The sequence below is a fragment of the Taudactylus pleione genome, unplaced genomic scaffold (assembly GCF_031769625.1).
Source record: "Taudactylus pleione unplaced genomic scaffold, aTauple2 ptg000126l, whole genome shotgun sequence".
NCBI lineage: Eukaryota > Metazoa > Chordata > Amphibia > Anura > Myobatrachidae > Taudactylus > Taudactylus pleione.
In genome coordinates, this window is record NW_028284528.1 from 1,526,170 (window position 1) to 1,670,348 (window position 144,179).

Consider the following 144,179-nt stretch of genomic DNA (forward strand, 5'->3'; position numbering starts at 1 on the left):
TACGGTCTTAGCCAAAGTTTCTGAACTTGACAGTAACTTTTTATGAACGCGCTGCAGGTGCCGTATAAGGGAGGATGTTCCTCGGTGGTTGACGTCCCTACCCCTACTTATTTCACCTTTACATATGGTACATATGGCAAGACAGTTATTGTCCGGATTTATATAGAAATATTGCCAGACCAAAGAGGTGGAATGTTTGGTCTTCTGCCCAGGCATGACCGTGATGGGCTTTTTCATCCCACGGACAACAACTGTCTCCCCCGGAGCCTGATTTAAACAAACCACATCACCATCAGAATCCTCCTCGCCAACTTCCTCCTCAGCGCCAGCTACACCAGTATCCTCATCCTATTGTACTTCAACAGTGACATCTTCAATTTGCATATCAGCAAGTGGACTGTGGGTGCTCCTTTCAGCACTTGCAGGGGGCGTGCAAATGGTGGAAAGAGCCAACTGTTCCCGTCCAGTGCTGGGAAGGTCAGGCATCTCAACCACCACCACACTTGGGGCCTGATTCAGACCCACTTGCGAGCGGCTGTCCGCTCGCAAGTGGGTCGATGTTCTGCACTGAGCATGCGCACGACGGAGGGAGCTCCGTCCTGCGCATGCGCCAGATGCGACGAGCGAAGGACTTTCCTTCGCTCGTTGTGTCTGATCAAAGGGGGCGTGCTGTCGATGTTGATTGACAGCACGCCCCCTTTGGTGGGCGTGCCGGGGGCGTGCCTCCCTGACGGGGGCGTTCCTAGTGATGTCAGTGGGAGTGATTTTGGCTCTGATAGAGCCAAAATCACTCCGGGCCTTGCGGTTGAAAACCTCAACCGCAGGCTCCGGCTCGCAGTTTCGATGGTCGCGATGGTCAAGACCATCGCGGCCATCAAACTGCACGCTCGTATAGGCTGTGGGTGGTGACCCACAGCTATACGAGCGTCCAGGAGGACGCTCCATAGTTATGGAGGACGGTCCTCATTCAGAGCGTGCGCTCTGCCCAGAGCGTACGGCTCTGAATGAGGGCCTTGGACTCTCCTTGGGGATTTGTGATATCTTCTTAGAAAGCACAGTTCTTCGCTGTGCTTTTGCTAGCTTAACTCTTTTGATTTTTTTAGTGGGAGGAGGGCTTCCATCGTCATGTGAAGCTGAACCACTAGTCATGAACATACTAGGGATCGACCTTAGCCGTTCCTTGCCACTCCGTGTCGTAAATGGCATATTGGCAAGTTTACTTTTCTCTTCAGCTGATTTAAATGTTTTTTTCAAGGTCATTTTCCTGAACTTTGTCATTTGGGATTGTATGTGCCCTCTACTATGACATTGGGCATCGGCCTTGGCAGACGACGTTGATGGCATGTTATCGTCTATGTCATGACTAGTGGCAGCAGCATCAGCACTAGGAGGAAGTGGTTCTTGATCTTTCTCTATTTTATTTTTATCGGAGAAAGTTTGGTCCTCCATTTATGTTATATCGATTTGATATATAGGTGCGGCTAAACACAGAAAATATTTTTTTATTTTTGCTGGAGAGTAGTGCACTTTGTGGGTTACACCACCCTTTAAGAAATGAGCCAGCCGGCTCTTTACTTATGGGACACAGGCGCACGCTTGGCACTGCTCCTTTGTTGATGCACGTGCGGCTACTGCGCACACAATTCACAAACACAGAAAATATTTTGTTATTTGGTTTGGAGTGTACTTTGGGGGTTACAGCACCCTTTAACGGTCAAGCCAGCCGGCCCTTTACTTATGACACAGGCGCATGCTTGGCACTACTTTGTTGATGCACGTGCGGCTACTGCGCACACAATTCACAAACACAGAAAATATTTTTTTTGGGGGTTTGGAGTGTACTTTGGGGGTTACAGCACCCTTTAACGGTCAAGCCAGCCGGCCCTTTACTTATGACACAGGCGCACGCTTGGCACTACTTTGTTGATGCACATGCGGATACTGCGCACACAATTCACAAACACAGAAAATATTTTTTTTTTTGGTTTGGACTGGAGTGTACTTTGGGGGTTACAGCACCCTTTAACGGTCAAGCCAGCCGGCCCTTTACTTATGACTAGGGGTGAGCGGGTTCGGATTTCTGAAATCCGAACCCCCCCGAGCCCCCCCGATCCGAGTCTGATCCGAGTCAGGCTCGACTTTTCCCGCCTGACTCGGATCTGAAATCGAGGCAAAACGTCATCATCCCGCCTTCCGAGTCTCGCGGGTTTTGGATCCTATATAAGGTACCCGCGTCGACGCCATTTTCTCACTCGGCTGTGGACAGTGAAGAGGGAGGGTGGGAGTTAGGGCTGTGTAGTGTAGTGTAGTGTAGTGCTGCTGTTGTCCACTACTTCAAAGTCCATAGGGGCTGGCTGTGTTGTGCTGTGCTGCTGTTGTTAATAGGGGCTGTGTCCACTACTTCAAAGTCCATAGGGGCTGGCTGGACTGTGTTGTGCAGTCAGTTCTCCATAGGGGCTGTGTCCACTCCAAAGTCCTGTGCAGTGTCCCAGTCCTAAAGGAGTGCTGTAGTGTTGTCCAGGGGGTGCTCTGTCCATCAGGGGTGCTCCCCCCAAGTGCTAAAAAAATAATATATTTTCTGTGTTTGTGAATTGTGTGCGCAGTAGCCGCACGTGCATCAACAAAGTAGTGCCAAGCGTGCGCCTGTGTCATAAGTAAAGAGCCGGCTGGCTTGACCGTTAAAGGGTGCTGTAACCCCCGAAAGTACACTCCAGTCCAAACCAAAAAAAAATTATTTTCTGTGTTTGTGAATTGTGTGCGCAGTAGCCGCACGTGCATCAACAAAGTAGTGCCAAGCGTGCGCCTGTGTCATAAGTAAAGGGCTGGCTGGCTTGACCGTTAAGGGTGCTGTAACCCCTGAAAGTACACTCCAGTCCAAACCAAAAAAAAAATTATTTTCTGTGTTTGTGAATTGTGTGCGCAGTAGCCGCACGTGCATCAACAAAGTAGTGCCAAGCGTGCGCCTGTGTCATAAGTAAAGGGCCGGCTGGCTTGACCGTTAAAGGTGCTGTAACCCCGGAAAGTACACTCCAGTCCAAACCAAAAAAAAAATTATTTTCTGTGTTTGTGAATTGTGTGCGCAGTAGCCGCACGTGCATCAACAAAGTAGTGCCAAGCGTGCGCCTGTGTCATAAGTAAAGGGCCGGCTGGCTTGACCGTTAAAGAGTGCTGTAACCCCCAAAGTACACTCCAGTCCAAACCAAAAAAATATATATTTTCTGTGTTTGTGAATTGTGTGCGCAGTAGCCGCACGTGCATCAACAAAGTAGTGCCAAGCGTGCGCCTGTGTCATAAGTAAAGGGCCGGCTGGCTTGACCGTTAAAGGGTGCTGTAACCCCCGAAAGTACACTCCAGTCCAAACCAAAAAAAAATTATTTTCTGTGTTTGTGAATTGTGTGCGCAGTAGCCGCACGTGCATCAACAAAGTAGTGCCAAGCGTGCGCCTGTGTCATAAGTAAAGGGCCGGCTGGCTTGACCGTTAAGGGTGCTGTAACCCCCGAGAGTACACTCCAGTCCAAACCAAAAAAAAAATTATTTTCTGTGTTTGTGAATTGTGTGCGCAGTAGCCGCACGTGCATCAACAAAGTAGTGCCAAGCGTGCGCCTGTGTCATAAGTAAAGGGCCGGCTGGCTTGACCGTTAAGGGTGCTGTAACCCCCGAAAGTACACTCCAGTCCAAACCAAAAAAAAAATTATTTTCTGTGTTTGTGAATTGTGTGCGCAGTAGCCGCACATGCATCAACAAAGTAGTGCCAAGCGTGCGCCTGTGTCATAAGTAAAGGGCCGGCTGGCTTGACCGTTAAGGGTGCTGTAACCCCCGAAAGTACACTCCAGTCCAAACCAAAAAAAAAATTATTTTCTGTGTTTGTGAATTGTGTGCGCAGTAGCCGCACGTGCATCAACAAAGTAGTGCCAAGCGTGCGCCTGTATCATAAGTAAAGGGCCAGCTGGCTTGACCGTTAAGGGTGCTGTAACCCCCGAAAGTACACTCCAGTCCAAACCAAAAAAAAAAATATTTTCTGTGTTTGTGAATTGTGTGCGCAGTAGCCGCACGTGCATCAACAAAGTAATGCCAAGCGTGCGCCTGTGTCATAAATAAAGGGCCGGCTGGCTTGACCGTTAAGGGTGCTGTAACCCCCGAAAGTACACTCCAGTCCAAACCAAAAAAAAAATTATTTTCTGTGTTTGTGAATTGTGTGCGCAGTAGCCGCACGTGCATCAACAAAGTAGTGCCAAGCGTGCGCCTGTGTCATAAGTAAAGGGCCGGCTGGCTTGACCGTTAAAGGGTGCTGTAACCCCCGAAAGTACACTCCAGTCCAAACCAAAAAAAAAATTATTTTCTGTGTTTGTGAATTGTGTGCGCAGTAGCCGCACGTGCATCAACAAAGTAGTGCCAAGAGTGCGCCTGTGTCATAAGTAAAGGGCCGGCTGGCTTGACCGTTAAAGGGTGCTGTAACCCCCAAAGTACACTCCAGTCCAAACCAAAAAAAAAATTATTTTCTGTGTTTGTGAATTGTGTGCGCAGTAGCCGCACGTGCATCAACAAAGTAGTGCCAAGCGTGCGCCTGTGTCATAAGTAAAGGGCCGGCTGGCTTGACCGTTAAAGGGTGCTGTAACCCCTGAAAGTACACTCCAGTCCAAACCAAAAAAAAAATTATTTTCTGTGTTTAGCCGCACGTATATATCAAATCGATATAACATAAATGGAGGACCAAACTTTCTCCGATAAAAATAAAATAGAGAAAGATCAAGAACCACTTCCTCCTAGTGCTGAAGCTGCTGCCACTAGTCATGACATAGACGATAACATGCCATCAACGTCGTCTGCCAAGGCCGATGCCCAATGTCATAGTAGAGGGCACATACAATCCCAAATGGCAAAGTTCAGGAAAATGACCTTGAAAAAGACATTTAAATCAGCTGAAGAGAAACGTAAACTTGCCAATATGCCATTTACGACACGGAGTGGCAAGGAACGGCTAAGGTCGATCCCTAGTATGTTCATGACTAGTGGTTCAGCTTCACATGACGATGGAAGCCCTCCTCCCACTAAAAAAATCAAAAGAGTTAAGCTGGCAAAAGCACAGCGAAGAACTGTGCTTTCTAAGAAGATATCACAAATCCCCAAGGAGAGTCCAAGTGTGGTGGTGGTTGCGATGCCTGACCTTCCCAGCACTGGACGTGAAGAGGTGGCTCTTTCCACCATTTGCACGCCCCCTGCAAGTGCTGAAAGGAGCACCCACAGTCCACTTGCTGATATGCAAATTGAAGATGTCACTGTTGAAGTACAACAGGATGAGGATACTGGTGTAGCTGGCGCTGAGGAGGAAGTTGGCGAGGAGGATTCTGATGGTGATGTGGTTTGTTTAAATCAGGCTCCGGGGGAGACAGTTGTTGTCCGTGGGATGAAAAAGCCCATCACGGTCATGCCTGGGCAGAAGACCAAACATTCCACCTCTTTGGTCTGGCAATATTTCTATCCAAATCCGGACAACAACTGTCTTGCCATATGTACCATATGTAAAGGTGAAATAAGTAGGGGTAGGGACGTCAACCACCTAGGAACATCCTCCCTTATACGGCACCTGCAGCGCGTTCATAAAAAGTTACTGTCAAGTTCAGAAACTTTGGCTAAGACCGTAAGCAGTCCAGGGACACCTAAATCCCGTTGTCCTGTTGTATCCAAGCGCCTGCAAACCACACCGTCAACTCCCTCCTCGTCAATTTCCTCCTTAGTCAGGATCGGAAGTAGTCCTGCAGGCCATGTCACTGGCATGACTGACTCTCCTATCCGGGATTCCTCTGGAGGATCCTGCATTGCTACGCCTACTGCTGCCGCTGCTGCTGTTGCTGCTGCTGGGAGTCGTTCATCATCCCAGAGAGGAAGTAGGAACACCACTACTTTTACTAAACAATTGACCCTCCAACAGTCCTTAGTGAGGAGGATGAAGTACGACAGCAGTCATCCTGAAGCAAAACGTATAACTGAGGCCTTGACTGCTATGTTGGTGTTAGACGTGCGTCCGGTATCCGCCATTAGTGCAGTGGGATTTAGACAATTGATGGAGGTAGTGTGTCCCCGGTTCCAAATCCCGTCTAGATTCCACTTCACTAGGCAGGCAATACCGAGACTGTACAGAAACGTCAGAAAAAGTGTCCTCAGTGTCCTGAAAAATGCCGTTGTACACAATGTCCACTTAACCACGGACATGTGGACAAGTGGAACAGGGCAGACTAAGGACTATATGACTGTGACAGCCCACTGGGTAGATGTATCACCTTACGCAGCAACAGCAGCAGCGTCACCAGTAGCAGCATCTCAGAAACGCCAGCTCGTTACAAGGCAGGCTATGCTGTGTATCACCGGTTTCAGTAAGAGGCACACCGCCGACAACCTCTTAGAGAAACTGAGGGAAATCATCGCCCAGTGGCTTACCCCACTTAGACTCTCCTGGGGATTTGTGATATCTGACAACGCCACCAATATTGTGCGGGCATTATATCTGGGCAAATTCCAGCACGTCCCATGTTTTGCTCACACAATAAACTTGGTGGTGCAGAATTTTCTGAAAAGCGACAGGGGCGTGCAGGAGACGCTTTGGGTGGCCTGAAAAATTTCTGCCCACTTTCGCCATTCAGCGACTGCGTGCCGAAGACTGGAGCGCCAGCAAACACTCTTGAACCTGCCCCGCCATCACCTGAAGCAAGAGGTTGTGACGCGGTGGAACTCAACCCTCTATATGCTTCAGAGGATGGAGGAGCAGCAAAAGGCCATACAAGCCTATACATCCACCTATGACATAGGCAAAGGAGGGGGTATGCACCTGACTCAAGCGCAGTGGAGAATGATTTCCGTGTTGTGCAAGGTTCTCCAGCCCTTCGAACTTGCCACACGTGAAGTCAGTTCAGACACAGCCAGCTTGAGTCAGGTCATTCCCCTCATCAGGCTTTTGCAGAAGCAGCTGGAGAAAGTGAAGGAGGAGCTAAGATGGAGCGATTCCGCTTGGCATGTGGGACTTGTGGATGAAGCCCTTCATTCGCTTTGCCAGGATTCCAGGGTGGTCAATCTGTTGAAATCAGACCACTACATTTTGGCCACCGTGCTTGATCCTAGGTTTAAAGCCTATGTGGTGTCTCTCTTTCCGGCCGACACAAGCCTGCAGAGGTGCAAAGACCTGCTGGTGAACACACTGTCAGCTGAAGCGGAACATGACACGTCAACGGCTCCTTCTTCATTTTCTCCCGCAACTGGGGCTGCCAGGAAAAAACTTAGGTATCCTAAGCAACCCGCTGGCGGTGATGCAGGGCAGGCAGGACCAAGTTTGGACATCTGGTCCGGACTGAAGGACCTGGCAACAATTTCTGACATGTCTACTGTCACTGCATATGATACTGTCACCATTGACAGAATGGTGGAGGATTACATCGGTGACAGCATCCAAGTAGGCATGTCAGACAGTCCATACCTGTACTGGCAGGAAAAAGAGGCAATTTGGAGGCCCCTGTACAAGCTGGCTCTATTTTACCTGAGTTGCCCCCCCTCCAGTGTGTACTCCGAAAGAGTGTTTAGTGCAGCCGGGAACCTTGTCAGCGAAAGGCGTAGGAGGTTGCTTCCACAGAATGTGGAGAAGATGATGTTCATCAAAATGAATTATCAGCTCTTCCAGGGAGACCAGCCTCCAGAAGGTACAGAGGGACCTGTGGTGGTGGATTCAAGTGGGGACGAGTTAATACTTTGTGAGGATGAGGATGTACACACTGAAGAGGGTGAGGAATCGGTGGATGAGGAGGATGAGGATGACATCTTGCCTCCGTAGAGCCAGTTTGTGCAGGGACACATTAATTGCCAGCTTGTTTTGTGGGGGCCCAAACGAACCAATCATTTCAGCCACAGTTGTGTGGCAGACCCTGGCGCTGAAATGATTGATTTGTTAAAGTGTGCATGTCCTGTTTATACAACATAAGGGTGGGTGGGAGGGCCCAAGGACAATTCCATCTTGCACTTCTTTTTTTTCTTTGCATTATGTACAGTTTGGGGCCTAGTTTTTCTAACTGCCATCCTGTCTGCCACTGCAGTGTCACTCCTAGATGGGTCACGTGTTTGTGCCGCCCACTCGTGTCGCTTAGCATAGTCATCCAGCTACCTCGGTGCAACCTTTTGGACATGAAAACACTATTGTGAGGTGTGAGGTGTTCAGAATAGACTGGAAATGAGTGGAAATTAAGGTTATTGAGGTTAATAATAGCATAGGAGCAGAGAAACCAACAAATTCTGTGATTTTAGCTGTTTTTATGCTTTTTTTAAAAAAAATACAGATCCAAAACACAAAACCCAGAACCCAAAACACGGAAGGGTGGTTTTGGCAAAACCAATCCAGATCCAAAACACGAAGAAAGATCCAGATCCAAAACCAAAACACAAAACACGAAAAGTGGCCGGTGCACACCCCTAGTTTCAACGTTTCAGTGATGTCATTCTTCTGTTGAGGTTTGTTTTTTGTAGTAATATACTACTCTCTACATCAGAGGTTTCTAAACACGGTCCTCAAGTCACCCCAGCAGTTCAGGTTTTAGAGATATCCATGGTTGAGCACAGGTGGTTAAATCAAACTGTCTGAGGTACTAATTAAGTCACCTGTGCTCAACCATGGATATCTCTAATACCTGAACTTTTGGGGAGCCTTGAGGACCGCGTTTGGGAACCTCTACTCTACATGATAAATCGATTAAAAGTGGTTTTAAAAATTATTATGATTTCCAAAGTGGATCTTAAAAATTCTGTACACAATATTTTTATAGTGGGCACAGTATTTATTATGTACTTTTTCAATTAAAGTAATGTAAAAGTTCTAAAATGATTTTCTAAAAAAAAAAAATACTTACACATTTATCATCTGCAGTCTCACAGGAGGACAACAGCCAGGATGAACAGCAGGCAAAAAGGTTACAACCTAATGTGGAAGAAAAGACCTTTACGTTACACCTAACAGCTGTCAGTGAGCCTGCCACACCACCAATGCTGCGTGCAAGTATTCCCACCAAGAGCGCCATCCCCAAAAACGGGTGTAGTGGGTATTACCGCCGGCCGCATGGCCGGCGGTTCAAATCCCGATAGCGGTAGCCCAGCAAGGGTGAAGATCCCGATCGTCCCTAAAGTAAGTATCGCTAACCTAATTCTACCCCCTAACCCTAACCCTCCCTTAGGGGTGCCTAACCCTAATCCCCCCTCTAAGTGCCTAAACCTAACCCCCCCTCCCCCGCTGCCTAAACCTAAGTCCCCCGGGGGGGTGCCTAACCTTAACCCCCCTTCCCCTAGCCTAAACCTAACCCTCCCGGGGGGGGGTGCCTAACCCTAAGTCCCCCCGGGAGCCCTAACCCCCCACCCCTTGGCTGTCCATGCCCGGCGCCTGGCTTACCTTCGTTTGGTATGCCAGGCATCGGTCTTCCGGCATATGGTTAATGACAGGCGTCGATTTTTCGACGCCTGTCATTAATACCACGCCGGCATTTAGACCATCGGCTTCCAGACTACATCCCCCCAAAAACACAATATCAAATTGCTGAGGAAAGGTTTTGGGACACCTGGGACCAACAACAAAACAAACAGCTTGAAAATCTACAAAAACAGGTGATAAAGGTGATTTCAAACAGACCCCTGGACTCCCATAGCTCACATCAAGCGGTCAGTCATTCAGTCATCTGCTAGGCATGCACTGATATCGGCCGGAGGGGCACAGTACACAATAACAGGTTTGTGTGTTACCAAAACCACTCTGCCTTTATTCTGGGCAGACAAACTATTTTTATAGCACTCTAATTTGCATAAGGACAAAGAAAATCACACTGCACATGCGCTAACATTAGCCTATCTGATTACTTTTTTTGCATATGAATACGTATTTAGCAAATTTCAAGCATTGCAAACATCGTCAGTAGCTGGCAGTAATAACTTAATATTGAACAAAATCTCTAGTGAGTTTAATTTGACAAGAAGATATTATTTATCACTACAAGAATATTAATTTGGCCTTAGTCAAGATAAGTGTATCAATTTTCAGCTATTGAAACTAATTAGTTTACATGCTTCTACATACGTTTTATCTAATATGTATAAATCAGACTATACATGACTATAACAGCACTTTCCAAAGTGCCTTTTGTCTCTTTTTAGAAACTGAACAACACATAAAATGGAGTCATCTACATAACATGGCTTTCTTTATCACAAGTAAATGAAATAAGCACACAGACAAGACATACACATGTATGTCGAAAAATATAAGCAAATTGCTGATCATCATTTACTTCCATACGTTACCAGATTTTCATTCCAACCAATCAACTAGTTGGATGGTTGGAATGAAAATCTTTACGTGTGTATGCAGCATTACCTACACATGATGGAGGCTAATTTAACACATCAGCAAACAGTTATTAAAATGATGGAATCCCATAATAGTGCTACCAGGGACTTAAATGATAGCCTAAACAATTTAGGCAGACAAATCATTCATACAGCAGATTACCAGATGATGTGGCCAACACTTCAGAGGGTACCTCCCCACATACCACACCATTGGGTTTCCCTGTATGGTGCAATTTGAGCAATACTCAGCTAATACTCCACAAAGAGGACACTCCTCTGGTAGGAGTCGTGTGTATCGCAAAAAAATAGCTTTAAACAAAATGTTTGGTGTTCAAATCATATTGGTTCTTATTACACCAAACATTATTACTTTTTTTTGTTAGGTATGCACAACTATACATTGTTATAATCATGCATTTGCATATTTTTGCTGAGATGTTGTAAATGTTCAATTTACTTACATGTGTAAACTGTTTTGCAATATATTTTTGTATTTTTATATGTTTAAAAAAAACAAAACATGTTAACTCACCTGGAAAAATGCACTTGAAAATCAATGCAACAAACATCTATGGGGTGGCTGTGCTGTTATAAAATCTGAATAAATTGTAAAACATTATTTAACATTGTGTTTGTTGGCTATTTTAAGTTTAATTTTAAAATTATTGACCAATAATATAGGCGCACCTATATATTTGACTGAGTACAGTGGTGATATATTTGGAAATAAACCAGAAAAAATATTTTGAAAATAAAACAATTTTTTTTTTTTAAATACATCATTGGATTTATTGTTTGTATGTTGTGGATAAATCATGCAAATAATGTGGTTTTTAATCACTATGTTCTACACAAACAAACATTACTAATAATTTAATAGTTACAGATAAACAAACAGACAAGAAAATAATTTGTTTTACAAATATCTTCATTTTTTTATTTATTAAAAACTCCACCAGAGACAAAAATAAAAATGAATATGTTTATTGCTGCAAACACAGATTATATAAAAGACAAAATGCCACCCGAGCTGTCCAGACAGCAGAACCAAGATTTCAGTAACCCCAAAAATCTTTATATCACCAGTCTAGTGGCCTTATGTGCATTATTATACTTATACTCAGCAGAGAATACTGGAAGTCAGCAGCCAGGAGAAACAGCCATACACAGAATCCCCTAAACAAAGAGATAAATATATTAAAAAACATTTACATACAGACATGTGTGTTGTCCTTAAAGGCCCAATGATTTAATTACTCACCCAGTTGCCAACCCTCTGAAGGGCTGACTGACTGAGAAGAAATCAGTCATGACATGAGCCAGGGTAATCCACCACAACACTCATTGCTTTCAGGTTTGCATCACAAACCACCTACATATTAGTGGAGTCTGCATTGTGCCTATTAAGATAAACATGTGCACTAGATGGTCTCAGCCCAATGTGTATGCAGTCAATTGCAACCAGAACATTTGGCATGCTGGCTGTATGATAAAAAGCTACCCTGACTGCATGCCACTGTGACTCCTGGCTAGGGAGGTGAGCATAGATGAATAGATGAAGTATGTCTCTTATCCAAAAAAACTTCTATCTTTTGAGAAAGGGGCAAATGTATTATGCCCCTTCCTCATTAAAATTACAACTAGTTTTTGATTTTATGTATTCAGGCTATGTAACAATAGCCTAATTCATGAGATATCACAGATATCCCCTGCACAAGGCTAATTATTCTTTAATACCGCAGTCCTCATTATTCTCAATGGGGGCTGCAATCTGACCACTATGTACCAAGCTCAAAAAAAGCGCAGCTTTTCGGATACTGACAAAGAATGATGATGCCATCTTCAGATAGCGGTAGCCGCTTTATGCCTACGGAGACATTTTCAAAGGAGAGGGATCTTGCAATTCCACTCCCGCAGCCTCTGTCCTCCACTGGTGTTTTTGGAATTGTAGAGGAGTCTTTCTAAAATATGAAAGACTCCTCCAATGTGCTGGGATGTCATTCACAGGTGCATCTGGAAAGTACTGTAGGAATTTGCTCATCAAGATGAAGATTGTTAATAATTGTGGCCTTGCCATAGACCCCATAGATAATATATTATATAGTTTGCATATACAGTATTTTAATTTTAAAGTATTTTTTTATTAAAGGAAATTGCATTATAAAAGTACAATAGGTAATTACAATAGATACATCACATTATTATGGAGAAGGTGGTCTGGGAGCATATTAGTTGACACAAAACAGCTTTATCTAGAACAGAGTAAGGGGTCTATGTACTAAGCCTTGTAGACAGATAAAGTGGAGAGAGATGAAATAAGCTTGTAGCATTACTTTCACATGTAATATGATATAGGAACAGACTTTTAAGTGATGACATTAAAATGACACTGCTTCCTATCAGTACTTTGGTCTGTCATGGGTAAATTTACTAAGAATCGTGTTTGGACAAGATTAAACTCGAATAGGTTCCTACAAACATGCATGAGTTTTTCCAGACCAAACTCGAATATTTAAGTGAGTTTTTTCAAAATCGTGTTTTTTGTTGGTGAATGCAAACGTTTTTTGTTGTGTGAATCTGCTGGAATGTGAATAGGGGAGGGCTTATCTAGGGGGTATAAATCATAATCAGACATCGGATCGTATTACTTGCCAAAAGTGATACGATGTGTGTCACATTGTGGTAAGATAGGTTGCCCTCATACGGTTTTCTAGTACGAGAGGCAATCCAATTATACGACTGCGGGGACGTGCATCGCCATCATATGCACACCAAACAACATACGATGTGTACGATCACTCATTACTATTGATCAAAATCGTACACATTGTATAAGAAATCTTACCGTGTATGGCAGCCTGTCGGCTACTGGAACAGATTGCTGGTTGTACAGTATGTGCAAATTGTCTTGTGCTTATTTATTGTCTTGTCATACTGTATATCTATTTGTCTAATTTTTCTGTCGTTCTTGATTGTGTTTTTTTCTTTCGTCCTGTCACTTTGTTGTTTGTGTGTGGTATGTGTGTGGGTAGTAGGAGAGGAGGTTTTTTTTCTGTGTATTTTGCATTTGTATAGGGAGGGGGAAAGGAATATGTCCAGGGCAGAGGGGGATGCAGTCAGGAAGCCAACAGACGAAATGCCGACCACCGGCTTTCCCGGCTGGCAAATCCCTGCAAGGTACTAATGACGAACATCAAAATCCTGACGCCTGTCATTAGACCTACGCCGGGAGCCCGACACCCGGCATATCGAACGAAGGTAAGCTGGGCACCGGGTGCGGACAGCACTTTAGGTTTTAGGACTCCTGGGGGGACTTAGGGTTAGACAACCCCCAGGAGGGTGAGGTTTAGGCTAGGGGAAGGGGAGGTTAGGGTTAGGCAACCCTGGGGGATGGTTAAGGTTAGGCACCCCCCAAGGAGACTTAGGTTTAGGCTGCGGGGAAAGGGGGGTTAGGTTTAGTGACTTAGAGGGGGGTTAGGGTTAGGCACTAGTGAGGGAGGTTAGGGTTAGGCACCCCTAAAGGAGGGTTAGGGTTGGGGGTTGGAGTAGGGTTAGTAAATACTTACCTTTTAGCTGTTGGGATCTTCACTGTTGCCAGTCTTCCGGCGTCGGGATTTGAACCGCCGGACATAGGTCAGAGGAGAGGCAGGGAGAGAGTGAGGTGGAGGTTGCATCTCAAGAGGCCCTATAGGGCAGTACAGGCAACAGAGATGAGGCGCCCAGGCAGAGGGGCAAGACCAAAATGAGGCGCAATGTGAATTTTTCTGTGGAGTAGAACATGATCCTTGTGCAGGAGGTCATGAAATCCCAGCCACATGCAATGAATACCAATGCTAGTATATATTGCCATTTTTGCTTCACACAAATCAATGCAGCTGATTTAGCACGCAATGATTCATCATTGTTTTCCCACTAATTGCAACATGAAACACCTGTGAACACATGCACACACATCCAAACTCACGCAAGCACTCACCTCAGGAGGTCGCCTATTTGATTAGTGTATTTTGTTGAGAGTTTGGTCATATCTCATATGAGTTTCAAAACTCGATTCTTGGAAATTTTGCAAGTCGTATGGTTTCCTATGGAAAGTACTTGCGAGTTTGGGCGAAGGTGTATTTGGTCGTGTTTTGTAAACTCATGTGAGTTTTGATGTCTGTTTCCTGCGTGTTCACATGTGTTTGCCTTTAGAAAATTCGCGAAAAACAGGCTAAACTCGCGTGATATTTCAAACTCGCCCAAACACGATTCTTAGTAAATTTACCCCTTTGTGTTTAGCCTGTTAGTGTGTCAGCACAGAAAAATCACCTACAGACTGTCTTTCCCTCATTGAAGCATTAATCAAAAATCTATTTAATGAGGACCCGGGAATTTGCTCCTAACCCCCTTCATGCAGACCCCAGGTCAGCCCTGCAATATACAGTGTGTCATAATAAAAGGACTGCTTTTGTGGCACACAGAGGTGAGGTCATGAAAAGTGGGTGGTGACTGAGGTGAGGATCTTAGCAATGTTTGTGTACACTATCGCGTCCTGCACTGTGCCACTGATCTGTTTGCGGATCTCCTCCTCCCCTCTGACAGCCAGCAGCTTGCGGAACTCCTCTTCTTTCCAGTGCGCCATGCCTCTCTCTCTGCTTTTCTGCAGCATAATTGTGACATCAAATGCCAGTGCCGCTGCCTCGCCCACTCAGCCAATCAGGGAGACCCTGCTGCTCAGCCAATCAGCCAGTGCCCCGTTATCTCAGCCAACAAGCGCTGCTTACTCTGCCCGGATTTGAAAATCCTGGGTTGGATCATTTCAGACAGCCGTAAATCCGTGTAGGAGGACACGGGAAAAACCCAGGTAAATACCTCGGTTGAAGTCCTGGGAATTTGGTCACGTGTTGACCCTTTCAGACATAATAAAAATCCCAGGTCGATCCGGCTGGGTTGTTTTCTCTGTTTGAAAGGGGTATAAAAGTGCCAACTAATCCCAAACTAATATACATTGTATATATATATATATATATATATATATATATATACAGTCAGGTCCATAAATATTGGGACATTGACAGAATTTTCAGATTTTGGCCTCTGTTCACCACCACAATGGTTTTAAAATGAAACAAACAAGATGTGCTTTAACTGCAGACATTCAGATTTAATTTGAGGGTAATTACATCCAAATCGGGTGAACGGTGTAGGAATTACAACAGTTTCAATATGTGCCTCCCACTTTTTAAGGGGACAAAAGTAATGGGACTATCAACTCAAAAGCTATTTCATGGACAGGTGTAGGCTACTCCCTCATTATTTCATTATCAATTAAGCAGGTAAAAGGTCTGGAGTTGATTCTAGGTGTGACATTTGCATTTGGAATCAGTTGCTGTCAACTCTCAATATGAGATCCAAAGAGCTGTCACTATCAGTGAAGCAAGCCATCATTAGGCTGAAAAATCAAAACAAACCCATCAGAGAGATAGCAAAAACATTAGGTGTGGCCAAATCAACTCTTTGGAACATTCTTAAAAAGAAAGAACGTACCGGAGAGCTCAGCAACACCAAAAGACCCGGAAGACCACGGAAAACAACTGTGGTGGATGACAAAATAATTATTTCCCTATTGAAGAAAAACCCCTTCACAACAGTTGGCCAAATCAAGAACACTCTCCAGGAGGTAGGTGTATATATTGTCAAAGTCAACAATCAAGAGACTTCACAAGAGTGAATATAGAGGGTTCACCACAAGATGCAAACCATTGGTGAGCCACAAAAACAGGAAGACCAGATTAGAGTTTGCCAAACAACATCTAAAAAAGCCATTACAGTTCTGGAACAACATCCTATTGACAGATGAGACAAACATCAACTTGTACCAGAGTGATGGGAAGAGAAGAGAAGGAAAGGAACTGCTCATGATCCAAAACATACCACCTCATCAGTGAAGCATGGTGGTAGTAGTGTCATGGCGTGGGCATGTATGGCTGCCAATGGAACTGGTTCCCTTGTATTTATTGATGATGTGACTGCTGACAAAAGCAGCAGAATGAATTCTGAAGTGTTTCGGGCAATATTATATGCTCATATTCAGTCAAATGCTTCAGAACTCATTGGACGGCACTTCACAGTGCAGATGGACAATGACCCAAAGCATACTGCAAAAGCAACCAAACAGTTTTTTAAGGCTAAAAAGTGGAATGTTATGCAATGACCAAGTCAATCCCCTGACCTGAATCCGATTCAGCATGCATTTCACTTGATGAAGACAAAACTGAAGGGAAAATGCCCCAAGAACAAGCAGGAACTGAAGATATTTGCAGTAGAGGCCTGGCAGAGCATCACCAGGGATGAAACCCAGCGTCTGGTGATGTCTATGCGTTCCAGACTTCAGGCTGTAATTGCCTGCAAAGGATTTGCAACAAAGTATTACAAAGTGAAAGTTAGATTTAGGATTGTTTAGTTTGTCCCATTACTTTTGGCCCCTTAAAAAGTGGGAGGCACATATAGAAACCGTTGTAATTCCTACACCGTTCATCTGATTTGGATGTAATTACCCTCAAATTAGATCTGAAAGTCTGCAGTTAAATCACATCTTGTTTGTGTCATTTCAAAGCCATTGCGGTGGTGAATAGAGGACAATGTACGAAAATTCTGTCAATGTCCCAATATTTATGGACCTGACTGTATACAGTCAGGTGCATAAATATTGGGACATTGACAGAATTTTCTTATTTTGGCCTCTATTCACCACCACAATGGCTTTGAAATGAAACAAACAAGATGTGCTTTAACTGCAGACTTTCAGATTTAATTTGAGGGTAATTACATCCAAATCAGGTGAATGGTGTAGGAATTACAACGGTTTCTATATGTGCCTCCCACTTTTTAAGGGGCCAAAAGTAATGGAACTATCAACTCAAAAGCTATTTCATGGACAGGTGTGGGCTATTCCCTCGTTATTTCATTATCAATTAAGCAGGTAAAAGGTCTGGACTTGATTCTAGGTGTGACATTTGCATTTGGAATCAGTTGCTGTCGACTCTCAATTTGAGATCCAAAGAGCTGTCACTATCAGTGAAGCAAGCCATCATTAGGCTGAAAAATCAAAACAAACCCATCAGAGATATAGCAAAAACATTAGGTGTGGGGAAATCAACTGTTTGGAACATTCTTAAAAAGAAAGAACACACCGGAGAGCTCAGCACCACCAAAAGACCTGGAAGACCACGGAAAACAACTGTGGTGGATGACAGAAGAATTATTTCCCTGATGAAGAAAAACCCCTTCACAACAGTTGGCCAAATCAAGAACACTCTCCAGGAGGTAGGTGTATATGTGTCAAAGTCAACAATCAAGAGAAGACTTCACAAGAGTGAATATAGATGGTTCACCACAAGATGTAAACCATTGGTGAGCCTCAAAAACAGGAAGACCAGATTAGAGTTTGCCAAACAACATCTAAAAAAGCCATTACAGTTCTGGAACAACATCCTATGGACAGATGAGACAAAGATCAACTTGTACCAGAGTGATGGGAAGAGAAGAGTATGGAGAAGGAAAGGAACTGCTCATGATCCAAAACATACCACTTCATCAGTGAAGCATGGTGGTGGTAGTGTCATGGCGTGGGCATGTATGGCTGCCAATGGAACTGGTTCCCTTGGATTTATTGATGATGTGACTGCTGACAAAAGCTGCAGAATGAATTCAGAAGTGTTTCGGGCAATATTATATGCTCATATTCAGTCAAATGCTTCAGAACTCATTGGACGGCACTTCACAGTGCAGATGGACAATGACCCGAAGCATACTGCAAAAGCAACCAAAGAGTTTTTTAAGGCTAAAAAGAGGAATGTTATGCAATGGCCAAGTCAATCCCCTGACCTGAATCCGATTGAGAATGCATTTCACTTGATGAAGTCAAAACTGAATGGAAAATGCCCCAAGAACAAGCAGGAACTGAAGACATTTGCAGTAGAGGCCTGGCAGAGCATTACCAGGGATGAAACCCAGCGTCTGGTGATGTCTATGCGTTCCAGACTTCAGGCTGTAATTGCCTGCAAAGGATTTGCAACAAAGTATTAAAAAGTGAAAGTTAGATTTAGGATTGTTTAGTTTGTCCCATTACTTTTGGCCCCTTAAAAAGTAGGAGGCACATATAGAAACCGTTGTAATTCCTACACCGTTCACCTGATTTGGATGTGATTACCCTCAAATTAAATCTGAAAGTCTCCAGTTAAAGCACATCTTGTTTGTTTCATTTCAAAGTCATTGTGGTGGTGAATAGAGGCCAAAATATGAAAATTCTGTCAATGTCCCAATATTTATGCACCTGACTGTATATATATATATACATACCTCCCAACTTTTGAAGAGAGGGATGTGGGACCCTACGCACGCCTATGGCACGCGCGCCTGAAAAGGGGGTGGGGCTTCTGAAACGGGGTTTAGCTTTTTAAAAGGGACGGAGCCTCGCAGCAACTCCCCGTTTCGTCACTATAGGGGGCGTGCCCAGCACTCTTCGAGATGCTGGGCAGCCCCCCCAGGCTCTCCCTGTGCTAGTGAACAGATGCCGTGCGATGCGCATGGCATCTGTTCACCTTCTGCACAGCCGCTGCTCTGCTATGCTCTCCCCAACTCCCCCCCCACCGCGGGACACTGTGGCCCGCGGGTGGGACAGCGGAACAGTCCCAGAAAAACGGGACTGTCCCGTTGAATGCGGGACAGTTGGGAGGTATGGTATATATATGGATTCAGTATGATTTACCGCCGGCCGCATGGCCAGCGGTTCAAATCCCGACAGCAGTATCCCGGCAGCAGTATCCTGGCAGCAGTGAAAATCTCGATCGTCGGAAGGTAAGTATTGACTAATCTATTCTACCCCTAAACCTAACCCTCCCGTAGGGGTGCCTAAACCTAACCTCCCCCCCTAGTGCCTAACCCTAACACCCCTCAAAGTGCCTTCACCTAACCCCCACTTACTTGACTATAGCACCTCCATCCTCAATGGGACAAGCATGCTGAGTCTTCTGTCTGGTCTCCGCCATCCCTATTCCCTGTAGCTGACACCGGCAGTGTGACCAGGAGCAGTAACAATGCTGGTTGCCGTTCGTCTGGATCCTGATGATGTTGGGCTGGTGATCTACCAGATGGGATCGTCCGTAAACAAATACAAATAGATGCGCGGTTAAGTTATAGGTGTATTATTAATTGTCTATTTGAGCAGCTATACTAAGGGGCATATCTGCGGCTAATTGTCGTGCAGGGATTCAATTAGAGGGGTTTGCACATATGGGAGTCCCCGAGACCCCGCGTGCGGGTTCCCCGCTGTTGGACTTTACCTCGCACCTCATGTAGGTGCAAGGTAAATTCTGCGTAAAGCCATCCTTTCGGCCTCGCGCGAGAGGGAATAATACACTGATTCCACAGTTCTCGCGGAATCAGTGTGTTCACGTGCGCGAGTCCCATTCTAATGACGTGGGGAAAAAGCTATTTAATTGAATAGCTAATCTCTGCATCGCGGGACTTTTGCCCGACAATTAGTTGCAGGTGAAACCCCGCGGCTAATTGGATATGCCCCTAAGTGTGGACTGTAACCCACTGAGGTAAGGTAATCAGAAAGGAGTAGATAGCGCTGATAGACAATTACTATAATATAACAATTTATTAGACACACAAAACCTAAACACATAACAATGTTGCCATATAATACATTGAGGTAATATTGCCAGCCTAACTGAGAGTGATGTATAAGGGTTATTTATTTTCACTTTCACGCACAGTTTATGGGACACAAAGTCTCTCTGATAATGTCTAGGATAATCAGTGGTCCCAAAGATAGAAATTTATCTCACGTCTGATGTGGCCAAAGTCCTGTACATGACGTAAAGTCCCGTTATTAAATAGGTTAATCCTCCAGGATCAGTGTCCTTGCTGTGCAGCGTGCAGTAATCTGACCACAAAGATCGGGCCTCCAGAGGTGGTGTAGCAATATATAGAGGCAAGAAGGAGCCTTTTTGTGAGCACGTAGCTGATTTAGTATGCCGGAAACCTCGGCCAAGGGTAACTCATAGTGTAGTATTTCAACTGATATTTTAATTTAAAAAATTGTTAAATATACTCTTACAATAATACACTTTCAATCAAGCAGTAAGACTCCACTATGGCAAGATGGTATCCACTTGCTGTGCCACCCCACCACAGTGTGTGAGCTCATGGCATAAGAAGTAGCTCTCAGTGGTAAGTAAGTCCTGCAAATTCCACCTACGCGTTTCATCGGGTTGGGTATGAATAGCTGGCGGCTGAATTGCAGCCGGTTCAAACCCTGACTCCGGAAGCCCGAAGGTCCAAAATCCAGACAGTGTTGGTCTTCAGGATAGCGGTGTTGGCATAATGCCGGGCATCAGGACTCCAGGTGTTCATATATCGATGCCCGGGATCCCGTCCGCCAGCATATTAAACGTATCCCCGTTTCATCTAAGATTACCTCCTCAGGGGTGCATTATTTTTCTGAGAGGCACACTATCAAATTTATAATCCCTAATCTTCACTGGATCCATATATTTATACATTTCATGTTATTCAAGCCTGGCACAGGAGACCACCTCTGGGCGCCTCTGTCCCCATCCTTCAACACCCTTGCAGTGGCTTCACTTCTTTCACTTCCCCCACTGCGGGGCAAGAGAAGGGGGTGGTGAACATATCTCAGCAAGTGTATTTTACATTAACTATATACATCACTACTGAAAGTAGGAATGGCCATTAAAGGGATAACCAAAAAAAAGTGCCATCGGTGTTTAACTTTGATCGCATGAGACCATTAATGTTTTTTTTTCTCTACTGCGGGACATGGTGGGCCAATCAGGCAAAAGGGGTGTTGGCCTAGTGGAACAATGGGGGGGAGGGGTGGATAAGAGGCCGGCCAATCAGAGAAGTGGGCACGGCAGAGAGATGGGGGGTCTACGTATTGTGCACTGGGAGATAAGATAGCACATATCTGCTTTTCTGCCACACATGGGGTATAATCATGGGACTCCACCATCTACAGTAAACCATCGATGGTCACTAACCATTGATGGCCATCCCTGACGGAAAGCTAAAGTGTGTGACTACGCAGACCCATGGCAGAGTGAACGGAATGGACTATTTTTGCGCGCACCACTAGCCATCGCCCAGTCACTGCTCAGGTACGCCCATCGCCTTTCCACACTTCTTATATTGTCTGTCTCTATCACAGCAGCGCCTTTCTGCAGAAACTCTGTGTAGCGCATACGACGTTGGGAAGGTTTTTATCATTTTTGCAAACAGTCGCTTAACCGGGTGAACGCCGCCATTTCGTGCAGATTGGGTGCAGCTCCGAATAATGGCCCAAGGGAGTGCAGCATCTAGGGCAAGGACTAGTGAGACTACTGAGGGACTGACCACTCTATAGCATAGGGAACCCTGGCAATGTTACTCTCCAGGTGATGGTAGTCCCAGTCGCCATTAATACTACCTCACATTCATGCTAGGGAATGGGTATGAAGTCCTGGTGGCTGAATAGCCGGTGGTTCATATACCGACACCGGCAGCCCAAAATGAGAAGATCCCGACAGGGCAGGTGAGTACCCTATGCCTAACCCTCTTCCCCCCTAACCCTCCCTTAGTGGTGCCTAACTCTAACCTCCCCTCCTAGTGCCTAACCCTAACCCCCCTTACCTGACTCTCCCGGGGGATGGGGGTGCCTATTCCTAGCCTCCCCCTGGGTGTTCCTAACCCTAACCTCCCCCCCTAGTGCCTAACCCTAACTTCCCCCCTTGTGCTAACCCTAATCTCCCCTCGGGGATGCCTAACCCTAACCCCCCTTAACGCACCCTAACCCTCCCGGGGAAGGGGGTGCCTATTCCTAACCTCCCCCCGGGTGTGCCTAACCCTAACCTTCCCCCATAGAGGTGCCTAACGCTAGCCTCCCCCCATAAAATCTAACCCTAACTCCGCTATGCTCCCTAAACCTAACCCTCCCCCCCCACAGCTAGCGCCCGGGACTTACCTCGTTCGGCCTGGCGGCCTTCGGTGTTCCGGCGTCTGGATTAAGATAAGCATCTGGATTTCGATGCCTATCTTAAGTCCCTTGCCGGGATTCGGATGTCGGTATTGAGACCGGTGGCCGCAACTACATCCCGCATGCTAGAACTGCCTGTATGAAGATGAATAGGAATGATTTTGCAATGATGATAAAGGATTATATTACGAGTTATCTACTGAAAAACAAGTCACTATTATTGTACTGCAAATTGTCTGTACAGGTAAAGATCTAGACAGCACTCTATACAGCTGGATATGGGTGGCACTGTGTCACTGCATGCACAAAGCATGATCCCTCCCTGGAGATTATGGCAGAATAATCAATGAACTGTACATTTATTACGTGTTGTAAAGTAACAGTTTCCTAGAATGCAATTGGTCTAGTAGCAATAATGCCATAAATCAACCCACCCTCAATAAATGTTTCCCAGACTAGATAAACAGCACGGTCCCTATATATAACAGCACCCTATGATCTGGGCCCTATCTTACATTTGGCGGAGACACCAACGGCTGAAATGGGGACAAAAATATTGATCCTGCTGTCAGTCGTCCTCCTTCTGGGGCAACAGAGCTTGGCGACAGATCATACTATGGTGAATCTCATCGAGAATGAAGGTATAGGTGAGCATTAATAAATAGATTAATAGATGAAGTATGTCTCTTACTCCAAAAAACTGCTACGTTCTGAGAAAGGGGCTTGTGTATTATGCCCCCTTCCTCATAAAATCATGACTACAGTTTTTAATTTTATTTATTCCGGCTATGTAACAATAGCCTAATTCATGAGCTATCACAGATATCCCCTGCACAAGGCGAATTATTGTTTAAACAAACAAACAAAATGGGGGCAGCGCAAATAAGCTATAAAAACAATGTTTCTTCAAATATTGTGCCTCAAAAATGAATGAGACCGTAAATGAAATGTTCAAAATTGCAATGTAAACCAGTACTAAATACAGACATATATAATATATGAGGAAATGAATACAATAATAAAATATATGAGTCAAAATCCCCTGGTACCACTGTTTCAATCAAACATATAAGCTTATATGATCAAAAAAATTAAAATTGAAAATGATGTATATATCCCAATAAGAAATAACAGGGACACACATATAAATAAAAGCTGTTAGTTAATTTTGTGTAATTGGTAGCAAAAGCTCCAATATAAAATCAGTAACAATGTCAGTGGGTATACAGTCATCCTCAGACATACAGTAAGACATGTTTTCCAGATATCCCTTGTTCATTACCCGAAAAAAACCCATTAAAATATGGCTTATTCTTTGTGGAGTGAGCAGAATGAACAAGCTAGTATACCATTCAGCATATGGACGTCCGGTGCTAGTAATTCCCGGAACTAGTAATATGTGCTGAATGGTATACGGGCAATAAATTAGAGCAGTGAACAAGGAATATCTAGAAAACATGTCTTATGTCTGAGGATTATTGTATACCCACTGACATTGCTACTGCTTTTATTTTGGGGCTTTTGCTACCAATTACACGAAATAGACTACGATTTGAAACAAACTAAGTTTTTTTATATTTGTCACTTTTCTTTCTTATTGGGATATATACATTATTTTACATTTTTATTTTTTGATCATATAAGCTGATATGTTTGATTGAAACAGTGGTACCAGGAGATTTTGACTTATATACGTTATATTTCCTCATATGTTATATATGTTAGTATTCAGTGCTGATTTTCATTGCAATTTTGGAGATTTTATGTACTGTGTCATTCATTTTTGAGGCACAATATTTGAAGTAAAATAGTATTATAGCTTATTTGCGCTTTCCCTATTTTTTTTCATTTGTTTGCCTTCTGATTCTAATGGTCTGACTACCCCCTGTGAGGGAGCAGCATCAAGCTATTAACATTTAATTAGAGTTTTGGCGCCTGAATTACTTTTTTCCTTAATTGTTGTTTAAGACTAAAGTCCTCATTATTCTTAAAGGGGGCTGTGATATGACCACTGTGTACCAAGCTCAAAAAAAGAGCAGCTTTTAGGAGGCTGACATAGACAGCTGACGCCATCTTCAGATAGCGGTAGCCGCTTTTTTTGCCTATGGAGACAGTTTCGAAGGAGAGGGATCTTGCAATCCCACTCCCGCAGCCTCCGTCCGCCAATGAAGTGTTTTGGAAATTGTAGAGTAGTCTTTCGAATATATGAAAGACTCCTCCAATGTGCTGCAGTGGCAAACGCAGGATTTCTAGAGGGGGGTTTCCAAATGCTGGATTTTAGAGTGAGTGTGGCCAGTCCATGAAGAGGGTATAATTATCACTTAACCAGCTTTAATATGCGTCATACAAGTAACAGTGAATGTTTTTCAGATCTCCTAGTTGGTGCACATGTTATTTATTACTGACTGATATATGTTAAAAGATCCACAGGTGGTGCTAATTATGTCATTTGTGATACATGCAGCACTAGTAAAATTCTATTACATTACTATTTCTATTGTGGTCATGGTGTGGGCTGGGGAGGGGGGTTTCCAGGCAGATGGAAACCCCCCCTGCATTTGCCTATGTGCTGGGATGTCATTCACAGGTGCATCCGGAAAGCACAGTAGGAATTTGCTTATCAAGATGAAGATTGTTAATAATCGTTTCCTCGCCATAGACCAAATAGAGAGACTGAAGCTGCACCAGCTAATTGTACTTAATTAGACATTGAGCCCTTTTTTACTTAAAATCACAAGGAAAATATAGTTTGTGCATGATTTAAGTACAGTATCGGGGTTGTCTGTCAACTGCCTAATGCAGGAGATATCACCCAATCTAGTGCAAAAGGCTAATTAACACCACAATCCTCATTCTCAGTGGGGACTGCAGTCTGACACTTACAGTATACTGTACACCACGCTCCGAAATGCTTATCTTTTATGAAGTCTGGTTCAAAAGGTTGATTCCATCCTCAAATGCCTGTAGCTGCTCTGTGTCTATGGAGGCATTTTCGCAGGAGCGGGATCTCACGTTCCCTCACTTGGAGACTCTGCGCTTCTCCGAAGTGTTTCCGAAAGTGACACAGCGCAGTGTCAGAAACTGTGGTCTATCGAAAATGCTAAATCCTCTTTTGTGCCGGGATGAATAGCGCAGGACCAGCGGTTCTCACTACCACCGCCCCTGCAGAGGTGTTTAAATGCACAGTAGGGATAATTATATTCAAAATCCCTAATATATGACATGATACAGATGGTCAATAATCCCGGCACTGCCGTGACTAATACAGCATAGGCCCCTAAATCTTACACCACCTGCTACCCTTGTAATGAACTAGAACTGTGGTTTCTATTAATGCAGAATCCCTGTGTACAATCCTTTTGCTGTCTTACTAATCGTATCTATGTACTGCTGTCTAATAAAAAACAAAATAAAAAAGTTCAACATTTTGAATGTATCATTACATTCTCAGTTTTTTTTCTGTCTTGATGCTTTTTGGGCTCAGCCTCCATGTTGTCGCCATGTGTGATGATGTCACTGGGGACCTTTAACTAGAACATATCAGGAAACTGATCCATTCCGAGATAAATTACACTGCACTATGTTTTGCTTTCATAAGCTGTGTCCAATCTACAGTAGTTATAGTTTGAACAGTATTTTATTTTTAAAGTATTTTTTTTATTGAAGCACATTGCATTATGAAATTACAATAGGTAATCACAATAGATACATCACATTATTATGGAGAAGGTGGCCTGGGAGGATATTAGTTGACACAAAACAGCTTGATCTAGGACAGAGTAAGGTGCCTATGTACTAAGCCTTGTAGAGAGATAAAGTGGAGAGATAAAATAGGCTTGTAGCATTACTTTCGCATGTAATATGATATAAGAACAAACTTCTAAGTGATGACATTAATATGGCACTGCTTCCTATCAGTACTTTGGTCTCTGTGTGTCAGGCTATAGATATGATGTATGCACGTAGGCTATAGATATATGATGTATGCATGCAGGCAGTTTTGCAATTCCATCCTTGCTATTATGTAAATGCAGCAGGAGGTGTATGACACCCCCCGCTGCATTTGCGATCCCAGCACTATGATGGAGGTTGCAGGCTTGGATCACCTTCGCAACCATCGGTTGCGAAGGTGGATGGTGGATGGTGGACAGCTGTGTAAGCCTAAACTTAATCAAGCTGGCCGGTTTGCGAGCCCAGGACACTGTGTCAGTCGACGCAGTCCCTGGGCTTGCCACTCCCGGAAAATAGGGCGGACACACTCAAGTTTTAAGGAACACCGGCTGACCCTGCCCCCGTACCGCCCCTTAAATGCCTTTGCCAGTCAATCAGACAGCGGCACAGATGGGGCTACGTGCGGCTACGCTGGACCCATTTCTGCAAGTGTCCTGGGCACGTGCAGGTTTCTGATTATCGGGAATCTGCAATCAGCAGTGTACTTGCTGAATCAGTCCCAGTGTGCACTAATCCGACGGGCAAAGATCGGGGCTCCAGAGGCTAATCCCGGAGCATCTGCACCTGAAAGTGAGCACGTCACACGGCTGAATAAAAAGGCTCCTGCTTGCCTCTATATATTGCTACACGGCCTCTGGAGCCCCGATCTCTGCGGTTGTATTGCTGCACACTGCACAGCAAGGACACTGATCCTGGAGAATTAATTTATTTAGTACCGGGACGTGGCTCCGTGTACCGGACTTTGGCCACCTGAGAGGTGAGATTAAATTCTATCTTTGGGACCACTGATTATCCTGGACATTATCTGAGAGACGTTGTGTCCCATAAACTGTGCAAGTAAGTATAAACGAATAACCCTTATACATCACACTCAGTTAGGCTGGCAAGTTTAACTCAATGTATTATATGGCAACATTTTTATGTGTTTAGGTTTTGTGGGACGGCCATAGACAGAAGTCTGAGGACCTGAGTCGCACACAATCTCGCACGAGGCTCCTTGCTTCTGTTTGCTAACTCCCAACTCAAAATCAGCCCCTTGTAAGGATGGCTATCGGTGGGTTAACAATCTTTGGTACCATCGGCAGTTGACATCGATGGTATAAAATCATCTGCAACCCTTGATGGTTTCATCCACCGATGGTCATCCCTGCTTTAATAAATGCCAGGCAGTGGACCAATCAGGGAGTGGGGGCAGGGCTTCATGAGTCATGTAGGGGGCGGAGCTATGCTCCATGTCCCTGCACATGAGGAAAAAAAAATATTGTGTTGCAATGTGTCATCGATGGATCTCCGCCATCGATGACAAAATAATAGACCATCCGTGGTCGATGACCATCCCTAGTCCCTTGGGTCGAATTGGTTCTTGTAACCACTAAAAATAAATCCACCTATGTGGACTTATCCCTGTGACTGTTCTGATTGTTTCACTGAACTAATTTAAGTTGCTGAAATTTGTAAAAGAAAAAAAAAAAGTTAATTTCTGGATGTTTTCTTACTGCAATCAACAGCACTGCAATGTGATGTGGCCTCAAACAGCAGAAGAGATTGCGGCTATCCCACAATAAGTGCAGAGGAATGTGCGCAGAGGGATTGTTGCTTCGACTCCAGCATTCCCGGGGTTAACTGGTGTTTCTTCTCCAAGTCACAAGGTACGGTGCTTCTATATAGTTATTCACACGCCATTAAAGCTTTCATGTCTTTGCACACATCATAGTGACAGGCATTTTGAGATTTTTAATCAATATTTTTTGAAAACGCTTTGTATCCATTCACTGGGAACCTGTGACATTTATATGGTCTGAGGGTAGTAGCATACAATAACTAAACTATGACTAAGCTATGAAAGTCTTCAGTCATGAGGTTCATTGGTAATAAATGTCTAAGCAGGTGGTGGTGTGACTGCACTCACAAACGGTAGAGGGGGGTAGGTGCAAGGTAGTGCAGCTGTATCCAGAAAGGTGTCCAGTCTTTCTGGGTAATCAGTGTACAGTGTGGGGGACACAGCGCAACAGTGGAGGTGGGGGTGGGGGAAAGGAGGGGGAGCTGTGGATATGCATGTGTGTGTGTATATGTGTGTGTCAGTGATGAGATCACACACTAATTGAGGTTCAAATTGTGTGGGCGACCCTTTCAGAAGTTTTCCAGTAGAAGACCAATATACTCCCAGTAGGAGAAGTCCTCTACTGAAGGTTGTGAGGCATCTAGGGTTACTCTTTAGAAGCACCCTTGATATAGCTGGTGCTGAGGGGCATATCTATAATGGGTGCAGGGTGTGCGGTGTACACAGGCCCCTGGGTCCCGCACAGCACACCCTGCTCTCTTATTATCTAAAACTTACTTCTCCGCGACCGGTGTCTCAGTGCTGCAAAAAATGCCGGAAAATGGCTGCCGCAGCCATTTTGTCTCATGTTTTGTGCATGCGCAGTGAGGAAATCTTCAGGCAAAATGGTGGCATGCGCAGTAGACTCTGGGCACGCTCTAGTGCCCAGAGTCTACTGATGCTGCGGTGGCCAGCCAGCCGCATTAGTCGGCTGCTGGCCGCCGGGGAGTGAGGAGGGGGCCCTGGACGGGGAATGCACAAGGGCCCCCTCTTCTCTTAAGATGCCCCTACTGGTGCTGTACTCATCCTATAGTTATAATGCTCTAGGGGCTGTACAGTCGGGATCCGTTCAATATCCCGACAAAGGGGATGCTGGCGCTTAGAATCTCGGTGCCAGCATCCCGACCACTGACATCATGAAGGTAAGTACTGGGTTTAGGGGGAGGGTTGGGCACTAGGGGTAGGGTTAGGTTTAGGAACTTGGGGGAGAGGGTTGGGTTTTGGGTGCGTTTAGGCACCGGGGAGGTAGGGTTAGGGTTAGGAGTAAGAGAAGTGTTAGGATACCTACTGATAGGGGTCGGTATCCTAAACCTGTCGGGATGCCGACATGGGATATAGACTGCCGGGATGCCGAGCGCCAGCATCCCGTACCCAACCTGTGTAGTCAAGTGTGGGCATAGGAGTGTGGTCACTATCCTGGGGCGGAGCTTTCAGCGACTCACTCAGAGTCTCGCTGCTATTACTGGGGCCGGGGGGTGTGCACTGAGTCAGGAGAGTCAGTGCAGAAGCATGATCTGTAGTGCTGGGCTGCGGGGGGGGGGGGGGGGGCGGAGCTGTCAGCGACTCACTCAGAGTCTTGCTGCTATTACTGGGGCTCGGGGGTGTGCACTGAGTCAGGAGAGCCAGTGCAGAAGCATGATCTGTAGTGCCGGCACCTCTGCTTCCTACAGCTCTAAAGAGCCGTGTCCCGAGACACTGTCTCCAGACACTCCACTGAGCTGAGCCACGTGGCTCAACTCAGTATGAGGAATCGATCTGCTGCCCATCCCTACCTAGGAGAGTTGAACAGCCACTCCTCCACAGCCCAGCCCTGCAGACTGCAATCAATTAGTAGTGGTTACAGCCACGGACCTCTCTCTCTGCAGATCAGCTGCCAGCAGTTATCTCTCACAACAGCCGCCCACACACATCACTACACCTGCAGCCTCTGGCCAGCTCTTAAGGCCCCCATACATCAGCAATTGATTGCAGCAATCGTGCAATCTGCAATCGATTGTGTATAAAAATCTTTCCCTTTTTCAATCGATTGTGGCAATAAACTCCCCATCGCCTGATGAGTTGTCTCTCCTAACAGTGCAGGGTAAATCATCAACCATAGTCATAATGAAATAATGACACAGACACTTATATAAGGGGAAAGGAAGATCAGCTTTATTTAATTTTAAACTAATTAAACTATTTAATGTATAACTGAACTAACTAATAGAATAAGAAAGAAAGACAGACAAAGTATGGTGGCGCAGAAAGAACGGCCCCACAATGCAAGATCACCTACTGCATACTCACATCGATCATCTAAATGGGAGGCGAGCAGCCAGCCCATTACCACGCCCAAGGTATCCACCTCCCACCCTAATGACACGACGTGAGGCCCACCTGGTTAGGTGGTTGCCGCTGACCCCAGTAGGGTAAAATCAGCCTAAGCCATGTATTGTAAGGGAGAGCACCTCAAGCTCCAAAGACAGATGGCGACTGCTACCGTTCTTTCCCGCCACAAGAAAAGCTGACACCAAACAACTCCATGAATAAGGGAGGGAGGGCGGGAAACAGCCGACCAGAGAAATTTCTATAAAATGGCTGCCAAGCAGCAACTCTGAAATAGCACTGACCCACCGTCTGCCAATCCTATAGGCTAACCAAACCTAACCCAACCCAACAACACTACCTCACTAAACAACTAGCCCCTTCTTGTCTAGAAGCCGATACCCACAGGCTCAGGTGTTTACTTTAACTCCTTGCATATGAAATGCACTCCGTCCTAATTCTACAATCGATTGAAAAAGGGAAAGATTTTTATACACAATCGATTGCAGATTGCACGATTGCTGCAATCAATTGCAGATGTATGGGGGCCATTACGGCGCTGGCTTTCAGTTCCCAGTCTAAGGCAGGTATCTCCCTTTAGTTCATCGGGAGGATTGTCACCTAGCAACAGCTGGTGGGGTGGATGAGCAAGCCTCCCGAATACCGCTGGGACAAGGTGAAGTGAAACATTTTCACTTATGGTGCATACACACGGTCAGATGAACGATTAGAACGATTAGAACGATTAGAACGATAGACTGTATTAAAGTGAATGGAATGGTCCAAATCTGACTGCAAACACATCAGATGTCAGATTACGTTATCTGACAAGCGGGAACGCGCATCGTTCACCGTTGCAGTCACGCATGTCAGATTTTCTTTCAGACATGAACGATTGAACGATTTTTAAAATCGTTATCGTTCAGATCTGACAGAAAATCTGACCGTGTGCACGCACCATTACTTAGCTTGTCCCTACACAGGAGGGCGGGGCCAAGCAGCTGCTCGCTGAGCTAATGGTCATGCGACCGCTTGAGCCCGCCCTCAGGCAGATTATTTCCGCAGCGCAGACATGGGAGGAAGCTGGGTCTGTTTCTCTGACAGAATACTGACAGCTGTCCATCCTTGTCTGGCCATAATGTGACAGGAGAGCCACTAACAGTGCTGGCAATGACCGTTGATGATTGACACTGTTATTTATATATTCAGGTGATGTCATGTTTGTCTACCTCAGAGTCTGAGGTAAAGTCACAGCCAACAGTAACCTCTCTCCTCTGTACAAGAGATAGAAATAAAGTGGCCTCTTCCTGCTAGCAGTGATTCTCTCTCATTTAAGCTGTTATTTATGATGAAAAAATATATTTTTCTGTCAAGTTGAATAATTTTATTTATTTTTTTCTACCTCAAGAGTGTGAGGTACAAATCACTGCCAGAGACACCTCTCCCTCCAGGGATTACTCAGGGATGCTGGCTCAGACAGAAATGTAGCAGCCCCTGAAATTGCCCTAGGTGGCAAAACATGAGGTGCAATAGTGAATATGGAGATAAATTCACACAGGGGATGCCTGTTCAGGCACAAATGGATCCTTCCCGGAAATTGCCCGGAGGTGGCAAAGCACCAGTGTCCGCACCAGACACATTTCTCCTGCCCATAGCTGGCACAGTCTGGCTAAGGGCTCTATTTACTACAATCCGCATATTGAATGCGGATTGTAGTGTGATATTACAGAGTGAATTCGCATTGCGAATTCAGGCAATATCACAGGGATTTACTATAAATCCCTTGCAGGGACAGAGCTTGCGATAAAGCACTCGGAAAAAATACCGCGACTAAGAGCCCGCGCATGCGCCGACCCACCGTCGCTGCTACCCCCCCACCGATGCTAAGCCCCGCCCCCTGCGATCGCGGACCCCCACGACCCCCCCCCCCGCAACACCCCCCTCCCTTCATTACACTTACCTGCATCCTCCTGGCCTCCGGTGATCATCTCCGGGCTTCCCGATCAGGTGATCTCTCATACTGTGCTGGGGCCCGATCACCTGATGACCGGGCCCCAGTGCACTGTCGGAGACCAGCTGACCGGAGAGGAGCCATCACCGGAGGCCCGATCACCGGTCCCTGGATTCAGGTAAGTAAAAAAAAAATGTTTCAATTTTTTTTTTCTTTTTTTTACAGCAATCAGCTTGCGGTCTGTTTAGACCACATAGCTGATTACTGGTACCGGCTCCCACCTCTGCTCTCCCCGTTAGAGCAGAGTGGGAGCCCGGTAACCGGGGGAGACCCTGGATAACGCCACCTCCAGGTGGCGTTATTGTCACAGGGCTTCCCCCGGCATTTTTTCACATTTTATTTTTAGTAACTATGGTCGGATCACATTTCCCATTACAATTATGGGAAATGCGATCTGCTTTACTAAAAATAAGTGATACTTAGGGGTTGGAGTAGAATTTTACTAATTCTACTCCAAATGCCCTGTAATAACTACAGGTGAAACTAAAATAATGTGAAAAGGGTGCGAAAACACCCTTTTTCACTTTATTTTAGTAAAAATAATGTTAATAAATAGAGCCCTAAGTGAGTTTAGGTATTAGTGGTGATCTAGGTAGGATACAGTAGGTTGTGTTTGGTGGAAGGGGGAGTCTACCAGAGTGACCACAATATATACAATATAGGCCCGTATTCAATATGAAGCGTTAAGTCTGGATCCACCGATGATGTCATTATCGCCTGTTTTGGTTTTACCCCGTATTCAATTCGGACGATTTTCCGCCTAGGTGGAAAGTCAATGCAATGTAATAGGCGGTAAAGTTTCGCCTACAATTGGCAGGCGGTAAAAAGTGCAGAATTGGGGTTTTGGGGTGCAACGTTGCGGGAACCCCCGTGCAGCCTTCAGACAGTCTCCCAAAGGTAATCTGTGTCAAAAAAATAAAAAAAAGAACTTAAGGACACCCCAAAAATTGACTTTGAAAAAGGGGGTGAAAAAAAAAATGTTGGGTACAAACTTAAAAACTAGCGAACTTGACTCTGTGGGGGTCCCCAAGTATGCCCCAAGAGTTTTTTTGATTGCAGGTGCTTGCGGAAGGTGGATTTTTAAAAAAATTTTTTCAAGTTCACTTTATCAACTTTAAATATGCTGACCCCCATATTCAAGTAACCAAAATTTGCTGGGATAACTTATTTTCTGGATAAAATACTCCTAAATACTATTCTGCATCAGGTATAGAAAAACTCTATTTAGCAGTTATTGAGCCCATTTAAAAACACAAATACCTTCAGCAAGCCAAATCGGGGGGTACCATAGCTAACCCCCATGTCAGAGCATCATTTGGGCAGTGTCAGGCTGATTTCCATGAAACTGACAGTACTTTCCGCTTGTTAAAGTATCGCCAGGTCCCGTTTACGCGTACTTTCAAATTGAATATGGGGTAAAGCGTGCACGCACGTGATACTTTTCTGCCACCAAAACAGGCGAAGTCGGCGTTAAGTCCGGGCCGCGTTAACTTAACGCGGCTCGGCTCAAATTGAATAGGGCTCATATACTTTGGCTTTGAAAATCTTCACTTGTACTCAAGTCTGTGTAACTGATTGAAGTTTGACCATAAAATTGTTATTGTATGAATGCTTTACCAACTTACCCGTAGACACTATTTAACTCAAGTAATACATGTGCACAGTAGCAAAGGGTTTAATGTGCATGAATAAGATAAGGAATGATAATAAAAAGAAACCCTCATAGGACGTGTATGATTTTATTGCGTATGAGAGTCAGTAAAGTGATACTTGTCATTGTGAAACCTAGCAAAATAGGAAAGGCGTAATCTCAAGCCTACCCCGGGTAAGATCCTAACTACAGATAACTGTGGAGACTTGGGTATAGGCACGGAATGGGTACGATCGCCCGACAGGAGCAGAGTGCGAAGCAGCGGAAGCCCGACAGCGCTGGAAATCCCGATCGTGGATAGGTAAGTATGTACTAACCTAAGCCCCCTAACCCTAACAATCCTTAGGGGTGCCTAACCCTAACTTCCCCCCCAAGTGCCTAACCCTAATCCCCCCTCTAAGTGCCCAACCCTAACCACCCCCTTCCCCGCTGCCTAAACCTAAGTCCCCCGGGGAGGTGCCTAACCCTAAATCCCCCCCGGGGGTGCCTAACCCTCCCTCCCCCTAGCCTAACCCTCCCCGGGGGGGGGTGCCTAACCCTAAGTCCCCCCCGGGAGCCCTAAACCTAACCCTCCCCCCCCGCGGCTGTCCGCTCGCGGCGCCCGGCATCACTACGATTGTGATGCCGGGCGCCGGTCTCCCGGCGTCGGGGAAATGCGGGCGTCTACATCTAGACGCCCGGCATTTCACCCATGCCGGGATAAGACAGTCGGGAAGCCGGCTGCCGGTATTTAGGCAGTCGGCTTCCCGATTGCTTCCCATAGGCAAAGATTAAAAAACGCTTTATATCTTTGGACAGATAAATTATATTGAGAATCATAAGCCGAAGTCCCAGCTCCAGTGTATCAGATCACGTAAGGTGAGCTGGAGGTACACTTGTAGTATGATGTCACACAAAATGGGCGGGCAGACAGATAGCAAGCCCTGCCCACCCATAGCATAGTTGCCAATTGATGCTAATTTCCAGGGGGGCAGCCTCAGGTTTAAAGAATGGTCCCTGATACATGTCATTGCACCAACTTTCCCTATTTTTCAAAGATTGACCAAATCCTCTACAATTCCTCTTTTACTGATTGCTTAGTGCAATTCTTACAGCATTTTTACTCATCCACTGGAGTTAGATTTATTGAAAAGGAGAATTTGAATGCTAAAAGGTATCATTTAAATCAAATTCAGCAAACGTTATGCAGTGTTTTCTATGTATCTGGGACATATTTGCAATGTCGGCATGTATGCATTAGGCACTTGCAGTAGAACTCCCAACTTTCCTGTCATTCATTGTAATATTTCCTGTTGTCCTAATGTTGTGCGCTCTGCTCCCTCCAGATACAGAACAATGTAGTGGGGATGCCAACCAGCGAGAAGACTGCGGGTTCCCCGGGATAAGCACAAAGGAATGCCTTTCCAAAGGCTGCTGCTTTGATTCAAGTGTTCCCGGGGTTAAATGGTGTTTTAAACCCAAAATCTCAGGTAGAGTATACAGTATACAGTGCATTGCTGGAGTGTGAGTGTGTAGTGCTTCTGGTTATCGGTTTGATTCCACGTCACATAATGGCCGCATTTGTACATTTTTTGCACTGCACATGTCCCCGAAACGAGTATACTCACCCCTGCAGTTCTGCTATACAGAGTCTCACACAACTGAGCTGCATCTCCACTTGCGGCTAAGTGCGCTAAACTAGGCGACAACAGCACTCTCACACGTGGGATAAGTGCACCATAGACGTGGAGATTCTGAGTGGGAAATAAAGTAATGAACAGCAAGTAACTGTGCGCCAGGGTAACACCATGCTGCGCTGCTGGTGGGGAGATGTAACATGTGCAGATAGATTTAGATTTGGGAGGGGGTTATCCAAACTCAAATCTAAATTGCAGTGTATAATTAAAGTTCCCCGTGCACGAGGCTGCCTTTTCACCGATTCCCCCAGGGGCAAACGCAGGATTTTTAGGGGGGGGGGTTCCGTTTCATATATATATATATATAGTAAGACATACGCAGCACACACAACATATACACACACAACATACACACACACACACAAAACATACACACACGCACACACAACATACACACAACAAACACATATACAATATACATACACATAGCATACTTACACACAACCTTGTTGCCAGGCTGCTGCTGCTTGGGTGGTCGTGATGATCCTCCCCTTTCCCTGGGACTCCTATATCTCACACACATACATCCCAAACACTCTCCCCTCCTTCCTCCCCAGGACTACAATGTCACACACACATACATACATCACACACACACAAACACATACAACACACACACATACATCCCAAACACTCTCCCCTCCTTCCTCCCCAGGACTACAATGTCACACACACATACATACATCACACACACACAAACACATACAACACACACACATACAACACACATACCACCTACCCTGGCCAACACTAACAAGAGTGACCTGACCTGATTCTTCAGCGTTTGAGCCACTCAGTGCCGTGCCGCCTTCCCGCGCCGCGCCTAACTGCTCCTCCATCCCTCGTCAGCACTGTGGGAGAGGTCACTGGAGAGACAAGCAGGAGCCGGGGGAGGCGGAAGCGGGAGCCGGGGGAGGCGGAGCGCACAGAAGGGTTGTGGATAGATCCCCTTCCGTAGATGTACCTACGGAAAGGGGATCTATAAACAACCTTCCCAGCAGTCAGGACTAAGCCGGGTGCGCCGCTGATATACATCACAGCGGGCGCCCGGCAAATACATATTGCAGCAGCTGCCAGGTCTCGCTGTCTGTATAAAAAAAAATAAAAAATTTTCTGGGTACTCAGAAACCCCCCCTGCATGCGCTAGTGTCCCCAATCTGATCGAAACCACCGAATCACCGGACGGTATTGGCAATTGGAGGCCATCGATGATCACTGATCCATTGGGGAATTGGTGAAATATTTAAAATCCCCGATTTGCTGATCACGATCATATTTTGATCATGATCAGCAAAAACAGTAAAATACAACATGTTAGATTTCACCGACGCCCCAACTCTGGTTCCTGGGGATCAGTGAAATTGGCCCAATACATTGCAGATGTATGGGGGCCTTAACGCTTTCCAGTATTTACCCTGCATTCAAAATAATAAATGTATTTGCACCCGTTGCATTGCAGTATGGTTTGTTCCTTGCTTTTATGCTTTGCTCCTACTTCAGAATCAGCCCCTTAGGGAAGAGGTTCCCAAAACCAGTACTTAGGGCACCCAATGGTCCAGGTTTTAAGGATAACCATGCTTGGACACAGGTGACTAATTAGTTCCTTAGTAAATTTGATTTAACCGTCTGTTCTCAACCATTTATACCCTTAAAACCTGGACTGTTAGGGTGCCTTGAGGACCAAGTTTGGGAAACGCTGCCTTAGGGTCTGATTTTTGCATTTAAACAACAAAAGTATAGGTGAAAGCTGATTGAGCTGGTTAAGCTTAATACCATGTAAGAGTCCTTATATTTATGTGATTGGCTAGTATGGAGACCTATTACAAAGTAGTATTAATTTATTAGCTGTTATTTGTTAGCCTTAGCCTATGGGATATTAGTGGGTGTGTTTTGTGGTTAGGGTATAAATAGTGAGGTCTTATATATGAATCCATCCTATTCAGTTTGGAAGCCATAGCTAGGCGGGATGGCGCTACAAATCAGCGGCCACATGTGACACAAGAGGTCGCTGTGAGACACCCGTTTGAAGTAAGGTGAGTTATCCTACCTATGCGGTGAGACCTGGACGCATTTTCAGGTGGCTCGTGCCAATGGACCCTCATTTCTTGCGTATAGTTTATTTGGCTAGAGATGATTTTTCTAGAGTTGCCTTGGCCACCCCTTTACACATTGTAATTTGGTCATAATTTTATATCTGCTGTGACCTTTAATTCATGCAGCTGTTGTCTGTGGGCCTTATTCAGTAGAGAACGCAAGTGCGATTATGGTCTCAGAACGTCAATTGTTTTCCATCGTTCATGCTCATAGGCCGCACTGTGCGTGCACAGCGTTTGCCTTGCATTTACGGACGCACAGAGGAATCTATCGCAAAGGGAGTGACGGGCTGTCAGCGTTTTGGGGGCGGGTTGTGATCAGAAAAACTCAGGCGTGTCTGTCCGTGTGAACGCCGTTTCATGAGCGTGCATAAATTAGCCACCGCGATTGCATATGGAGTATAATAGCTCTCTGCCTGCGTGTAGACTTGCGGTATCTGCGTTTGGTCAGATCTGTTGTAAATGCTACGTGACTGGCCGATGTGCACCCATGGTACCGATGATTATGCAAAAAAGAGAGCGTGGACGGATATGAGAAAGCAGCAGTGGGCGTCTTTATGCCGGCTGGGTTTTGGCAAGCGTTAGCATACTTCCGCAGCTGCATTCAGTGCGAAATCGCAGCTGGAACAGCATTAGCGATCATTACTGATCAGGCCCTGTGTCCATATTTCAATGAGTGTTTCTTTATTAGAGGTAATTACAATAAAGTAATGGACGGCTTCATAAATCCACCCATGTGGACTTATCCCTGTGACTGTTATCATTGTATCACTAAAGTAATTTAAGTTGCTGAAATGTCTGTAAAAAATAATATTAAGCTACAGTAGTCTTCTGTATGTTTCCTTACTGTATCAACAGCAGCACAATGTAACATGGATCCAAACAGCAGAAGAGATTGCGGCTATCCCACAATAAGTGCTGAGGAATGTGCGACGAAGGATTGTTGCTTCGACTCCAGCATTCCCGGGGTTAACTGGTGTTTCTTCACCAAGGACCAAGGTATGGTGCTTCTATATATTTATTTACAAGTCATTGAGCTCAGAGATAGCAGCCTCCCTGCACCCACCACAGCCCAGCACACAGAAGCATGTACTGGGCATGGGAGAGAGGCTGCTGCCACTGACATATAAAAGAGGGAGGGGACCCGGGCCTCCGCCAGGCCCCTCCAAAATGCCGGGGCCCGGGTGATTAGTGCCCGCTCCTTCCCCTCTCAACAGCCCTGGTACTGTAAATAGGAAAGGGGTACTTTCCAGGGTACCCAGCCCAGGTAAGATCCTAACCATAGATAACTGTGGGATCTTCGGTGAAGGCACAAAATAATTAATATTGGAAATCATCAGCCGAAGTCCCAGCTACAGTGTAACAGATCATGGGGTCTATTGGTGAAGTTGTGCGTACATGAATTGTTACTTTTCACTATATATCGTAAGAGTGCGATGCGATCTATAGCATGGCTAAGTAGTAATTCATTTATATTCACCTTTCGGGTGAAGGGATCCGGTATACAGGGCAATCCTGTGTTCATGTGCGGTCCTCTGTGAAGCAGCCAGGACCGTTCTGCGCACTCGCTGGTGTCACAGTTTAGGAACGGCTGCGGGGATATAAAAGGGTCAGGACTAGAACGAGTGCTGGGCAGACAGACAGACGGATGTAATCAGCTTCCCTGTCCCTTCCGCATTGTAGTAGAGATTACGCCATCCAGTGATGGGGAATCTGTACACAGCAGCGATATGGAAAGCTAATCTTTCTGTTCTTTTATGACTCGCACTCACCATGCAAAAGTTACTCAGCCACGGAGCAGGGAGGCCGCAGGAGAAGTCAGGAAATTCTACACGGAAGCTCGCTCTGTGAATAGCACTAAGCATGGGAAAGCCCTGTTTACCGCAAAACAGGGCTTTTCTCTGCTACATAAGTAGACCCCCATGTAAGGTGAGCTGGAGTTACACTTGTATGATGTCACACAAATGGGCGGGCAGACAAAGAGCAAGCCCCGCCCAGCCATAGCATAGATGCCAACTGATGGTAATTTCCAGGGGGCAGACTTAGGTTTAAAGAATAATCCCTGATACATGTCATTGCACCAACTTTCCCTATTTTTCACAAAGTGACCAACTCCTCTACAATTCCTCTTCTACTGATTGCTAAGTGTAATCCATACAGCATTTTTCTTATCCTCTGTGGTTAGATTTATTGAAAAGGAGACTTTGATTTCTAAAAAGTTTAATTGAAATCAAATTCAGCAAACATAGGACATATTTGCAATGTCGGCATGTATTCATTAGGGACTTGCAGTAGAACTCCCAACTTTCCTGACATTCATTGTAATATTTCCTGTTGTCCTAATGTTGTGCGCTCTGTTCCCTCCAGATAAAGAGGAATGTAGTATGGACGTCCATCAGCGAGAAGACTGCGGGTTCCCCGGGATAAGCGCAAAGGAATGCCTTTCCAAAGGCTGCTGCTTTGATTCAAGTGTTCCCGGGGTTAAATGGTGTTTTAAATCCAAAAGCACAGGTAGAGTATACAGTATACAGTGTAGTGCTGGAGTGTGAGTGTGTAGTGCTACTGGTTATCGGTTTGATTCCACGTCACATAATGGCCGCATTTGTACATTTTTTGCACTGCACAAGTGCCCGAAACGAGTATACTCACCCCTGCAGTTCTGCTATACAGAGTCTCACACAACTGAGCTGCATCTCCACTTGCGGCTAAGTGCGCTAAACTAGGCGACAACAGCGCACTCACACATGGGATAAGTGCGCCATAGACGTGGAAATTCTGAGTGGGAAATAAAGTAAGAAACAGCAAGTAACTGTGCGCCAGCGTAACACCATGCTGCGCTGCTGGTGGGGGGATGTAACATGTGTACACCAGCGTGTGCTCAGAGTCTACTGAGCAGCGCAGAGACCCGACGTGAGACCACGGACAGGTAAGTCTAAAATAATATGGGTGCAGTGTGTGCGGTGCGGGACCCCCCTGGAGCCGTGTGCCCCGCACGCACTGCACCCATTATAGATACGCCACTGATTTATCTCCTTAAAACCTGGACTGTTAGGGTGCCTTGAGGTCCAAGTTTGGGAAACACTGCCTTAGAGTCTGATTTTTGCATTTAAACAACAAAAGTATAGGTGAAAGCTGATTGAGCTGAATAAGCTTTATATAATGTAAGAGTCCTTATATTTATGTGATTGGCTAGTATGGAGACCTATTACAAAGTAGTATTAATTTATTAGCTGTTATTGGTTAGCCTTAGCCTATGGGATATTAGTGGGTGTGTTTTGTGGATAGGGTATAAATAGTGAGGTCTTATGTATGAATCCATCCTATTCAGTTTGGAAGCCATAGCTAGGCGGGATGGCGCTACATATCAGCGGCCACATGTGACACAAGAGGTCGCTGTGAGATACTTACCCCTTTGTAGTAAGGCGAGTTGTCCTACCTATGCGGTGAGACCTGGACGCATTTTCAATTAGCTCGTGTTAATGGTCCCTCATTTTCTGCCTATAGTTTATTTGGCTAGAGATGATTTTTGTAGAGTTGCCTTGACCACCCCTTTACACATTGTAATGTGGTCATAATTTTATATCTGCTGTGACCTTTAATTCATGCAGTTATTGTCTGTGGGACTTATTCAGTAGCGAATGCAAGTGCGATTACGGACGCAGATCGAGAAATTGTTTGCCATCGTTCATGCGTATAAGTCGCACTGTGCGTGCACAGCGTTTCCCTTGCATTTAAGGATGCTCAGAGGAATCTATCGCAAAGAGAGTGACAGGCTGTCAGCGTTTTGGGGGCGGGTTGTGATCAGAAAAACTCAGGCGTGTCTGTCTGTGTGAACGCCGTTTCATGGGCATGCATAAATTAGCCACCGCGATTGCATATGGAGTATAATAGCGCTCTGCCTGCATGTAGACTTGCAGTATCTGCGGTTGGTCAGACCTGTTGTAAATGCTACGTGACTGGCCGATGTGCGTCGATGGTACCGATGATTACACAGAAGAGAGAGGTTGGACGGATATGAGAAAGCAGCAGAGGGCGTCTTTATGCCGGCTGGGCTTTGGCGAGCATTAGCATATTTTCGCAGCTGCAACCGCATTAGCGATCACTGCTGATCAGGCTCTGTGTCCATACTTCAATGAGTGTTTCTTTATTAGAGGTAATTACAATAATGTAATGGACGGCTTCATAAATCCACCCATGTGGACTTATCCATGTGACTGTTATCATTGTATCACTAAAGTAATTTAAGTTGCTGAAATGTCTGTAAAAAATAATAGTAAGCTACAGTAGTCTTCTGTATGTTTCCTTACTGCATCAACAACAGCACAATGTAACATGGATCCAAACAGCAGAAGAGATTGCGGCTATCCCACAATAAGTGCTGAGGAATGTGCGACGAGGGATTGTTGCTTCGACTCCAGCATTCCCGGGATTAACTGGTGTTTCTTCACCAAGGACCAAGGTACGGTGCTTCTATATATTTATTTTCAAGTCATTGAGCTCAGAGATAGCAGCCTCCCTGCACCCACCACAGCCCAGCACACAGAAGCATGTACTGGGCATGGGAGAGAGGCTGCTGCCACTGACATGTAAAAGAGGGAGGGGACCCGGGCCTCCGCCAGGCCCCTCCAAAATGTCGGGGCCTGGGTAATTAGTGCCCGCTCCTTCCCCTCTCAGCAGCCCTGGTACTGTAAATGGGAAAGGGGTACTTTCTAGGGTACCCAGCCCAGGTAAGATCCTAACCATAGATAACTGTGGGATCTTCGGTGAAGGCACAAAATAATTAATATTGGAAATCATCAGCCGAAGTCCCAGCTACAGTGTAACAGATCATGGGGTCTATTGGTGAAGTTGTGCGTACATGAATTGTTACTTTTCAGTATATATCGTAAGAGTGCGATGCGATCTATAGCATGGCTAAGTAGTAATTCATTTATATTCACCTTTCGGGTGAAGGGATCCGGTATACAGGGCGATCCTGTGTTCATGTGCGGTCCTCTGTGAAGCAGCTAGGACCGTTCTGCGCACTCGCTGGTGTCACAGTTTAGGAGAGGCTGCAGGGATATAAAAGGGTCAGGACTAGAACGAGTGCTGGGCAGACAGACAGGGATGTAATCAACTTCCCTCTCCCTTCCGCATTGTAGTAGAGATTACGCCATCCAGTGATGGGGAATCTGTACACAGCAGCGATATGGAAAGCTAATCTTTCTGTTCTTTTATGACTCGCACTCACCATACAAAAGTGATTTAGCCACGGAGCAGGGAGGCCACAGGAGAAGTCAGGAAATTCTACACGGAAGCCCGCTCTGTGAATAGCACTAAGAATGGGAAAGCCCTGTTTACCGCAAAACAGGGCTTTTCTCTGCTACATAAGTAGACCCCCATGTAAGGAGAGCTGGAGTTACACTTGTATGATGTCACACAAATGGGCGGGCAGAGAGCAAGCCCCGCCCACACGTAACATAGTTGCCAACTGATGTTAATTTCCAGGGGGCAGACTCAGGTTTAAAGAATAGTCCCTGACACATGTCATTGCACCAACTTTCAAATATTTTTCACAAATTGACCAACTCCTCTACAATTCCTCTTCTACTGATTGCTAACTGCAATCCTTACAGCATTTTTCTTATCCTCTGTGGTTAGATTTATTGAAAAGGAGACTTTGATTTCTAAAAAGTTTAATTGAAATCAAATTCAGCAAACGTGGGACATATTTGCAATGTCGGCATGTATGCATTAGGCACTTGCAGTAGAACTCCCAACTTTCCTGACATTCATTGTAATATTTCCTGTTGTCCTAATGTTGTGCGCTCTGTTCCCTCCAGATAAAGAGGAATGTAGTATGGACGTCCATCAGCGAGAAGACTGCGGGTTCCCCGGGATAAGCGCAAAGGAATGCCTTTCCAAAGGCTGCTGCTTTGATTCAAGTGTTCCCGGGGTTAAATGGTGTTTTAAATCCAAAAGCACAGGTAGAGTATACAGTATACAGTGCAGTGCTGGAGTGTGAGTGTGTAGTGCTACTGGTTATCGGTTTGATTCCACGTCACATAATGGCCGCATTTGTACATTTTTTGCACTGCACAAGTGCCCGAAACGAGTATACTCACCCCTGCAGTTCTGCTATACAGAGTCTCACACAACTGAGCTGCATCTCCACTTGCGGCTAAGTGCGCTAAACTAGGCGACAACAGCGCACTCACACATGGGATAAGTGCGCCATAGACGTGGAAATTCTGAGTGGGAAATAAAGTAAGAAACAGCAAGTAACTGTGCGCCAGGGTAACACCATGCTGCGCTGCTGGTGGGGGGAACATGTGTACACCAGCGTGTGCTCAGAGTCTACTGAGCAGCGCAGAGACCCGACGTGAGACCACGGACAGGTAAGTCTAAAATAATATGGGTGCAGTGTGTGCGGTGCGGGACCCCCCTGGAGCCGTGTGCCCCGCACGCACTGCACCCATTATAGATACGCCACTGATTTATCTCCTTAAAACCTGGACTGTTAGGGTGCCTTGAGGTCCAAGTTTGGGAAACACTGCCTTAGAGTCTGATTTTTGCATTTAAACAACAAAAGTATAGGTGAAAGCTGATTGAGCTGAATAAGCTTTATATAATGTAAGAGTCCTTATATTTATGTGATTGGCTAGTATGGAGACCTATTACAAAGTAGTATTAATTTATTAGCTGTTATTGGTTAGCCTTAGCCTATGGGATATTAGTGGGTGTGTTTTGTGGATAGGGTATAAATAGTGAGGTCTTATGTATGAATCCATCCTATTCAGTTTGGAGCCATAGCTAGGCGGGATGGCGCTACATATCAGCGGCCACATGTGACACAAGAGGTCGCTGTGAGATACTTACCCCTTTGTAGTAAGGCGAGTTGTCCTACCTATGCGGTGAGACCTGGACGCATTTTCAATTAGCTCGTGTTAATGGTCCCTCATTTTCTGCCTATAGTTTATTTGGCTAGAGATGATTTTTGTAGAGTTGCCTTGACCACCCCTTTACACATTGTAATGTGGTCATAATTTTATATCTGCTGTGACCTTTAATTCATGCAGTTATTGTCTGTGGGACTTATTCAGTAGCGAATGCAAGTGCGATTACGGACGCAGATCGAGAAATTGTTTGCCATCGTTCATTCGTATAAGTCGCACTGTGCGTGCACAGCGTTTCCCTTGCATTTAAGGATGCTCAGAGGAATCTATCGCAAAGAGAGTGACAGGCTGTCAGCGTTTTGGGGGCGGGTTGTGATCAGAAAAACTCAGGCGTGTCTGTCTGTGTGAACGCCGTTTCATGGGCATGCATAAATTAGCCACCGCGATTGCATATGGAGTATAATAGCGCTCTGCCTGCATGTAGACTTGCAGTATCTGCGGTTGGTCAGACCTGTTGTAAATGCTACGTGACTGGCCGATGTGCGTCGATGGTACCGATGATTACACAGAAGAGAGAGGTTGGACGGATATGAGAAAGCAGCAGAGGGCGTCTTTATACCGGCTGGGCTTTGGCGAGCATTAGCATATTTTCGCAGCTGCAACCGCATTAGCGATCACTGCTGATCAGGCTCTGTGTCCATACTTCAATGAGTGTTTCTTTATTAGAGGTAATTACAATAATGTAATGGACGGCTTCATAAATCCACCCATGTGGACTTATCCATGTGACTGTTATCATTGTATCACTAAAGTAATTTAAGTTGCTGAAATGTCTGTAAAAAATAATATTAAGCTACAGTAGTCTTCTGTATGTTTCCTTACTGCATCAACAACAGCACAATGTAACATGGATCCAAACAGCAGAAGAGATTGCGGCTATCCCACAATAAGTGCTGAGGAATGTGCGACGAGGGATTGTTGCTTCGACTCCAGCATTCCCGGGGTTAACTGGTGTTTCTTCACCAAGGACCAAGGTACGGTGCTTCTATATATTTATTTTCAAGTCATTGAGCTCAGAGATAGCAGCCTCCCTGCACCCACCACAGCCCAGCACACAGAAGCATGTACTGGGCATGGGAGAGAGGCTGCTGCCACTGACATGTAAAAGAGGGAGGGGACCCGGGCCTCCGCCAGGCCCCTCCAAAATGTCGGGGCCTGGGTAATTAGTGCCCGCTCCTTCCCCTCTCAGCAGCCCTGGTACTGTAAATGGGAAAGGGGTACTTTCTAGGGTACCCAGCCCAGGTAAGATCCTAACCATAGATAACTGTGGGATCTTCGGTGAAGGCACAAAATAATTAATATTGGAAATCATCAGCCGAAGTCCCAGCTACAGTGTAACAGATCATGGGGTCTATTGGTGAAGTTGTGCGTACATGAATTGTTACTTTTCACTATATATCGTAAGAGTGCGATGCGATCTATAGAATGGCTAAGTAGTAATTCATTTATATTCACCTTTCGGGTGAAGGGATCCGGTATACAGGGCGATCCTGTGTTCATGTGCGGTCCTCTGTGAAGCAGCTAGGACCGTTCTGCGCACTCGCTGGTGTCACAGTTTAGGAGAGGCTGCAGGGATATAAAAGGGTCAGGACTAGAACGAGTGCTGGGCAGACAGACAGGGATGTAATCAACTTCCCTCTCCCTTCCGCATTGTAGTAGAGATTACGCCATCCAGTGATGGGGAATCTGTACACAGCAGCGATATGGAAAGCTAATCTTTCTGTTCTTTTATGACTCGCACTCACCATACAAAAGTGATTTAGCCACGGAGCAGGGAGGCCACAGGAGAAGTCAGGAAATTCTACACGGAAGCCCGCTCTGTGAATAGCACTAAGAATGGGAAAGCCCTGTTTACCGCAAAACAGGGCTTTTCTCTGCTACATAAGTAGACCCCCATGTAAGGAGAGCTGGAGTTACACTTGTATGATGTCACACAAATGGGCGGGCAGAGAGCAAGCCCCGCCCACACGTAACATAGTTGCCAACTGATGTTAATTTCCAGGGGGCAGACTCAGGTTTAAAGAATAGTCCCTGATACATGTCATTGCACCAACTTTCAAATATTTTTCACAAATTGACCAACTCCTCTACAATTCCTCTTCTACTGATTGCTAACTGCAATCCTTACAGCATTTTTCTTATCCTCTGTGGTTAGATTTATTGAAAAGGAGACTTTGATTTCTAAAAAGTTTAATTGAAATCAAATTCAGCAAACGTGGGACATATTTGCAATGTCGGCATGTATGCATTAGGCACTTGCAGTAGAACTCCCAACTTTCCTGACATTCATTGTAATATTTCCTGTTGTCCTAATGTTGTGCGCTCTACTCCCTCCAGATAAAGAGGAATGTAGTATGGACGTCCATCAGCGAGAAGACTGCGGTTTCCCCGGGATAAGCGCAAAGGAATGCCTTTCCAAAGGCTGCTGCTTTGATTCAAGTGTTCCCGGGGTTAAATGGTGTTTTAAATCCAAAAGCACAGGTAGAGTATACAGTATACAGTGCAGTGCTGGAGTGTGAGTGTGTAGTGCTACTGGTTATCGGTTTGATTCCACGTCACATAATGGCCGCATTTGTACATTTTTTGCACTGCACATGTCCCCGAAATGAGTATACTCACCCCTGCAGTTCTGCTATACAGAGTCTCACACAACTGAGCTGCATCTCCACTTGCGGCTAAGTGCGCTAAACTAGGTGACAACAGCGCTCTCACACATGGGATAAGTGCGCCATAGACATGGAGATTCTGAGTGGGAAATAAAGAAACAGCAAGTAACTGTGCGCCAGCGTAACACCATGCTGCGCTGCTGGTGGGGGGATGTAACATGTGTACACTAGAGTGTGCTCGGAGTCTACTGCGCATGCGCAGAAACCCGGAAAAATAGCCGCGGCGGCCATTTTCCGATGTTCTGAGCAGCGCAGACACCCGACGTGGGACCACGGACAGGTAAGTCTAAAATAATATGGGTGCAGTGTGTGCGGTGCGGGACCCCCCTGGAGCCGTGTGCCCCGCACGCACTGCACCCATTATAGATACGCCACTGATTTATCTCCTTAAAACCTGGACTGTTAGGGTGCCTTGAGGTCCAAGTTTGGGAAACGCTGCCTTAGGGTCTGATTTTTGCATTTAAACAACAAAAGTATAGGTGAAAGTTGATTGAGCTGAATAAGCTTTATATAATGTAAGAGTCCTTATATTTATGTGATTGGCTAGTATGGAGACCTATTACAAAGTAGTATTAATTTATTAGCTGTTATTGGTTAGCCTTAGCCTATGGGATATTAGTGGGTGTGTTTTGTGGATAGGGTATAAATAGTGAGGTCTTATGTATGAATCCATCCTATTCAGTTTGGAAGCCATAGCTAGAAGGGATGGCGCTACATATCAGCGGCCACATGTGACACAAGAGGTCGCTGTGAGATACTTACCCCTTTGTAGTAAGGCGAGTTGTCCTACCTATGCGGTGAGACCTGGACGCATTTTCAATTAGCTCGTGTTAATGGTCCCTCATTTTCTGCCTATAGTTTATTTGGCTAGAGATGATTTTTGTAGAGTTGCCTTGACCACCCCTTTACACATTGTAATGTGGTCATAATTTTATATCTGCTGTGACCTTTAATTCATGCAGTTATTGTCTGTGGGACTTATTCAGTAGCGAATGCAAGTGCGATTACGGACGCAGATCGAGCAATTGTTTGCCATCGTTCATGCGTATAAGTCGCACTGTGCATGTACAGCGTTTGCTTTGCATTTAAGGATGCTCAGAGGAATCTATCGCAAAGAGAGTGACAGGCTGTCAGCGTTTTGGAGGCGGGTTGTGATCAGAACAACTCAGGCGTGTCTGTCTGTGTGAACGCCGTTTCATGGGCATGCATAAATTAGCCACCGCGATTGCATATGGAGTATAATAGCGCTCTGCCTGCATGTAGACTTGCAGTATCTGCGGTTGGTCAGACCTGTTGTAAATGCTACGTGACTGGCCGATGTGCGTCGATGGTACCGATGATTACACAGAAGAGAGAGGTTGGACGGATATGAGAAAGCAGCAGAGGGCGTCTTTATGCCGGCTGGGCTTTGGCGAGCATTAGCATATTTTCGCAGCTGCAACCGCATTAGCGATCACTGCTGATCAGGCTCTGTGTCCATACTTCAATGAGTGTTTCTTTATTAGAGGTAATTACAATAATGTAATGGACGGCTTCATAAATCCACCCATGTGGACTTATCCATGTGACTGTTATCATTGTATCACTAAAGTAATTTAAGTTGCTGAAATGTCTGTAAAAAATAATAGTAAGCTACAGTAGTCTTCTGTATGTTTCCTTACTGCATCAACAACAGCACAATGTAACATGGATCCAAACAGCAGAAGAGATTGCGGCTATCCCACAATAAGTGCTGAGGAATGTGCGACGAGGGATTGTTGCTTCGACTCCAGCATTCCCGGGGTTAACTGGTGTTTCTTCACCAAGGACCAAGGTACGGTGCTTCTATATATTTATTTACAAGTCATTGAGCTCAGAGATAGCAGCCTCCCTGAACCCACCACAGCCCAGCACACAGAAGCATGTACTGGGCATGGGAGAGAGGCTGCTGCTACTGATATGTAAAAGAGGGAGGGGAACCGGGCCTCCGCCAGGCCCCTCCAAAATGTCGGGGCCTGGGTAATTAGTGCCCGCTCCATCCCCTCTCAGCAGCCCTGGTACTGTAAAAGGGAAAGGGGTACTTTCCAGGGTACCCAGCCCAGGTAAGATCCTAACCATAGATAACTGTGGGATCTTCGGTGAAGGCACAAAATAATTAATATTGGAAATCATCAGCCGAAGTCCCAGCTACAGTGTAACAGATCATGGGGTCTATTGGTGAAGTTGTGCGTACATGAATTGTTACTTTTCACTATATATCGTAAGAGTGCGATGCGATCTATAGAATGGCTAAGTAGTAATTCATTTATATTCACCTTTCGGGTGAAGGGATCCGGTATACAGGGCGATCCTGTGTTCATGTGCGGTCCTCTGTGAAGCAGCTAGGACCGTTCTGCGCACTCGCTGGTGTCACAGTTTAGGAGAGGCTGCAGGGATATAAAAGGGTCAGGACTAGAACGAGTGCTGGGCAGACAGACAGGGATGTAATCAACTTCCCTCTCCCTTCCGCATTGTAGTAGAGATTACGCCATCCAGTGATGGGGAATCTGTACACAGCAGCGATATGGAAAGCTAATCTTTCTGTTCTTTTATGACTCGCACTCACCATACAAAAGTGATTTAGCCACGGAGCAGGGAGGCCACAGGAGAAGTCAGGAAATTCTACACGGAAGCCCGCTCTGTGAATAGCACTAAGAATGGGAAAGCCCTGTTTACCGCAAAACAGGGCTTTTCTCTGCTACATAAGTAGACCCCCATGTAAGGAGAGCTGGAGTTACACTTGTATGATGTCACACAAATGGGCGGGCAGAGAGCAAGCCCCGCCCACACGTAACATAGTTGCCAACTGATGTTAATTTCCAGGGGGCAGACTCAGGTTTAAAGAATAGTCCCTGATACATGTCATTGCACCAACTTTCAAATATTTTTCACAAATTGACCAACTCCTCTACAATTCCTCTTCTACTGATTGCTAACTGCAATCCTTACAGCATTTTTCTTATCCTCTGTGGTTAGATTTATTGAAAAGGAGACTTTGATTTCTAAAAAGTTTAATTGAAATCAAATTCAGCAAACGTGGGACATATTTGCAATGTCGGCATGTATGCATTAGGCACTTGCAGTAGAACTCCCAACTTTCCTGACATTCATTGTAATATTTCCTGTTGTCCTAATGTTGTGCGCTCTACTCCCTCCAGATAAAGAGGAATGTAGTATGGACGTCCATCAGCGAGAAGACTGCGGTTTCCCCGGGATAAGCGCAAAGGAATGCCTTTCCAAAGGCTGCTGCTTTGATTCAAGTGTTCCCGGGGTTAAATGGTGTTTTAAATCCAAAAGCACAGGTAGAGTATACAGTATACAGTGCAGTGCTGGAGTGTGAGTGTGTAGTGCTACTGGTTATCGGTTTGATTCCACGTCACATAATGGCCGCATTTGTACATTTTTTGCACTGCACATGTCCCCGAAATGAGTATACTCACCCCTGCAGTTCTGCTATACAGAGTCTCACACAACTGAGCTGCATCTCCACTTGCGGCTAAGTGCGCTAAACTAGGTGACAACAGCGCTCTCACACATGGGATAAGTGCGCCATAGACATGGAGATTCTGAGTGGGAAATAAAGAAACAGCAAGTAACTGTGCGCCAGCGTAACACCATGCTGCGCTGCTGGTGGGGGGATGTAACATGTGTACACTAGAGTGTGCTCGGAGTCTACTGCGCATGCGCAGAAACCCGGAAAAATAGCCGCGGCGGCCATTTTCCGATGTTCTGAGCAGCGCAGACACCCGACGTGGGACCACGGACAGGTAAGTCTAAAATAATATGGGTGCAGTGTGTGCGGTGCGGGACCCCCCTGGAGCCGTGTGCCCCGCACGCACTGCACCCATTATAGATACGCCACTGATTTATCTCCTTAAAACCTGGACTGTTAGGGTGCCTTGAGGTCCAAGTTTGGGAAACGCTGCCTTAGGGTCTGATTTTTGCATTTAAACAACAAAAGTATAGGTGAAAGTTGATTGAGCTGAATAAGCTTTATATAATGTAAGAGTCCTTATATTTATGTGATTGGCTAGTATGGAGACCTATTACAAAGTAGTATTAATTTATTAGCTGTTATTGGTTAGCCTTAGCCTATGGGATATTAGTGGGTGTGTTTTGTGGATAGGGTATAAATAGTGAGGTCTTATGTATGAATCCATCCTATTCAGTTTGGAAGCCATAGCTAGAAGGGATGGCGCTACATATCAGCGGCCACATGTGACACAAGAGGTCGCTGTGAGATACTTACCCCTTTGTAGTAAGGCGAGTTGTCCTACCTATGCGGTGAGACCTGGACGCATTTTCAATTAGCTCGTGTTAATGGTCCCTCATTTTCTGCCTATAGTTTATTTGGCTAGAGATGATTTTTGTAGAGTTGCCTTGACCACCCCTTTACACATTGTAATGTGGTCATAATTTTATATCTGCTGTGACCTTTAATTCATGCAGTTATTGTCTGTGGGACTTATTCAGTAGCGAATGCAAGTGCGATTACGGACGCAGATCGAGCAATTGTTTGCCATCGTTCATGCGTATAAGTCGCACTGTGCATGTACAGCGTTTGCTTTGCATTTAAGGATGCTCAGAGGAATCTATCGCAAAGAGAGTGACAGGCTGTCAGCGTTTTGGAGGCGGGTTGTGATCAGAACAACTCAGGCGTGTCTGTCTGTGTGAACGCCGTTTCATGGGCATGCATAAATTAGCCACCGCGATTGCATATGGAGTATAATAGCGCTCTGCCTGCATGTAGACTTGCAGTATCTGCGGTTGGTCAGACCTGTTGTAAATGCTACGTGACTGGCCGATGTGCGTCGATGGTACCGATGATTACACAGAAGAGAGAGGTTGGACGGATATGAGAAAGCAGCAGAGGGCGTCTTTATGCCGGCTGGGCTTTGGCGAGCATTAGCATATTTTCGCAGCTGCAACCGCATTAGCGATCACTGCTGATCAGGCTCTGTGTCCATACTTCAATGAGTGTTTCTTTATTAGAGGTAATTACAATAATGTAATGGACGGCTTCATAAATCCACCCATGTGGACTTATCCATGTGACTGTTATCATTGTATCACTAAAGTAATTTAAGTTGCTGAAATGTCTGTAAAAAATAATAGTAAGCTACAGTAGTCTTCTGTATGTTTCCTTACTGCATCAACAACAGCACAATGTAACATGGATCCAAACAGCAGAAGAGATTGCGGCTATCCCACAATAAGTGCTGAGGAATGTGCGACGAGGGATTGTTGCTTCGACTCCAGCATTCCCGGGGTTAACTGGTGTTTCTTCACCAAGGACCAAGGTACGGTGCTTCTATATATTTATTTACAAGTCATTGAGCTCAGAGATAGCAGCCTCCCTGAACCCACCACAGCCCAGCACACAGAAGCATGTACTGGGCATGGGAGAGAGGCTGCTGCTACTGATATGTAAAAGAGGGAGGGGAACCGGGCCTCCGCCAGGCCCCTCCAAAATGTCGGGGCCTGGGTAATTAGTGCCCGCTCCATCCCCTCTCAGCAGCCCTGGTACTGTAAAAGGGAAAGGGGTACTTTCCAGGGTACCCAGCCCAGGTAAGATCCTAACCATAGATAACTGTGGGATCTTCGGTGAAGGCACAAAATAATTAATATTGGAAATCATCAGCCGAAGTCCCAGCTACAGTGTAACAGATCATGGGGTCTACTGGTGAAGTTGTGCGTACATGAATTGTTACTAAACCTCCCATCGTCTGAGGATTGACCAGTGCGTGAATCATTGACAATAAAACATACTCAATTGAAATAAAGACACAGAGACTTGTATTTGGCAGAATTGTTAGCTATTTTATTTAATTAACAGATAATGAATTAATTACTAAAATTAATTAAATTATTTTAAATATGGTGGCAAAGAAAGAACGGCTAACAACAGCCCAAGCCTAACACTATAAACACTCCAACCACAACACATACACTCAAGCCTTCTACCTTGACTACCCACCCGGAAAGGTGATGATGCTGCCCCCGGCGGGGTGGTCCAGCAGACTTTAACAGTCAACGAAGGTGAGCGAAACAAAAAGTAAACCAATATTCACAGTGCTAATAGGTAACCTGCCGTTCTTTCCCGCCAAAAGCAAGGTTCTGCTAACAGAAACCTTGCACCGCCACAATAGAACTAACGCACGGAAACCACAACCTCAAACAGATCCTCAAGAAAAAGAACTAACCCTTCCTTAGCTAAGTGTACCCCGTCAGACCGAAAAAGGTAAGTATACCTAAATTTAATCCTAGGATGTCTGACCACCGCCCCACCATTTCTTAACACATATTTTGAAACAGCCAAGTTCACTTTTTTCCGAGCTTTATCAATGGCTCTGCCGTCAACCACACCACGCCAACAATCTAGGGACCATGGAAGCCCAGACTATTTTGCAAGATGGCCAAGCCATCATAATCTGACCCAAATCATCCACCACCGCATCCATCACTGCATGCCTTAACTCCAGATGTCCCTTGCCCTGAACATTCCCGCCTAGATGTATCACCAGGACTCTCGGCAAGCCATACCGCTGAACCTGCTGCAAGAGTGTAGGCTTAAGGCTCTCCCTCAACATACCTCTGATCCCTAGCCATCTAACTCCACTAGATCCCGGAAACAATGGCGCCTCCTGCGCGGTCATGAACTGAGCTGCCCAAAAACAAATGAATGGCCAACTATCCATATAGTACAATCATCACTAGCCATTCCTATAAATGAGGGAAAAACAATGAAAAGATTAAAGTTATTGTAAAAATCGTAGCATATCTAATAATGTATATCTAACGGGGAACATATTAGTGAGGATCTGCCAAAAAGAAAAATTTTGTTCTGAATCTTTAAAGATCAACAAGCTTCTGTGCCAATCTGAAGCGACATGAAGACACAAGAGGATAGGTTAAAACAACAAAAAGGCAGGGGGGGGGGGTTAGGGATAACACAAATGAACTCGACCAGAGAGAAAACGTAAAACCTGCTGAGGGACATATAATTATCATAGTGAATCAAATAGCCGAATTAAGTCCGTCAGATCAGGTAAAAAAAATCGTCAAAACTCTCCAGACTCCCACTGAAATCAATGGTGAGTAGCTAATCCCCGAGTAGGAAAGACAAGGTAAGAACAGACAAGACCAGGACCAATGACATTTCGTAAACACATAACAAACCATAAGTAACATGCATGCCCGACATTAAACCTCAACGATTTGGCCGAATGTAACGCTTATCACTGGCTGATTTCCACCTGCCCAAAGCCTGAATCTCTGACTAGGGAAATCCCGCAGCGGCGGTGGAAGCGGCAGCACCAGACCCTGGTGAGAGGCCCACGCTGCAAAGACATCGCCGCAGCATCCAGCTAAACTGAAATTTTGTTAGTGGAAGCCCATCGCAATGCATCAGCCATGAGCCCTCCGCTGAAGGTCTAACCAATGCATAACGAGTGGCAAGCCGACCGGACAAATTCGACCATCCGCCGAGGGGACCAATGTTATCCAGCGACTCCTGCCTAGCTGATCAGTCTTAAAACGACGAAATCAGCACAGCAAGGACCTCTCACCCACCTTCACATACGAACGAAGCATAGTTGAATCCCTCCATTTGGAGGGAGCAACCAATTCTGACACCCGGAAAGCACCATGAAAAGCCATGGAGAAAGCTAACTCAAACAAAAGCGCTTCGAAACCGGAAACTGCCACGTCCTCAACTGCTCCTAGGATGGACGGTGACAAGGAAATGTCTATGGGCCGTCTTTTATCGGGGGTAACTGGCTCAGCGCACGCCCATCCTTTCAAGGCCTTTGTGATGACAAAACTCCTTGTAAGGTCAGGGATTCCCTTCAATTTGGAGAAAACGAAATACCTGCCAGATACCGTGAGACTACTGCTGTTAACCTGCCAGATATGTACAGCTGCCAAATAAAAGAAAGCATCAATTGATGCCGATCCTTACCACCGAGGCCTTGTCCACGGGAAAAAACTTCCCACTCCCACACGCAAAACCCGCAAAAACTTTGCTCTCTGACCATTTATCGCATGCACCACGCCCAGATTGTCACATCTGAACAAAATGCTGCGATTGCAGATGCGCTCGCCCCAGACCTCCAAGGCCACCATTATCCTGATACCTAAAAAACGACAAATACGAGAGGGGACTCTCTGTCTTCTCATCTGCCATTGGTACAAGAAAAAAGAAAAAACAGCGCTCTCATGGAACCAAGTAGCTCGTTACAATGCTCTGAACCAGCGGGCCCCACGCAGAGGAAGTCATCGCTATCCCATGATCCCCACAAGAAAAATCCACGCACCAATGAAGGAAGGTACTAAATTTTCAAAAAATGTGCAGGAAATCGAACACCCCATAGGTAAGCACTTGTCTATGAAGTATTCCCCCCAATGCGAAAACCCCTGAACCTAAACGATTCAGGTCGCAAAGGGAGCAAACGAAAGGCTGATTCAACATCCACCCTAGCCATGAGGGCCCCGCATCCATATGCTCTAACGATACTGAAAGCATCATCAAAAGACTGATACCTCACTGAACAGTATTCAGGAGGTATAGCATCATTAAACGAGGACCCCGATGGATAAGACAGATGCCGGATCAGCCGAAATTTTCCTGGAGTATTCTTGGGCACCACCCCCACCGGGGAAAGAATCAGATTCCCCACTGGAGGATGTGCAAAGGGACCCGCCATCCGTCCTAACTGAACTTCTTTCTCGATCTTTGCCTGAAGGACTTCAGGAAAACCTTGAGCAGATTGTAAATTCCTAGGGGAAACAGACTCGAACTTTGCCTATAACGGGTAAACGAAAACCCAACTCGAACCCGAAAAACGAAAATTCAGCGTCCTGTCTATTAGGGTACCACCCTAGCCACTTGGACATAGCATCCAAACGGATAGGTGTTGGGGCCCTATTTAGCGACTGCACTACCTCCGGCTTTGGGAATAGCTCCTCCCCCCGACTTGGACAGCTGTTGGGCCGACAACCGGAAGCAATTAGAGGCGGGGTGCAATTCATTACAATGCAAGCAAAGGTGTCGAAAACGACACCGCTGACTCTGGGGACAGGAGGCATTATTAAAGGCAAAACATTTACCCTTAAAAGGCGTCTGCCCGGAAAGCCGCCCGGGGCCCGTCTGCCGGCGCCCAGGGAAGGGATCAGAATTTGGGTGCCACGCACCAGACCCCCCCTTATTAGTACCCCCGCCTGCCCGAGACTCCTCCGCTCCACCTTTAGGTGGTTGAGTGACGTCAAGCCACACTTCCACATCCTTGCACCCGAAATCTAAGCGTTTGGATCCGTCCTGCTTGCGCCTAAACTCCCCATCAAAGGTCCTCCAGGCGTTGCCCCTGGATTTACGCTGCATCCCGTGAATCAGGTGGATATACCTTATTACATTCAGGTGCACCCCTGGGCGATCTTTCAGGTAGCATGCTGCGAATACGCAAAACCCAGCCAGCCAGTTATCATAAGAGCGAAAAGCTTCCACCCCCACACCGCCTTTAAGCTTAGCTGCTTTGAAATCTTTTTTGGCTTGCTCAGCCATAAACATGTCCACGTAATCGCCCTTCCTAATTTCTTCTTGCAACAAGCACGCAAACCCCGCAAAACCGCTGTATTGTCGCAATACACCACACCTGGCTGACCCTGGCGCTACCTGGACTTACGCAAACTATTCCCCTTACGCCACTGTTTTGCCCTCTTATCGCGCCTTGCCGCCTCTCGTCGTGCATATCTAGCAGCCCTCTTCCGCGCCTTCATCGCGCTGCTGGCTGAAGAAGCCAAGGAGGAAGAGGACGACGACAATTCCGAAACAGAGGAGAAAGAGGAGGCAGAATCAGAAATATCATCATCAAAAAACCTCTGAGGTCACACCTGACGACCCAGCCTTGTCACCCCCGGAAGCTGCCGATGATGACGCCTCCTCGACGCTGTAATCCTGCTCCATAGTCCCGCCATCAACAGCATCTGAAAAAGACAGTAAAGCTGGCCCCAGGGCCGAAACCCCGGACCCAGCCAACACGGCAAGAGAAGACACAGCAGTAGGCACCACAGACATCTCAGGATCAGCTGCCAACTGAGCCGCAGCGGCACCCATAGCCCTGCAAGCCTCCATGAACTGATTTACAGCAGGCCCCAGATTAGCAGGAACGGAATGCTGCCCTTGATCTACCCCTGCACTAGCTGCATAGTTAGGACCCAATGCCGCCACCATGGGAGCAAATGCAGATGCCATAGATGACATCATGGCCGCGAACGCTGCAAGGTCGAAAGCCTGACTAGGAAGCCCACTACTGGACTGCATATCCACCGAGCTGGAAACTGCAACTGCAGGAATGCTTCTCCTGCCCCTACACACTGAGCGCTGACCAGCAGCAGTGGATTCGGGCTGTACAACAGGACCTGACAGGCTGCTGCCATCAGAGCTGTGCACAGCCTGCCAACCATCCTCCATATTGTCTCCTAGCCCCTCCCCTCCTACGCCTGCTCCTGCTACCCTATAATGGCCGCCAGCCTCCCTGCCTGACCTAGCCCTTACACTACTGACAGGACCACCTCCCTCACTACCTGAACTGCGGGGATGATCCCCGCTGCCCATCCGGGTACTAGTCCTACTCCCTACACCTCCTCTAAAGTAGCATGCGCACCCCTGTTGGCTCTACACCCGCGGGGGGCGAGCATCCACTGACCTCCCTGCGGCGGCTCTGCCCGCCCGCGGGCTCACTAACTGCTGATCGCAGTGGCTCTGAGCCGCCGCGCCTAACCTCTGGGGGCGAGCAGTCGCCGGCCTCATTGCGGCTGCTCTGCCCGCCCGCGGGGTGTCTTCAGGCTCGTCGCGGCGGCTCTGAGCCGCCACACCTGAACCCCGCTCGCGGCTGCACAGCTCAGCCGCGCCTAAGCTTTGCCGCTGCTGTGGCACCGGGGACTCCCCACTGGCCACCTCAGTACCATCCTGCTGATCAAGAGCTTCCACTATGGCGCAAGAGTTAGCCTCCGGTACCCGGTAACGGGCGGGGGTCCGCGCTGCGTGCCTGGGGCGGGGCATGACACAAATGGGGGGGTTGTAATTGTGGGGCAAAGAAATCAAGGTCACAAAAATAGGGAGCACAGGATATTCTTTTAACACAATAGAGATAGGATGTGCAATTAAAGAAAGAAACTCAGGCAAATGGGGGGAGGTTACAGAAGTAGGACTATGATATAAACTGCCCAGCAACACAGAGCTCAGTAAAAACACTTACTAACTCTGAAGACAGGAACAAAAGAGGCTGACTCCGCCTCCAACAAACTCTGATATCCCTGCTAGAAACTACAATCCTAAGAACCCATAGGCCCTAATTATCACATGATTCCCCACACTGGTCTGCCCCCAGCCTAGGAGGTTTAACCCTCTCCACTCCTATACAGTCATTTAGTTTATCTTTTCACTATATATCGTAAGAGTGCGATGCGATCTATAGCATGGCTAAGTAGTAATTCATTTATATTCACCTTTCCGGTGAAGGGATCCGGTATACAGGGCGATCCTGTGTTCATGTGCGGTCCTCTGGGAAGCAGCCAGGACCGTTCTGCGCACTCGCTGGTGTCACAGTTTAGGAAAGGCTGCAGGGATATAAAAGTGTCAGGACTAGAACGAGTGCTGGGCAGACAGACAGGGATGTAATCAACTTCCCTGTCCCTTCCGCATTGTAGTAGAGATTACGCCATCCAGTGATGGGTAATCTGTACACAGCAGCGATATGGAAAGCTAATCTTTCTGTTCTTTTATGAGTCGCACTCACCATACAAAAGTGACTCAGCCACGGACCAGGGAGGCCGCAGGAGAAGTCAGGAAATTCTACACGGAAGCCCGCTCTGTGAATAGCACTAAGCATGGGAAAGCCCTGTTTACCGCAAAACAGGGCTTTTCTCTGCTACATGAATAGACCCCCATGTAAGGTGAGCTGGAGTTACACTTGTATGATGTCACACAAATGGGCGGGCAGACAGACAGCAAGCTCCGCCCACACATAGCATAGATGCCAACTGATGTTAATTTCCAGGGGGCAGACTCAGGTTTAAAGAATAGTCCCTGATACATGTCATTGCCCCAACTTTCCCTATTTTTCACAAATTGACCAACTTCAATACAATTCCTCTTTTACTGATTTCTAAGTGCAATCCTTACAGCATTTTTCTTATCCTCTGTGGTTAGATTTATTGAAAAGGAGACTTTGATTTCTAAAAAGTTTAATTGAAATCAAATTCAGCAAACGTGGGACATATTTGCAATGTCGGCATGTATGCATTAGGCACTTGCAGTAGAACTCCCAACTTTCCTGACATTCATTGTAATATTTCCTGTTGTCCTAATGTTGTGCGCTCTGCTCCCTCCAGATAAAGAGGAATGTAGTATGGATGTCAATCAGCGAGAAGACTGCGGGTTCCCCGGGATAAGCGCAAAGGAATGCCTTTCCAAAGGCTGCTGCTTTGATTCAAGTGTTCCCGGGGTTAAATGGTGTTTTAAATCCAAAAGCACAGGTAGAGTATACAGTATACAGTGCAGTGCTGGAGTGTGAGTGTGTAGTGCTACTGGTTATCGGTTTGATTCCACGTCACATAATGGCCGCGTTTGTACATTTTTTGCACTGCACATGTCCCCGAAACGAGTATACTCACCCCTGCAGTTCTGCTTTACAGAGTCTCACACAACTGAGCTGCATCTCCACTTGCGGCTAAGTGCGCTAAACTAGGCGACAACAGCGCTCTCACACATGGGATAAGTGCGCCATAGACGTGGAGATTCTGAGTGGGAAATAAAGTAAAAAACAGCAAGTAACTGTGCGCCAGGGTAACACCATGCTGCGCTGCTGGTGGGGGGATGTAACATGTGTACACTAGAGTGTGCCCGGAGTCTACTGCGCATGCGCAGAAACCCGGAAAAATAGCCGTGGCGGCCATTTTCCGATGTTCTGAGCAGCGCAGACCCCCGACGTGGGACCACGGACAGGTAAGTCTAAAATAATATGGGTGCACTGTGTGCGGTGCGGGACCAACTGGAGCCGTGTGCCCCGCACGCACTACACCCATTATAGATACGCCACTGATTTATCTCCTTAAAACCTGGACTGTTAGGGTGCCTTGAGGTCCAAGTTTGGGAAACGCTGCCTTAGGGTCTGATTTTTGCATTTAAACAACAAAAGTATAGGTGAAAGCTGATTGAGCTGAATAAGCTTTATATAATGTAAGAGTCCTTATATTTATGTGATTGGCTAGTATGGAGACCTATTACAAAGTAGTATTAATTTATTAGCTGTTATTGGTTAGCCTTAGCCTATGGGATATTAGTGGGTGTGTTTTGTGGATAGGGTATAAATAGTGAGGTCTTATATATGAATCCATCCTATTCAGTTTGGAAGCCATAGCTAGGCGGGATGGCGCTACATATCAGCGGCCACATGTGACACAAGAGGTCGCTGTGAGATACTTACCCCTTTGTAGTAAGGCGAGTTGTCCTACCTATGCGGTGAGACCTGGATGCATTTTCAATTAGCTCGTGTTAATGGTCCCTCATTTTCTGCCTATAGTTTATTTGGCTAGAGATGATTTTTGTAGAGTTGCCTTGACCACCCCTTTACACATTGTAATGCGGTCATAATTTTATATCTGCTGTGACCTTTAATTCATGCAGTTATTGTCTGTGGGACTTATTCAGTAGCGAATGCAAGTGCGATTACGGACGCAGATCGAGAAATTGTTTGCCATCGTTCATGCGTATAAGTCGCACTGTGCATGCACAGCGTTTGCCTTGCATTTAAGGATGCTCAGAGGAATCTATCGCAAAGAGAGTGACAGGCTGTCAGCGTTTTGGAGGCGGGTTGTGATCAGAAAAACTCAGGCGTGTCTGTCCGTGTGAACGCCGTTTCATGGGCATGCATAAATTAGCCACCGCGATTGCATATGGAGTATAATAGCGCTCTGCCTGCATGTAGACTTGCAGTATCTGCGGTTGGTCAGACCTGTTATAAATGCTACGTGACTGGCCGATGTGCGTCGATGGTACCGATGATTACACAGAAGAGAGAGGTTGGACGGATATGAGAAAGCAGCAGAGGGCGTCTTTATGCCGGCTGGGCTTTGGCGAGCATTAGCATATTTTCGCAGCTGCAACCGCATTAGCGATCACTGCTGATCAGGCTCTGTGTCCATACTTCAATGAGTGTTTCTTTATTAGAGGTAATTACAATAATGTAATGGACGGCTTCATAAATCCACCCATGTGGACTTATCCATGTGACTGTTATCATTGTATCACTAAAGTAATTTAAGTTGCTGAAATGTCTGTAAAAAATAATAGTAAGCTACAGTAGTCTTCTATATGTTTCCTTACTGCATCAACAACAGCACAATGTAACATGGATCCAAACAGCAGAAGAGATTGCGGCTATCCCACAATAAGTGCTGAGGAATGTGCGACGAGGGATTGTTGCTTCGACTCCAGCATTCCCGGGGTTAACTGGTGTTTCTTCACCAAGGACCAAGGTACGGTGCTTCTATATATTTATTTACAAGTCATTGAGCTCAGAGATAGCAGCCTCCCTGCACCCACCACAGCCCAGCACACAGAAGCATGTACTGGGCATGGGAGAGAGGCTGCTGCTACTGATATGTAAAAGAGGGAGGGGACCCGGGCCTCCGCCAGGCCCCTCCAAAATGTTGGGGCCTGGGTAATTAGTGCCCGCTCCATCCCCTCTCAGCAGCCCTGGTACTGTAAATGGGAAAGGGGTACTTTCCAGGGTACCCAGCCCAGGTAAGATCCTAACCATAGATAACTGTGGGATCTTCGGTGAAGGCACAAAATAATTAATGTTGGAAATCATCAGCCGAAGTCCCAGCTACAGTGTAACAGATCATGGGGTCTATTGGTGAAGTTGTGCGTACATGAATTGTTACTAAACCTCCCATCGTCTGAGGATTGACCAGTGCGTGAATCATTGACAATAAAACATACTCAATTGAAATAAAGACACAGAGACTTGTATTTGGCAGAATTGTTAGCTATTTTATTTAATTAACAGATAATGAATTAATTACTAAAATTAATTAAATTATTTTAAATATGGTGGCAAAGAAAGAACGGCTAACAACAGCCCAAGCCTAACACTATAAACACTCCAACCACAACACATACACTCAAGCCTTCTACCTTGACTACCCACCCGGAAAGGTGATGATGCTGCCCCCGGCGGGGTGGTCCAGCAGACTTTAACAGTCAACGAAGGTGAGCGAAACAAAAAGTAAACCAATATTCACAGTGCTAATAATTAACCTGCCGTTCTTTCCCGCCAAAAGCAAGGTTCTGCTAACAGAAACCTTGCACCGCCACCATAGAACTAACGCACGGAAACCACAACCTCAAACAGATCCTCAAGAAAAAGAACTAACCCTTCCTTAGCTAAGTGTACCCCGTCAGACCGAAAAAGGTAAGTATACCTAAATTTAATCCTAGGATGTCTGACCACCGCCCTGCCATTTCTCAACACATATTTGAAACAGCCAAGTTCACTTTTTTCCGAGCTTTATCAATGGCTCTGCCGTCAACCACACCACGCCAACAATCTAGGGACCATGAAAGCCCAGACTATTTTGCAAGATGGCCAAGCCATCATAATCTGACCCAAATCATCCACCACCGCATGCCTTAACTCCAGAGATGTCCCTTGCCCTGAACATTCCCGCCTAGATGTATCACCAAGACTCTCGGCAAGCCATACCGCTGAACCTGCTGCAAGAGTGTAGGCTTAAGGCTCCCCCTCAACATACCTCTGATCCCTAGCCATCTAACTCCACTAGATCCCGGAAACAATGGCACCTCCTGCGCGGTCATGAACTGAGCTGCCCAAAAACAAATGAATGGCCAACTATCCGTATAGTACAATCATCACTAGCCATTCCTATAAATGAGGGAAAAACAATGAAAAGATTAAAGTTATTGTAAAAATCGTAGCATATCTAATAATGTATATCTAACGGGGAACACATTAGTGAGGATCTGCCAAAAAGAAAAATTTTGTTCTGAATCTTTAAAGATCAACAAGCTTCTGTGCCAATCTGAAGCGACATGAAGACACAAGAGGATAGGTTAAAACAATAAAAAGGCAGGGGGGGGGGTTAGGGATAACACAAATGAACTCGACCAGAGAGAAAACGTAAAACCTGCTGAGGGACATATAATTATCATAGTGAATCAAATAGCCAAATTAAGTCCGTCAGATCAGGTAAAAAAAATCGTCAAAACTCTCCAGACTCCCACTTAAATCAATGGTGAGTAGCTAATCCCCGAGTAGGAAAGACAAGGTAAGAACAGACAAGACCAGGACCAATGACATTTCGTAAACACATAACAAACCATAAGTAACATGCATGCCCGACATTAAACCTCAATGATTTGGCCGAATGTAACGCTTATCACTGGCTGATTTCCACCTGCCCAAAGCCTGAATCTCTGACTAGGGAAATCCTGCAGCGGCGGTGGAAGCGGCCCACGCTGCAAAGACATCGCCACAGCATCCAGCTAAACTGAAATTTTGTTAGTGGAAGCCCATCGCAATGCATCAGCCATGAGCCCTCCGCTGAAGGTCTAACCAATGCATAACGAGTGGCCAAGCCGACCAGACAAATTCGACCATCCGCCGAGGGGACCAATGTTATCCAGCGACTGCTGCCTAGCTGATCAGTCTTAGAACGACGCAATCTGCACAGCAAGGACGTCTCACCCACCTTCACATCCGAACGAAGCATAGTTGAATCCCTCCATTTGGAGGGAGCAACCAATTCTGACACCCGGAAAGCACCATGAAAAGCCATGGAGAAAGCTAACTCAAACAAAAGCGCTTCGAAACCGGAAACCGCCACATCCTCAACTGCTCCTAGGATGAACGGTGACAAGGAAATGTCTATGGGCCGTTTTTATCGGGGGTAACTGGCTCAGCGCACGCCCATCCTTTCAAGGCCTTTGTGATGACAAAACTCCTTGTAAGGTCAGGGATTCCCTTCAATTTGGAGAAAACGAAATACCTGCCAGATACCGTGAGACTACTGCTGTTAACCTGCCAGATACGTACAGCTGCCAAATAAAAGAAAGCATCAATTGATGCTGATCCTTACCACCGAGGCCTTGTCCACGGGAAAAAACTTCCCACTCTCACACGCAAAACCCGCAAAAACTTTGCTCTCTGACCATTTATCGCATGCACCACGCCCAGATTGTCACATCTGAACAAAATGCTGCGATTGCAGATGCGCTCGCCCCAGACCTCCAAGGCCACCATTATTGGGAACAACTCTAAGGGCAGCATATCCCTTGTCAAACCTGTATGAACCCATTCCTCCGGCCAAGTTGCGACGCACCAGGATCCCTTCAGGTAGCAACCGAACCCTGAAGATCCTGCTGCGTCAGTAAAAAGCTGCAAATCCACATTGTCCACAAGAGGGGATACCATACCCTGACCCTATTAAAATCCACCAGAAAGGAAACCCAAACTTTCAGGTCTCTTTTTATTTTTGATGATAAACCGATCAAATGGTGCGGTCTGGAAACCCCCGCCGTGGCCCTCTCTAGCTTTCGGCAAAATGCCATACCCATTGGTATAACTCTACAGGCAAAGTTCATACAACCCAAAAGCGATTGGGCCTGCCGAAGACAAATTTTACGCGCAACCAAACACTCTGAAATGGATTTTCGCAATTTGTCAACTTTATCGCGTGGAAGACGACAGGAGCCGGACAAGGTATCAATCCTGATACCTAAAAAACGACAAATACGAGAGGGGACTCTCTGTCTTCTCATCTGCCATTGGTACAAGAAAAAAGAAAAAACAGCGCTCTCATGGAACCAAGTAGCTCGTTACAATGCTCTGAACCAGCGGGCCCCACGCAGAGGAAGTCATCGCTATCCCATGATCCCCACAAGAAAAATCCACGCACCAATGAAGGAAGGTACTAAATTTTCAAAAAATGTGCAGGAAATCGAACACCCCATAGGTAAGCACTTGTCTATGAAGTATTCCCCCCAATGCGAAAACCCCTGAACCTAAACGATTCAGGTCGCAAAGGGAGCAAACGAAAGGCTGATTCAACATCCACCCTAGCCATGAGGGCCCCGCATCCATATGCTCTAACGATACTGAAAGCATCATCAAAAGACTGATACCTCACTGAACAGTATTCAGGAGGTATAGCATCATTAAACGAGGACCCCGATGGATAAGACAGATGCCGGATCAGCCGAAATTTTCCTGGAGTATTCTTGGGCACCACCCCCACCGGGGAAAGAATCAGATTCCCCACTGGAGGATGTGCAAAGGGACCCGCCATCCGTCCTAACTGAACTTCTTTCTCGATCTTTGCCTGAAGGACTTCAGGAAAACCTCGAGCAGATTGTAAATTCCTAGGGGAAACAGACTCGAACTTTGCCTATAACGGGTAAACGAAAACCCAACTCGAACCCGAAAAACGAAAATTCAGCGTCCTGTCTATTAGGGTACCACCCTAGCCACTTGGACATAGCATCCAAACGGATAGGTGTTGGGGCCCTATTTAGCTACTGCACTACCTCCGGCTTTGGGAATAGCTCCTCCCCCCGACTTGGACAGCTGTTGGGCCGACAACCGGAAGCAATTAGAGGCGGGGTGCAATTCATTACAACGCAAGCAAAGGTGTCGAAATCGACACCGCTGACTCTGGGGACAGGAGGCATTATTAAAGGCAAAACATTTACCCTTAAAAGGCGTCTGCCCGGAAAGCCGCCCGGGGCCCGTCTGCCGGTGCCCAGGGAAGGGATCAGAATTTGGGTGCCACGCACCAGACCCCCCCTTATTTGTACCCCCGCCTGCCCGAGACTCCTCCGCTCCACCTTTAGGTGGTTGAGTGACGTCAAGCCACACTTCCACATCCTTGCACCCGAAATCTAAGCGTTTGGATCCGTCCTGCTTGCGCCTAAACTCCCCATCAAAGGTCCTCCAGGCGTTGCCCCTGGATTTACGCTGCATCCCGTGAATCAGGTGGATATACCTTATTACATTCAGGTGCACCCCTGGGCGATCTTTCAGGTAGCATGCTGCGAATACGCAAAACCCAGCCAGCCAGTTATCATAAGAGCGAAAAGCTTCCACCCCCACACCGCCTTTAAGCTTAGCTGCTTTGAAATCTTTTTTGGCTTGCTCAGCCATAAACATGTCCACGTAATCGCCCTTCCTAATTTCTTCTTGCAACAAGCACGCAAACCCCGCAAAACCGCTGTATTGTCGCAATACACCACACCTGGCTGACCCTGGCGCTACCTGGACTTACGCAAACTATTCCCCTTACGCCACTGTTTTGCCCTCTTATTGCGCCTTGCCGCCTCTCGTCGTGCATATCTAGCAGCCCTCTTCCGCGCCTTCATCGCGCTGCTGGCTGAAGAAGCCAAGGAGGAAGAGGACGACGACAATTCCGAAACAGAGGAGAAAGAGGAGGCAGAATCAGAAATATCATCATCAAAAAACCTCTGAGGTCACACCTGACGACCCAGCCTTGTCACCCCCGGAAGCTGCCGATGATGACGCCTCCTCGACGCTGTAATCCTGCTCCATAGTCCCGCCATCAACAGCATCTGAAAAAGACAGTAAAGCTGGCCCCAGGGCCGAAACCCCGGACCCAGCCAACACGGCAAGAGAAGACACAGCAGTAGGCACCACAGACATCTCAGGATCAGCTGCCAACTGAGCCGCAGCGGCACCCATAGCCCTGCAAGCCTCCATGAACTGATTTACAGCAGGCCCCAGATTAGCAGGAACGGAATGCTGCCCTTGATCTACCCCTGCACTAGCTGCATAGTTAGGACCCAATGCCGCCACCATGGGAGCAAATGCAGATGCCATAGATGACATCATGGCCGCGAACGCTGCAAGGTCGAAAGCCTGACTAGGAAGCCCACTACTGGACTGCATATCCACCGAGCTGGAAACTGCAACTGCAGGAATGCTTCTCCTGCCCCTACACACTGAGCGCTGACCAGCAGCAGTGGATTCGGGCTGTACAACAGGACCTGACAGGCTGCTGCCATCAGAGCTGTGCACAGCCTGCCAATCATCCTCCATATTGTCTCCTAGCCCCTCCCCTCCTACGCCTGCTCCTGCTACCCTATAATGGCCGCCAGCCTCCCTGCCTGACCTAGCCCTTACACTACTGACAGGGCCAGGTCTCTCACCTCCCTCACTACCTGAACTGCGGGGATGATCCCCGCTGCCCATCCGGGTACTAGCCCTACTCCCTACACCTCCTCTAAAGTAGTTGGCTCTGCACCCGCGGGGGGCGAGCATCCACTGACCTCCCTGCGGCGGCTATGCCCGCCCGCGGGCTCACTAACTGCTGCTCGCGGCGGCTCTGAGCCGCCGCGCCTAACCTCTAGGGGCGAGCAGTCGCCGGCCTCATTGCGGCTGCTCTGCCCACCCGCGGGGTGTCTTCAGGCTGCTCGCGGTGGCTCTGAGCCGCCACACATGACCCCCGCTCGTGGCTGCACAGCTCAGCCGCGCCTAAGCTTTGCCGCCACTGTGGCACCGGGGACTCCCCACTGGCCACCTCAGTACCATCCTGCTGATCAAGAGCTACCACTATGGCGCAAGAGTTAGCCTCCGGTACCTGGTAACGGGCGGGGGTCCGCGCTGCGTGCCTGGGGCGGGGCATGACACAAATGGGGGGGTTGTAATTGTGGGGCAAAGAAATCAAGGTCACAAAAATAGGGAGCACAGGATATTCTTTTAACACAATAGAGATAGGATGTGCAATTAAAGAAAGAAACTCAGGCAAATGGGGGGAGGTTACAGAAGTAGGACTATGATATAAACTGCCCAGCAACACAGAGCTCAGTAAAAACACTTACTAACTCTGAAGACAGGAACAAAAGAGGCTGACTCCGCCTCCAACAATCTCTGATATCCCTGCTAGAAACTACAATCCTAAGAACCCATAGGCCCTAATTATCACATGATTCCCCACACTGGTCTGCCCCCAGCCTAGGAGGTTTAACCCTCTCCACTCCTATACAGTCATTTCGTTTATCTTTTCACTATATATCGTAAGAGTGCGATGCGATCTATAGCATGGCTAAGTAGTAATTCATTTATATTCACCTTTCCGGTGAAGGGATCCGGTATACAGGGCGATCCTGTGTTCATGTGCGGTCCTCTGGGAAGCAGCCAGGACCGTTCTGCGCACTCGCTGGTGTCACAGTTTAGGAAAGGCTGCAGGGATATAAAAGTGTCAGGACTAGAACGAGTGCTGGGCAGACAGACAGGGATGTAATCAACTTCCCTGTCCCTTCCGCATTGTAGTAGAGATTACGCCATCCAGTGATGGGGAATCTGTACACAGCAGCGATATGGAAAGCTAATCTTTCTGTTCTTTTATGAGTCGCACTCACCATACAAAAGTGACTCAGCCACGGAGCAGGGAGGCCGCAGGAGAAGTCAGGAAATTCTACACGGAAGCCCGCTCTATGAATAGCACTAATCATGGGAAAGCCCTGTTTACCGCAAAACAGGGCTTTTCTTTGCTACATGAATAGACCCCCATGTAAGGTGAGCTGGAGTTACACTTGTATGATGTCACACAAATGGGCGGGCAGACAGACAGCAAGCCCCGCCCACACATAACATAGTTGCCAACTGATGTTAATTTCCAGGAGGCAGACTCAGGTTTAAAGAATAGTCCCTGATACATGTCATTGCCCCAACTTTCCCTATTTTTCACAAATTGACCAACTTCAATACAATTCCTCTTTTACTGATTGCTAAGTGCAATCCTTACAGCATTTTTCTTATCCTCTGTGGTTAGATTTATTGAAAAGGAGACTTTGATTTCTAAAAAGTTTAATTGAAATCAAATTCAGCAAACGTGGGACATATTTACAATGTTGGCATGTATGCATTAGGCACTTGCAGTAGAACTCCCAACTTTCCTGACATTCATTGTAATATTTCCTGTTGTCCTAATGTTGTGCGCTCTGCTCCCTCCAGATAAAGAGGAATGTAGTATGGACGTCAATCAGCGAGAAGACTGCGGGTTCCCCGGGATAAGCGCAAAGGAATGCCTTTCCAAAGGCTGCTGCTTTGATTCAAGTGTTTCCGGGGTTAAATGGTGTTTTAAATCCAAAAGCACAGGTAGAGTATACAGTATACAGTGCAGTGCTGGAGTGTGAGTGTGTAGTGCTACTGGTTATCGGTTTGATTACACGTCACATAATGGCCGCGTTTGTACATTTTTTGCACTGCACATGTCCCCGAAACGAGTATACTCACCCCTGCAGTTCTGCTATACAGAGTCTCACACAACTGAGCTGCATCTCCACTTGCGGCTAAGTGCGCTAAAGTAGGCGACAACAGCGCTCTCACACATGGGATAAGTGCGCCATAGACGTGGAGATTCTGAGTGGGAAATAAAGTAAGAAACAGCAAGTAACTGTGCGCCAGCGTAACACCATGCTGCGCTGCTGGTGGGGGGATATAACATGTGTACACTAGAGTGTGACCGGAGTCTACTGCGCATGCGCAGAAACCCGGAAAAATAGCCGCGGCGGCCACTTTCCGATGTTCTGAGCAGCGCAGACACCCGACGTGAGACCACGGACAGGTAAGTCTAAAATAATATGGGTGCAGTGTGTGCGGTTCGGGACCCCCCTGGAGCCGTGTGCCCCGCACGCACTGCACCCATTATAGATACGCCACTGATTTATCTCCTTAAAACCTGGACTGTTAGGGTGCCTTGAGGTCCAAGTTTGGGAAACGCTGCCTTAGGGTCTGATTTTTGCATTTAAACAACAAAAGTATAGGTGAAAGCTGATTGAGCTGAATAAGCTTTATATAATGTAAGAGTCCTTATATTTATGTGATTGGCTAGTATGGAGACCTATTACAAAGTAGTATTAATTTATTAGCTGTTATTGGTTAGCCTTAGCCTATGGGATATTAGTGGGTGTGTTTTGTGGATAGGGTATAAATAGTGAGGTCTTATGTATGAATCCATCCTATTCAGTTTGGAAGCCATAGCTAGGCGGGATGGCGCTACATATCAGCGGCCACATGTGACACAAGAGGTCGCTGTGAGATACTTACCCCTTTGTAGTAAGGCGAGTTGTCCTACCTATGCGGTGAGACCTGGACGCATTTTCAATTAGCTCGTGTTAATGGTCCCTCATTTTCTGCCTATAGTTTATTTGGCTAGAGATGATTTTTGTAGAGTTGCCTTGACCACCCCTTAACACATTGTAATGTGGTCATAATTTTATATCTGCTGTGACCTTTAATTCATGTATTTATTGTCTGTGGGACTTGTTCAGTAGCGAATGCAAGGGCGATTACGGACGCAGATCAAGAAATTGTTTGCCATCGTTCATGCGTATAAGTCGCACTGTGCGTGCACAGCGTTTGCCTTGCATTTAAGGATGCTCAGAGGAATCTATCGCAAAGAGAGTGACAGGCTATCAGCGTTTTGGGGGCGGGTTGTGATCAGAAAAACTCAGGCGTGTCTGTGCGTGTGAACGCCGTTTCATGGGCATGCATAAATTAGCCACCGCGATTGCATATGGAGTATAATAGCGCTCTGCCTGCGTGTAGACTTGCAGTATCTGCGGTTGGTCAGACCTGTTGTAAATGCTACGTGACTGGCCGATGTGCGTCGATGGTACCGATGATTACACAGAAGAGAGAGGTTGGACGGATATGAGAAAGCAGCAGAGGGCGTCTTTATGTCGGCTGGGCTTTGGCGAGCATTAGCATATTTTCGCAGCTGCAACCGCATTAGCGATCACTGCTGATCAGGCCCTGTGTCCATACTTCAATGAGTGTTTCTTTATTAGAGGTAATTACAATAATGTAATGGACGGCTTCATAAATCCACCCATGTGACTGTTATCATTGTATCACTAAAGTAATTTAAGTTGCTGAAATGTCTTGAAAAAAATAATATTAAGCTACAGTAGTCTTCTGTATGTTTCCTTACTGTATCAACAACAGCACAATGTAACATGGATCCCAACAGCAGAAGAGATTGCGGCTATCCCACAATAAGTGCTGAGGAATGTGCGACGAGGGATTGTTGCTTCGACTCCAGCATTCCCGGGGTTAACTGGTGTTTCTTCACCAAGGACCAAGGTAGGTGCTTCTATATATTTATTTTCAAGTCATTGAGCTCAGAGATAGCAGCCTCCCTGCACCCACCACAGCCCAGCACACAGAAGCATGTACTGGGCATGGGAGAGAGGCTGCTGCCACTGACATGTAAAAGAGGGAGGGGACCCGGGCCTCCGCCAGGCCCCTCCAAAATGTCGGGGCCTGGGTAATTAGTGCCCGCTCCTTCCCCTCTCAGCAGCCCTGGTACTGTAAATGGGAAAGGGGTACTTTCCAGGGTACCCAGCCCAGGTAAGATCCTAACCATAGATAACTGTGGGGTCTTCGGTGAAGGCACAAAATAATTAATATTGGAAATCATCAGCCGAAGTCCCAGCTACAGTGTAACAGATCATGGTGTCTATTGGTGAAGTTGTGCGTACATGAATTGTTACTTTTCAGTATATATCGTAAGAGTGCGATGCGATCTATAGCATGGCTAAGTAGTAATTCATTTATATTCACCTGTCGGGTGAAGGGATCCGGTATACAGGGCGATCCTGTGTTCATGTGCGGTCCTCTGTGAAGCAGCCAGGACCGTTCTGCGCACTCGCTGGTGTCACAGTTTAGGAGAGGCTGCAGGGATATAAAAGGGTCAGGACTAGAACGAGTGCTGGGCAGACAGACAGGGATGTAATCAACTTCCCTGTCCCTTCCGCATTGTAGTAGAGATTACGCCATCCAGTGATGGGGAATCTGTACACAGCAGCGATATGGAAAGCTAATCTTTCTGTTCTTTTATGAGTCGCACTCACCATACAAAAGTGACTCAGCCACGGAGCAGGGAGGCCGCAGGAGAAGTCAGGAAATTCTACACGGAAGCCCGCTCTGTGAATAGCACTAAGCATGGGAAAGCCCTGTTTACCGCAAAACAGGGCTTTTCTCTGCTACATGAATAGACCCCCATGTAAGGTGAGCTGGAGTTACACTTGTATGATGTCACACAAATGGGCGGGCAGACAGAGAGCAAGCCCCGCCCACACATAACATAGTTGCCAACTGATGTTAATTTCCAGGGGGCAGACTCAGGTTTAAAGAATAGTCCCTGATACATGTCATTGCCCCAACTTTCCCTATTTTTCACAAACTGACCAACTTCAATACAATTCCTCTTTTACTGATTGCTAAGTGCAATCCTTACAGCATTTTTCTTATCCTCTGTGGTTAGATTTATTGAAAAGGAGACTTTGATTTCTAAAAAGTTTAATTGAAATCAAATTCAGCAAACGTGGGACATATTTACAATGTCGGCATGTATGCATTAGGCACTTGCAGTAGAACTCCCAACTTTCCTGACATTCATTGTAATATTTCCTGTTGTCCTAATGTTGTGCGCTCTGTTCCCTCCAGATAAAGAGGAATGTAGTATGGACGTCAATCAGCGAGAAGACTGCGGGTTCCCCGGGATAAGCACAAAGGAATGCCTTTCCAAAGGCTGCTGCTTTGATTCAAGTGTTTCCGGGGTTAAATGGTGTTTTAAATCCAAAAGCAGAGGTAGAGTATACAGTATACAGTGCAGTGCTGGAGTGTGAGTGTGTAGTGCTACTGGTTATCGGTTTGATTACACGTCACATAATGGCCGCGTTTGTACATTTTTTGCACTGCACATGTCCACGAAACGAGTATACTCACCCCTGCAGTTCTGCTATACAGAGTCTCACACAACTGAGCTGCATCTCCACTTGCGGCTAAGTGCGCTAAAGTAGGCGACAACAGCGCTCTCACACATGGGATAAGTGCGCCATAGACGTGGAGATTCTGAGTGGGAAATAAAGTAAGAAACAGCAAGTAACTGTGCGCCAGCGTAACACCATGCTGCGCTGCTGGTGGGGGGATGTAACATGTGTACACTAGAGTGTGACCGGAGTCTACTGCGCATGCGCAGAAACCCGGAAAAATAGCCGCGGCGGCCACTTTCCGATGTTCTGAGCAGCGCAGACACCCGACGTGAGACCACGGACAGGTAAGTCTAAAATAATATGGGTGCAGTGTGTGCGGTTCGGGACCCCCCTGGAGCCGTGTGCCCCGCACGCACTGCACCCATTATAGATACGCCACTGATTTATCTCCTTAAAACCTGGACTGTTAGGGTGCCTTGAGGTCCAAGTTTGGGAAACGCTGCCTTAGGGTCTGATTTTTGCATTTAAACAACAAAAGTATAGGTGAAAGCTGATTGAGCTGAATAAGCTTTATATAATGTAAGAGTCCTTATATTTATGTGATTGGCTAGTATGGAGACCTATTACAAAGTAGTATTAATTTATTAGCTGTTATTGGTTAGCCTTAGCCTATGGGATATTAGTGGGTGTGTTTTGTGGATAGGGTATAAATAGTGAGGTCTTATGTATGAATCCATCCTATTCAGTTTGGAAGCCATAGCTAGGCGGGATGGCGCTACATATCAGCGGCCACATGTGACACAAGAGGTCGCTGTGAGATACTTACCCCTTTGTAGTAAGGCGAGTTGTCCTACCTATGCGGTGAGACCTGGACGCATTTTCAATTAGCTCGTGTTAATGGTCCCTCATTTTCTGCCTATAGTTTATTTGGCTAGAGATGATTTTTGTAGAGTTGCCTTGACCACCCCTTAACACATTGTAATGTGGTCATAATTTTATATCTGCTGTGACCTTTAATTCATGTAGTTATTGTCTGTGGGACTTGTTCAGTAGCGAATGCAAGGGCGATTACGGACGCAGATCAAGAAATTGTTTGCCATCGTTCATGCGTATAAGTCGCACTGTGCGTGCACAGCGTTTGCCTTGCATTTAAGGATGCTCAGAGGAATCTATCGCAAAGAGAGTGACAGGCTGTCAGCGTTTTGGGGGCGGGTTGTGATCAGAAAAACTCAGGCGTGTCTGTCCGTGTGAACGCCGTTTCATGGGCATGCATAAATTAGCCACCGCGATTGCATATGGAGTATAATAGCGCTCTGCCTGCATGTAGACTTGCAGTATCTGCGGTTGGTCAGACCTGTTGTAAATGCTACGTGACTGCCCGATGTGCGTCGATGGTACCGATGATTACACAGAAGAGAGAGGTTGGACGGATATGAGAAAGCAGCAGAGGGCGTCTTTATGTCGGCTGGGCTTTGGCGAGCATTAGCATATTTTCGCAGCTGCAACCGCATTAGCGATCACTGCTGATCAGGCCCTGTGTCCATACTTCAATGAGTGTTTCTTTATTAGAGGTAATTACAATAATGTAATGGACGGCTTCATAAATCCACCCATGTGACTGTTATCATTGTATCACTAAAGTAATTTAAGTTGCTGAAATGTCTGTAAAAAATAATATTAAGCTACAGTAGTCTTCTGTATGTTTCCTTACTGCATCAACAACAGCACAATGTAACATGGATCCCAACAGCAGAAGAGATTGCGGCTATCCCACAATAAGTGCTGAGGAATGTGCGACGATGGATTGTTGCTTCGACTCCAGCATTCCCGGGGTTAACTGGTGTTTCTTCACCAAGGACCAAGGTAGGTGCTTCTATATATTTATTTTCAAGTCATTGAGCTCAGAGATAGCAGCCTCCCTGCACCCACCACAGCCCAGCACACAGAAGCATGTACTGGGCATGGGAGAGAGGCTGCTGCCACTGACATGTAAAAGAGGGAGGGGACCCGGGCCTCCGCCAGGCCCCTCCAACATGCCAGGGCCCGGGTAATTAGTACCCGCTCCTTCCCCTCTCAGCAGCCCTGGTACTGTAAATGGGAAAGGGGTACTTTCCAGGGTACCCAGCCCAGGTAAGATCCTAACCATAGATAACTGTGGGGTCTTCGGTGAAGGCACAAAATAATTAATATTGGAAATCATCAGCCGAAGTCCCAGCTACAGTGTAACAGATCATGGGGTCTATTGGTGAAGTTGTGCGTACATGAATTGTTACTTTTCAGTATATATCGTAAGAGTGCGATGCGATCTATAGCATGGCTAAGTAGTAATACATTTATATTCACCTTTCGGGTGAAGGGATCCGGTATACAGGGCGATCCTGTGTTCATGTGCGGTCCTCTGTGAAGCAGCCAGGACCGTTCTGCGCACTCGCTGGTGTCACAGTTTAGGAAAGGCTGCAGGGATATAAAAGGGTCAGGACTAGAACGAGTGCTGGGCAGACAGACAGGGATGTAATCAACTTCCCTGTCCCTTCCGCATTGTAGTAGAGATTACGCCATCCAGTGATGGGGAATCTGTACACAGCAGCGATATGGAAAGCTAATCTTTCTGTTCTTTTATGAGTCGCACTCACCATACAAAAGTGACTCAGCCACGGAGCAGGGAGGCCGCAGGAGAAGTCAGGAAATTCTACACGGAAGCCCGCTCTGTGAATAGCACTAAGCATGGGAAAGCCCTGTTTACCGCAAAACAGGGCTTTTCTCTGCTACATGAATAGACCCCCATGTAAGGTGAGCTGGAGTTACACTTGTATGATGTCACACAAATGGGCGGGCAGACAGAGAGCAAGCCCCGCCCACACATAACATAGTTGCCAACTGATGTTAATTTCCAGGGGGCAGACTCAGGTTTAAAGAATAATCCCTGATACATGTCATTGCACCAACTTTCCCTATTTTTCACAAATTGACCAACTCCTCTACAATTCCTCTTCTACTGATTGCTAAGTGCAATCCTTACAGCATTTTTCTTATCCTCTGTGGTTAGATTTATTGAAAAGGAGACTTTGATTTCTAAAAAGTTTAATTGAAATCAAATTCAGCAAACGTGGGACATATTTGCAATGTTGGCATGTATGCATTAGGGACTTGCAGTAGAACTCCCAACTTTCCTGACATTCATTGTAATATTTCCTGTTGTCCTAATGTTGTGCGCTCTGCTCCCTCCAGATAAAGAGGAATGTAGTATGGACGTCAATCAGCGAGAAGACTGCGGGTTCCCCGGGATAAGTGCAAAGGAATGCCTTTCCAAAGGCTGCTGCTTTGATTCAAGTGTTTCCGGGGTTAAATGGTGTTTTAAATCCAAAAGCACAGGTAGAGTATACAGTATACAGTGCAGTGCTGGAGTGTGAGTGTGTAGTGCTACTGGTTATCGGTTTGATTCCACGTCACATAATGGCCGCGTTTGTACATTTTTTGCACTGCACATGTCCCCCGAAACGAGTATACTCACCCCTGCAGTTCTGCTATACAGAGTCTCACACAACTGAGCTGCATCTCCACTTGCGGCTAAGTGCGCTAAAGTAGGCGACAACAGCGCTCTCACACGTGGGATAAGTGCGCCATAGACGTGGAGATTCTGAGTGGGAAATAAAGTAAGAAACAGCAAGTAACTGTGCGCCAGGGTAACACCATGCTGCGCTGCTGGTGGGGGGATGTAACATGTGTACACTAGCGTGTGCCCGGAGTCTACTGCGCATGCGCAGAAACCCGGAAAAATAGCCGCGGCGGCCATTTTCCGATGTTCTGAGCAGCGCAGACACCCGACGTGGGACCATGGACAGGTAAGTCTAAAATAATATGGGTGCAGTGTGTGCGGTGCGGGACCCCCCTGGAGCCGTGTGCCCCGCACGCACTGCACCCATTATAGATACGCCACTGATTTATCTCCTTAAAACCTGGACTGTTAGGGTGCCTTGAGGACCAAGTTTGGGAAACGCTGCCTTAGGGTCTGATTTTTGCATTTAAACAACAAAAGTATAGGTGAAAGCTGATTGAGCTGAATAAGCTTTATATAATGTAAGAGTCCTTATATTTATGTGATTGGCTAGTATGGAGACCTATTACAAAGTAGTATTAATTTATTAGCTGTTATTGGTTAGCCTTAGCCTATGGGATATTAGTGGGTGTGTTTTGTGGATAGGGTATAAATAGTGAGATCTTATGTATGAATCCATCCTATTCAGTTTGGAAGCCATAGCTAGGCGGGATGGCGCTACATATCAGCGGCCACATGTGACACAAGAGGTCGCTGTGAGATACTTACCCCTTTGTAGTAAGGCGAGTTGTCCTACCTATGCGGTGAGACCTGGACGCATTTTCAATTAGCTTGTGTTAATGGTCCCTCATTTTCTGCCTATAGTTTATTTGGCTAGAGATGATTTTTGTAGAGTTGCCTTGACCACCCCTTTACACATTGTAATGTGATCATCATTTTATATCTGCTGTGACCTTTAATTCATGCAGTTATTGTCTGTGGGACTTATTCAGTAGCGAATGCAAGTGCGATTACGGATGCAGATCGAGAAATTGTTTGCCATCGTTCATGCGTATAAGTCGCACTGTGCGTGCACAGCGTTTGCCTTGCATTTAAGGATGCTCAGAGGAATCTATCGCAAAGAGAGTGACAGGCTGTCAGCGTTTTGGGGGCGGGTTGTGATCAGAAAAACTCAGGCGTCTCTGTCCGTGTGAACGCCGTTTCATGGGCGTGCATAAATTAGCCACCGCGATTGCATATGGAGTATAATAGCGCTCTGCCTGCGTGTAGACCTACAGTATCTGCAGTTGGTCAGACCTGTTATAAATGCTACGTGACTGGCCGATGTGCGTCGATGGTACCGATGATTACACAGAAGAGAGAGGTTGGACGGATATGAGAAAGCAGCAGAGGGCGTCTTTATGCCGGCTGGGCGCCAGCATTAGCATATTTTCTACTTCAGGGTCCATAGGGTATCCACAGGATACCTTGGGGTATAGGTGTGATGTCAGTCGCCGGGCACCATAGAGTTAAGCTTTTCAGCCTCCCAGGATGCACTAGAGTCCCCCTCCTATACCCCGCCCCCAAGCCAAGGCACCTCAGTTTAGTTTGGTGCCCGGCCGGAGTCGGGTGCACCTGTCAGAGTGGGGGCTAGAAGAGCCCCTGAAGCTTTCTTCTATGCAGCTGTGGCTGCACATCTGGATGTACAGCATGGACAGTCAGTCCTGACGTCCATGCTGTCCTCCCTACACCCCCGCCGGTACCAGAACGCCGGTACCGAACCGGGGATGCTGGTGAGCATCTGGGGTCACTGCTAGCGGTGACCCCAGATGTTCTGGACCATGGCCGGATTCAAGGGGGACAAAGGTAAGCAGCGGGGTCCCGCGGTGGGTCCCCGCTGGTCACATGGTCCTAAGTCCCCAGGCAGGGGGCTCCCTGGGGACTGGCTGCAGCGTGGAGCCAGGCGACCAACCTGCGCTTCCACTACCCCCTGGGACAGCGGACCGCAGCAGAGCGGTAGCGCTGCGGCGTCCCAGGGGTTAAATGCATGCCAGGGGAGCGCGCCTTCCCTGTCTCACAGCCGGCGCCTCCCCCGCTGCACACAGCCCTCTCTGCACGCTGCCGACTGGTCCTGTGGCAGCGCTCCACCCCCAGGCCAGCCTCCTCTCTGCTCCTCGGCGGCCATCTTCTTCTGGACGCATGGTGAACGCTGCTGGAAGCGCTGGACGGAAGCATCGTGGTCTGGGTCCCCCCGCATACCTCTCCTCCGCTGTGGTCAAGTCTGTGTATGCAGCGCTGTGTCCTACCAGGCCCTGTGTCTGCGTAGTTGAGTGATCAGCGCTGTTAGTGCAGGAATTGATTTTCTTTGCATTGTATGTGACTGTGCTAGCGCTGCTGCCTGTAACTTTTCTTCTAAACTGTCAGCTTTATTCTGTCCCTGTTCTTTCTGCTAAGCCCTTGCGGTGCTGTGCTGCAGGGTGGTCTCTCGCCTATTTACTATATAATTGGTGAGAGGGGTCACATACTTGGTGCCATCATGTCTGAAAGTGATTTTCCTCTCCGGCTACAGTGTACTACGTGTAAAGTACCATTAGCGGAGGGGGAGGGTAGCGCGGAGGGCCTTTGCCGGCAGTGTTTGTCCATGGCGCGGCCGCTTACGGTTACAGCACCGATACAGGAGCCGCCCTGGGCTTGTTTCGCTCAGGCGCTTACAGCCTTAGTGGGCCAGTTAGCTCCGCAGCCCGCGTTTACACCGATGGGTTTGTCCCAGCAGTCAGTGGTGTCGTCACCCATGCAGGGTTTCCCACGACAATTGGTGGTACCCCACAGTCTACCTATTTCCCCGCTCCCGGTTTCTCAGGAGCCAGCGTGGGTTAACTCCCTGACGAGTTCTGTACAGCACTTGTCGGATGTGTTGCAAGGGGAGTCTGTGATGCGGCCGCATAAACGGCCGGTGGCGTCTCTGTCGGCTCCTTATGAGGATGACGAGGGGACGTCTGATGATGGGGAGATTCTGGATCCTTACGATCAGGAACCTCTCCACAGTAAGGACGCTGATGCAAAGTCCAAGGTATATATTCCTGGACTTATTCGGGCGGTCCGCACAGCCTTGGTGATTGAGAACGAAGTTCCCCCAGCGGCTAAATCTAAGTATGCCTTTTTCAAAGATGTGAAGGGCGATGCCACAGTCTTTCCTCTTTCGGGTCAGTTAGTGGACCATTTAGAGGAGGCGTGGAAACAGCCTGGCAAAAGATACCAGCAGAGACGCCTGGCGGTGGCTTATCCGTTCGCGGATAATTATTTTGCAAAGTGGGAATCCCCTCCACAGGTGGATTCTCACGTGACCCGTCTTGTCCGTAGTGCCACATTGCCGATGCCATCCATGTCCTCCCTTAAGGATGCTCCACCGCAAGGTGGAGATCTGCCTGAAGTCCGCTTATTCCCTTGCGGGGGGGCAGCACGGCCGGCTATGGCCATTTGCTGGGTTGCCAGAGCGATGGAGCGCTGGGCAGATTCATTAGAGGCTTCTTTTGATTCCGACTGTCCGGCCGAACAGGCGGAGTTGATTGGCAATCTCCGTGATTCGGCCACTTATATCAACGAGGCGGCCCTAGACATTAGTACTCTGGTGTCTAGAATTTCTTCAGCAGCGGTGGCTGCTCGTCGCACCTTGTGGCTGCGATCCTGGAAGGCGGACGCAGATTCCAAAAAGGGTCTGGAGGCGTTGCCGTTTACCGGAGAAGTTCTCTTCGGTCCGGATCTGGATAAGATTGTGGCCACGCTGGCGGCAGCCAAATCGGCTTGTCTCCTGTCGGCCGCTGCTCCTTCTGGTTCTGGACCATCGTCCTTTCGGTCATCTAGGGCCCAGGGCAGGCCCAAACCACAGTCGTTTCCTCGACAGGCTGGCCCTAAGAAATCGGCCAAGCCCCGGAAGCAGGCATGGAGTACCAGACGTCCGGCCCCCAAGCCAGATGACAAGCCTGCGGCCTGACGGTCCGGGCCTCCCTTTGGGGGATCCCAGGGTGGGAGGCCGCCTGCTGCAGTTCGCCCAGTGTTGGTCGGCCACTACGACAGACACTTGGGTTCTCGAGGTGGTCTCTCACGGGTACGCCCTCTCCTTCCGGCACAGACCCCCGGAGCGATTCTTCACCACGGGTCTACCATCAGACCGGAACAAGGCTATGGAGCTGCGGAAGGTATTGCACACTATGCTCCAGGCTGGAGTTATAGTGCCTGTTCCATTCTCCCAGAGGGGCCAGGGTTTCTATTCAAATCTTTTTTTGGTACAGAAACCCAATGGGTCGTATCGTCCGATTCTCAACATCAAAGCACTCAACAAGTCTTTGCGGGTTCCGAAGTTTCGGATGGAGACCCTACAGTCCATCATGCTGGCGCTGGAACCTGGGGACTACATGGTGTCATTGGACATACAGGACGCTTACCTGCATGTCCCTATTCTTTTGCGCCATCAACAGTTCCTCAGGTTTGCAATCCGCAGCGACCACTTCCAGTTTCGGGCGTTACCTTTTGGCCTGGCGACAGCACCACGTGTTTTCACCAAGGTGATGGCGGTCATGGCAGCTTCTCTGCGGCTGCAGGGAGTCCGCATGTTGCCGTACTTGGACGACCTGTTATTGGTGGCAGGATCTCCAGAGCTCCTGTGACGCCACTTGGACCTGACCATTGCACTGCTGCAACGGCACGGCTGGCTAATCAACTGGTAGAAGTCCACTCTAATCCCGTCTTGGAGGATTCTGCATCTTGGAGCCTTATTGGACTCGGGACAGCAAAGGATCTTCGTGACGGAGGACAAGATCTCTGCTTTACAGTCAAGGGTGCGCAGTTGTCTGCACAGCCGCCGGGTGTCCCTACACTCGGCGATGAGGTTACTGGGCTCCATGGTGTCGGTGTTCGACATGGTGGAATCGCCCAGTTTCACTCCAGACCTCTGCAGCACCTGATCCTGTCCAAGTGGAACGGGCTGCCTCAGTCTCTGAAGTCCCAGACGATTGTGATCACCCCGGAGGTTCGCCTGTCCCTTGCTTGGTGGTTACAGACGACTCACCTCAACAAGGGACGTCCGTTCTGGGTTCCAAATTGGGTCCTGTTGACAACGGACGCCAGTCTTCGGGGCTGGGGAGCAGTTTCGGGTCCACACTTGTTCCAGGGCAGGTGGACGCCGACAGAAGCGGAGCTTCCAATAAATATCTTGGAACTCCGTGCAGTCTTCAATGCTCTCCTGCAGGCACATCGGTTTCTCCAGGGTCACCCGGTGCAGGTCCAGTCGGACAACGCTACCACCGTGGCCTACATAAACAGGCAAGGAGGAACTCGCAGTCGGGCGGCTCTCTTAGAGGTCTCTCGGATCCTGGTTTGGGCGGAGCGCAATCTTCCGGCCATAGCAGCGGTCTTCATCCCGGGAGTGCTAAATTGGGAGGCGGACTTTCTAAGTCGCCAGGACGTTCATCCGGGGGAATGGTCCCTGCACCTGGACGTTTTTCAACTGCTGGTGGACAGGTGGGGTCTTCCAGAGATCGACCTCATGGCGTCCCGGCACAACAACAAGTTGCCGGTGTACGGGTCTCGCACAAGAGACGAAGGGGCGTCTCTGGTGGATGCTCTGTCCGTCCAGTGGATGTTCCGGTTTGCATACCTGTTCCCTCCGGTCTCCCTTCTTCCACGGGTAATCCGGAAATTCAAACAGGAAGGAGGGACGCTCCTGTTGATAGCTCCCGCGTGGCCCAGACGGCACTGGTTCTCAGACCTTCAGGGTCTGTCCGTGGACAGTCCTCTGCGGTTGCCGCTACGACCGGACCTTCTGTCTCAGGGTCCTTGTCTTCACCCGGACCTGACTCGGCTGTCTTTGATGGCGTGGCTGTTGAGACGGCCATGCTGAGGTCCCGGGGGTTTTCCAGCTCTGTGGTGCGTACCATGTTGCGAGCTCGGAAACCGTCTTCCGCGAGGATATACCATCGCGTGTGGCATACGTTCTTCCAGTGGTGTCGACCGAGAGGTTATGCACCGCGGGAGTTTCGTCTGTCTCGGATTCTCGCCTTCCTGCAAGCGGGACTAGATCATGGGCTTCGCCTTGCTTCTTTGAAGGTATAGGTTTCGGCCCTATCTGTCTGGTTTCACCGTAGGATTGCTACAATCCCGGATGTGCGCACCTTTATGCAAGGTGTTCTCCGCATTCAGCCGCCCTTTGTTCCACCTGTGGCGCCTTGGATTTGGCTGTGGTCCTGAGGGCTCTCCAAGGACCGCCGTTTGAACCACTGGGCTCAGTGGATCTTAAATGGCTAACAGCTAAGACTGTTTTCCTTCTGGCTATTGCTTCGGCCAGGCGTGTTTCTGATTTAGGGGCTCTTTCTTGTAAACCCCCTTTCTTGGTTTTTCATGGGAACAGGGCAGTGCTCCGTACTCTCCCCGAGTTTCTTCCCAAAGTTGTTTCCCAGTTTCATGTTAACGAGGAAATCGTTGTTCCGGCCTTTAACTCACCGGGTCTTTCCGTGGGTGAGGCCTCTTTGGATGTTGTGCGGGCCTTAAGGGTTTATGTTGACTGCACTTCTTCGTTTAGGAAGTCGGACGCTTTGTTTGTCCTCTATGGCTTCCGTAAAAAGGGTTGGCCTGCTTCAAAGCAAACTTTGGCAGCCTGGATCCGTATGGCTATTTCTGAAGCTTATCTTCATGAAGGCCTACCGGTTCCTCCTTCTCTGAAGGCTTATTCCACTAGGTCTGTGGGTCCTTCGTGGGCAGCTCGACGTGGTGCCTCTGCAGTCCAGATCTGCAAGGCTGCTACGTGGTCTTCTGTCCATACCTTCGTGAGGTATTACAGGTTTGACACCTTCGCCTCTCAGGATGCTTCCTTCGGGCGGCAGATTCTCCTTTCTGCACAGGAGCGTCCCCACCCTTAAAGGATACTGCTTTGGGACATCCCCAAGGTATCCTGTGGATACCCTATGGACCCTGAAGTAGAAATATGAGATATGGTAAGAACTTACCCTTGTTATCTCTATTTCTACCAAGTCCATAGGGTTCCACAGGACTCCCGCCCTGTCGCACCTGTGCTGCAGATGGGCTTTCCTCTGGTCACCGGTTTTCCTTTTCCCTCTGGTGAGAATGTGATTCTTGTATGTGTCCAGATCTTTTTTTCTCTCTCTTCCTTCTCCTCCTCCGGCCTATGGCTTGATAACTAACTGAGGTGCCTTGGCTCGGGGGCGGGGTATAGGAGGGGGACCCTAGTGCATCCTGGGAGGCTGAAAAGCTTAACTCTATGGTGCCCGGCGACTGACGTCACACCTATACCCCAAGGTATCCTGTGGAACCATATGGACTTCGTAGAAATAGAGATAACAAGGGTAAGTTCTTACCATATCTCATAGTTTCGCAGCTGCAACCGCATTAGCGATCACTGCTGATCAGGCTCTGTGTCCATACCTCAATGAGTGTTTTTCTTAATTAGAGGTAATTACAATAATGTAATGGACGGCTTCATAAATCCACCCATGTGGACTTATCCTCCCTGTGACTGTTATCATTGTATCACTAAAGTAATTTAAGTTGCTGAAATGTCTGTAAAAAATAATAGTAAGCTACAGTAGTCTTCTGTATGTTTCCTTACTGCATCAACAACAGCACAATGTAACATGGATCCAAACAGCAGAAGAGATTGCGGCTATCCCACAATAAGTGCTGAGGAATGTGCGACGAGGGATTGTTGCTTCGACTCCAGCATTCCCGGGGTTAACTGGTGTTTCTTCACCAAGGACCAAGGTATGGTGCTTCTATATATTTATTTACATGTCATTTGGCTCAGAGGTAGCAGCCTCCCTGCACCCACCATAGCCCAGCACACAGAAGCATGTACTGGGCATGGGAGAGAGGCTGCTGCTACTGATATGTAAAAGAGGGGGGGGTCGGGCCTCCGCCAGGCCCCTCCAACATGCCAGGGCCAGGGTAATTAGCACCCGCTCCTTCCCCTCTCAGCAGCCCTGGTACTGTAAATGGGAAAGGGGTACTTTCCAGGGTACCCAGCCCAGGTAAGATCCTAACCATAGATAACTGTGGGATCTTCGGTGAAGGCACAAAATAATTAATATTGGAAATCATCAGCCGAAGTCCCAGCTACAGTGTAACAGATCATGGGGTCTATTGGTGAAGTTGTGCGTACATGAATTGTTACTTTTCACTATATATCGTAAGAGTGCGATGCGATCTATAGCATGGCTAAGTAGTAATTCATTTATATTCACCTTTCGGGTGAAGGGATCCGGTATACAGGGCGATCCTGTGTTCATGTGCGGTCCTCTGTGAAGCAGCCAGGACCGTTCTGCGCACTCACTGGTGTCACATTTTATAAACGGCTGCGGGGATATAAAAGGGTCAGGACTAGAACGAGTGCTGGGCAGACAGACAGACGGATGTAAGCAACTTCCCTGTCCCTTTCGCATTGTAGTAGAGATTACGCCATCCAGTGATGGGGAATCTGTACACAGCAGCGATATGGAAAGCTAATCTTTCTGTTCTTTTATGACTCGCACTCACCATACAAAAGTGACTCAGCCACGGAGCAGGGAGGCCGCAGGAGAAGTCAGGAAATTCTACTCGGAAGCCCACTCTGTGAATAGCACTAAGCATGGGAAAGCCCTGTTTACCGCAAAACAGGGCTTTTCTCTGCTACATGAATAGACCCCCATGTAAGGTGAGCTGGAGTTACACTTGTATGATGTCACACAAATGGGCGCGCAGACAAAGAGCAAGCCCCGCCCACACATAACATAGTTGCCAACTGATGGTAATTTCCAGGGGGCAGACTCAGGTTTAAAGAATTGTCCCTGATACATGTCATTGCCCCAACTTTCCCTATTTTTCACAAATTGACCAACTCCTCTACAATTCCTCTTTTGATTGCTAAGTGCAATCCTTACAGCATTTTTCTTATCCTCTGTGGTTAGATTTACTGAAAAGCAAACTTTGGCCCTCATTCAGAGCCGTACGCTCTGAGCAGAGCGCACGCTCTGAATGAGGGCCGGGCTCCATTTTCATGGAGCGTCCTCCTGGACGCTCGTATAGCTGTGGGTCACCACCCACAGGCTATACGAGCGTGCTTTGTGATGGCCGCGATGGTCGAGACCATCGCGACCATCGAAATTGCGAGCCGGAGCCTGCGGTTGAGGTTTTCAACCGCAAGCTCCGGAGTGATTTTGGCTCTATCAGAGCCAAAATCACTCCCACTGACATCACTAGTGATGTCAGTGGGCCGGCTTCTGACGGGAGGCGTTCCCGTGGGAACGCCCCCGTCAGGGAGGCACGCCCCCGGCACGCCCACCAAAGGGGGCGTGCTGTCAATCAACATTGACAGCACGCCCCCTTTGATCGGACACAACGAGCGAAGGACTTTCCTTCGCTCGTCGCGTCTGGCGCATGCGCACGACGGAGCTCCCTCCGTCGTGCGCATGCTCAGTGCATAACATCGACCCACTTGCGAGCGGACAGCCGCTCGCGAGTGGGTCTGAATCAGGCCCTTTGATTTCTAAAAAGAATAATTGAAATCAAATTCAGCAAACGTGGGACATATTTGCAATGTCAGCATGTATGCATTAGGCACTTGCAGTAGAACTCCCAGCTTTCCTGTCATTCATTGTAATATTTCCTGTTGTCCTAATGTTGTGCGCTCTGCTCCCTCCAGATAAAGAGCAATGTAGTGTGGACGTCAAACAGCGAGTAGACTGCGGTTTCCCCGGGATAAGCGCAAATGAATGCCTTTCCAAAGGCTGCTGCTTTGATTCCAGTCTTCCTGGGAAATGGTGTTTTAAACCCAAAATCTCAGGTAGAGTATACAGTATACAGTGCATTGCTGGAGTGTGAGTGTGTAGTGCTACTGGTTATCGGTTTGATTCCACGTCACATAATGGCCGCGTTTGTACATTTTTTGCACTGCACATGTCCCCGAAACGAGTATACTCACCCCTGCAGTTCTGCTGTACAGAGTCTCACACAACTGAGCTGCATCTCCACTTGCGGGTAAGTGCGCTAAACTAGGCGACAACAGCACTCTCACACGTGGGATAAGTGCGCCATAGACGTGGAGATTCTGAGTGGGAAATAAAGTAATAAACAGCAAGTAACTGTGCGCCAGGGTAACACCATGCTGCGCTGCTGGTGGGGGGATGTAACATGTGCAGATAGATTTAGATTTGGGAGGGGAGTATCCAAACTCAAATCTAAATTGCAGTGTGTAATTAAAGTTCCCCATACATTTCACTGATTTCCCAATTTGCACAAAACCACCGATCCACCGGACGGTAATGGCAATTGGCGGCCATCGATGATCACCGATCCATTGGGGGAATTGGTAAAATATGAAAAATCCCTGATTTGATAATCACATTCATATATTGATCATGATCGGCAAAAACAGTGAAATCCAACAAGTTGGTTTTCACTGACGCCCCAACCCTGGCTTCTGGGGATCGGTGAATTTGGCCCGATACATTACAGATGTATGGGGGTCTTTATGCTGTCCAGTATTTACACTGCATTCAAAATAATAAAGGTATTTGCACCCGTTGCATTGCAGTATGGTTTGTTCCTTGCTTTTTATGCTTTGTTCTACAGTACTTCAGAATCAGCCCCTTAAGGCAGAGGTTCCCAAACTCAGTTCTTAGGGCACCCTAGCGCAGGGCCGTAACCCCGTAACTAGGGTGGTGTGACCAGTGCCATGGCACAGGGCACCGCAGGACAGGAGGCGCTGTTCAGGCCTGTCAGTTTTCTGTTTATTATCATTCTTACTTGTAACTTCATCTTATTTTATCCCCAGCATCTCCTGGCCTCCCCTATCTCTTCCCTGGCCCTTCCTCGTGAGGCCATGCCCCTTTTTTGGGTGCATTATGTCACTATTTGAAAAATAGTGGGGGCTCCATTGCTCTCTCTGGCACAGGGCATCAAAAGTCTAGTTACGGCTCTGCCCTAATGGTCCAGGTTTTAAGGATTACCATGCTAGGGCACAGGTGAGTATTTAGTTCCCCAGTAAATTTGACTTAACCATCTGTGCTCAACCATTTACATCCTTGAAACCTGGACTGTTAGGGTGCTTTGAGGTCCAAGTTTAGGAACCACTTCCTTAGGGTCTGATTTTTGCATGAAACCACCAAAAGTGTAGACAAAAGCTAATTAAGATTAATACAATGTAAGAGTCCTGATATATTTGTGATTGGCTAGTATGGAGACCTATTACAAGGTAGAATTAATTTATTAGCTGTTATTGGTTAGCCTTAGCCTATGGGATATTAGTGGGTGTGTTTTGTGGTTAGGGTATAAATAGTGAGGTCTTATGTATGAATCCATCCTATACAGTTTGGAAGCCATAGCTAGGCGGGATGGCGCTACATATCAGCGGCCACATGTGACACAAGAGGTCGCTGTGAGACACTTACCCCTTTGTAGTAAGGCGAGTTGTCCTACCTATGCGGTGAGACCTGGACGCATTTTCAGGTGGCTCGTGTTAATGGACCCTCATTTTTTGCGTATAGTTTATTTGGCTAGAAATTATTTTTGTAGAGTTGCCTTGGCCACCCCTTTACACATTGTAATGTGGTCATAATTTTATATCTGCTGTGACCTTTAATTCATGCAGTTATTGTCTGTGGGACTTATTCAGTAGCGAACACAAGTGCGATTACGGACGCAGATCGTCAGTTGTTTTCCATCGTTCATGCTCATAAGCCGCACTGCGCGTGCACGGCGTTTGCCTTGCATTTACGGACGCACAGAGGATCTATCGCAAAGTGAGTGACAGGCTGTCAGTGTTTTGTGTGCAGGTTGTGATCAGAAAATCTCAGACGTGTCTGTCCGTGTGAACGCCGTTTCATGGGCGTGCATAAATTAGCCACCACGATTGCATATGGAGTATAATGGCTATCTGCGTGCGTGTAGACTTGCAGTATCTGCGGTTGGTCAAACCTGTTGTAAATGCTACGTGACTGGTCGATGTGCACCCATGGTAACGATGATTAAGCAGAAGAGAGAGCGTGGACGTATATGAGAAAGCAGCAGTGGGCGTCTTTATGCCGGCTGGGTTTTGGCGAGCATTAGCATATTTCCGCAGCTGCATTCAGTGCGAAATCGCAGCTGGAACCGCATTAGCGATCATTACTGATCAGGCCCTGTGTCCATATTTCAATGAGTGTTTCTTTATTAGAGGTAATTACAATAAAGTAATGGACGGCTTCATAAATCCACCCATGTGGACTTATCCCTGTGACTGTTATCATTGTATCACTAAAGTAATTTAAGTTGCTGAAATGTCTGTAAAAAATAATATTAAGCTACAGTAGTCTTCTGTATGTTTCCTTACTGTATCAACAGCAGCACAATGTAACATGGATCCAAACAGCAGAAGAGATTGCGGCTATCCCACAATAAGTGCTGAGGAATGTGCGACGAGGGATTGTTGCTTCGACTCCAGCATTCCCGGGGTTAACTGGTGTTTCTTCACCAAGGACCAAGGTACGGTGCTTCTATATATTTATTTACATGTCACTGAGCTCAGAGGTAACAGCCTCCCTGCACCCACCACAGCCCAGCACACAGAAGCATGTACTGGGCATGGGAGAGAGGCTGCTGCCACTGACATGTAAAAGAGGGAGGGGACCCGGGCCTCCGCCAGGCCCCTCCAACATGCCAGGGCCCGGGTAATTAGTACCCGCTCCTTCCCCTCTCAGCAGCCCTGGTACTGTAAATAGGAAAGGGGTACTTTCCAGGGTACCCAGCCCAGGTAAGATCCTAACCATAGATAACTGTGGGAGCTTGGATGAAGGCACAAAATAATTAATATTGGAAATCATCAGCCGAAGTCCCAGCTACAGTGTAACAGATCATGGGGTCTATTCATGAAGTTGTGCGTACATGAATTGTTACTTTTCACTATATATCGTAAGAGTGCGATGCGATCTATAGCTTGGCTAAGTAGTAATTCATTTATATTCACTTTTCGGGTGAAGGGATCCGGTATACAGGGCGATCCTGTGTTCATGTGCGGTCCTCTGTGAAGCAGCAGTACCGTTCTGCGCACTCGCTGGTGTCACAGTTTAGGAGAGGCTGCGGGGATATAAAAGGGTCAGGACTAGAACGAGTGCTGGGCAGACAGACAGGGATGTAATCAGCTTCCCTGTCCCTTCCGCATTGTAGTAGAGATTACGCCATCCAGTGATGGGGAATCTGTACACAGCAGCGATATGGAAAGCTAATCTTTCTGTTCTTTTATGACTCGCACTCACCATACAAAAGTGACTCAGCCACGGAGCAGGGAGGCCGCAGGAGAAGTCAGGAAATTCTACACGGAAGCCCGCTCTGTGAATAGCACTAAGCATGGGAAAGCCCTGTTTACCGCAAAACAGGGCTTTTCTCTGCTACATGAATAGACCCCCATGTAAGGTGAGCTGGAGTTACACTTGTATGATGTCACACAAATGGGCGGGCAGACAGAGAGCAAGCTCCGCCCACACATAGCATAGATGCCAACTGATGTTAATTTCCAGGGGGCAGACTCAGGTTTAAAGAATAGTCCCTGATACATGTCATTGCCCCAACTTTCCCTATTTTTCACAAATTTACCAACTCCTCTACAATTCCTCTTTTACTGATTGCTAAGTGCAATCCTTACAGCATTTTTCTTATCCTCTGTGGTTAGATTTATTGAAAAGGAGACTTTGATTTCTAAAAAGTATAATTGAAATCAAATTCAGCAAACGTGGGACATATTTGCAATGTCGGCATGTATGCATTAGGGACTTGCAGCAGAACTCCCAACTTTCCTGTCATTCATTGTAATATTTCCTGTTGTCCTAATGTTGTGCGCTCTGCTCCCTCCAGATAAAGAGGAATGTAGTATGGACGCCAATCAGCGAGAAGACTGCGGGTTCCCCGGGATAAGTGCAAAGGAATGCCTTTCCAAAGGCTGCTGCTTTGATTCAAGTGTTCCCGGGGTTAAATGGTGTTTTAAATCCAAAAGCACAGGTAGAGTATACAGTATACAGTGCAGTGCTGGAGTGTGAGTGTGTAGTGCTACTGGTTATCGGTTTGATTCCACGTCACATAATGGCCGCGTTTGTACATTTTTTGCACTGCACATGTCCCCGAAACGAGTATACTCACCCCTGCAGTTCTGCTATACAGAGTCTCACACAACTGAGCTGCATCTCCACTTGCGGCTAAGTGCGCTAAACTAGGCGACAACAGCGCTCTCACATGTGGGATAAGTGCGCCATAGACGTGGAGATTCTGAGTGGGAAATAAAGCAAGAAACAGCAAGTAACTGTGCGCCAGCGTAACACCATGCTGCGCTGCTGGTGGGGGGATGTAACATGTGTACACGAGAGTGTGCCCGGAGTCTACTGAGCAGCGCAGAGACCCGACGTGGGACCACGGACAGGTGAGTTTAAAATAATATGGGTGCAGTGTGTGCGGTGCGGGACCCCCCTGGACCCGTGTGCCCGTGTGCCCCACACAAACTGCACCCATTATAGATACGCCACTGATTTATCTCCTTAAAAAACCTGGACTGTTAGGGTGCCTTGAGGTCCAAGTTTGGGAACCGCTGCCTTAGGGTCTGATTTTTGCATTTAAACACCAAAAGTATAGGTGAAAGCTGATTGAGCTGAATAAGCTTTATATAATGTAAGAGTCCTTATATTTATGTGATTGGCTAGTATGGAGACCTATTACAAAGTAGTATTAATTTATTAGCTGTTATTGGTTAGCCTAGCCTGTGGGATATTAGTGGGTGTGTTTTGTGGTTATGGTATAAATAGTGAGGTCTTATGTATGAATCCATCCTATTCAGTTTGGAAGCCATAGCTAGGTGGGATGGAGCTACAAATCACCGGCCACATGTGACACAAGAGGTCGCTGTGAGATACTTACCCCTTTGTAGTAAGTCGAGTTGTCCTACCTATGCGGTGAGACCTGGACGCATTTTCAATTGGCTCGTGTTAATGGTCCCTCATTTTCTGCTTATATTTTATTTGGCTAGAGATGATTTTTGTAGAGTTGCCTTGACCACCCCTTTACACATTGTAATTTGGTCATAAGTTTATATCTGCTGTGACCTTTAATTCATGCAGTTATTGTCTGTGGGACTTATTCAGTAGCGAATGCAAGTGCGATTACGGACGCAGATCGAGAAATTGTTTGCCATTGTTCATGCGTATAAGCCGCACTGTGCGTGCGCAGCTTTTGCCTTGCGTTTACGGATGCACAGAGGAATCTAACACAAAGTGAGTGACAGGCTGTTAGCGTTTTGGGGGCGGGTTGTGATCAGAAAAACTCCAGCGTGTCTATCCGTGTGAACGCCGTTTCATGGGCGTGCATAAATTAGTCACCGCGATTGCATATGGAGTATTAGCATATTTCCGCAGCTGCATTCAGTGCGAAATCGCAGCTGGAACCGCATTAGCGATCATTACTGATCAGGCCCTGTGTCCATATTTCAATGAGTGCTTCTTTATTAGAGGTAATTACAATAAAGTAATGGACGGCTTCATAAATCCACCCATGTGGACTTATCCCTGTGACTGTTATCATTGTATCACTAAAGTAATTTAAGTTGCTGAAATGTCTGTAAAAAATAATATTAAGCTACAGTAGTCTTCTGTATGTTTCCTTACTGCATCAACAGCAAGACAATGTGACATGGATCCAAACAGCAGAAGAGATTGCGGCTATCCCACAATAAGTGCTGAGGAATGTGCGAAGAGGGATTGTTGTTTCGACTCCAGCATTCCCGGGGTTAATTGGTGTTTCTTCTCCAAGGGACAAGGTACGGTGTTTCTATATATTTATTTACATGTCATTGAGCTCAGAGGTAACAGGCTTCCTGCACCCACCACAGCCCAGCACACAGAACCATGTACTGGGCATGGGAGAGAGGCTGCTGCCACTGACATATAAAAGAGGGAGGGGACCCGGGCCTCCGCCAGGCCCCTCCAACATCCTGGAGCCCGGGTAATTAGCACCCGCTCCTTCCCCTCTCAGCAGCCCTGGTAAATAGGAAAGGGGTACTTTCCACGGTACCCCAGGTAAGATCCTAACCATAGATAACTGTGGGAGTTTGGGTGGAGTTTGAAGCTGTGAGTGGATCAGTGGAGAAGTTGCCCATAGCAACCAATCAGTTCCTACCTATTATTTTATTGGTATATGCTACTGCAAAGCTGATTGGTTGCTATGGGAAACTTCTTAACTTGTCCACTTCTCTAGGCTTTTCACTGCTTGATACATACATCCCTTAATAGTTCCAGCTTGAGTGTTTTAGATCATGGGGTCTAGTCTTGAAGTTGTGCGTACGTTAATTGTCCTTTCTGTACACGCGCTGGTGTCACAGTTTAGGAAAGGCTGCAGGGATATAAAAGGGTCAGGACTAGAACGAGTGCTGGGCAGACAGACAGGGATGTAATCAACTTCCCTGTCCCTTCCGCATTGTAGTAGAGATTACGCTATCCAGTGATGGGGAATCTGTACACAGCAGCGATATGGAAAGCTAATCTTTCTGTTCTTTTATGACTCGCACTCACCATACAAAAGTGACTCAGCCACGGAGCAGGGAGGCCGCAGGAGAAGTCAGGAAATTCTACACGGAAGCCCGCTCTGTGAATAGCACTAAGCATGGGAAAGCCCTGTTTACCGCAAAACAGGGCTTTTCTCTGCTACATGAATAGACCCCCATGTAAGGTGAGCTGGAGTTACACTTGTATGATGTCACACAAATGGGCGGGCAGACAGAGAGCAAGCCCCGCCCAGCAATAGCATAGATGCCAACTGATGTTAATTTCCAAGGGGGCAGACTCAGGTTTAACGAATAGTCCCTGGAAATTGTCATTCCTCTAATTGTCCCTATTTTGCAAAAGTTTCCCAACTCCACTACAATTCCTTTTATTCTGAATGTGAAGTGCAATTCTTACAGCTTTTTTTTATTGAAAAGGGGAATTTCAAAGCTAAAATTTATCATTTAAATCAAATTCAGCAAACGTTACACAGTGTTTTCTATGTATCTGGGAGATACTGTATCTGCAATGTCAGCATGTATGCATTAGGGACTGACAATGCTTAGTACATAGAGTGACCCCTTAGAGTCCTTGCAGTAGAACGCCCAACTTTCTTGTCTTTCATTGTAATATTTCCTGTTGTCCTAATGTTGTGCGCTCTGCTCCCTCCAGATACAGAGCAATGTACTGGGGACGCCCTGCAGCGAGAAGACTGCGGTTTCCCCGGGATAAGCGCGAAGGATTGCTATTCCAGAGGCTGCTGCTACGATTCAAGTGTTCCCAGGGTTAAATGGTGTTTTAACCCAAAATTCAATGGTAGAGTATACAGTGCAGCGCTGGAGTGTGAGCATGAAGTGCTACTGGTTAAGAGTTTGATTCCCGATCGCAGTGGGCGGTTCGCGCACTGCGTCTTATACGCATGTGCAAAAAGCAAATATCATCTGGCTGCATGCGAACCAACCTGAGTCAAGCCCAGAGTGCAAGGACGCTACCGGCAGACCTCCTGCCATAATTACGGTTGTAAAGTACTTTGACGCATGCGCAGTTTGACGATTATCACTCAGCTCTGCTCCAACCCTGACTTGCTTGCAACAAAATGGGAAAGGAAAACTCCACTGGGGCCGCAATTAAAAAATCTGATCAAAAAGCCTACGTCTTAGTATTGCTGCGCAAATGTTGTAGACGAATGTAATATTAATTTTATTTAAACAAATCATTTATGTGCACACGCATGATCACACTCACACACGCATCATGCTTACCCACACATGCACTAATTCTCATGCACTCACGATATATACTTGTTGTAAAGTGCTTTTCTCTGCTCAGCGGAAATGTTTGCTCAGAACGCTGATGGCCCCTTATTGGAAGGGGATGGTTCCGACCCCTTATAGTGTAACTGCCCTACGGCCTTGTATGTGTCTAACGCTGTGCACATGCTTGTAACGATGTAACCTGACCAGACTGTTGTGTTCCCTGATGTGTACAGGTTGCTCTGTAAGCCACAAGCTGAGGAAAGACTGCGGCTACCCCAACATCAGCTCCAAGGACTGTCTATCTAATGGCTGCTGTTTCGACTCCAGTATTCCCGGGACCATCTGGTGCTACCAAGGATATAAATAAAATACTAACGGTAATTAATTTAATGTATCACCCATTGTAAAAATTTTCATAACATATATACAATATAAGTTCTCAAAGTGCACCATACTTACTGTACGGCTCTATTTTGTTTGCTTGTATCCGTTCAACTCCACGATGGCCCTACATTGAGGAGCTCTGATATACAAGGCAAGGACATAGGGAATGTCCGACATACACTGTAATTAGAACCACTGATCTCTCCATAGAATCACTCAGTACACATAGAAATGAGGAGGTAGATGGCACATGATCAGTTATGATCATTGAGTTAATCCTCCTAAAGTCACTGTGTAGAGTACTGCTAATCATAGTAATGAGGTGAAACAGAGGGCAGTGTGGGGAATGGTACCGGCCTTTTTAAATTGTATTCGTCTATGTTTGATGCTTCAAATTAAGGGGAAAATATCCCCTGCCCTTAGTATTCTCATAAATTGATCCTGTATTTGCAGTGATCATAGGGCCTGATTCATCACGTATAGCAACTGCAACAGCTGACGCAGATCGGCAGATGGTGAGTACTGCGGTTGCATATGCACGGCAGCGCGTGAGTTAGCATTGCAATCGCACTGCGATCACTTACGCAGACACAAAGCCATCACAGAGTGAGTGACGGGAGGTCAGCGTCTGGGGGTGGTGACAGGGTAGTGTCCGTTTATACGCTGTTACTTGGGCGTGCATAAATTAGCCACTGTGACGGCATACGCAGCTTGTGTACTCACTGAGTGCGATGTGGTTAGCAATTTCTGAGTAAGGTCAGACCTGTTGTGATTGTGCGCGAGGGGCCGATGTTACTCGATGATGCCGATGTATACGCAGGTCTGCAAGGTACTACGGATGTGTGAAAGCTGTAGTGGGCGCGGCTATGCTGGCTTTGGGATTGCAGACATTAGCATATTTTCGTAGCAGACCTGAGTGCGTAATTGTTGCTGCAATCGCAATAGCGATCCATAGTGAATCAGGCCCTATAACGGGTGCAGGGTGTGCGGTCCAGGGGGGCCCACACTGCACACCCTTGCACCCATATAATTATTATACTTACCTCTATGGAGTCCCGCATAAGCTGGTGCTGCATACTGAAATCCCTGGTAAAATGGTGTGGCGGCCATTTTCCCGGTGATTTGCACATGCACACTACAAATGTCTCCAGGAAGATAGCATGGGCGCCATGATCCCGGAGACCTGCACATGCGCAGTAGACTCTGACGCAAAGCCAGAGTTTACTGTGCTGCCAGAGAGGAGTGGGACTGCGTGGAGGCTTCACATGGGCCCCATTCTCTCTTAAACCACCCCTGACCTCCAGGCTAGGGTCAGCACACAGTGTAGGACCAGAAGGGGTTAATTTGCACTGCAGTAGGGTTTTGTATTTAATAGTATTTAGGATATTGTCGTATTAGGATGTTGTGGACGTGTCTAGGGTTTTATATTATTGTTTCTGTTGCTGGGGGGGTCTCTCACTTCTTTTACATTTCCCACCCTCCTACCCTGGTATTTTTTCACTTGGCATCAGCTTTCTAGCGGGAAAGACCAGTAATTGTGGCAGTCTTGATTTATGCCCTGAAGTGCTCTCTCCACCAAAGCATAAATCACAGTAATCTGATATTACAATATTAGTGTCAGCAGCACCGCTGGCCCAGGTGGGCTTTTTGTGTCATTGGGAGGGGAGTTTGGATACCTTAAGATGTTCGTGATGGGCTGCAACTGACCCCACCAAAGTTTCAGTTGATGGCGATGGGCTGGCAGTTGCCCTCCTGACAAGTTTGAGTTGATGGCGATGGGATAACAGTTGCCCCCATCCAAGTTTGAGTTGATGGCATTGGGTTTGCAGTTGCCCCATCCAAGTTTGAGTTGATGGTTATGGGCCAACAGTTGCCCTATATAAGTTTGAGTTGATGGTGGTGGTTGGCAGTTGCCCCATATAAGTTTGAGTTGATGGTGGTGGCCTGCAGTTGACCCCCATCTAGGTTATGATTATTGATAATATGAGCTGGCAGTTGGCCCCCATCTAGGTTTTGATTATTGATGTTATTTGCTGGCAGTTGGCCCTCATCTAGGTTTTGATTATGGGTGTTATGGGCTAGCAGACACATATAAGTTTGAGTTGATGGTAGTGGCTGGCAGTTGACCATCTAGGTTTTGATTATCGATGTTATGGGCTGGTAGTTGGCCCCCATATAGGTTTTGAATATTGATGTTATGGGCTAGCAGTTGGCCCCCATCTAGATTTTGATTTTTGATGTTATGGGCTGGCAGTTGGCCCCATCTAGGTTTTGATTATTGATGTTATGGGCTGGCAGTTGGCCCCCCATCTAGGTTTTGATTATTAATGTTATGGCTGGCAGTTGGCCCCCATCTAGGTTTTGATTATTGATGTTATGGGCTGGCAGTTGGCCCACATCTAAGTTTTGAATATTGATGTTATGGGCTGGCAGTTGGCCCCCATCTAGGTTTTGAATATTGATGTTATGGGCTGGCAGTTGGCCCCTATTTAATATGTTAGAAGGAGTTCACAATTATACTTCATGGGCTGTTCTTTCTCTGCCACCATACCTTTCCCCCTATACTTTATAAATAAATAAAGCTGAACCTATTCTCTGCCATTAAGTCTCTGAGTCATTAGTATTAGATAAGTTAATGTTACTTATTTTGTGTATAAACCTGGGCTGACATCAGCCGAGAGAGAGTTTAATCATTTTTGGATAAATAATAAATTATAAGTCATTGGGCTGCTAAGCAGAGCTCTCTCCATTCACTTATTCTTCATGTGTAACTCGGGGTAAATTTAAAACATAACTTGCCTGCATCTATAATGCTATAATGTGTTTTTCCTTACAGATACTCCGTATAACAGACTTGTAACAATCACCAAAGTCTCCATACAGAGAGCATCCTGGTCCAGTGCGATTTTGATCATATCTGCAAATTTGGTTTTAATAAACTGTCCTTTATTATTGAGAAAAGGTTTAGAAAATTTGATGCGCCTGATAGTGTAGTAACAATTAAAACCTTTTGGAAATATTTCTGATGGGAAATCATTTCTGCTCGTTTACCCATCCATCTACATGTATTTCGGGGGTACAGTAACTAGAGCATATAGAAGGAATCACCTGGACTATATGATTACATGCTACTGTCTAAGTGCTATCTGGTACGCAATTTTCATTATTAGCTCCACATTTCGTACACGAGAAGTACTATAATATATATTATTTTACTCTCATGGGCCTATATGAGCCCCCTTATTAAGGTTTCCAGCTGACGGAATCCAGAATCTAACTCATCTATGGGAATCTCTTCATTGGAATCAGATAAGCCGTAAAGGTTTTACTTTTGGTACGCACAATTCACTACAGCACTTTACGTTCATTATCAAATACTACACTACACAGGCGCATGTCTTTTCTAAACCTTTTTTTAATAAATTCCTCATCCGGCCATGAAACGGACCTACATAAAGACGGCTGCTGCCTTTATTTAAAGGATCTGTGTTTTTATTTAAAGGATCTGTGTTTTTAAATAATTGTTCACATAAGTTTTCACTTTGTACTACTTTGATTGCATATTGACCGAGTTATATGTGAACGACCTTGTGATTTTAATCGTTGCGCAATCCTTCATCTGCCGTATTTTTATCTGTCCTTAATTATTGTTTAAATTTCAAATAAAAATTGGGATAATGTATAAATGTGTTAAAGCTTTACATGAAATATCCATGTTTTATACAGTCATATATGTGGATTTACTTATCAATGCAGTCATTCCTAATATACTTAACCCCCACAAACCACAAATATATAGACAAGTCCTTAATGTACTCTACAGTGCGATCGACTCCCTCCCCCCCTTAACACTAATCACCTGCCCACTACTGCTGGCCGCTATATAGCAGCGCGGCGGCACACTATGCAGGGAGAGAGTGGAGACTGCTGCTGTTCAATAGTACAGCCGCCCTCCCCAGCCCAGCACATGCCTCTGTGTTCCGGGCTGCGGAAGGTCCGGGGAGTCTGCTACAGCGGAGCAGCAACAATCTCTGCTCTCTACCTGTATAATGTGCAGCTGCGCTGCTGTATAGCGGACAGCAGTAGTGGGCAGGTGATTAGTGTTATGGAGGGAGGGGGAAAACCCACTGATTGCCTCCCCCCCGGATCTATCTCTGATGCTAAGTTGCTCTTCAAACCCTGCATGCACCAATGTTAGCTGCAGACAGCTCCCATTTCACAAGCACAAATCCATTTCATCAGATGGGAGCTAGCGAGGTGGATGGAGTAAGCACAAATAGCCATCTCAAATTCATATTTATTATGAACCTTCATCTCAATAGACGCCAAACTAGGAACAGCCAATGGCGCACAATCACCACTTTAGCAGTTATCGGAATGTGCGCCATTGCATAACGGTCACCAGATGCAATATCCCCATGGTATGTATAGAAAATAGCCAAGAGTGGGTGTAGCACCATATATCCTCCAGCAACCCACACAATTAACAAAAAGACCTCTACTCATGGAGTAGAACACATCAAAAATATCCCCGACATGGCCAGAGTGCTGTATAAGGAAGAGGAGAAAGAAGGCTCTTTTTTTCTGGAGCACTCTTATGTATAGTGAAATAAAGTTAAAATCTATCTTTTATTACTTTTCAATTAAAAAAAATATTTCTCCAAAAGGTAGAAAGAAACAAAGAATAACAGTTAAATATGTAATCATATGTTATTGGATGATGGCCGAGATAACAACTGGTACAGTATAAATACTGATAATCAGCAAATACTGAGACTGTCAAAACAAACGCAAGAGTGATTTTTAGAGATTAGTATACATAAAAATTAGGGGTGAGCGGGTTCGGATTTCTGAAATCCGAACCCCCCCGAGCCCCCCCGATCCGAGGCAGATCCGAGTCAGGCTCGACTTTTCCCGCCTGACTCGGATCTGAAATCGAGGCAAAACGTCATCATCCCGCCTTCCGAGTCTCGCAGGTTTTGGATCCTATATAAGGTATCCGCGTCGGCGCCATTTTCTCACTCGGCTGTGGACAGTGAAGAGGGAGGGTGGGAGTTAGGGCTGGCTGGGCTGTGTAGTGTAGTGTAGTGTAGTGCAGAGTAGTGTTGTGCCGTGCTGTGATGCGCTGTGCTGTGTCATAAGTAAAGGGCCGGCTGGCTTGACCGTTAAAGGGTGCTGTAACCCCCAAAGTACACTCCAGTCCAAACCAAAAAAAAAATTATTTTCTGTGTTTGTGAATTGTGTGCGCAGTAGCCGCACGTGCATCAACAAAGTAGTGCCAAGCGTGCGCCTGTGTCATAAGTAAAGGGCCGGCTGGCTTGACCGTTAAAGGGTGCTGTAACCCCCAAAGTACACTCCAGTCCAAACCAAAAAAAAAATTATTTTCTGTGTTTGTTAATTGTGTGCGCAGTAGCCGCACGTGCATCAACAAAGTAGTGCCAAGCGTGCGCCTGTGTCATAAGTAAAGGTCCGGCTGGCTTGACCGTTAAAGGGTGCTGTAACCCCCAAAGTACACTCCAGTCCAAACCAAAAAAAAAAATATTTTCTGTGTTTGTGAGATGTGTGCGCAGTAGCCGCACGTGCATCAACAAAGTAGTGCCAAGCGTGCGCCTGTGTCATAAGTAAAGGTCCGGCTGGCTTGACCGTTAAATGGTGCTGTAACCCCCAAAGTACACTCCAGTCCAAACCAAAAAAAAAATTATTTTCTGTGTTTGTGAATTGTGTGCGCAGTAGCCGCACGTGCATCAACAAAGTAGCGCCAAGTGTTCGCCTGTGTCATAAGTAAAGGGCCGGCTGGCTTGACCGTTAAAGGGTGCTGTAACCCCCAAAGTACACTCCATTCCAAACCAAAAAAAAAATTATTTTCTGTGTTTGTGAATTGTGTGCGCAGTAGCCGCACGTGCATCAACAAAGTAGTGCCAAGCGTGCTCCTGTGTCATAAGTAAAGGGCCGGCTGGCTTGACCGTTAAAGGGTGCTGTAACCCCCAAAGTACACTCCAGTCCAAACCAAAAAAAAAATTATTTTCTGTGTTTGTGAATTGTGTGCGCAGTAGCCGCACGTGCATCAACAAAGTAGTGCCAAGCGTGCGCCTGTGTCATAAGTAAAGGGCCGGCTGGCTTGACCATTAAAGGGTGCTGTAACCCCCAAAGTACACTCCAGTCCAAACCAAAAAAAAAATTATTTTCTGTGTTTGTGACTTGTGTGCACTGTGGCTGCACGTGCACCAACAAAGGAGCAGTGCCAAGCGTGCGCCTGTGTCCCATAAGTAAAGAGCCGGCTGGATCATTTCTTAAAGGGTGGTGTAACCCACAAAGTGCACTACTCTCCAGCAAAAATAAAAAAATATTTTCTGTGTTTGTGTGCGCTTTAGCCGCACGTATATATCAATATAACATAAATGGAGGACCAAACTTTCTCCGATAAAAATAAAATAGGGAAAGATCAAGAACCACTTCCTCCTAGTGCTGTTGCTGCTGCTGGGAGTTGTTCATCATCCCAGAGAGGAAGTAGGAACATCACTACTTTTACTAAACAATTGACCCTCCAACAGTCCCTAGCGATGAGGATGAAGTACGACAGCAGTCATCCTGAAGCAAAACGTATAACTGAGGCCTTGACTGCTATGTTGGTGATAGACATGCGTCCGGTATCCGCCATTAGTGCAGTGGGATTTAGACAATTGATGGAGGTAGTGTGTCCCCGGTTCCAAATCCCGTCTAGATTCCACCTGCATCCTCAAAGCAGCAGCGACAAGCGTGCCTCTGTCTGTTAAAGGGTGGTGACATCCTCAAAGTGTGCTACACAAACAATAAAAATATTCTTCTTTTTTCTGTCTTTGTGAATTGTGTGGGCTGTAGCCGCACTTGCATCCTCAAAGCAGCAGCGACAAGCGTGCGTCTGTCTGTTAAAGGGTGGTGACACCCTCAAAGTGTGCTACACAAACAATAAAAATATTCTTCTTTTTTTTCTGTCTTTGTGAATTGTGTGGGCTGTAGCTGCACTTGCATCCTCAAAGCAGCAGCGACAAGCGTGCGTCTGTCTGTTAAAGGGTGGTGACACCCTCAAAGTGTGCTACACAAACAATAAAAATATTCTTCTTTTTTCTGTCTTTGTGAATTGTGTGGGCTGTAGCCGCACTTGCATCCTCAAAGCAGCAGCGACAAGCGTGCGTCTGTCTGTTAAAGGGTGGTGTAACCCTCAAAGTGCGCTCCACAAACAATAAAAATATTCTTCCTTTTTTTTCTGTCTTTGTGAATTGTGTGGGCTGTAGCCGCATTTGCATCCTCAAAGCAGCAGCGACAAGCGTGCGTCTGTCTGTTAAAGGATTACATCGGTGACAGCATCCAAGTAGGCATGTCAGACAGTCCGTACCTGTACTGGCAGGAAAAAGAAGCAATTTGGAGGTCCCTGTACAAACTGGCTCTATTTTACCTGAGTTGCCCCCCCTCCAGTGTGTACTCCGAAAGAGTGTTTAGTGCAGCCGGGAACCTTGTCAGCGAAAGGCGTAGGAGGTTGCTTCCACAAAATGTGGAGAAGATGATGTTCATAAAATGAATGATCAACTCTTCCAGGGAGACCAGCCTCCAGAACGTACAGAGGGACCTGTGGTTGTGGATTCCAGCGGGGACGAATTAATACTCTGTGAGGATGAGGATGTACACAACACTGAAGAGGGTGAGGAATCGGTGGATGAGGAGGATGAGGACGACATCTTGCCTCCGTAGAGCCAGTTTGTGCAGGGACAGATTAATTGCCAGCTTGTTTTGTGGGGGCCCAAACGAACTAATCATTTCAGCCACAGCCGTGTGGCAGACCCTGGCGCTGAAATGTTTGGTTTGTTAAAGTGTGCATGTCCTGTTTATACAACATAAGGGTGGGTGGGAGGGCCCAAGGACAATTCCATCTTGCACCTCTTTTTTTTCTTTGCATTATGTATAGTTTGGGGCCTAGTTTTTCAAACTGCCATCCTGTCTGCCACTGCAGTGTCACTCCTAGATGGACCACGTGTTTGTGCCGCCCACTCGTATCTCTTAGCATAGTCATCCAGCTACCTCGGTGCAACCTTTTGGACATAAAAACACTATTGTGAGGTGTTCAGAATAGACTGGAAATGAGTGGAAATTAAGGTTATTGAGGTTAATAATAGCATAGGAGCAGAAAAACCCACAAATTCTGTGATTTTAGCTGTTTTTATGCTTTTTTAAAAAAAAATACAGATCCAAAACACAAAACCCAGAACCCAAAACACGGAAGGGTGGTTTTGGCAAAACCAATCCAGATCCAAAACACGAAGAAAGATCCAGATCCAAAACCAAAACACAAAACACGAAAAGTGGCCGGTGCACACCCCTAATAAAAATCAAAAAATGCAATAAGCAAAGGCAGAATTCTGTTTTGTGAAATTATAATAACAGACTGAATGTTGGTAATGAATATACGACCATCAAAGTAATAAAAAAACCTTTCTCTTAAATCGCCACAGTTTTGCTAGCAGTATTTGGAACAAGAGGAACAGGAGGAACAATGCTTATGTAATCTATCAGGAGATAAATATAATCTATGTAGTAGCTTAAAAAACATTTCAGCATAAGTGATACGTAGAGCTATATGGAAACAAGTACTAACTATAACGCTCCATACATCCTCAGGCAATGTTTAGTTCTATTGCCAGCTGCAAACAATAAGCGTAACACCAAGTTATACCACTGCCGTGGTCAGCAGAGGAAAGTATAGCCAAAATAAATTGTGGTGTAGCTAGTAACTTAAGGGCAGACTGGTTTGCAAACTCAGTAACCACTGGCATAATTGGAGGTAGTTATAAATATTGCATTGTTGGATATAATAGGATGCCCAAATTTGTGAATTGGGGAGACTATTGCCATCAGATGTTACATCCCTCAGAATAACCTCCCCATTATCACGCCATTTAGTGAAGTGTAGATTCTGAATCAAATTAGATATTCTAATTTTGGAAAGATTAGAGGAGACTAAATAGATATCATCCACACTAACCATACAAGGCTGTCAGGGTGGTCGACAGAGCTGTAGAGATAGTCAATGATGGAAGCCTTCTGGACACAGGGAACCAAACCAAATCTGGTAAAGCAAACAGACTATACATTCCCCGTTCAAGGAGAACCCACAATTTGTGGTCATCAACTGCAAACCAGTCTCTAGCTTTGGCTACGCAAGCATGCAAATTGTTGAAATTACAAATTTGGAAAGGATCTAGCCGCACTCTAATTAGGTAAAGACTGCAATCTAATTAGGTAAAGACCGCCATCTAATTAGGTAAGGCTTTTTCCTTGCCAAGCATATTTATATAGTATGTGCTACCAAGTGTAGACAACAGATCAGGGGGTAAATTTATTGGAAGAGCCTCTGTTTTAAAAGTATTCAACCTCTAGGACAGTGTGTAAGGATAAAAGAGAGGACTCTATGCTGGTGAGGCACAACAGGACATCATTTGTGAATAAACAAATCCTATGAGAGGAGCTGTGTGACTGAGGGCCTCCAATAGAACCAGTAGTGCTGATATTTCCTGCTAAAGGTTCAATAGAGAGCGTGAATATCAAGGGGGAGAGTGGACACCCTTAGTGAGCACCATCAAGATATGGAAAACCGAGGAAAGAAAGCCATTGGCAAGTATTCTTGCAGAAGAGTTAGAATAAAGAGCCAAAATAGAGGCCAGGACCAATCTTAGATACTAAACTGCTGCAATCCAGCCATCAAATAGCAACAATGGATCCAATCAAACGTCTATATTTGGCAACCATTGAAAGCTGTAGTAATGGATCCTTGGATGCAGCAAAGGACTAAATAATATTAAATACCCTAAGTTTATTGTCGGGGGGCCTATCTGGCCACACAAACCCTACATGTACCTTCAAACTCTACAAACCCTACATGTACCTGCTTAACTAACGATGGAAGCAATGAACCCAACCTATTAGCACCCAATTATGCCTATCTCATGACATCTGTGTTTAGCAAGGTTGGAGGTAGCTCTGAAGTGATTCTGAATAGAGGTCACATGATTTACAGGTTTAGGAATGGCCACAATCTGGGCCTTCAACATTTTACATATATCATACACTTCTTAACATTGGGGCCAGATACGCTTAAAACATTTTATTAATACTATTAATGTACCCATCTGGACCTCATCAGTGGATGGGGATTCTATAGCCCAGCAGGCTTCTTCCTCTGACCACACAGCATCAAGTGACTGTTGAGTCGCAAAATTATTTATTTATTATTTATTACTCGTTATTTATATAGCGCACACATTTTCCTTAGCAGAGAGAATATTTGTCCATTCACATCAGTCCCTGCCCCAATGGAGCTTACCATCTATGTTCCCTATCACATGCTCACACACATACACACTAAGGTTCATTTTGTTGGGAAGCCAATTAACCTACCAGTATATTTTTGGAGAGTGGGAGGAAACCGGAGCACCCGGAGGAAACCCATGTGAACACAGGGAGAATATACAAACTCCACATAGGTAGGACCATGCAGGGAATCGAACCCACAACCTCAGTGCTGTGAGGCAGTAATGCTAACCAATTAACCATCCGTGCTGCCCTAAATTTGGGAGAGTGGAGACAGACTGTATACAGAAAACCAGCTCCCCCCATTCATTCGCTTCCCATTAAGCTCAGCTGAAGAAAGTGGCTCCAGGGAAGGAGAACTCAGAAAGTAATTTTAATATGTGATTCATAGCTGCACTGGTAATATGGCAGATCTGGTATATGACAGGAGGACTGGTGAGCTTAGGTTTGAGTGGGCTCATCCTCGGCCAGCACCAGAGTGGCTGGTACACGGGTGACCTCAGCCGCCACTGCTTCTGGATCAGCAGGATCACAGATACAGTAGTAACAATATTGATAAGTGACTGATAGAACCTTTCGTAACCGTGAACAAAATTTTGTAGACCTCGGGTGTAGTTCCCAACCTGACCCCTTCATCCAGGTACAAAAGGCTCTGCTCATGGACTTCCCTCTTCATTTGTGAATGCAGACACCTAAGTTTAAAACATCCATCTCTTCAATTAACTAGTACAACATCATGCAATCATAAATGAAGTGGGAAGACCAGGACTAGAGCATTTTGTATCTGGTAACAGGGGTCTCGTTGGAGAAACCATAGATATGGACCACTGTGCTTTCTATGTAGGGCTACTTTAGATAAGTCGCTCAAGCTCTTATTGCCATACTGATATATATATTCTGTGCAAAGAGAAACAAAAACGTTAGTTTGTGTCAGCCCCAGTAGGAGAAACCTATAGTACTGTAGAAATAACTTGGATTTACAGTAGATTGTCTCAGTATGACGCCTGCCAATGTTCCATAATATTTGTCGTTATTTTGTCATTGGAAATATACCAAGTGTCAAAGAAACAGAGGGATAAATGCACCCCTGCAGCAGTATTAATAAGTGGTGCCAACCTTACAAAGCAATATTAGTAATACACACAATACTGCTGGCACTTAGGTAACTGGCAGCCAGATAATTATTCCAGGTGAGCTAGTTGTCATGCTCACTGCCGGAACGTCAAAGTCTCATCAGACTGATGCGGTCCCCACCGGCATACGAGAAATGCTGGCAGCGCTACGCAGAAGCACAACACAAATAGTGGCAATGGTAGACCCCCAGCCGGAGATCAATTTCAAGATGTATATGTAGAGTAGCGACGCGTTTCGGCTACTTTTGTGGACTTTTTCAAGCTAATTTCTCTCACTGAGAACTGGTTGCATTAAATAGCAGAGTCCACAAAATCATTGGTTCATTGGTCACCTTTGCATTAACCCTATTTTATCCATAATAATCTATGTACAGCATCGTGTACTATGTGGGAGGAGAGCGGAGTACCCAGAGGATACCCACACAAATTCCACACAGATAGGGCCTTTGTTGCAAGCTAACCATTGCACCAACATACTGCCCAGTATTGGATATGGCTCTGCTCTGTGGACATCACTATATTACTACACAAGAGCCCATAATGAATCACTACAAATATTGCAGAAGTACAAATCAGTGGAAACCATAAATCACCAAAATCTGAAGAAAAAATCGGAAACTGGGCACACATAGAGTATGTACTGGATGATTTGCCAATTTCCAATGGATCGTAGCGATAAATCGTCAACATCGTCAAATGTGTACGCTCTATTGCGCACTCTTGCATGCAATAAAGCATTGTCTAGTGTGTACTCAGCTTAAGAAAGAAAAGACGTGTACAGCTGTAGAACTAATTGTCTTGATCACCAGCTATGCATGGCTAGATATAAAATAAATAATAATAAAAAACACCAGCTACTGTAGTTGAATTGTTTATAACATCCACAAAGCTACTATCATATGAACCTAATCACAGTCAGGAAGCACAAGTTCCAGCTCATATCATCTTTGATAAAAGCCAAATCAAGGGCAAGGGAGCTGGGGATCCTTACAGTAGTGAATATCACCAAACAACAGGTATTTGCAATGATGACAATTAAGGCTGAGCACGAGGGGCTTTGGCATGAAAAGGGGCATGTGAAGGGGTGGTGGCATATGTGGCCTCTAGAATATAAATGGGCTTGTGGAGGAGAGGAGAAGGCGTATACAGGGGCATGTGGAGGGGTCTGATGGCATAAGGTTCACGTGGGGGCTCTGATGGCATGTAAAGGAGCATGTGGAACATATGCTTTATAAAGGGATATATCCGTGCATGTTATGCCATGAATCCATCTATCTTTATTTCAGTTGTAAGAAAATGGCCTGACAAATAAAATGGTTGTAACCCTACTGTACTTTTGCCTTGCCCCTGGCCACGCCCACTGTCTGGGAATCTGAACATAAAAAGGTGTTGAGTTGTCAGAAAGGAAAATAAAGCAGGAGATATTACAACCAGATTAAGCAGCTGTCCATTGCTCTGGGCATAGCTTAATGTGCAAACACTTTCTGATATTGGCAAGGGGCTCCGTAGAGGAGTTTGCACTACCATGTTTGGCCCTGGGTTCTGTGCAGGGAATGTGCATGAGGTCAAAGGTCACCTCTATGTCCTTTCCCGGCTGTCACTTTCAGACATTAATAAAATAAAAGTAATTTTTCCCTTAAAAAAATACTTACTTGAGCCTCATTTATATCTTCAACAAGTCGTAACAGCACCAGACTTATTATGTGTGTCACATTGGGCATTTTAGTGTTTATAGGATGTTGTACAGGTAATTGCACTTATAGGAGCAAAAATGTCTAATTATCCTGATCGTGCACAAGGCGGCCGATTGTATTTCACTCTGAAACTGGAAATCTTTTTTGCATTTAGAGTGACGCAATAAGCGGCGCATTACTGTCGCTCACCAGCATTCAGAATGAAACAGCCCAACATGTTCAGCACTTACTGTACCACCAAGAGGGTAACCCCACTGCAACTGCCATTATCCAGACAGGCTGAGCCGTGTACTTACCTGTAACAGTGTCTGGGAAGGGGTGGGGAAAGCAGTGTCCTAGGGATCTCCAGCCCCATGTATAAAAGTATCCCTGTGCCCCTGTAAAAAAAAAAGTTTGGGGGGATTCCCACAAGGACTGAGTATCCCCAGGATGCATGCAGTGGGGACCATAGCAGAAATCAGAGATACAGGGGTCTATTTACTAAGCAGTGTTAGGAGACAGAGTGAAAAGTGATAAGGTGCCAGCCAATCAGCTCCCAACTGTCATCTCACAGGCTGTGTTTGAAAAATAACAGAAGCGGATTGGCTGGCACCTTATCACTTTTCACTCTGTCTCCTAACACTGCTTAGTAAATAGACCCCACAGTATCTTTAGATGGTGTTAGCCATTGTAGGCTATGGGATACATTATCAGGGCCAGATAAAGGTTTGTGGGGAACATTATCATTATGCAGCGATAGAAAAATGTCTATTGCCGTAATGTCAAAGTTTCCCCTCAAAATATGGCGCTTCACCAAATAAATAAGGTAAAACACACAAAAAATCCTTACATCAATTATTTTCCAGTTATTTTCCGTTCCTTTAATAGGATAGTCTTTTCCATATACAATTATACTGTCTCAAGCATATGTAGAGATGGAATCCACTTGTCCAAAGGTATAATCTTCAGTCACTCAAAATAAACAAAAATACATAGTGTGATATTGTCACACAAAGAAATACACAAATTTTATTAGGATTTCACACTCACATTTAAAAAAATTAAAATGAGCATATCACCACACAGTGGTATTAATCGGTGAAAGAATAGCTATATCTCATCCAACAAATGTTACCGTCCCGATGGTGCCAGGTAAGAGGTCAAAAAGTCCCGGAAACTTGTTTCCTCCACAAGGTAGCAGTTTAGGATGATTCCAGCCAATTCACCACAAGGTCCACATTAATTGTATCACCGCAGCTTAAAGCTTTTCGGACCTATAGTCCTTCATCAGAAGCCTGGTGACACAATGAACAAATAGCCATATATATACTGGTTCTAATTAGAATGATCCTCCCATCTGTTTTGGCGCCATTTGCGGCACATGCCGCGAGCGGAAATGACATCAACGGAGGCCGCCGGAAGTTACATCATAGGAGGCCGCCGCACCCGGAAGTACGCACTCAGGAACCGCCGGAACCGGAAGTCGTGTGTTCCGCGTCAACCTTTAGGACCGGAAACCGGAACCGGAAGTACCTAGTGCGTTTCACCATGCGTTCCAACTAAATCCCGGACCGGAAGTGTATCATTTAAAAAGTTATTTACTCCATCAAATAAAAAAGGATCCATTTCAAACAAACAGGTTTTAAAATGTAGAGTTCACATAAAAGTCCATATATAGCCAACAAAGGGGAGATAAGAAGAGAAAAAATATGTATAAATACATAATATTAATAATATAAAATAACATATAATAACATAGAAACCGAAATATAGGAAGTATATAAACACATAGAATACATTAAAAAATCCTATAAAAACCATTTCATTTCAAAGTCTCCATTTAAGCCATTAGGAGTCAAAGTTTTTAATCTATATATCCATTTCATCTCTGCCTTAGATAGTCTAATTTCAAGGTCTTTGCTTTTCCATGTTGGCATGATAGCCTGGATGCCCCAAAACATTTTTATAGAGCCGGGATTTTGCTTATGAACATTTTTAAAGTGCATAGATACGGTATGAGTTTCTAGTCCTTTTTTTATGTTATATACATGTTCAGCAAGACGTGTTTTTAAATTCCTGTTTGTTTTGCCAATGTAGACTAGATTGCTCTCTCAGCTTTTATTGATTTTTATCTTCAACCCTTAGTAAAAGAAACAAAAGCCTTTTTAAAAGATACTGGTGATGTTTTAAATTTATTAGAAGGTGTAGAATGGAAGGATGATTTTATTCTAGTCAGTGGTGATGTTTCTACCTTATACACCATCATTGATACTGAATTGGGCCTAAGAGCCGTATCATATTTTTTAGATAAATCGGATCTTTCTGCTGATATAAAGGATTTTATTTTAAAAGGCATCAAATTTATTTTAAATAATAATTATTTTTACTTCAATGGATCCTATTTTATACAAAACATAGGTACAGCTATGGGGACCAGGTTCGCCCCCAGTTATGCTAATCTCTACATGGCCTATTGGGAAGATCTTATAATATGGTGTGGTGATAGACTGGGGGCGAATCTGGTCATATGGAAACGCTTCATTGATGACGTTTTATTTATATGGAAGGGTTCGAGGGATGATCTTTTATTATTTTGTGAATCCCTTAATCTTAACGATTTTAATATAAAATTTACTTTTTCCATTAGTCAGACAGATATTACATTTTTAGATCTATGCCTTTATATTAAAGATGGGATTTTAAATACTAAAACCTATAGGAAAACTACGGACTCGAACAGTTATATTGATGTAAATAGTTTGCATCATAAAAACTGGTTAGATGGTGTCCCGTATGGACAGTTTTTACGTGTTAAACGTAATTGTACAGATGCTGCTATATGTGATGAACAACTAACTGAGATGGGAAATAGGTTTTTAGATAAAGGTTACAAAAAAGAACATATCAAAAAGGTTCATGAAGATGTACAAAGAATTGAGAGAGGGACCCTACTAGTGAAGAAAAATAAGGAGAAAAAGGGTACTAATCATCAATGGTCCTTTATTAGTAGTTTTAATTCCCAATATAAGACAATAGAGTCCATTTTTAGAAAACATTGGGGTATTTTAAAAGAAGACCCTACTATAGGTAAATTGCTCCCTGTAAAACCCACTTTTATCTATAGAAGGGCACCAAACCTCAGGGATAAACTTGTACATAGTGCAATTGATGAACCTAAGAGAACGAGTGAACGTAGTCACGGCTTTCACAGATGTGGTTTTTGTGTGATATGTCGTAATACGGAAGGGCAAAGTAAAATTAAGGAATTTCAAGTGAATGGCGAAACCTTCCAAATTAGAGACTTTATCACTTGTAATACAAAAAACGTAATATATGCTCTAAAATGCCAATGCAATCTAGTCTACATTGGCAAAACAAACAGGAATTTAAAAACACGTCTTGCTGAACATGTATATAACATAAAAAAAGGACTAGAAACTCATACCGTATCTATGCACTTTAAAAATGTTCATAAGCAAAATCCCGGCTCTATAAAAATGTTTTGGGGCATCCAGGCTATCATGCCAACATGGAAAAGCAAAGACCTTGAAATTAGACTATCTAAGGCAGAGATGAAATGGATATATAGATTAAAAACTTTGACTCCTAATGGCTTAAATGGAGACTTTGAAATGAAATGGTTTTTATAGGATTTTTTAATGTATTCTATGTATTTATATACTTCCTATATTTCGGTTTCTATGTTATTATATGTTATTTTATATTATTAATATTATGTATTTATACATATTTTTTCTCTTCTTATCTCCCCTTTGTTGGCTATATATGGACTTTTATGTGAACTCTACATTTTAAAACCTGTTTGTTTGAAATGGATCCTTTTTTATTTGATGGAGTAAATAACTTTTTAAATGATACACTTCCGGTCCGGGATTTAGTTGGAACGCATGGTGAAACGCACTAGGTACTTCCGGTTCCGGTTTCCGGTCCTAAAGGTTGACGCGGAACACACGACTTCCGGTTCCGGCGGTTCCTGAGTGCGTACTTCCGGGTGCGGCGGCCTCCTATGATGTTACTTCCGGCGGCCTCCGTTGATGTCATTTCCGCTCGCGGCATGTGCCGCAAATGGCGCCAAAACAGATGGGAGGATCATTCTAATTAGAACCAGTATATATATGGCTATTTGTTCATTGTGTTGCCAGGCTTCTGATGAAGGACTATAGGTCCGAAAAGCTTTAAGCTGCGGTGATACAATTAATGTGGACCTTGTGGTGAATTGGCTGGAATCATCCTAAACTGCTACCTTGTGGAGGAAACAAGTTTCCGGGACTTTTTGACCTCTTACCTGGCACCATCGGGACGGTAACATTTGTTGGATGAGATATAGCTATTCTTTCACCGATTAATACCACTGTGTGGTGATATGCTCATTTTAATTTTTTTAAATGTGAGTTTGAAATCCTAATAAAATTTGTGTATTTCTTTGTGTGACAATATCACACTATGTATTTTTGTTTATTTTGAGTGACTGAAGATTATACCTTTGGACAAGTGGATTCCATCTCTACATATGCTTGAGACAGTATAATTGTATATGGAAAAGACTATCCTCATTAAAGGAACGGAAAATAACTGGAAAATAATTGATGTAAGGATTTTTTGTGTGTTTTACCTTATTTATTTGGTGAAGCGCCATATTTTGAGGGGATATTTGCACTATTAGTTTCTGACCATTAAGATTTGTGAAGAGTCTTTGTTTTCCCCTTATTGGCTGCATCATCTGGTGTGCGCAGTCGATATCTTTTCTTTGTTATGTAATGTCAAAGTTTGCCAGCTGAGCGATGCCCGGCAGCATGGGAAGGGGAGGACTAGCATAAGCCATGTACAATAAGGGATGTTTGTGCACTAGAATACTCATACCTCCCAATGTCCTCATGTCTTGATGGTGGGATATATTAGCAATATTAGTTTTAGTGCCTCTTGCTGTAGAGACACTTGCAGAGCAGAGGCCAGCGGTGGTGAGTAGCTGTAACATACACCCACAGATACATTATACACACACTAAAACAGTATCTTATCAGTGGCCACACGTTGTCCTAATCCACCTCTATCTAACTAATTATCCCTAAGACTCCACAGTGACATTTTCATGATAGATTGCTGTAGTAAGTGATGTTTTTATCACTGCAATAAGTTGCTATAAATAAAAGCTTTATTGACAGTTTTAAAAAATTCTTAGCCTGTGGGCGGGATGTACTAAAGTGCAAAATGTGGTAAAACCCCCGAAAATGCAGTTTTGAGGTATTTTACTGCATTTTCCATATGTACAAAGCACCGGTATGCTACGTCCCGATGGGTAACTCCATCTTCAGGTGGCATTACCCAATAGAAGCCTATGGAATTCTTATGGGGATGCAGGGGCGTCTTAAGAGAGGAGGGGACCCGTGTGCACCCCCTGTGCTGGGCCCCCTCCTCTCTCCCCGGTGGCCAGCAGCTGGCTGACGCGGCTGGCCAGCCACCGGTGCATTAGTAGACTCCGGGCACTAGAGTGTGCCCGAAGTCTACTGTGCATGCGCAGGACGCCGGGAAAATGGCCGCGGCGGCCATGTTCCGGTGTTCTGAGCAGCGCTGACAACCGCCGTGGGACCACGGACAGGTAAGTTTAAAATAATATGGGTGCAGGGTGTGCGGGGTCCCCCTGCACACACCGTACCCATAATAGATACGCCACTGTGGGGATGCTCCCCCTGATAGGGATCCAGTCAGATTCCTCCCATCTCCCCCTGCAGCAGGACACCAGAGGGACTTCTGGGTGTTAAACCTGGAAGCCCCTCTATCCGGGGGCATCGCAAAGGACAGTTCTAATCGGGAGAGCAGTCCTTTGCGATATCCTAAGTACATCCCATAGTATATACCCGATGAGAATCGGGATGTACCGCATTGCGGATGCGATGCTTAGTACATCCAGCCCTGTGTAAGAAGGAAGTTTGCCCTAGCAGGAGAGGAGTAGTACACATTCTGGAGTATAATAATTATAGGCAGCATAAAGTAATGATAATGATATAGCATGTCGGGCTGTGTAGTTTAATGAAGGATGGAACGAGTTAATTAAATCTTCCTAGTGTGTACCGCCCGTCCGGGGCAAAGGATAATCACCCCGACCATTGGCAAGATTGCCAGTCATTCTAGTGTATACCCACCCTTGCACTACCCATTATGCACAGGGAAAGATTGTGTAAGATATATTAATATTAAAATACACAGGATCAAAATGCGTCAGGGACAAGCTATCATTACACTATTAAAGAATCTAAGAGGAATCACCAGAGACACCTTGAACAATTCATAATGTATTCTCTTTTATTAGATTACACTGTGATTATTTCAGCAAACACACTGACTTATTGAAGGATTCATTTCTGCTTAGTGTACCCTCGTAATGCAGGTACAAAAATCCAAACATTAATATATATTGTGCTGAACACGTTACACACACACACACACACACACACAGAGATAGCTTAAATTGTTTTCTTTATAGGAGGCCTCAATAGCTGAATCAATTTGAAGGTGATCGATTTCTCCAGTTGGGTAATAAAAAATTAAACGGTGAGAGCACGTTTGTCATTCTCTACAGGAAGAAATAGAAATTGACAATGAGAAAAATGTTTTAGTCTGTAAACTGTCAATACTGCAAAACATTATCTAAATCCCATATTAGAAAGCACAATAAATTTATGAAGAGGATTAAAAAACATGCACCACTAAATCTATGAATATGCAGAATATTGCAGAGCTCTCCTTACTGGTTAATATTCAAGGATTATCATATATGTGTGAGGTATCATGAACAGTGCCATCTACAGACTATACATGTGCACTGCACTTATGGCTAATTACTAGAGATGAGCGGTTCGGATTCTGTGGAATCCGAACCGCTCCGAACACTGGGGATCCGAGTCCACCCGAACCCTGTTCGGGTGGTCAACGCCTGACTCGGATCCCCGTTCGGGGCCGAACGGCGGCCGCCTGATGTCGGATTCTCACTAGAGAATCCGACATCAGGTCTCCTCGCGTGTAGGGCAGAGCGCAGTGATAGCGCTCTGCCCTACACAGACACAGACACACAGCCGCCAGCGGCAGCTGTATGTTTGTTACAGCAGCCAATGAGAGTCACACAGACTCTCATTGGCTGCTGCACGGAGGGAGCCGGCAGGAGCTCACACATGAGCTCCGTCTTCCGGCTCCCTCCTCAGCGTCTGACAGAGCGGACGGCGCGGGAGCGGGGGATACCGGTAAGTTTTTATTTTTTATTTTTTTATTTGTGCAAGGGCCGGGGGGCACTACTGGGGGGGGGTCTGCACTACTGGGGGGGGGTCTACTAGTGGGGGGGGCTATACTAACTGGGAGGGCCATACTACAGAGGGGCCTGCTACTGGGGGGGGGCTATACTACTGGGGGGGGGTCAGCACTACTGGGGGCAGTCTGCTACTGGGGGGGGGGCTATACTACTGGGGGGGGCCATACTACAGAGGGGCCTGCTACTGGGGGGGGGCTATACTACTGGGGGGGGTCTGCTACTGGGGGGGGCCATACTACTGGGGGGGATCTGCACTACTGGGGGGGGTCTGCTACTGGGGGGGGGCTATACTACTGGGGGGGGGCCATACTACAGAGGGGCCTGCTACTGGGGGGGGCTATACTACTGGGGGGGGTCTGCACTACTGGGGGGGTCTGCTACTGGGGGGGCCATACTACAGAGGGGCCTGCTACTGGGGGGGCTATACTACTGGGGGGGGTCTGCTACTGGGGGTGCCATACTACTGAGGGGCCTGCTACTGGGGGGGGCATACTACTGGGGGGGCTTACTACTACTGGGGGGGGCTGCTACTGGGGCAGCCTACTACAGGGGGGCCCATACTACAGGGGGGGCTACTACTGGGGCAGCCTACTACTGGGGGGGGCCTGCTACTGGGGCAGCCTACTACTGGGGGGGCCATACTACTGGGGGGGCCATACTACTGGGGGGGCATACTACTGGGTGGCATGCTAATGGGGGGCATACTACTGGGGGGGCCTGCTAATGGGGGGCATACTGCTGGGTGGCATGCTAATGGGGGGCATACTACTGGGGGGGCATACTACTGGGGGGCATTCTACTGGGGGCACTGCATAGTGGACCCTACTACTAAGGGGACTGCATAGGGGGCACCACTGCTGGGGGACATTGTGTAAGGGACACCGCTACTGTGGGCATTGTGTAAGAGGGTCACTACTGTGGGCATTGTGTAAAAGGGGCACTACTGTGTGTCGTAACATAAATAAGAGACACTACTTTATGGTGTAATGTGAATCAGGCCCTATGTGCGGTGTAATGCTAATAAGATTGTGCACTGTGACTCCTAGGGCCGTAGCCCACTTTGTAAACAAGTACTGTGACTCTGCTGGCCGTACCCCACTGGGTGGGTGCACTACTTTTCATTTCTGCCACTGCTGTGTGGCAATGTGTCATAGATGTGCTTTATACTGTGGTGTCTGTGTCGTTGTGCCGCTGCTTTGTCGCTTAGTAACCAGTCAGCTCACTGCAACCTTTGGCCAATAATGTTGAAAACAATATTATAAGCTGTGATATGGTCTAAATTGACTGGAAATTAATGTTATTGAGGTTAATAATACGCTAGGAAGAAAAAAAAAGATCAATTTATGTGATTTTAGCTTTTTTTGTCAATTTTTGTAAAAAAATCCAAATCCAAATCCAAAGCCAGTCACCGCAGTTTGGCAAATCCAAATCCAAATCCAAAGCCGGACGACGAATTAGAACCAAATCCAAATCCGGCAAAAATGGTCCGGCGCACATCCCTACTAATTACATCCAGAGCTGAAAAATGTATTTTGGTAAAAGGAACTAACAAATGCTACTTATCTGTTGATCTGATATTGCAAAGTGTCCCTTGATGTATTAAACACACCCAATATGTCGAACACTCTTAAGGCCCCAATACACGGTGCAATTTTTTACACGATTTGCCCGTTTTCGATCGATTGGAACGACCAATTGTGAAAAAACAAAGTGCTGTGTGTGGGGATGATCACGATGCTGATGCACGCCCCCGCCGTCGTACATCGTCGTCGCCGATCAATTGAAACTGCAGAAAAATATTGTTTATGATCTGCAGTCGTTTACGACCCGTCTATATTGTTTGGTTATTTGTACAATCGTTCCGTGTGTGGGCACAACATTGTTTGACCGGGAGAGTTCAGGAATTCAAGGGAAATCGCAAACGAGTTTGCAAATCGCACCGTGTTTGGGGGCCTTTAAGATCCCCTCCAATCTGGACTGAATTGGACTGTTCAGTTACTCGAGCAGAGCAGCAGGCTCACTAGAGCCTATGAGGTTGGAAGGTGACGGCACACGCTGGCAGATAGTCACCACCCTTCCTCTCCCAACCACATTTACCAACATACCTGATAACTCATGGATTAACTTCAATATTTTTATTAGTTATCTGGTATTGTGGTCAAACATCATGTCAACAAATCTCAACTCCCTGCCCTCTGCAACTCCTCCCCTTGGCTGTGACTCCCTCTCCTCTGCTGTGACTCCCTCCTCTCTGCAACTCCTCCCCTTGGCTGTGACTCCCTCTCCTCTGCTGTGACTCCCTCCCCTCTGCTCTGACTCCCTCTCCTCTGCTGTGACTCCCTCTCCAATGCTGTGACTCCCTCCCCTCTGCAACTCCTCCCCTTGGCTGTGACTCCCTCTCCTCTGCTGTGACTCCCTCCCCTCTGCAACTCCTCCCCTTGGCTGTGACTCCCTCTCCTCTGCTGTGACTCCCTCCACTCTGCTGTGACACCCTCCTCTCTGCTGTGACTCCCTCCCCTCTGCTGTGAATCCCTCCTCTCTGCTGTGACACCCTCCCCTCTGCTGTGACTCCCTCCCCTCTGCTGTGACACCCTCCCCTCTGCTGTGACTCCCTCCCCTCTGCTGTGACTCCCTCCCCTTGGCTGTGACTCCCTCCCCTCTGCTGTGACTCCCTCCCCTTGGCTGTGACTCCCTCTCATCTGATGTGACACCCTCCCCTTGGCTGTGACTCCCTCCCCTCTGCTGTGACTCCCTCTCCTCTGATGTGACACCCTCCCCTCTGCTGTGACTCCCTCTCCTCTGCTGTGACTCCCTCCCCTCTGCTGTGACTCCCTCTCCTCTGCTGTGACTCCCTCCCCTTGGCTGTAACTCCCTCTCCTCTGCTGTGACACCCTCCCCTCTGCTGTGACTCCCTCCCCTCTGCTGTGACTCCCTCTCCTCTGCTGTGACTGCCTCTCCTCTGCTGTGACTCCCTCTCCTCTGCTGTGACTCCCTCCCCTCTGCTGTGACACCCTCCCCTTGGCTGTGACTCCCTCTCCTCTGCTGTGACTCCCTCCCCTCTGCTGTGACACCATCCCCTCTGCTGTGACTCCCTCCCCTCTGCTGTGACACCCTCCCCTCTGCTGTGACACCCTCCCCTTGGCTGTGACTCCCTCTCCTCTGCTGTGACTCCCTCCCCTTGGCTGTGACTCCCTCCCCTTGGCTGTGACACCCTCTCCTCTGCTGTGACACCCTCTCCTCTGCTGTGACTCCCTCCCCTCTGCTGTGACACCCTCCCCTTGGCTGTGACTCCCTCTCCTCTGCTGTGACTCCCTCCCCTCTGCTGTGACACCCTCCCCTTGGCTGTGACTCCCTCTCCTCTGCTGTGACACCCTCCTCTTGGCTGTGACTCCCTCCCCTTGGCTGTGACTCCCTCTCCTCTGCTGTGACTCCATCTCCTCTGCTGTGACTCCCTCCCCTTGGCTGTGACACCCTCTCCTCTGCTGTGACACCCTCTCCTCTGCTGTGACACCCTCCCCTTAGCTGTGACACCCTCCCCTTGGCTGTGACTCCCTCTCCTCTGCTGTGACTCCATCTCCTCTGCTGTGACTCCCTCTCCTCTGCTGTGACTCCATCTCCTCTGCTGTGACTCCCTCTCCTCTGCTGTGACTCCCTCTCCTCTGCTGTGATTCCCTCTCCTCTGCTGTGACTCCCTTCCCTGTGCTGCAACTTCCTCCACTTGACTGCAACTCCCTCCTCTCTGATGTGACTCTCTCCCTTCTAATGCAGCGCGCTCTCCCCTCCGATGTGACTCTCTCCCTTCTAATGCAGCTCTCTCCCCTCCGATGTGACTCTCTCCCTTCTAATGCAGCTCTCTCCCCTCCGATGTGACTCTCTCCCTTCTAATGCAGCTCTCTCCCCTCCGATGTGACTCTCTCCCTTCTAATGCAGCTCTCTCCCCTCCGATGTGACTCTCTCCCTTCTAATGCAGCTCTCTCCCCTCTGATGTGACTCTCTCCCTTCTAATGCAGCTCTCTCGCCTCCGATGTGACTCTCTCCCTTCTAATGCAGCTTTCTCCCCTCCGATGTGACTCTCTCCCTTCTAATGCAGCTCTCTCCCCTCTGATGTGACTCTCTCCCTTCTAATGCAGCTCTCTCCCCTCTGATGAAACTCTCTCTCTTTGGGTGTGACTCTCTCTCCTTGTACCGGGGTGAGATGAGACTGGGTTGCGTCTAGAGACAAGGCTTTAGCTTTTATTCGCAAAATGTGATAAATAACAGTCCACTGTGTAATCACATTACAGCTAATGGGCCGGATAGATATAATAAAGAGTACCCAGGTGGATTGGGACATCTGCGATGCTCCGCGAAGCAGGAGCATAAATATATATATTTTTTGTATGATGACACAAGTTACAGCATGTGAAGTCTCCCCCATCCCCAACTGAGGCCCCCATTTATTAACGAGTTTTATCACCAAAACGAGTGATACATTTCACTATGGCCCATATTCAATTAACCGCGAAAAGTTGGAATCCGCGAAAAAGTATCGTGGATTCCTAGTTTTCGCCAGTCGGAAACTTTTCGCCGTATTCAATTGGAAACACTTTTTGCGTACGCGAAAACGCAATGCAATGTAATAGGCGGAAAAAAAATTGCCTCTGAATAGGTGGAGAAAAAAGTACAAAATCACTATTTTGGGGTGCAAAGGTGGGCAAACCACTCAGCACCCTTGGGACAGCCCCCCAAAGGATAACTGCATAAAAAAAACTAAAAAATAGTAAGGAACACCCCAAAATAGCACTTTGAAAATGGGGGCAAAAAAGTACAAAGTTGGGGTACAAGCTAAATAGACTTTTGGGGGGTCTGCAAGTATGGGGGAGGTGTTTTTTGATTGCAGGTGCTTGCTGGAGGTGCGTTTTTTTGTTTTTTAAAACTATTTTGTTTTTTAAAACTTCACTTTAGCGACTTTAAACCATGCTTGCACTAATTTTCAAGAACCCCAAATTTGCCACGAGTACTTATTTTCCCCCAAAATACTGCTTAATGCTATTCTTCGCCACTTGTGTGAAGGCGCTAATTAGAAGAAATTGACACACTTTAACTACCCCAAATAGCTTTATTAGGGCTATTCGGTGACATGTACATTGATCCCCAATGTTAGTGCATCTTTTAGGGGGTGTTAGGCTGATTTCCCCATTTCTGACCGCACTTTTTGCCTGGTTTGCATTTGCCGGATTGAGTTTTCGCGTGTTTTTTGGATTGAATACGGCGAACAGCGGGGATGCACACGATAGCTTAAAATAACTAACTAAAATACGCGATGTCTGCTAAAAGTACGGCATGCGAAAAAGTATCGCGGGTGCAAAACTAATTGAATACCGCCCTATGTATGATAAATGGTGCTCCAGCCAATCAGCTCCCAATTGTCATTTTCCTAACAGATGACAGTTGGGAGCTGATTGGCTGGAGCACCATTATCATACACAGTGACATTTATCACTCGTTTTGGTGATAAATCTTGTTAATAAATGAGGCCCTGAGTATGAAGTATTTATTTGTGTAAAACGGGGATGTACTGCAGGGTAAAATCACTCTTTAAAACACTGAGGCAACACTTATGGTGGTTTTGCGTAAATGGGTGTGTCTTCACCATTTGCTACCAATCACGCGCCGTCATCTTCAATTATACACTCACACCAGGACCAGAGCAGATGTGACTCAGACCCCTCCCGGAAGCTGCTTTAGAGACTTTGGGGTCTATTTACTAAGCAGTGTTAGGAGACAATGTGAAATGAGATAAGGTACCAGCCAATCAGCTCCTAACTGCCATGTCACAGGCTGTGTTTGAAAAATGACAGTTGGAAACTTATCTCCTTTCACTTTGTCTCCTAACACTGCTTAGTAAATAGACTCTTTTATGATTTGAAATGTTCAATTAGTTTCGCACCCGCAATAAATTTTTGCATCTGCCAAAATCGCGTGTTTTGGACACGGAAACTTATCGTGCGCACCCCCGCTTTTCCCCCGTATTCAATTACAAGCCACGCGAAAGCGGCAAGTGGCGACTTCAAAACAGGCGGAAAGTGCTGTCAGATTTGGGGAAATCAGCCTGGACCCCCCCAAAAAAGATGCACTAACATTGGGGATCAATATAGATGTGTCTGAATAGCCCTAATAAAACTTTTTGGGGTACTGAAGTGGTTTCAATAGCTTCTTATTAGCGCCTTTGCACAAGTGGTGAAGAATGGCATTATGCAGTATTTTTTGGTGAAAACAAGTAGTCCTGTCACATTTGGGGTACATGAAAATGTGTGTTAACATATTTTAAAGTCTCTAAAGTGAAGTTAAGAAAAACGCACCTTTTGCAAACATCTGCAATCATAAAAACACCTGGCCCATCCTTGCAGACCTCCAAGAAGTCCCATTTCGCTAGTTTTGATGCTTGTCCCCTCACTTTGTGCTTCTTTGCCCCCAAATTGAAAGTACTTTTTGGGGGTGTTAAGTTATTTCTGGGATTTTTTGACACACTAGTCCTTTGGGAGACTGTCCCAAGGGTTCTGAGTGGTTTCCCCACCTTTGCACCCCAAAATAATAATGTTGCAGTTCTTTTCTCCTGTTATTCAGAGGCAAATCTTTTTTGCGTACGCAGTAACAACCTGGAATTGAATACGGCGATACTTTGATAAATAGGCAAAGTCAAAATCCGCTAAACTTTTTGCAAAACTGCAGTTTTCGCATATAATTGAATAAGGCCCTGAGGGGTCTATGTACTAAGCCTTGGATGGAGATAAAGTGGATGGAGAATGAGGGATAATTTACTAAACCTTGGATGAAGTGAACAGAGATAAAGTACCAGCCAATCAGCTCCTAACTGCCATGTCACAGGCTGTGTTTGAAAAATGACAGTTAGAGGCTGCTTGGCTGGTAATTTTTCTACGTCCACTTTACCTCTCTCCAAGGCTTAGTACATAGACCCTTGTCTCTGAATAAGACCCTACGTGTAGATTTATGATATGTATACATTAAGGAAGAACTCCAGATAAATGATCCCATTCCCATCAGGGGTGTAGAGAGCACTGCTGGGCTGAGGTGAAGTGGAGGCGTGGCCTAATTGTGGGAGGTGTGACCACGCCCCCTTGTGCACAGAAAAACCCGAAACACTTCTGCATCGAAGCTGCGCTGTGTGCTGGGGAGGGGGGAGCTGTGAGCCCCTCAGCCCACCGCAAAGCCGGGGGGGCGCGATCAGTGTGATCGCTCTCCCCCACAGGCATAGGAGACTGCTGTGGCTGCTGCTCAGCAACCATGAGCAGTCTCCACTGCAGCTCAGCACACGCTGTGAGCTGGGCTGCTGTGAGCAGGGGCGTAGGGAGGGCGGTTCCACTGGAGCTCGAGCTCCAGGCGCCTTACTTACCAGAGGGCGCCCTGAAGTCGGACTCCGGAGCAGCTGTCAAGTAGCTGACCTCTCGCCAGGTCCGCAGCAGCAGCAGCAGCTCCTGTCCTGCCTTCCTGCTCTAGTGAGACTCCGTGGTCAGAGGAGCTTGTGCTGAGCCCTGATTGGTGGAGCTCAGCACATATTCATCTGACCCCTGCGGGGTGCGGGGCTACAGCAGCATGTCGACGAGGAAGAAGCTGCAGAGTCCACATTAAGGTAAAAGAAGTTATACCCCAATTATGTCTATCACCCTCAGGACCGGATTAAGGTCTGTGGGGGCCCCTGGGCAACAAACATGTGGGGGCCCCTATTAAATGTGACAAACTGGGGGTATGCGCAAAGGGGACCTTATGCAGAGCCCCCAGTAGTGTCAGTGTCCACAGTGGTAGTGCCCCATATGCAGTGCACCCAGTAGTAGTGACCCTTATGCAGTGCCCCTATGCAATACTCCCATTAGTAGTGCCCCCTGTAGTAATGCCCTCTGTATAAATGCCCCCAATAGTAATACCCCTGTAGTTGTGCCCCAAATAGTAGTAATTGGGCATGTGCCCAATAGTAATGCCCTAGTAGTAATGCCCCCTGTATAAATCCCACAGTAGTAATACCCATGTAGTTGTGCCCCCGATAGTAATGCCCCCAGTAGTCATTACCCCTTTAGTAGAGTCCTCTGTAGAAATGCCCACAGTAGTAATGCTCCTCTATTTGTGCCCCCAAAACTAATGCTCCCTCTCTAGTAGAGCCCCCAATAGTAATGCCCCCTGATTAATGGAACGGGAACTGGTTCCATCTCCTCCGGTCCACTTTAACCCCGATGGGTGTGGGGGCCCTTAACTTGTGGGGGCCCAGGGACGATTGCCCCTGTCGCCCCCCCGTTAATCCGGCCCTAATCACCCTCCCTGCCTGTATGTGTGACCCTCCCTGCCTGTATGTATGTATGTGTGACCCTGCCTGTATGTATGTTTGTATGTATGTATGTATGTATGTGTGACCCTGCCTGTATGTATGTATGTGTGTGTGTATGTATGTGTGACCCTGTCTGTATGTGTGACCCTGCCTGTATGTATGTTTGTATGTATGTATGTATGTGTGACCCTGCCTGTATGTGTGTATGTATGTAAGTATGTATGTATTTGTGACCCTGCCATGTATGTGTGTATGTATGTATGTGTGCGTGTGTGTATGTATGTATGTATGTATGTGTGACCCTGCGATGTATGTGTGTATGTATGTATGTGTGTATGTATGTATGTGTTTATGTATGTGTGTGTATGTATGTGTGGGCAGCACAGACGGTGTAATGGTTAGCGTTACTGCCTCACAGCACTGAGGTCGTGGGTTCGATTCCCACCACGGCCCTACCTGTGCGGAGTTTGTATATTCTCCCTGTGCTTGCGTGGGTTTCCTCCGGGTACTCCGGTTTCCTCCCACACTCCAACAAATATACTGGTAGGTTAATTGGCTCCCAACACAAATTAACCCTAGTGTGTATGTGTGTGCGCATGTGATAGGGAATATAGATTGTAAGCCCCACTGGGGCAGGGACAGATGTGAATGGCCAAATAATCTCTGTAAAGCGCTGCGGAATATGTGTGCGCTATATAAATAACTGGTAATAAATAATAAATAATGTGTGACCCTGCCATGTATGTGTGTATATATATACATATATATATAAAAATATATAGCGGTTATATTATATAGCACACACTGGGTTTTTTTTCTGTGGGGGGAGCGGTAGCACGCTCATGCTCCGGGCACCCTGGCTACATGCTACACCTCTGGCTGTGAGGGAGGGAGAAGGGGGGGTGGCATTCAGGGTAGATAGTACCCGCTCCCCCCCCCTACTTGGCACCCCTGATCCCCATAAATGACAGAACCACAAGGGTCTCAGGGCTTCATTCAGAGCCGCTCGTAAGCGGACGCTCGTTCGTTCCGAGCGATGTTCTGCGCATGCGTACAGATTGTAATACGCATGCGTGAACCAATCAGTGCGGCCGAAAATCGTGTGCTCGCTAAATAGCGAATGCCTGCTAATTTGAGTGACAGGAGGAGGCGTATGTGGGTGGTAACAGGGGAAGGTGCTTGAAAACGGGGAGTGGAGATCAGAACGCCGGCGTGCCTAAAGGTCAAAACGGGCGTTTTATGGGTGTGCATAATTAATACAGCAGCGTCATTGACCACGTCACTGGGTTATTTTATAGTCAGAACTGCTCGCAAGATTGTGGTAGGAAAAACCAACCACAAGAATAGCGAGCAGTTCAGACGCCGGTCGATGTACTCGATCAATCTAATAATAGCGGACATGACGTAGGATGCGAGTGGCCAGGGGGCGTTTTTTCCAAAATTACGACCGCAAGTTTTGTTCGCTCGTTCAGACATGGAGGCGTCAACAGACCGCAAAGTGCGAACGGTCAATTTAAATAGCCACCCCCTTTTTCTGAACGAGCGAGCGCAAATAGCGTCCGGCTCTGAATCAGACCCTCAATTCTGCTGCCCCATTCTGTAGCTGGTAACCGTCGCAATCGTCCTGGAGAAATTTACATGGAAACAAAGTTTGCATCAGAGTTTGGTTTGGACGCATGTGTTACAAACACTGTCTATGGGGGTCTGGGAAAAGGACCACCCTACCGGTGCTGGTGGCAGTAAGTTACTCAGGAAGTGCAGGGGGAACAAATTTGACGCCCTTTGGTGCTACCACTTGGGGGATGGCGGTTAAATCGTAAAAGCAAGTAAAAAAAAACAAAACATAATTGCGTTTCTTCTTAATGTGTACAGTATACAGTATATGTAGTATTAGTGCTTGACTCACCCCGTTTTAAAATCCCCCTGTTATCATGACACGCATCGCACTCCTTAGGCAGCCGAGACCCAAATAGAAGAGAAGAAGCGACACCCAGGATACCGCGACCTCTTTGTTCATCACATTTCTGGCACAGCTCCCTCATTTGTTCCACAACGCTTTTCTCTGGTGGCGGCGGTGGGTGGATCACCACTGACACAGGTTGCCTCATCAATTTGGTGTAACACGGGGGACTGTTAGGGTTTACAGTGTCATAGCAGCAGCGCAGAGCTCGACATTGATCCCAGGAGATGCCTGGAGCGCCACACGGGACTCTCTCCGGAATCACCACATCCTGACAGTTAAACTCAACTACATGAAACAAAATACGTACAAAAATGTCACGTTGCAATGAAAAAAAAACTTCTTAAATTAACATTTACACATTATAATATATATATATATATATATATATATATATATATATATAACAGTGAGTAAACTCCTATTCTTTATGTTCTTACTGTATGCAATAGTGAGGTTGTGGGACCCTGCCCAAGGACTACCGTGGTGCCTGATATCTAGGACTGCGGTCGCAAGTTGCAATGTGTCCAGTCCGATTCCACAGGTTAAAGCCGAATGAGGAAATGCCTCAGCACGGATGTCAGTGGCATCTCCTATGGCATACATGCCTACCCTCCCGGTTTTCACGGGAGGCTCCCGATTTTTCGGGTAACCCCCCGCACCCCCGGAAGGGTAGGCATTTCTCCCGCATTCTGCCCACTTCCTAGTGAAGTGGGCAGAATGTGGAGAATACCCGCGGCGATCGCGGGTCTCCCGATAGGGGGCGGGGCTTAAAATGTGATTCTACATGACTCACGTCATTTGGACCCGCCCCCTATGCAAATTCTAGCCAATCGTGGCAATTTTACCACGAGGGGGCGGGGCTTAATGGCGTGAATCGTCAGGCCCCGCCCCCCATTGCCTCCCTCCTGCTTCTCTTACCCGGGCTTCGCCCGGGAAGAGATCTTCAAGGGTAGGCAACCCTGTCCTACGGGTATTTGGATGCAGGCAGCTTTGCAATTCCGTCCTCGCTAACACACAAATGCAGCAGGAGGCATATGACACCCCCTGCTGCATTGACGATCCCTGCACTGCGACCGAGGTTGCTGGCTTGGATCACCATTGCGACTAGGAGTGGTCGATGGTCGCTATGGTGGACGGCGCCAGGCTTGGGAGTCCCTGGCCTTGCCTCTCCCGGAAAACAGGGCAGACGCGCCCCTGTTTCCAGGAACTCCAGCCGTCCCCACACCGCTCCCCTTAGATGCCTCTGCCTGTCAATCAGGCAGAGGCATCGAAGGGGCTGCATTTGGTTACGCAAGACCCATTCTCCACACTCACAGAATGAGTCCTGCGCACACGCAGATTCCAGATAATCGGGAATCTGCGTTCAGCATTGCACTTGCATGCACTGCTGAATCAGCCCCTAAGACTTGGAGAGAGTTAAAGTGGAAGGAAATAACCATACCTCGCAACTGTCCGGAATTTAGCGGGACAGTCCCGTTTTTATGGACAGGAGGAGGCGTATGTGGGTGGTTTTTATGGGACTGTCCCGCCCGCGGGTCGCAGTGGGCAGTTGGGGGAAGAAGGGGCAGTTGGGGAAAGCATACACCGCTGCTCTGCATAGCAGAGCAGCGTGTATGCAGAGCGAGAATAGATGCTGTGTGCATGCGCACAGCATCTATTCACAGTACGGGGAGGAAGCACAGGGGCAGCCCAGCATTTCGGTGATGCTGGTCATGCCCCTTAGTGAAGTAAACGGGGCGTGCCCTAGGCCACGCTCCTTTACGTGTAGGCCACGCCCCCTTTTCAGGAGCACGCGTGCCTCCGTCGCGCAGATTTCCCGACTGCTTGTGGACAAATGTTGGGAGGAATGGATAAACTACCAAACAATCAGCTCCTAACTGTCACTTTACAGGCTGTGTTTGAAAAATGACAGGAGCTGATTGGTTGGTAATTTATTTCCGTCCACTTTTTCTCTCTCCAAGGCTAGACACCAAGACTGCATGTACAGTAGTATTCTATGTCTCTATAAAGTATTATAAGTCTAACGCTAGCCAAACAGAACCGTAGTGCGCATTCTCAGAAAGACAAAGCAGGAGGCAGCACAGCTGTCAGATACCCACGCCGGTAACTCCCTCACCCTCCAGCCTCTGATCTATTACACCCCATGCAGCAGCTATACCTCCATCCCCGACTACGGGCATGATTCATTACGGATCGCTATTGCGATAACGCACGCAGACGGCCAGTTGTTGCGTACTGCGCATTTGAATGCTTTGCAGAGACCACGCAGACCCATCGCAGAGTGATTGACAGGAAGTGGGCGTTTGGGGGTGTTGATGGGGGGGTGGTCGGGGAAACGCAGGCGTGCCAGTGCATTTGAGCGCCGTTACAGGGGCGTACATAAATTATCCACTGCGATGGCCTATGCAGCTTGTTCTTTTACTGTGTACAGAAAGGTTAGTGATTTCTGAGTAATGTCTGACCTGGTGTAATTGTGCATGAGGCTCCGATGGTACAGATGTCTTTGCAGACTTGCAAGGTATTACGGGTGTGAGTAAGGGGAAGCGGGAGTCTTTATGTTGGGCTGCGGCGACATTGTGATTGCAATCATTAGCATATTTTCACAGCGGGTCTGCATGCGTAATCGCAGCTGCGAACGCAATAGCGATTTGTAATGAATCAGGCCCAATATACATAAAATACTACTTTATTCCTATTTTATTACATTTTTAGATTTGTTCACTGACTATCTTACGCTCAAAGCCAAGTTTTACTTCCTGTTCCTCACACACTAAAATCAATCACGGTAAACATTTAAATATCCTTTTATCCATTAATCACCATAAAAATAGATTCTCAATATTCACCTATGACCATCAGTAATAAAATATAAAAGTTATTTCCAACATAGCAAGTATAATAATATTAATATTAACATGTGCATTACAGCTACTAAAGAAGAAATCTTGTCTCCTTAACTAACAGTTCTGCACATATTTACTAAAGTGAGAGTTTTTGGAAGTGGAGATGTTGCCCATAGCAACCAATCAGATTCTACTGATCATTTATCTAACACCTTCTAGAAGATAACAGTTAGAATCTGATTGGTTGTTATGGGCAACAAAATCAGCTTCTAAAAACCGGCACTTTAGTAAATATGCCCCTAGTTAACCATTGTGTCAGGGTGGTAAAGTAAAATGGAATCGGTATGCTATCCCAGCTGACGCATGGCCGGGAGATCGAATCCCGGCAGCGGCAGCCCAACAAAATAGCAGAACCCGACAGCGGAAGCCCGACAGCGCTGGAAATCCCGATCGTGGTAAGGTAAGTATTGTCTAATCTAAGCTAACCCCCCTAACCCTAACCCTCCTTAGGGGTGCCTAACCCTAACCTACCCCCCTGTGCCTAACCCTAATCCCCCCTCTAAGTGCCTAACCCTAACCCCCGCCTTCCCCGCTGCCTACACCTAAGTCCCCCGGGGGGTGCCTAACCCTAACCCTCCCCCTAGCCTAACCCTAACCCTCCCGAGGGGGTGCCTAACCCTAAGTCCCCCCCGGGTGCCCTAAACCTAACACTCCTCCCCCCCCCGCGGCTGTCCGCTCGCGGCGCCCGGCATCCGCTCGATCAGAATGCCGGGCGCTTGTCTCCCGGCGTCGGGGAAATGAGCGGCGTCTAGATATAGATGCCGGTCATTTATCCCACGGCGGGATAAAGCAGTCGGGAAGCCAGCTGCAGGGATTCCGGCAGCCGGCTTCCCGATTGTATACCAGTTAAATGACCCCCATTCGTTAATGCGGCAGTTTCTAGGACCTCAGTGCAGTCAGATCCCTCTGTCTTGCATTGCTGACAAACAGGGGCACACCCAAAAAATAACTTACAGCACATTTATACCGCTTTTTTTCCTAAATTCCGGGTCTGACCCGGAGGTTGGAGCAGGGTTCCAAACCGGATCAGACCTGGAATTTAGCCGGTGCCGAACCAGGAAATTCCCGAGTTGGCGCCGTTCACACCGGAGCTGGATCTGCAGTGACCCTGCTCTTCCGGCATGGTAGTGGACGCTTGGTGATGACGTCATCTCCAAGCGCCACTGAAGCCGGGATGCGGCACGCTCCAGGTCATCGTGACCCGGATCGCGCCGTTAACTTTGCACGTAACTTTTCCCATGTTAAACCCTGCAAAATACCTGGGTTGGATTGCCGGGTCACTGAACACGGGTATCAAACCCTGGCCCCCTTTGCACCAAGGAGCTGCCCGGGTCAACCCTGCAATAACCTGGGTTAGCTCTACAGGACTTATACAATAGCTGGGTAGCCAGGTATGGCTCATCCCTGATCTATAGCATCCTATAGCTTCTTTTGGCATCTGACTAATAGCTATATAATTATATGTTCTTACCTGTTTGAGAGGCGACTGTGCCCAGAACTGTAACCAACGCCAGAATGCAGAGCACTACGTTACTCATCGTGCTTCTCTTCCAGCAGTGTGGACACACCGAGAACCAAGATTTGACAATTTATAGAGCCTCATTATATTTGCAAATAATTATTTTCTGACATAGTTATATTTACCCTCAGACATGTGCTTCTTCTGACATCACAAAACCACACTGAAACATCTGACTTTGAAATTTGCATTTAAAACTTGTAAAATATATTTAAGATAAAAATGTAAGTACAAAGATAAAGCTCTATACTGAATGCATATACTGTATTTGTGTTTTTTTCACTACCGTGTTTCAGCCATAAATAATTGATTATTTAAAGTCTCTTCACACTTATCATAATATCAAGTTAAATTGCAAGTGTATAATGACAATCAGGGGCTGGCTGGCAACTTTTAGCCTGGGGGGCAAATGCATGCAGGCGGCCCTGGCAGAGAAGTAGCGTGTAGCCAGGGTGCCCAAAGAATATGCGTGCTACGGCGCCCCCCCCCCCCCTCAAGTGTTCCAGGGAGGAGACGGGTCCATATGGGATTAATGGAAGGTGAAAATAAAGATTAGGGGCAGCCCCCTGTCGTAGTGCCCATATGCAGTGCCCCCGTGTGCCACAGGAGAGAACACCCTTATGCAGGCCTCCAGTAGTGCCCCCAGTAGTGATCCCCCCTATGCAGTGCCCCTTGTGCCCCCAGTAGTAAGCCCCTTATATAGTGCCCCCAGTAGTGGTCCCCCCTGTGCAGTGCCCCTTGTGCCCCCAGTAGTAAGCCCCTTATACAGTGCCCCTAATAGTGGTACCCCCTATGCAGTGCCCCTTATATAGTGCCCCCAGTAGCAGTCCACCCCCCATGCAGTGCCCCCAATAACCTTTATGCAATACCCCTTAAATAGTGGCCCCAGTTGTAGTCTCCCCCTATGCAGTACCCCCAGTATTGCCCTTTATATAGAACCCCCAGCAGTGGTCCATCGATGCAGTGCCCCCAGTAGTAGTCCCCTCCCCCTATGTAGTGCCCCTAGTAGTAGTCCCCTCCCCCCTATGGAGTGCCCCTAGTAGTAATCCCTTCCCCCCTATGCAGTGCCCCTAGTAGTAGTCCCCTCCCCTTGTAGTGCCCCTAGTAGTAGTCCCCCCCTTGTAGTGCCCCCAGTAGTAGTAGCTACTCCTTGTAGTCCCCCCCTTGTAGTGACCCCAGTAGTAGTCCCCCCTTTTGTAGTGCCCCCAGTAGTAGTAGTCCCCCCCTTTGTAGTGCCCCCAGTAGTAGTAGCCCCCCCCTTTGTAGTGCCCCTAGTAGTAGTAGTCCCCCCCTTTGTAGTGCCCCCAGCAGTGCCAGATAAAGGTCCACATGGGCCTGGAGCTGACATTTATGAAGGGCCTATTGTATGATATATATATACATATATATATATATATATATATATATACTGCTTTCACGGGGCTGGGCACAGTGGTATGGCGGCACCTGCATGACGTTACACAACGCCGACCTGAGACACTAGGTAACAGGGCCGGATATACTTTTAGGTAATACTTTTAAACAGAAATTATTACACAAAAGAGGAAAAAAAATGCACAGGTCCCCTGGGATTGCCAGTCTCATATTTACCCCAAAAGTCATGCACCAGGCCATTATCCACAGTAGTACTATATACATACAGTATCATATACCCCCACCACCGGAATCGTGTCCCATATGCCCACACCACAGGACTGTCCCATATGCCCCCACCACAGTACTGCCCCATATGCCCCCACCACAGTGCTGCCCCATATGCCCACACCTCAGGACTGCGCCATATGCCCCCACCACAGTACTGTCCCATATACCAACACCACAGTACTGCCCCATACGCCCACACCAGTACTGTCCAATATACCAACACCACAGTACTGCCCCATATGCCCACACCACAGGACTGTCCCATATGCCCCCACCACAGTACTGTCCAATATACCAACACCACAGTACTGCCCCATATGCCAACACCACAGGACTGTCCCATATACCAACACCACAGTACTGCCCCATACAACACCACAGTACTGCCCCATACAACACCACAGTTCTGTGGAAAAATAACTTGTTCCATCAAATTTGGGGTACATGGAAATAGGTACAAGCATATTTGAAAGTCCCTAAAATGATTTTTAAAAATTCTTCAAAAATGCACCTGCCGCTACTCCGGCAATGAAGAAAACACCTGCCGCATATAAGGGTACCCCACTGGATTTAAGTTGGCTTTTTTATAAATGTGTTCTGTATTTTTTTTATTTTTCACCCCAAATTTAAAAAAAAAAAATTCGGGGTGTCCCAATTTTAATTTTTTTTTGTTTTTTTGACACATATCTTTTTAGGGGACATTCTCAGGGGTGCAGGCTATTTTTTTAAAGCCTGCACCCCTAAACCCCAATTCTACACTTTTTTTCGTCAGCAAAAGGCTGGCGAAAACTTATCCCCGTTTTTTTCACATTGACTTTTCGCACCGTCGAAAAGACAATGTGATTGAATATGGGGATAATTAAAATAGGCGAAAATGACATCATCGGCGATAAATTATCGCAGATTCCGACATTTTGCCTCAAATTAAATACGGCCCTATGTGTGGCTGTTAGTATCAGGATGACAAGGGGACTCTGCAAGGACTGCAAGCTAAGATTGAGCACTTAAATACAGTGACTCTTGTGTTCCGTCACCCACCTGCAGTATGAGGTGGCTCCATTAGCAGGTGTAGAAGGGCTCATCCACCAGGAGCATGTAGAGAGGGCAGGGCTATGGGTCAATGGGCAGAACCCTCTGGTTTTAGTGTCTCCTTCTGTCTGCGGAGTGCTGGTCGCATTCCCAACACTTGGTCTTCTGGGTACTGGCTGTGCCTGCTGATTTGTGCTGCTGTGCGTGATCGTTTGGAAGAAAGTGCGGGCTTCAGTTTAAAAAAAGGTAGCGCCGGCTGTCCGGAGCCTGTGCAGAGGCAGGCCACTCCATGACAAATGTTCCCCAGGGGCCTGTAGTGGACGGTCAGTTCCATGATGCAGCCTGCGCGGCTTGAGGTACAGTGAGGGCTAGTGAAGCCTTCATGTGTGATTCACACACCTTGTGTGACAGTATGTCCGGCATTTGAACTGCGGTCAGGCGGCCACGGAGGTTTCAGTGGGCGGGCTCTTTAGCAGAACGTACTGACAGGCTGCTGTAGCAGGAATTTTTTTTCCTGTCTACAGCAGCAAAGCAGATGCTGTGGGCCTATTTTGATGGGTGGGCCTGGAGCTGCAGCTCCTTCCGCCCCATTGTTAATATGGCCCTGGCCCCCAGTAGTAGTAGTCCCCCCCTTGTAGTGCCCCCAGTAGTAGTCCCCCCTTGTAGTGTCCCCAATAGTAGTAATCCCCAGTAGCAGTAGTCCCCAATCCCCCTTGTAGTGCCCCCAGTAGTAGTAGTAGTCCCCTTGTAGTGCCCCCAGTATTAGTAGTCCCCAGTAGTAGTAGTCCCCTCCCCCTTGTAGTGCCCCCAGTAGTAGTAGTCCCCACTTGTAGTGCCCCCAGTTGTAGTAGTCCCCCCCTTTGTAGTGCCAGACCCCCCCCCAGTAGACTAGGGGTGAGCGGGTTCGGATTTCTGAAATCCGAACCCCCCCGAGCCCCCCCGATCCGAGGCAGATCCGAGTCAGGCTCGACTTTTCCCGCCTGACTCGGATCTGAAATTGAGGCAAAAGTCATCATCCCGCCTTCCGAGTCTCGCGGGTTTTGGATCCTATATAAGGTACCCGCGTCGGCGCCATTTTCTCACTCGGCTGTGGACAGTGAAGAGGGAGGGAGGGAGTTAGGGCTGGCTGGGCTGTGTAGTGTAGTGTAGTGCAGAGTAGTGTTGTGCTGTGCTGTGCTGCGCTGTGCTGCTGTTGTCCACTACTTCAAAGTCCATAGGGGCTGGCTGTGTTGTGCTGTGCTGCTGTTGTTAATAGGGGCTGTGTCCACTACTTCAAAGTCCATAGGGGCTGGCTGGACTGTTGTGCAGTCAGTTCTCCATAGGGGCTGTGTCCACTCCAAAGTCCTGTGCAGTGTCCCAGTCCTAAAGGGGTGCTGTAGTGTTGTCCAGGGGGTGCTCTGTCCATCAGGGGTGCTCCCCCCAAGTGCTAAAAAAATAATATTTTTTGTGTGTTTGTGAATTGTGTGCGCAGTAGCCGCACGTGCATCAACAAAGTAGTGCCAAGCGTGCGCCTGTGTCATAAGTAAAGGTCCGGCCGGCTTGACCGTTAAAGGGTGCTGTAACCCCCAAAGTACACTCCAGTCCAAACCAAAAAAAAATTATTTTCTGTGTTTGTGAATTGTGTGCGCAGTAGCCGTACGTGCATCAACAAAGTAGTGCCAAGCGTGCGCCTGTGTCATAAGTAAAGGGCCGGCTGGCTTGACCGTTAAAGGGTGCTGTAACCCCCAAAGTACACTCCAGTCCAAACCAAAAAAAAAAATATTTTCTGTGTTTGTGAATTGTGTGCGCAGTAGCCGCACGTGCATCAACAAAGTAATGCCAAGCGTGCGCCTGTGTCATAAGTAAAGGGCCGGCTGGCTTGACCGTTAAAGGGTGCTGTAACCCCCAAAGTACACTCCAAACCAAAAAAATATATATTTTCTGTGTTTGTGAATTGTGTGCGCAGTAGCCGCATGTGCATCAACAACGTAGTGCCAAGCGTGCGCCTGTGTCATAAGTAAAGGGCCGGCTGGCTTGACCGTTAAAGGGTGCTGTAACCCCCAAAGTACACTCCAGTCCAAACCAAAAAAAAAATTATTTTCTGTGTTTGTGAATTGTGTGCGCAGTAGCCGCACGTGCATCAACAAAGTAGTGCCAAGCGTGCGCCTGTGTCATAAGTAAAGGGCCAGCTGGCTTGACCGTTAAAGGGTGCTGTAACCCCCAAAGTACACTCCAAACCAAAAAAATATATATTTTCTGTGTTTGTGAATTGTGTGCGCAGTAGCCGCACGTGCATCAACAAAGTAGTGCCAAGCGTGTGCCTGTGTCATAAGTAAAGGGCCGGCTGGCTTGACCGTTAAAGGGTGCTGTAAACCCCAAAGTACACTCCAGTCCAAACCAAAAAAAAAATTATTTTCTGTGTTTGTGAATTGTGTGCGCAGTAGCCGCATGTGCATCAACAAAGTAGTGCCAAGCGTGCGCCTGTGTCATAAGTAAAGGGCCGGCTGGCTTGACCGTTAAAGGGTGCTGGAACCCCCAAAGTACACTCCAAACCAAATAACAAAATATTTTTTAAGTGTTTGTGAATTGTGTGCGCAGTAGCCGCACGTGCATCAACAAAGTAGTGCCAAGCGTACGCCTGTGTCTTAAGTAAAGAGCCGGCTGGCTTGACCGTTAAAGGGTGCTGTAACCCCCAAAGTACACTCCAGTCCAAACCAAAAAAAAAAATATTTTCTGTGTTTGTGACTTGTGTGCACTGTGGCTGCACGTGCATCAACAAAGGAGCAGCGCCAAGCATGCGCCTGTGTCCCATAAGTAAAGAGCCGGCTGGATCATTTCTTAAAGGGTGGTGTAACCCACAAAGTGCACTACTCTCCAGCAAAAATAAAAAAATATTTTCTGTGTTTGTGTGCGCTTTAGCCGCACGTATATATCAATATATCATAAATGGAGGATCAAACTTTCTCCGATAAAAATAAAATAGGGAAAGATCAAGAACCACTTCCTCCTAGTGCTGTTGCTGCTGCTGGGAGTTGTTCATCATCCCAGAGAGGAAGTAGGAACATCACTACTTTTACTAAACAATTGACCCTCCAACAGTCCCTAGCGATGAGGATGAAGTACGACAGCAGTCGTCCTGAAGCAAAACGTATAACTGAGGCCTTGACTGCTATGTTGTTGTTAGACGTGCGTCCGGTATCCGCCATTAGTGTAGTGGGTTTTAGACAATTGATGGAGGTAGTGTGTCCCCGGTTCCAAATCCCGTCTAGATTCCACCTGCATCCTCAAAGCAGCAGCGACAAGCGTGCATCTGTCTGTTAAAGGGTGGTGACACCCTCAAAGTGTGCTACACAAACAATAAAAATATTGTTCTTTTTTTTTCGGTCTTTGTGAAATGTGTGGGCTGTAGCCGCACCTGCATCCTTAAAGCAGCAGCGACAAGCGTGCGTCTGTCTGTTAAAGGGTGGTGACACCCTCAAAGTGTGCTACACAAACAATAAAAATATTGTTCTTTTTTTTTCGGTCTTTGTGAAATGTGTGGGCTGTAGCCGCATCTGCATCCTTAAAGCAGCAGCGACAAGCGTGCGTCTGTCTGTTAAAGGGTGGTGACACCCTCAAAGTGTGCTACACAAACAATAAAAATATTGTTCTTTTTTTTCTGTCTTTGTGAATTGTGTGGGCTGTAGCCGCACTTGCATCCTCAAAGCAGCAGCGACAAGCGTGCATCTGTCTGTTAAAGGGTGGTGACACCCTCAAAATGTGCTACACAAACAATAAAAATATTCTTCTTTTTACTGTCTTTGTGAATTGTGTGGGCTGTAGCCGCACTTGCATCCTCAAAGCAGCAGCGACAAGCGTTCATCTGTCTGTTAAAGGGTGGTGACACCCTCAAAGTGTGCTACACAAACAATAAAAATATTCTTCTTTTTTCTGTCTTTGTGAATTGTGTGGGCTGTAGCCGCACTTGCATCCTCAAAGCAGCAGCGACAAGCGTGCATCTGTCTGTTAAAGGGTGGTGTAACCCTCAAAGTGCTCCAAAAAATAAAAAACTATTTTTTTAATGTGTTTGTGACTTGTGTGCGATGTAGCCGCACGTGCATCAACATAGTAGCAGCGCCAAGCGTGCACCTGTGTCATAAGTCAAGGGCTGGTTTGGACATCTGGTCCGGACTGAAGGACGTGCCAACAATTTCTGACAAGTCTACTGTCACTGCATATGATACTGTCCTCAAAGCAGCAGCGACAAGCGTGCGTCTGTCTGTTAAAGGGTGGTGACACCCTCAAAGTGTGCTACACAAACAATAAAAATATTGTTCTTTTTTTTTCTGTCTTTGTGAATTGTGTGGGCTGTAGCCGCACTTGCATCCTCAAAGCAGCAGCAACAAGAGTGCGTCTGTCTGTTAAAGGGTGGTGTATCTCTCAAAGTGCTCCAAAAAATAAAAAACTATTTTTTAATGTGTTTGTGACTTGTGTGCGATGTAGCCGCACTTGCATCCTCAAAGCAGCAGCGACAAGCGTGCGTCTGTCTGTTAAAGGGTGGTGACACCCTCAAAGTGTGCTACACAAACAATAAAAATATTGTTCTTTTTTTTTCTGTCTTTGTGAATTGTGTGGGCTGTAGCCGCACTTGCATCCTCAAAGCAGCAGCGACAAGCGTGCGTCTGTCTGTTAAAGGGTGGTGTAACCCTCAAAGTGCGCTCCACAAACAATAAAAATATTCTTTTTTTTTCTGTCTTTGTTTATTGTGTGGGCTGTAGCCGCACTTGCATCCTCAAAGCAGCAGCGACAAGCGTGCGTCTGTCTGTTAAAGGATTACATCGGTGACAGCATCCAAGTAGGCATGTCAGACAGTCCGTACCTGTACTGGCAGGAAAAAGAAGCAATTTGGAGGTCCCTGTACAAACTGGCTCTATTTTACCTGAGTTGCCCCCCCTCCAGTGTGTACTCCAAAAGAGTGTTTAGTGCAGCCGGGAACCTTGTCAGCGAAAGGCGTAGGAGGTTGCTTCCACAAAATGTGGAGAAGACGATGTTCATAAAATGAATGATCAACTCTTCCAGGGAGACCAGCCTCCAGAACGTACAGAGGGACCTGTGGTGGTGGATTCCAGCGGGGACGAATTAATACTCTGTGAGGATGAGGATGTACACACTGAAGAGGGTGAGGAATCGGTGGATGAGGAGGATGAGGATGACATCTTGCCTCCGTAGAGCCAGTTTGTGCAGGGACAGATTAATTGCCAGCTTGTTTTGTGGGGGCCCAAACGAACCAATCATTTCAGCCACAGTTGTCTGGCAGACCCTGGCGCTGAAATGATTGGTTTGTTAAAGTGTGCATGTCCTGTTTATACAACATAAGGGTGGGTGGGAGGGCCCAAGGACAATTCCATCTTGCACCTCTTTTTTTTCTTTGCATTATGTACAGTTTGGGGCCTAGTTTTTCAAACTGCCATCCTGTCTGCCACTGCAGTTTCACGCCTAGACGGGTCACGTGTTTGTGCCGCCCACTCGTGTCGCTTAGCATAGTCATCCAGCTACCTCGGTGCAACCTTTTGGACATGAAAACACTATTGTGAGGTGTGAGGTGTTCAGAATAGACTGGAAATGAGTGGAAATTAAGGTTATTGAGGTTAATAATAGCATAGGAGCAGAAAAACCTACAAATTCTGTGATTTTAGCTGTTTTTATGCTTTTTTTCAAAAAAATACAGATCCAAAACACAAAACCCAGAACCCAAAACACGGAAGGGTGGTTTTGGCAAAACCAATCCAGATCCAAAACACGAAGAAAGATCCAGATCCAAAACCAAAACACAAAACACGAAAAGTGGCCGGTGCACACCCCTACAGTAGACACACGTAATATAAAAAACAAAAACAAAAAAACCACTTACTTGAATCCCCGCTCCCGCCGTCGCCATCCGCTCCTCCGTCTGTCCTTCCCGGGCCGGGCCGCTCTGCATTATGGGAGAGACGTCATATGACGTCATGACGCCTCTCCAATTGCCCACTGCGGTAGCCGGAAGATGGAGCGGTTCCTGCAGTGGGCGCAGCAGCTAATGAGAGTCTGACAGACTCTCATTGGCTGCTGATCAAACACACAGCTGCTGGAGCCGACGGCTGTGTGTTTGTCACTTGTGTAGCGCTGACCGAACTCCGTCCGGTGACACAGACTGCACCGGCCCGCGGCCCGCGGCCCGCGGCCCGCGGCCCGCATGATGCTGCGGCCCGGCCCAGCCCGCCACTGATGACAATGAAACAAGGCAGAACCACAAGTTCTGTCCACCTTTGCATGGAAAGTGGTTACACTTTGAGAGAACAGCAGTATATGTGCCTGGTGTGATGTAGTTATGAAACCTACAGCCGGGAGGCCAGCTGCGGAAATCCAGGTGCAGGAATCCTAAACCGCGAGCAGAAGACCGGCGCTGGAATCCCGTCATAGGCCCGTATTCAATTAGTTTTGCACCCGCGATAAAGTTTTGCATGCCCGACTTTCCGACGACATCGCGTGTTTTGGACATGGAAACTTATTGTGCGCGCCCCTGCTATTCGCCGTATTCAGTTCCAAACCACGCAAAAACAGCAAGCGGTGAAGTCAGAACAGACAGAAAGTGCCGTCTGAATTGGGGAAATCAGCCTGAACCCCCAAAAAGGATGCAGTAACATTGGGGATCAATATATATGTGCCCGAATAGCTCTAATAAATGTATTTGGGGTACTTAAGTTGTTTCAATATCTTACTAGCGTCTTTGCACAAGTGGTGAAGAATTGTATTATGCAGTATTTCTTGGTGAAAATAAGTTGTCCTGTCAAATTTGGGGTGCTTGAAAATGGGTGCTAGCATATTTTAAAGTCTCTAAAGTGAAGTTAAAAAAAACGTGAAAAACGCACCTGTTGCAAGCACCTGCAATCAAAAAAACACCTGGCCCATCCTTGCATACCCCCAAAAAGTCTATTTCGCTAGTTTTGATACTTGTCCCCCCACTTTTTACTTTTTCGCCCCCAAATTGAAAGTACTTTTTTGGGGTGTTCTTAAGTTTTTTCCGGGATTTTTTTGACACAGTTGTCCTTTGGGGGGCTTTCCCAACGGTTCTGAGTGGTTTCCCCACCTTTGCACCCCAAAATAAAAATGTTGCATTTCTTTTCATCTGCTATTCAGAGGCGAATCTTTTTAGACTATTACATTTCATTGACTTTCCGCGTCACGAAAACGTCCTAAAATGGAATACGGTGATACTTTGAAGCTATGCGAAAAATCCAAATCGGCGAAAACTTTTGCAAAACGGCACTTTTCACATCTAATTTAATACATAAATGGAGATCTGCCGACGACAGAATCGCGATTGTCAGTATAGCGGGGCGGGTTACCTGTTAGCTGCGGGGGAGGGTGGGGCACCACTGGTAGACTTAGGGTGAAGCTGCTGTTGGTATATTGACAGGTGGATTCCAAGTGCTGGGATTAAACACCCAACCCATGCCTGGGTTACACCAGGAGAGAACAGTAGTATATGTGCCTGGGTTACACCGGGAGAGAACAGTAGTATATGTGCCTGGGTTACACCAGGAGAGAACAGTAGTATATGTGCCTGGGTTACACCAGGAGAGAACAGTAGTATATGTGCCTGGGTTACACCAGGAGAGAACAGTAGTATATGTGCCTGGGTTACACCAGGAGAGAACAGTAGTATATGTGCTTGGGTTACACCAGGAGAGAACAGTAGTATAGTGTGCCTGGGTTACACCAGGAGAGAACAGTAGTATATGTGTCTGTGTTACACCAGGAGAGAAGAGTAGTATATGTGCCTGGGTTACACCAGGAGAGAACAGTAGTATATGTGCCTGGGTTACACTAGGAGAGAACAGTAGTATATGTGCCTGGGTTACACCAGGCGAGAACAGTAGTATATGTGCCTGGGTTACACCAGGAGAGAACAGTAGTATAGTGTGCCTTGGTTACACCAGGAGAGAATAGTAGTATATGTGTCTGGGTTACACCAGGAGAGAACAGTAGTATATGTGCCTGGGTTACACAAGGAGCGAACAGTAGTATATGTGCCTGGGTTACACCAGGAGAGAACAGTAGTATATGTTCCTGGGTTACATCCGGATAGAACAGCAGTATAAACACCTGAGTTACTCCTGTAGAAAAGAATAGTATATGTTCCGGGATTACTTCAAAAAACAATAGTATATGTGCGTGGGTTACACCAAGAGAGAACAGTAGCTCCCGGGGTTGAGCATCTACAAGTGTTTCACCTCATAACAGGCTTCCTGTGATTATTATGCAATGCATTTTGCAAGAATACTCAATGACTGCAATTTGCAAATGCTGACACACACACACACACACACCCCAACCTCTGTTCATCCTCTCTAAGTGCAAAGTGGGAGATATATCGAGCCTTGGAGAGAGATAATGTGCAGAAGTTGCCCAAAGTAACCAATAAGCTTGTAATTTATACAATAATATTTGAAATAAAAAAAATGCATTGGACAGAATTTGCATAGATTATTAAATTAATACCACCAGATAACAGTACAAAACAGCAAATAAAAATAGTGCATTAGAGTGGAATAAATATGCCCTTTGTTCCTTAAAGAGACCCTTTGGGTAATGCTTACATAGTACAGTAGATAATACATGTATATAGAGATTTATTTGAGAGATCACCACAAGAACAGGAACTCCACCAATGGGATGCTATACAGATGGCATGTAGGTACTTTTTATGAGAAATTCTTCTTGCAGATTAAGGGCACTGCTATGGAGGCAACTTGTCCGCCATACATGCCAGCCTATAAGTAGGTTAGTTAAGTGAGAGAATGATTTCACAGAAGGGATTGAGAAATAACTTTATGGGGGATGTGTCTCTCCACTTGGGCTAAATGAAAATAATAACTATTCTGTATTTCTTTAGATCACTTATTTTCTTAATATACTTTGATGTTTTTTATATAAGATAAATGGGGATGATAACATCAAGTTTTCACTCAACTAATTTTAACCAAATTCTTTTTACCTATAACATGTTAACACTTATCATTATAGCTACAAAGAGAGGCCAAATTCATCCACTATTTTCCCCTCCCCCTGGTCCTGTGTTAAACTATTATTATGAACCCGAAACATCACAATAGTATCCGCTGAGAGCTGGAGATTTCTATAACTGTATTTTAAGATGGGATATTTTGGGAACACTTTACTCTAAATGCACTCACTGGGGTAAATTTATGAAGCGGCAGATTCTTGGCAGGTTTGAGCTGCAAATATCAAGGGCCGGATTTAATTGGAAATCGGCCAATTTTACAAAAACATACAGGCGAAAATGGGTAGGTGTGATTAAAAAAACAGGCAAAAATAGGTGAAAATGTCAGGACATACAGAAAATTGCGTCTGAACACACCCGAACTTAAAGGCTCCGAGTCAAATCGAGTCCAAGCTCGGAATCACTTTCCGGTTCCGAGTAGAACTGAGTCCTGACTCGGGTCTTCTCACATTTCGGAAATCAGATTTAAAAAACGAATCTTGTGTGTTTTGGATTTTATTTACATCCCTCCCTCGTGAGTTCAGGTGCTGTGAGGTGGTCAAAATAGACTGGAAATTAAAGTTGTTGATGTTAATAGTACTAAAGAAACAAAAACAATAAAACAAAAATCCAAAGCCAAACTAAAACCAAATTTGAACCAAAACACTTAAGGGTGGTTTTGCCAAAACCAAACCAATACGATGATTTTGAACCATGACCAAACCGGAAAAAAGGCTTTGCGCACATCTCTAATAATACGTGCTATTTTTCATTAGGATCGCCCAGGAACACTGTACCAGGAGTTCACTTTAACAGTGATTTAATCAGTAATGACATTTCTGAACCTTTGACAGTCAAGTAATCAGTAATTCTCACTGGAGTCTGGAGGTGACCTAATCCCATCCCAGATGTTACATCCCAGGGGGTCTTGATCCTGTGAAGCAACTTGAAACTACAAATATATGTGTAAGAGATCTTCACCTCTGATAAGGAGACCAGCTGCTCTTCAGGACCGGAGACTTTCTGCACAATGAGCCACCCACGAGAAGAGGACTCCTATGAGAAGTGAGATGATTTGAATTCTTAAAATAAAAAAGTTAATAGAAATAAAATACAATCTTTACAATAGACTTCAAAGGAAAATTAATTGACTCAGGAGAGGTTTATTATCCGACTCAGACAGGTGTTATAGAATCCAGTGCTTGAATAATGTAAAGCAATAGTAAACCAAACAATATATACATTTTCTCTCTGAATGCCACCCTTCCATGTAAATCAATTGTGTTCATATTTTATTTTTAGAGGAAGCACGAATATTCCTCAATATTATATATACAGATATATACTGTAGTTAATATAGTATAGTTATAGTTCTTCCGCTCCTCAACTCAGGGGTTCTCCCTCCTCGGGTAATTTGGCAATAAAAATGTGGCGCAGATCTTATCCTATGCAGAACTGGACTTGGCTGTATAAACTATGGGAATTCTGCGTCTAGACCATGAGATGTATAAATCTTCATGTATTCAAAAATATGTGTATCAAATTTTTATATACACAGCCACAAGGCTCACATATTTATATAGACAGTCACAAGGACCAAATAGTTATATCCACTGTCACAAGGATCACATACAGTACAGTATATACATTTCCCATGGAATGGATGCATAAACAATTCTCAAAGAGACACAGATTTATCTTTTTGATTTCTATTTATTAAAGTTACAAACTTGGCAGACCCGGATTACCCACATAGTGGAGCAGGCAGCAGCGTAGGACCCTATGGATTTTTAACTACATATTTTTTTTATATATACAAGCGACTAGCGTGTCTCATGTATAATAGCGTTTTATAACCCACTGAATCAAGAATGAAGTGCAGTAGTGTTCATGTGCAAAAGTCTTGTAGCAAAGTGTAGTTGTAAAGTGCTTTGTGAAAAAAGTGCAGTGTGTGCAAAAATGTGCTACTAAAGTGCTTAAATAGACCAATAATTTAACCATTTAAAATTATCCCATCAAAATGGGGATGGTAAAGTGCTTAATAAATACCATAAAATACCAGTGATATGAACAGAGTGGGATAAAGATAAATATATAGCAATTTATTTATACATGAACAAAGATCCAAAACACAGCCTAGCAATGATCACAACCTCTAATCAACCATTAATGGGTAACCAGGTGGATAATAAGGTGCAAGTATTATTAGACAATAAGTTAATAAATACACGTCATAAAACAATAGTTAATAACATCCAATTCATAGCATAGTAAGAGTAAAATAATAAAACAAAAAATAAACAGGATTAAAAGAAAAAAAAAGTTTTAAAGACAATAGGATTTAAAAGGTTCAATGTTTATAATTTAAATGTAAGATAGTTCATAAGGCAAGAGGAGCAGCTTCCCAACATGTTTCCTCCATCTAGGACCTTTATGAGTTAGGGCTGTGATGGGAGCCATCAATGTGGAGAATCCCTTCTAAAACGCTGATGATAATTGCAGAAACCAAGAAGTCTCTGG

At 46.4% G+C, this 144,179-nt stretch overlaps 1 protein-coding gene and 3 pseudogenes across 1 annotated transcript; all 4 read left to right on the forward strand.

The window, feature by feature from the left end:
- Positions 1–38,545: 38,545 nt before the first annotated feature.
- Positions 38,546–49,828, forward strand: LOC148523878 (uncharacterized; annotated as a pseudogene).
- A 524-nt stretch (positions 49,829–50,352) lies between these two features.
- On the forward strand, positions 50,353–66,836 carry LOC148523879 (uncharacterized; annotated as a pseudogene).
- Positions 66,837–69,235: 2,399 nt separating this feature from the next.
- On the forward strand, positions 69,236–75,711 carry LOC148523880 (uncharacterized). Its single transcript, XM_088472548.1, has 6 exons — positions 69,236–69,245; positions 69,342–69,497; positions 71,337–71,474; positions 72,840–72,995; positions 74,834–74,971; positions 75,653–75,711. The coding sequence occupies exons 1-6, from the start codon at positions 69,236–69,238 to the stop codon at positions 75,709–75,711; spliced, it is 657 nt and encodes a 218-aa protein (XP_088328674.1).
- A 527-nt stretch (positions 75,712–76,238) lies between these two features.
- Positions 76,239–97,720, forward strand: LOC148523881 (uncharacterized; annotated as a pseudogene).
- The last annotated feature ends 46,459 nt before the right edge of the window (positions 97,721–144,179 follow it).

Bases quoted from the DNA above. Each gene is read 5' to 3' on its own strand.
- LOC148523880 (XM_088472548.1), top strand. The intron at 71,475-72,839 runs GTAGGTGCTTCT...TGTTCCCTCCAG, and splicing joins TTTCTTCACCAAGGACCAAG to ATAAAGAGGAATGTAGTATG. The intron at 74,972-75,652 runs GTAGGTGCTTCT...TCCGCATTGTAG, and splicing joins TTTCTTCACCAAGGACCAAG to TAGAGATTACGCCATCCAGT.